A 141151-nucleotide genomic window follows, 5' to 3' on the forward strand; every position below is an offset into this window, starting at 1 on the left:
GTACTGTACTTATGAATACAGTAATTAGGGCAAGAATAGGCAATTTTCAGGCTGCATTTTTTTTTTTTTTTCCTTTTTTTTTGTTATTTAGCGGTGCAGCAGGGCTGTTACAGTAGATTGTCAGGTACTGGGGACCAAAGAAGAATATTCGCGATTGTAATCAAAGGAGTAACACAGTAATATCGGGGGACACGCCCCTGCAGGGCTGTTAGCGCAATACTGGATATTTTCAGGTAATACCGGTAATACTGGACTGGACTGAAATACACGAATGAAGAGGAAATAAAACATTTTATGCTGTACATTTTTCGATATCACAATGCACATAATCCACTACGCCAGTAAACCATGATTGACACACGTGACGTGTTGTTACCGCAGTACTGTACAGCGGACGCTTATTAAACATAGTAATACATAGTAAAACAACACTCGTACGTTACACGGCAAGGGATGATGGGAAGGGTTCCCTCAACCCGCCGCGACAGCATCAATGAAAGGGATGTAAAACCACCAAACCAGAAAGTATCCGCAATTTTGGGAAAGACAAATAATCACGTGTCTGCCGTTTCTAACGCTGTTGGGGTGAAAACGAAGTGCGACGGAGCAGAACGTGTCTGGAATGGGGACAGACCCCCCCCCCCCCCCCTCCCACATACACACTCACACTCCCCACACCCCCCAGGCCGCGCACATTAAAGGGCAAAGTGAAAGTGGAGCGGGCGGGCAGGCGCGTGCCCAAAAGCACAAACATGGCGCGCGCTGCTGGGAAACCCCGGATTTGCCTCCACCTGATGGCAGTATGAGGCAGCCCCTGCGAGCCACAGCGTGGGAGTTCCCCCTTCGCCCCACCGCGGTGGTGGTGCACCAGAGTGAGGATCTCTCCCCCCCCCCCCCCCCCCCCTCATTTTTTTTTTCTGTGTACCGCCCCCCATCCCCCCATCCATCCCATCTCTCCATCCTCCCTCTCGATCCAGCGCACAGACAGCAGCGGCGGCAGCATCATCCTCGCGTCCACCTTCTGCGTGCGGCGTGCGGTGCGCGTGCGGTGCCACAAAGCTCACGCACACACACACACATACATACACACACATACACACACACGCGCGCGCGCGCACGCACGCACGCACGCACGCACGCGCGACTGTCCCCTGGTCGCGAGCGGCGGGGGCGCGTGCGGGGACGCGGGAGGCACGCGGGAGGGACGCGGCGCGAGGGACGCGCACCGAGTGATGCTCCTGCACCAGCGTCGCCTCGCACGAGCGCACAGCCAGCGACAGTAAGGAGTCACTTCCGCTGCAGGAGCACGCGGCGTCTGCCCATGAAGATGTCCAACGCGGACATGGTGTTGAACGCCACCGAGCGGGTGGTCAAATGTAGGTGCTCTGCTCTCCTTCACGTCCGTCCTCGGCTTCCTCCACTGTAATCCAGCGCGAGACAATGAGCAGTTGCTCGACGCTCGCAAAGCGTCACAAAGCAAAGCCGCGCGCAGCGCTCCGGTCTCCACGCACTTTTTTTTTTTTGTTCAATTAACGAGATGGATTTCTGTGGGCTGATTGTGCGGTAGAGCCGCTGGATGCTGATGGATTGCGCTGCTTTTTAATTTTTTTTTTTTCTTTTTTGTACGTGGGGGTGGGTGTTTGGGAGGAGATGGGAGGACGAGTTGGGGGGGGGGGGGAGCGGACGTGCTGAGTTGCTCGGGTGCCTTTGCGGGTTCCGCGCGAGCCGGTGATGCAGCAGGATTGCTCGAGCGGGGTGACGCGGAGCGCGCGCCAGTCGTAGCGCCTCGCGGAGCGCACGCGACGACAGGGCGACGAGTGTGAGCGGTCGCTGACCGGCTCGGAGGAGACGAGACGCCCGGCCGCGTGACGATGACATCCAAAGGGAGAGCGAAAGGTACCGTGGGGACGCGTGGGCGCGAGGAGGTCGTCGGGGTGCCACCCCCGACCCCCACTGGTAGCGGGTGAGGAGATGCGGGATTTTCATCCCAGTCCAGGCCAGTGCGGATGCTGGACAGCTCCAGGTGCGCCGCGTGGACGTGCGTCGGGGACGTGCGTGCCTTTGGCCGGGGTGACCCTGGGAGACGCTGCATCGCGATGCGGGGTTGCGCACACACACGCACACGCACACACACACACAGATGCTCTTCCATCATGTCTACGCCTGGACCACTGGGCCATGGCATCTGCGCACGGGGCTACAATAACACAGTAAATGGTGGTTAAAGATGGACGTCTCCACCATGGTTTACAGTGCGAGCTATGTGGCTCCTTGTTGTTGTCTCCAGCAGTAGGACTGAGTCATATGTCCTCAGTGTGGGCGTGAAAAATGTGTGTAAATGAAATGTCTGAGGTGCGCTCAGCCATGTTCCTGTGCTGTGTTCGCTTTGGCCCCTCTGCTCTCCTGGTGGCAGGTGGCCAGATCCGTGAAACTTCTTGAAGCCGAGTGCTTAAAGGTAGCGAGATGGACTGACATGTACAAATTCGTTTTTCAGTCCGTCGTTGCGGAACTCAGGGCAACAAGTTGATGCCCAACGGAACACTGGGTGTCTTTGCGTTGGTTGTTATAGTGAGCCGTTGCGTTGGTGTGTACCTTCGTCATTTTCGTTCTTATAGCCACAGTCATTTGTGATTCATTTTGTTTTGTTGCTTTGCTGGCACTTTATTGCTGCGAGTCCCAATGTCAGCTCTTGGTGCAGCTTGATTTTTTTTCAAGCTCGCGTTCAGTGTCTTGCTGAGGAAATCGTCTGGGCTGAATGAGCTTTGGGACTTGAATGACAGCGAATCGTGGTGCTCCCCTAACTGTGCTCCTTTTACCTTGGAGGGCATCGCAGAAGTGAAGTATCTGCTCAATATTTGACAGGTTTCGCAAAGTAAGTCAGGATGCGGCAGGAAGCCAGGATGTCGATGTGGAGGTTCTTCTCGAAACAAAATGCAAATGGCATATTATACGGTACTTTTACAGCTTTTGGGACTTGGTGGCACAGCAGGTAAAGCTGGCACCTCGCAGATCTTGAGCCCCTCAGTGGATGTTTGGGTGTTTTTCCCCGTGTTTTCCCCCACCAGCCGTGCATGGAAGAAGGCACCGGCAAATCACTTCCGTTCCTCCCTGGCCTTGGAAACCGTGACCGCGGTGGTCGCTGTGAGTCGGACTCGAATCGGCGATGCTTTCTACTCTCTCTCCTTAATCTTAAATTGTTTCGGAGAAAAGTGTCGGCTCTGTGAATGAAGGTCAGTCTAAATCCAGTCATACCATAGCGGCCAGCAGATGGCACAGTGGTTAGAAATACTGCGTTGTCACCTGAAGACGGTGCTGCTCTTGTAACTTTGAGAAAGGTAAATAACCAGCTGTTTAAATGGGTAAAGAGCTGTAAGCTGCTTTCGGCAGAGGCGTCTCAGCAGAAATATAATATCAAAACTAACCGCAAACACATAAAAATCTAACAAGACCATTAAAGTGGTATAACAGACATTTCAATTAATTGTAGTTGGACTGTCATGGAGGTAAGACTAAGAGTGGAATGATGACACATTGTAGGTGAGAGGTCAGCTGTAGTTCAGCGGTGTGTGACAATGAAGAGGAAATACTGGGGAATGAGTTCCGAATAGAGGGAAATGTAAATAAGGTGAGGCTGGGGGGCGCGGGGGGGTGATGTAAGCAAAAGAGGAGCACAAGGGCGACTTGTTGGAGATGTGCAAATGATGTAAGAATGTGGCAGAGCACAGACAGCACGCTTTTTTGTCATGTAAGGAATGTAAGTGTGTGTGTTATGCAGGGACACTAACAATGTAGTGGATAAGTGGATATGAGAGAGGTGCGATACATTGTTACGTGTTTGTTTTCCGTAATAAACAAGGTAATGTGTGTATCCTGTCCCTCTGTTTATGTATGTCGTATACTTTGTGTACTGGAGATTGCAGGTTGACTAGAATTGTATCTTTGGAGTACAGCACATGTGATGGTTTTCCCAAGACACAACATATTTGTGACATATATATCCAGACGAAGTGTATAGAGGGAGCGCAGAGGTTAAGTTTAACATCGACAACAACAACAACAAAATCCTCCGTGCTGCACGATGTGAACTTGAACGTATCTGAGAGTGGAAAATGGAAAAACACTGGGCCTTTTGTCATGTAATGGAATAGACCCTGTCATGCGGACTCGTTCAGAAATAGATCGTTGCCTTCAGAGCACGGTCTCCCTCCCAAACGTCCTCTTCAACATGATGTCATGTTTGCACGCGCTCACTTAGCTCATGCTTTTGTGCAAAGCAATTTACGGGTTTTTCATCCACGTCTGTACAGCCGGGTTTTTTCGCTCGAGCCATCCAGGCCGAACGATGCGCTCGGGGGGTGCTGCGGCAGTGCTGCGAGTCACATTTAAACCACAACCTTCAGGGTGAAGGTCCATGTCCTTTACTGCTGCACCACCTACTACTCAAAGTACTGCCTCTGGAAATATTCCTGGTTATTGAAAAAAACAGAAAGTGACTTTGCTGTTTCCAGAGTTTGACCTCATAGGAAGAAATGTTGTATCGATTATCATTTCCCTCCCCCAGGCTCTCAGCACCTCGAGTCTCAGCCCAGTCATCCCAGCATTCCGCATGATCTAACGCATCGTTGGGTGAACTCTGAAGGGACTCCTGTTTCTATGCAGAACACCGAGGGGCACCATGGCAACCGTAGGGGATATATCTTCACAGTGATGGTGTCTGGGGACCCTCATTAGATGAGGAAGGGCTGGTCCATGTTGGCTCTTGTACTAGCTTTGCACTCTAACGTACTAGGGTGAGGATGTTGTCTTTTGAAGGGCATGTTTGTAAATAACGAGGATGAATTTGCGCTTTTTTTGCCTCTTGTTTACACCGCTACCGGCACAGTCATTAACATACGCCCGTGACGCTGAAGATACATCCAGATCTCGGAGGAGCTCCTTGGCAACAACACTGAGGAGATGTTTGGGTAATGACCCTCATCAGTGAAACATTTTGACTGCATTTCACACTGGCTGTAAGGTTAAGCGGGACCCAAGTTGTACCTTAATGTACCTCTTGCTACGCGTGTGTCACGCCGGGCAGGCTGTGCTGTTCGGATTCTCCAGGCGCTGTGCTCGGCGCTCCATTTCCCGAGATGTGGCCTGCTGCGTTTTAGGGAAGAAGAGGCCGTTTTAATGAAGCTGTGCTGTCAGCAGCACTCGATTGTTCCTGCCCGCTCGAGCTCAGATGCGCTTGGGCGAGCGGAGCGCACATTAATTGCCCGAACTTCAAACGGCCCTTTAAACACCCTTCAGAAGAGTCTCCAAGACGTGGCTGATCTGGGTCAGAGGCAGTTGTGTGGGGCACACACACACACACACACACACACACACACACACACACACACACACACACACACACACACACACACGTCACTGTCTCTCCCTCTCTCCCCCATCTCTACCCCATTCCACGCTGCTCCTTCTGCCTTTCTCACCCTCATGGAGATAAATTCAAAGAAATCACACTTACTTCATTGTTATGATCTTACTCAGCTGATGCTTTTGTCCAAATTTCTATTAATTTCCATTAATTTATACAATTTGATATTTTACTGGAGCAATTAAGTTTCTTACTCAAGGGTACTGCACAGTTAGACCCTGCTGGAATGGGTAGAGGTAACCTTCAGGTTACAACTCTATTTCCTTAACCGCTGCCCCCGGTAGCCCTTGGAACAGGCACAAAAGCTGTGACCAAAAGCTGAGGAAAGACTAAAAATATTGACATTAGTGCAAAACATAGCCTACAGTCTGCAGGTGAGTGTTTGGGTCAGTATGAGGTCCACAGTTTAGAGGTCCTTCCGTTGAGTCCAAGGTCCATGCTGTTGTGTTTTCCTGTGTCAGCGACAGACTCTGAAGGTCAATGTGTAGCGAGCAAAACACTGTAGGAGGAGCTCAGCGTGTTCATTATCAAGTGTGCCTTAGAAGAGTCCTTTGTGCTTAGTATCCTCCGAGCATTCTGGACAGCACCAGTCAGTGAACATCTAAGCTATGGAGGTGTGTACATGTGCAACAAGTCTTTAGTTGACACATCATTGTTTGATCTAGTGTCATTCCCACTCTTTATGGGTTAGGGTTAGTATTTAGGCTCTGTTCCTAGGGTCAGTCTTGTGCTCAGGACCAGTCATGTGTAAAGCAGCCGGTGGTGATCTTGAGGATCTTGCAGTAGTGGACCAGCAGAAGTTCTTGAGGACATTGTAGGAGACAGGCCATGCACTGGATTTATTGCTCCATTAAGGGAACTGGGTCTTCAGCAGACGTTCTTCTCTGTCTTTGAAATGGAAGTAGTTAATGTATTTGGTGGGGCACAGGTGTTGATGTAACAGTCCTGGGAGGGGATGGGTCAGGGGCGTGAGTCAGGATGCAGTTGTAGGGGTCCGATAGACCTTGCCAGTGGCAGAGAGGAAAAGAAGACCCAGCTGCAACTTGGGCAAAGACTTCGCTTGGGCACCTCTGTAGTGCCGCCCATGACCTACTTTCCTAAGTGTGATTCTAGGACATCATCTGTGCTGGAATCCGTTGGGTTCCATGAGTCCCTGCAAATATCCCATGGCCAGACTTTCTAGTGGGAGAGTCTCTCTCGGGGATGCAGAACCCCTTGGGAAAAGATTTGCGCACAGGATCACTCTTGGAGAGGTACGGTTATCAGTCATTAACACTCTCAGGTCTCCTTCAGGTCTCCTTGTCCCCTTCATACTGTGTGTTCCATGTTAGGATGGGTAACAAATACCTCACCTCATTCTTCGGCTAATTGACTACAAGAGACTTGCTTACAAACCATTGAGTAGAGCTTTATGTAACATAATTATGTAAGTGGTTTCCCCGCCATTCTTCCATGGCTTCATCGAAACCGTTAGTTCAGATTCAGCTAAGACTTTATCGAATTTGATTCAGCTGCTCTGAATTTCAAAGAGGATGTTATTGATGGCTCTGCGTCCTCAGTGTTACTTTGCAGTGATGTCATGTGACTGGAACTGACCGATATCGTCTCCTTTACTTTATAGAAACAGATGTACACACACACACACACACACACACACACACACACACACACAGTCTGAAACCACTTGTCCCGAACAGGGTCACGGCGAACCGGAGCCTAACCCGGCAACTCAGGGCGCGAGGCTGGAGGGGAGAGGGGACACACCCAGGACGGGACGCTAGTCCATTGCAAGGCACCTCAGGCAGGACTCGAACCTCAGACCTCCCAGAGAGCGGGACCTGCCCCAACCCGTTGTGCCGCCCTACCCCCCAAAACAGGTGCACTCGAGTTCAAATGTAAAAGTACGAGATACACCATCGCTGATGTATATCTTGGGAGGCACAAAGCTGGGATTGTGTTGCAGAACATTGTTGTCCTGCAGTTGTCTTCTGTGTTCTGCTGAGCATTTGTAACTTTTTATACTGTTGTTGGATGATAAAGGGTGTCAGTACATGATGACCAAAGAGGTACAGTAGCTGGTAATGAAGTGGTCAGAGCAAATGGATGTGTTACAGTGCTCTGTTGCATAGATATGAGAAAGGTGGTGGTGAGTTTAGTGCGGCTGGTCTAGCCTCGAACATCACCTTGGACAAAGGTTCCAGATACATATTACGCAACAATCACTGCGCGTCACTTTGGAGAAAATACCCCCTACTCTGTTCATGTTGCAGTATGTTGTATACTGAAATGTGGATTCGTGCTACAGTATGTGCAAGCTCTTCATTTGATTGGCGCACGCAGCCTTCCATTCATCATCTTTATGAGACTGTTATTAGTGCAGTGCCCAGGGCATTGATGAGGGTATATGCCAGCACATAAGAAGATAAATATTACAGATGTTGCCCTTTACTGGGTGAAGCATCTGAATGAAGCATCTAAATGACAATGAAATATAATATTTTCCTCCCAAGCCACCAAAACATCCAGTGCAGATGGAATTTCCAAAATATGAAACATTACACAGCAACAAAAGCAGAAAAATTTCAACATTAATTGCAGTTTTGCTATTTAATCGTTGAGGCTGTGAGCTGCCGCAACATGTTTTTCCAGAGTTACCGGAAGAGCTCCTTCTTTTCTCCTGCCTGTGCTGAGATGTTCAAGCTGTCTTGGTGACCCGTGCTGAAAAGGAGGAGTAGCGATGCGGTGAAAACCATCCTATGTGTCACCTTGTGTGTTTGTGTTCCCGCGACGCCATCGTTCACGCAGCCGGTTTGTGCTGTTCTCACCTGATCAACGTGGGAACAACGCTGATGGTGTGTGTGTGTTGGTGGGTTTTCAGCACGACCCCCCGAGTGCTGGGCTGAGTTACGTGCCCATATCCACATGTTTCCTATGTACTCAGAGGCTTTATTTAGCAGCGTGGTTGAATTATTTAAGTGTCGGTTTTGCACTACTGTTTCGCCAGCGCAGAGAGGCATCTTACATAATTCCGTGTCCCTGAGGTCTGCTGGTGAGCTGGAGAAAAAAGGCCTGGGTGGTGGAGGGTTTGGAGCTTCACGCACTTCGCAATGCACACTTGACCTTGCGCACGCTCGTGAAAAGGGGCGAAAGTGTAGGTTCTTCCGTCCCAAAGGCTGCACTCGTTCTTTCTGTTCCTGTTTCCGTGTTTCCCTCCCACGCGCACCGGCATCGGAGAACGGGAGGTTGAGATGCGTGATGAAGAACAGGTAGCCTGAGATGAAAGGTGCTGCACCGTGCAAACATCTCCTTCTTGGTTCAGAACTTACTGGACTTGCGGTTGGGTTCCTACTTGGTCGTGGGACCAACGCACTTGTCGTAAACGTGTGGCCGGTGCAGTTGAGGCCTGTCCCCGCACCCCCCTCCTTACACCGAGCACGCAGACTGCCATACTGCCTGTATGCCAAGGCTTCGGGGGGGGGTTCTCCTCTCCACCCCATGCGTGTTGAGTATTCATGCATGGCTTGACCGCGACAGCAGTTCTCAACGGACTGTGTCCGATGAGGGCGAATGCTCCTGAGGGCTTTTACACTAACACTAGAAGAGGACAAAACCAGTTGTTGTTTGTCTCCGGACTCTTTTGGTCTCGCTCAGCTGGGTTTGCGCTCTGTGTTCGGTGAGAAGAGGAGAGCGATGGGTACCTGAGCAGTATCGTGAATTTTCTAAAACACCAGTGGTTCCTTCAAAATGTTATAACGGTTTTTTTGTTGGAGTTGCACAAAGTTCAACGCAATGCAACCCTCTCAGTGCGATACATTGTCGCTCTCTGTGTATGACTGCATTGCCTTGCTATTCCGTACGTTTGAAACACGTCGTATCTCCTGCTTCACTGAACTGGTTTAGGGTGTCAAATTTGACTTTCTTGTATATAGCTGGGGAGCGCGGTGGTGCGGCGGGTTTGGCCAGGTCCCATTCTCCGGCGGGTCTGGGATTCGAGTCCCGCTTGGGGTGCCTTGTGACGGACTGGCGTCCCGTCCTGGGTGCGTCCCTTACGCCCTCTGCTGCTGGGTTAGGCTCCGGCTCGCCGTGACCCCGCTCAGGACAAGTGGCTTCAGTCATTGTGTGTGTGTGTGTGTGTGTGTGTGTGTGTGTGTGGCTGCGTAAGGGGTATAGCTATAATACAAGCAAGCAAAATTTCTGAAGATGTATATGGGCAATCATACTGGTAACGGTTGGATGCACAGAACTTGATGTGCCCCGGTGCCCAGCAGTCCCTAAACCGAGTAGGAAACCTCTGCATACTGTCATAGCCTAAGCATGGTGTTGTGTTCCACTCAGAATGGACATGGCGCTGTGTCGGAAAGTATAAAATTAATCACGTCATCAGCTGCTCACATGTTACCATATCGTTTGCTAGAGGCATTAATATCTTGACGACTGTGATGTACTGTGCTGTATAGAGAGGGAAACTGAATGAGGAATAACGTCGAAGGCGGTTTGCCACGATCACAAGTGAATCTGATGCTTTCTATTTCAGACTGAGACTCGGGAGGAGAATTCATTTCAGCTTACCTTTACGGGCTTGAAAGTCCACCCGCAAAATGCCATTACTAGAACACAAAGCTTTTCTCCAAAGCGACTTACAGTGTTATGACACTTGCAATTATGTACCCATTCATACACCTGGGTAATTTTTATTGGAACAATTTTGAGTCTGTACTTTGCTCAAGAGTACTACAGCTGGAGGTGGGTTTGAACCTGTGACCTTTGGGTAACCACTACATTACTAGTCCCCTACTACTAGACATAGAATGAACAGCTGCAAACCTGAGCTGCTAATGTTGTAGAACATTTAAGAAAAGGTATCAGGGTAAATATGCCCCGTACTCGGTGGTAGTCCTTGAACAGTACCATGTTCCTATGTTCCTCAGCCATACCAAAGAGGGGTTCTTCTGATCATTCATCCATTATTAATGATCACTCGTCCAAAGCAGGGTCACCATAGTCCAGAGTCCATCCCAGAGGCAGGGCTGGTGGGGCACGGTGCACTTTGAATGGGACGCCAGTCCATCATAGGGCAATCATACACACACTCATTCACTTGCACCTACACGCGAAGGACGATTTGAAGTCAGTAAGTCATCCGAACACATTTTTGGCCTGCCAAAGCACCGCACTGCTCCACCGTGCCACCCTGGATTCCTTTAAAATGTTCATTCAAGGCAGACGTGTGTCCCATCCCATCAGCCCCTGTTTTCAGGAGATCTGGCTGTCCCTGAATAGTGGTATGAAAGATTACATCTCAGAAAGCAACCTGGCAGCAAGATGTTCTCTGCAGAGAAGAGCTCCAGTCATGTGAAGTACGATATCATACCTGTGTTCGCAGTGCAGGAAAGGGAACATGTGCTGACGGATGAAGGCTGGCAGAGAAAGGTGTGATTATCTCCTGTGGGGTAGATACTGTATATAGATCGCTGTTATCTAGGGATATGAATTGAGGTTTCGTCACTCTCTTAAACTTACTTGGCCAGCTTTCAGCCGGTGTTAAACATCCATTCTGGGAGACGGTGCGTGGTTTCCGAGACTCCTTAAATAGACCGACATTATGTCCTTCTTTTCCAGCTGGGGAGGGTGTGTCTGAGGGTTGGCCGAGCCTTCAGACTCCCTGTCCTCATTCTCTTCCTTTACTTGCTGCTCGTACCCTGAGCGACAAGCCCTCCATATGCTTTGGGAGGCTGGAGACACTTTAATTCTCCCTGGGTGCCGCATGTCTGCTGAGAAGCAACGGCAGGTGCGAGCTTGAGTTTTTCAAGCCTCCGTCACGTTGAACGCGCCCTTCCTCGGTCCTGGGCGCCAGGGGAGCGGGAAACCGACGTGACCTTTGACCCATGCCGCTCCTTGTATTGTTTGCGGGTTGAGGGAAAACCTGACCGCTTCCGTTTTGCGACGTGGGAAACTCTCTGACGGTCTCCTAGTGAAGGGCACTTAACTAAATTAAGCGCGATTGATCGATGGCTTGTTTGAAGAAGAAACGTGGAGACGGAGGCCCCTCCTGCCAAATGGATTGCGGGCGATCTGAGTGCGCGTGGAGGAAAGGAGACGGATCGATCGCCGGGCCCTGCCGAAGGCAGAAGACGTGGTTGTTGCGCGGGACGACCGAGGCGAGCGCTCTCATTAGTCCGCGGAAGCTGGAGCGATGGATTTGGTCTTTGCAGCAGGGGAAGTGTGTTGTGGTGGGAGATCAGCGGAGCGCTGTGCGGCGCGGTGCTCCATTCCTAGGCGCAGCAGAAGAGGCACGCGACGCTTGAGGGGAGGAATGATATGGTGCCGGTGTGCGGAGCTGGAGGAAGGGAAGGTTGGGTTTATAAGGTCGTAAATGTTGATGTTATGACGTGCATTTGGACATGTATTAACAGTACAGGGAAAATGTGTCTGGGAATTTGGGAGCATAAATAAAAAAAAAAACAATGGGAAATTGAAATGAGGACTGATTTTATACGAACTTCGTTCTGTGAGAAATCCTCCAGGAGTTTACAGTAAGTGTGTGTGTGAGAGAGTGTGTGTGTGTGTGTTTTGAACTGCATGTGTATGGTTGTATGTAGAGGGAGCGCCGAACTGCATCACTCCTGGCAGTCTTCCAACAGCTGGCTGCCGTTGCCCTGGCAACATCCGCCACGGCTTCGCCGAGACCCGGCGCTCGGCAGAAGCGAGAAGCAGCGACGCCGTCTCCCCGAGCGTTTACCCCCCCCCTCCCCCCACTGCATTCTCTTCCCTGGGCTTTGCATACGGCTCTGTGTGGGTGGCATTCTGCTCCGGACCTGCACAGGGGATGCGGGCCTTTCCCGCCCGGTTCCTGCTCTGCGGGAGACGTTCCGCCGCATCGCGAATGGTGCTCGAGAGAAGCGGCAGCGACACCCCGTATGCCCCCCTCGTCCCCCCAGAAATCATTTAAAGGGATAGTGCTGAGTAAGGACTTCGTGCTCCTGTCTGCAGCAGGTTAAAAAAGACGTTACCGCAGTCCCTGCCCTGAGGTAGGAACCATGGGCGGGTGCAGAATGAGTCGAAATCCGGGTTTCTTCTCATCGAAATTAATACTGATGTATTCGCCACGAGCCTGCACATTAGAGGAGAGTCGGTGAGCCTCGTCGCATCATGTTCACGGAGTTATCTCCAAGGACCGAATCGCTCAGCGCGCCTGGAATCCTCCATATATTAATGAGAAAGGCCCCGCGAATTTACGGAGGGAAGCGGTCGTTGTCAGACGTAACCGACGATGCCTCTGCCGCTCCACATTTTTTATGAAATGTGGCAATTCTCGTAAAAAGAGTACGAAATTTTCAGCGAACAGAGCACCTTATTAAAGGCGCTTCGATGAATCTACAGCCGGTCCTTCGAATTCCCGAACAGTTTATCGACTCGACCATTTTTCAGAAATGCTCTTGTTTGCCACATTCATTGGCAGCGTGCAGGAACCCTAAGTAGCATTTAAATTTCAAAAGCAGCTTTTGTTTAGCAGTTAAGCGAGATGAAAGAATTTAATTGATACCCACTTAGGGGCCGAGGCGAGATGCTGACAGGAAGAGCGTGCAACTTCCATTAGGGTAATTAATAGAGATTTACTCTTTCGTTGCGCTCTTCTCAGGGCGCCGATAACCACCGCTTTCGTGTCACATGAGCTCCTCTCAACACATTCGAGTGCCTTGTGTTTGCAACACAACGGGGTGTGTTATTGCCTTCCTCTTTATTGATCGGCGCTGCATTTCATTTTGTTGCGTCATGATCGCCGTGCTCCTACGGTGGAGGTATCTGTACCTTTGCTGACCTATTTTGCGACTTTTAAATAGATTACATTTATTTATTTATCAGACGCTTTTCTCCTAAGCGACTTCCAACAAACTCTATGTAGTGTTATCAGCCCACACACCTTATTCACCGTGGTGATTCACACTGCTGGATACACTACTCACAATGGGTCACTCATCCATACATCAGTGGAACACATACACAGACACACACACTATGGGGGATCCTGAACAGCATGTCTTTGGACTGTGAGAGGAAACCAGAGCACCCGGAGGAAACCCAGGCAGACGCAGGGAGAACACACGAACTCCACACAGACCAAGTCGGGATCGAGACAATGTCCTCTCACGCAACTCAGGCACTGTGAGACAGCAGCACTACTTGCTGTGCCACTGGGTTGCCATCCCACTATCCATATTATCGTGTGGCTTCCTACTACCTCCATGTGTTTGTCATTTCTCAGAGGAAGCACGCGCACACAGTCTGAAACCGCTTGTCCCAAGTGGGGTCGCGGTGAACCGGAGCCTAGCTCGGCAACGCGGGGCATAAGGCTGGAAGGGGAGGGGACACACCCAGGACGGGACGCCAGTCCATAGCAAGGCACCCCAAGCGGGACTCGAACCCCAGATCCACCAGAAAGCAGGCACAGGCCAAACCCGCTGCACCACCGCACCCCCCTCAGAGGAAGCCTTTAATATTAAGAATGGGCGCGACAAAGGAGAAGCCGCGTTCCTATTCGCTCCAATGCTTTTTCTGTTTGACGGCCCACCGTGCGGCGCAGCACAAACTTTCCTAGAACCTTCTTAGAGTGTGGGTCTGTGATTTCACAACCCTTGGCATTTACAGTGCCCAGCGGGGTAAACGGTGGCCAGCAAGAACACACCAGCTTCTCCAACCACTATGGCTCTGTGTCTGGGCCAGCACTCTCTCCCCGGGCTGAGAGTACGCCACACATTCCGGAAAACCGCCGCACGCCCGACTGCACATCACTGATGTACCTCATTCTTCCATACTGTGTACCAAAACACATACCATGGTACAGCAGGTGGTGCTGGGATTCTGGAAGACAGCGAATGCTCTCTGGATGGATGGATTGGGACAGAGGTCTTCACCTCCTGGCTGCTTGCAGAAGCTTCCGGTGTTTATCTGGACCCCTTGCTGCTACTTGTGCTTTTTTAAGAATGAAAATTATGGGCAGAGGTGATTTGTTACTTTTATTCAGACATTTTAAAATCTGGAGTGAAGGTTGAAGAGTAAGGCTGCATGGATACGCTTGTTGGTAACTGGTAGCCCTTGGAGTGAAATCTACATGGCATAATAAAAAAAAATCTACATTTATTTCACACCTCACTATATGCATCAACATTTTTGTTTTAGTAAAAAATTCCAGCCTTAGTCCTACCTTGTTATATTCCTGTTGCTCATTCATTTAATTCATTCTCTTATTAGCTAGGGGGGTGTGGTGGTGCAGCGGGTTTGACTGGCTCCCCTTCTGTGGTAGGTCTGGGGTTCGAGTCCTGTTTGGGGTCCCTAACGTCAAACTGGTGTCCCATCTGGGGTGTGTCCCCCTGCGCCCTCTGTTGCCAGGTTAGGCTCTGGTTCACCACAGCCCTACTTGGGACAAGCATTTGTAGACATTGTGTGTGTCTTATTAGCTAAATTAACTTATTTATTTATATTGTATGATTTATTTCACATATTAAATTCCAACATCTCATTATTTTCTAACCCTCCTACTTATGAAGGTAACTTATCCAAATGAATGGAACACTGCTGATTATACTTAACTACACTTGAATTATTATTACCGGACTTACTGTCGGCCCGGTGCAGATAGTCAGCTAATTGAAACACTGACGTCGTTTCAGAAGTCCTTCTTGGATTGTCTCAACTTTACAAATTTTACTCTTTTTAGCAAGTCACAAAAGCTAAGAGCGTCAGCTTTTTTCACAAAGCATAGAAGGTTGGGAGGTCATATGACCTTGAGTGGGGGGGCGGACTGGTAGCACCTAGACCTGCTGTCTTTGGACCCAAAGGTCACAGGTTCAAATCCCACTTCCACCTGCAGTACCCTTGAGCAAGGTACTTACCCGGAAATCCTCCAGTAAAATTACCCAGCGGTATAAATAGTGTAAACGAGTAAATAATGATAGTTAACTACATATTATAAGCCGCTTTGGAGAAGAGTGTCATCTGAGTGAATGTTTGCGATCTCCTTGTACGTGCAGTACGTGTGAACGTACTTGAGGTTCAAGTATTTTTTCATTCTCCCTGCCCTAAGCATCGTGGTTCATGTGACACAGCAGGGGAATGACAATGCAGTATTTTGAAAAGCGCTAGAGTGATATCACTGGGATCCATGTCGTCCAAATAATGACTGTAATAATTGTCATTATCATTATATGAGCTAGCCCAGATTTCATAGAGCCGCTGCCATCTACTTAGAGACTAAACTCACCGCAGAACCCTGCAGCAAATCTCCTTTAAACGCAACAGCTATGGTGTGTTACTGTAACCCCCTTGATGAGAGATGTATTGAAACATTCTTTATGCTGGATATTACAGAAAGAAAGTTTGCCCTTGGCTAAGACTCGACATATAGATCATGTCTGTGACAGTTTGTCGTTATGTTTCCTTAATACGGCATATTTTAGCGTCCTTGGAAGTACTGCTGACCTTGGCAGGATTCAGACCCAACACCCTGTGCAGTAAGCATCCTGATCATATCCACAGAAGGGCCAGATGTCTTTTTGAAACATCAAGATCATCACTAACCTCTCAACCCACCAAGACTGTAGAAGAAGCCCTCGCGATTGGCACACTTTGTTCAGACGGAGAGACGGGCTTGTCACACACTCTTCTGGCATCTGTTGCCGCAGACCAGGGGGGTCTTCCAAACACGGTGAAACCGAAGCGCCAGATGCAAGTAGCATCCAAAACGACATCTGCTGGATCCAGTCCTCCTTGGTTGGCGTCTTTCATTGCCTGTAGGTTTCTAACATCCGTGTGCCGACTCTTCGCTGCCCTTGCTGGGTCAGGAGGACACTGGGAGGGTTATTTCTGTTACTTTCACTGCGTTATCGCACCCCCCGCAACACTCCCTTCGTGAACACACCAGGCAACACAGGTCTTGCAGACGCACGTTCTTTCAGGTTAGTGCCACACAGGGTACGTTGTTCCGGAATATTGTCAGGACCTTGCGTTGCGCATCACGGACTTTAAGAAGTTGCCAGAGTTACGTTTACAATTAGACTGCAGCCGTAACTCAAAAGACAAGATTGCATTTCTTGGCGGCACCGAAGCGTGTACCCTTCCTACTTGGTACAGTTCAGAGTGCCACGTGTCACTACTAAGGGAACATCTTTCCTGTTCAAAACAAATGTTCTTAAATAGCTAATTAACTCAGTCACACTAAATGTCCCACAGCTACCGAGCTCCTCAGAGAATGCTGGGTCAGTGAGGTGGTACTAATTGGGCTTCAACTTATTTAATAAATGTGTTTCAGACAGACCGTGGTTTTCGATATGAAAGAACAAACATGTACTCTTCCCTGTCCTGTAACGACTCATACGGATCATACAGATTACAGCCAAATGCTGTGTGGAGCTCGCAGTTGTATCCATCCACTTGTCCATCCATCCATCCATCCACTTGTCCATCCATCCATCCATCCACTTGTCCGTCCATCCATCCATTTGTCCGTTCATCCATCCATCCATCCACTTGTCCGTCCATCCATCCATCCATCCATCCATCCATACTCTTATCCATCCATCCATCCATCCATCCACTTGTCCGTCCATCCATCCATCCATCCATCCATCCATCCATCCATCCATCCACTGTCATTAACTGCCTGCCCAGTGCAGCATCACAGAGCCTATCCTGGAATAACCAGGTGAGAGGCTGGGTGCGCCCTAGACAGGACGGAAGTCCATCGTGGGGCATCACTCACACGTACACATACTAAGGGCAGTTTAAAGTCACCAGCTGACCTGTCACATGTCTCTGGGCTGTGGGAAGAAACCCAGGTGAAGACGGGGAGAACGTAGAAACACCACAGAGGCTCCTCCACGGCCAGATCCGAACCCAGTGCCCAGCAGCTGTGAGGCCCACCTGCGGTGACCTGCTTCACCACCCTGGTCTCTCTCAGTGCTACGATAGTAATATTAGCTTCTCTATGGTTAAAAGTGACACACTTGCCTCCGATGGTTTACCTGATCCCGGTTTACCTGAGCGAACGGAACCAGACCTCAGCATCGGCACCGTCGTTCCTGTTCGGTTGCTCAAGCCCAGTTGCCGCCAGGCCCGCTCACGCTGCCTGACGTTACAGTTTGCAGTCTGTTCGAAGGAAATCACGAGCTTTGGAAGCTTCACGAGGTCGTTTTTCAAAAGGCTGTTTTGCCACTTGAGTTTTCTCTGCTGGTCCTGAGGTGACTGTTCAATTATTACTCCCGGTGGGCTTTTCTAATTTGATTTAGTGATACAAAACAGAGACAAGTACCAGAGATGCCAAGGCGTACATCCTCAGATATACGTGGTAACCATCCTCTGCTCAACCGCTCCTTTCTCTCCACCCCAGTTCTAATAACATGCAAGAGCCAGGCTTATTATCCCAGCAGGGAAATCAGATTTCTCTCTTTCCCCCGAAGTCCTGAATTTATTATTTAGCGGTTGCTTATGCTGGCATGTTGATCGCATCGACTCTCGCGTCTCAGATCCTCTCCACACTCCTGCTGCAGTATGAAGCGTGAAGATGAATTGCGTCGCAGCCTCTCAACGTTCGTTTAGACGTTTTGTCACCAGTTCTTCGGCAACGTCTTTTCTTGGATCGACACGTTATATTCTTACACGAGCGCAGATACTTAGCGTTGGCGGCGCCATGCGTCGGCTGTTCAGCATCTTTGTTGACTTTCGTTTCTGGACCGAGAGCCGATGTGTTTTGGTGCAACACCTTGCATTTTTCTATTGGCAGTTGAGCGCTGTAAGCTTTGAGCTCAGATATTTTCTCAGCCCAAATGTGTCCTTGGCCATCGTGTCTGTATTACCGCTTGTCTGCTCAGCCAGGCTGCTGTTACTGCGTACATCGTTTTCCCGGATGCCTCTCCTCATACGCGTGCGTCTCACTGTCTGTCATCTCCCCGCACCGTGTGCCCCACAGCCGTGCCCTTCCCCCTGAGCCACCGGCTTACCATGAAGGAGGTGTTTGACTGCGAGGGGAAGCCCCGCGTGGACCTGCTCAAGGCCCACCTCACCAAGGAGGGCCGCGTGGAGGAGGCTGTGGCGCTGCGCATCATCAACGAAGGCGCATCCATCCTGAGGCAAGAGAAGACCATGCTGGACATTGAGGCACCTGTCACAGGTGAGTTGGCTGTGGGGTTGGGGTTGGGGGTGGGGGGGGCGGGTTCAGCTTGTGTGTCTTGTCTGAATTTGTGACTCATATTCTGATCCTGCTCTTGCTTGAGGTCGTCTGTCATGCGAGACAAGTAGAGATGCGCACGCCGTCTTGTAACTAAGAATCCTCGAGCTCCTGCAGAACTAAATGCCACATTTTTTTGGAGACTAGATGAGTAAAAGTAGTTTGTGCAACCTTAGAATTGCTGGATACTTCGGCCCTAGCGCTGTCTTGCACCCAAAGGGCCAAGGATTGAGTCCCACTTTTGCCCCTGAACATTCAAGGCAGATGTTGCTCCAGCAAAAATGACTCCTTTGTATAAATGATAGTATAGATCATTTGCAGTCATTCATTTAGCAAATATTTCAGAGAAAAGCGTCAGCGAAAGGTGCGAGGAAGGGGTCATAACTATGAATGCACTAAGCAGCGGGTTTAAATCCCGGAACACGAGTAAAAGCGTAAAGCGTATTTCGCAGCGTAGAACGCTGTAGAAGCACAAAGGCTGGAAATGGCGAACATAGAAAAGGGCATCTGAGTGGTTACGGTCAGAGACACCGGCGGTGCGGTAACACACTTGGAAACAGAGGACCGTGCTTCCTGTCACAGGTGGAGCACCGCTGAGCTCGCCGTACTGGGCCAGGGCCACGTGTCCAGTGTTCGTAAGGCTTGTGACACTTTCTGTTGAAGGTGTAGGTACATCTGTAGGCCTGTGTTCCGTCCCTCCGTTCAAGTCCCACGGGGGCTCCCTTTGTATTCGGAGCAAGGAATTATGGGAAAAAACACAGTTTGAGCCTCGACAAGTTTTAGGCCGCTGGACTGGAACTAACAGAAACATTCGGCGCATTCAAGTAATAATTTAAAGCTTAGATGGTGAGATGAAATGTTTTTGTGTACATCTGTGAAAAGTCAGACTTCCTGTGCTGCACAGAAGGGTCTGGGGCCTTTGACCGGAGCCTCCGATTGCTCCTTTTCTGGGGTTGCGTGCAGGGCTGTGGAGTCGGTACACAAGGCCCTCGACTCCGACCCCACAGCACTGACCAAAGTTGCACGTTATTTTGGGGTCGACTTATCCGGCGAATATCAGCCTAAACCTATATTACCCCTTTAATTTTCGGGGGTCGACTTATATGCCGGATCGATTTATATGCCGGCATATACGGTACATTTAATCGGATTCGGTACATTTTTACCGACGCCGACTCCAGTAACCCAATAATTACTTCCGACTCCCGACTCCACGGCACTGGTTCTGCGTGCGATCCTGGATAACAGCATTTGCGGCTTTCTTTACAACATCCCACGGCGAATATGTGGCGGGCTGTGCTATTATTGCGCTGCAATAGTTGGTAGACCTGACCGTGCTGGAACACTCCAAAGTTGTTGTTGCACGTTGTCTAGCTGCGTTTGAACTTTTCGTGTTTGTTAGCAGATCTCGAGACGTGTCACTACACCACTTTGTGTTGCATATCACCTGTCGGTGGCAGGAAGCATCTTGTCTGGGTCTACAGTCACAGCGCTGTTCGCATATAATCGTCAGACACAAAGGCAACGGGTAACATTGTGAACAGCGTCGCCACTTTCCACTCAAAGGCCCCAGGTTCGAAACTCACCTCCTGCTGTAGTACCCTTGAACACAGTACTTACCCTGAATTGCTCAGGTTCGAAAGAGCACCACTTAACATTTTCAGCTGGAAAGCATCTGTTTAACGAATGAATGAATGAATGAATGTAAGAGGCCGTGCTCTCGGACGCTTGTTTAACCTCAGCTGCTCTAGTAAGAGATCCGTGCATAGAAAATTAGCGCAACCGACAGCAACGAAGGAATTTTAGGCAGCAATTCTTGGTTTTCAAAATCACTTCCGGATACCGACACTGTGCGGCAAGGTCACATGCTTCCACCGGTCCCCTTGAGGCCCCCGTGGTTGCTGATGGTCGTACCACTGTGTGCTGCACGCGTCCCCTGCTGGGACATTTACGAGAAGCGGCAGGTTCATTCACTCACGTTGGTTCTGATCAGTGCTGCTTTTGCCCGTCTTATTATGCGCCGGCGTGGATCTGACGCCCACTGCAGACACCGTTATGTAACCCGGTCTCGTGAAAAAAGGGAGAAAAAGGCCGCCGAAATCTCCGGAGGCCGGTCGCTGTCCGCGGTGCTGAAAGGAGCCGACTTTTGGGGTCGCTGACCCGTCCCTGTTTCGGCGCTTATAAATAGAAAGGGTTTTGTGAGCGGAGATCAGCGCGAAACCCCAGACTCCACCTTTGCAAACAGTAATTTAGTATAGAGACGCAGATAAATATAATCTATCATTATTAAAACCTGACCTAGTGTTCCGGTGACGGGAGGGATCGGGCCGGCCGGGGATGATGCATTTCTGTCATTACTGTCTGTGCGGCGTCTGCCGAGGAGCTCGAGCAAGGCAGGAAGCCGCCTCTCCGGAAAGGGGGAATATCGCCTCTTAATTATTAACGACGGACACGGCCTGCGTACACGCCCGCGCGTGCGCGCTCGCTTCGCTTCGTTTAAAGACACGCACGCGCGTGCAGTCGAAATGCAGCCGCCCCCCGGAGTGGCCGCGGGCTCTGAGTGGGCGCGGACTGCCGTCGTGCTGAAAAGGGGCGACGTAAAGGGACCGGGACTTGCGGGGAAGGAAATGAAGGGAGGGGAAGGGAGGGGAAGGGATGTAAATAGTGAGAGAGCAACGGGGATCCGCCGGCGAAGCCGCACTGGCACAAAACACGGTGTGATAGCAGAGTACGGCTCAAAATCTGTGGTTGAGGTGCGTTAAGGAGTGCGTCGTGGCCACGCGCTGCCGGTGACACTTTTCTTTTGACAACTTTCTGTCTGCGCATTGATCTCCTTCACAGCCTTTGGTCCATTGATGATGCGACACGGAGGCGACTCGGCTGCCGGTCTTGTTTGGGAATAATAAACGATGTAATTCAATTAGGGTTTAATTAAGATTGATCTGTATTTTTGCCGTCTGCGGAACGTACTGGGGAACATTTCATTTCCGAAGGTTTTTCTCCCCCTTTGGGTTGTTCACAGACACGCAGCTTTTGCTCTCGCGGTGCAGCGGCCGCCGGTATCGGGGTTTCGCCACGTTTTCCTTTCCTCGCGGTGCGTCAGCGCGCAGGGCCATGTCATTTCGCATTGATGTGTCACACACACGCCGACACACGCAGGCAGCGAGTCTGCAGAAGAGCAGGCGGTACATGGGCAGGACCAGCGGGGCAGCTGCTTGGGAAAGATGCCGTGTTGAGCAGAGACGGGTTAAAGGTCCGCGAGGAAGGCTGTTAGCGGAGCCATGAGCCACCGGCGCACGTTGCACAGGAGCGCGGCTCGGTACCGACGCACGTGGAGCACTCGGGGGACCCACGCGTGCTCTTTTTTTTGGGGGAGGCGTGCGCGTGCGCGGTGGGGCGCGGTGGGCCGAGGGCTGCATTAGGGAGCCTCTCCGCAAGCCCCGCCCGTATCCCAGGGGGCCGCTGTTCTACCTGACCGGGGAGGACACACCGTGCGAACCCTCTGCACCGACTTGGAGCCACGGAGAGAAATGTACACTTGTTTCTGTCATCGTTTATTTTTGTAAGGGGGGAAAAAAAACAGATCTCCATGGTAACGGGAGTTTGCAACTCCACTCTTTCTCAGGGAGAGAATCTTTGAGCCTGCGAGCAGCAGGGGTCTTGAGCTAACACGCACACACACACACACACGCACACACACACGGGCGGATGCCATGTTACCTTGCTAATTGCACTGGCAAGTAGAATATTGCAGTAAGTCAGAAAAACAAGTTATTTTTTGCAGCCAGTTGGGAAAAGCACTTTAATGGATTGTTTAGATTTTTTTGATGCATCATTTCAGACATATTAGAGCATCGAGTCACATTTTATTAAAGCGCAGACCTTTTTAATGTGTTTATCGCGAGGCCGGAATGGCTGTGTCACAGACAAATCGCTGCCGTGGCGGGGGGCTCGGGGGGGAACTGGTAGACACTCGCTCAACTTAAAACGGGGTTCGGAATGAGAACGGGGTAAAACGACGTCAAAATCCTCGGTTTATTAAAAAGCGCGAAAGAACGAGGTCGTATCGAGTGGCAGGCGGGACGGTCCAGTCCCGTTGAGCGCCATCACGCATCTCTGTTTAAGGTGCTGCCAACTGCGGGTGAGAGTCCACCCCCCCACTCGCCAAACTACTGTGCTCAAACAGACACTTTTTGAAAGGATGTAATTGATAAGCTACTACTGTACAGAAGTGAAGCAAATTAATGGTGTTTTAGAGCCCTTAACACACTGCACTTACAAGCAATCAAATAAGATCCACTTAGAACCGGTTTGAGATTTTTGACGCTCTGCTCTCCAGAATCCTAAATTATTTGTGTGTCGTCCCCCCCCCCCCCCCCCCCCCCCCGCAGGGGCAGGTGGTAGAGTAGTGATTGGTGCGTTGGATCCAAAGCAGGTTGCAAGTTCAAATTCCACCTCCAGCTGTAGTACCCTTCAGTAAGGTACTTGCTCTTAATTGCTCCAGTAAAATTACCGCTGTATAAATGGGTTAATAATTGTAAGTTCTCAGATAAATCAGAAAATGTTAGGTCATAGGGAGTACATTTGGACAACTAGTAGTGCAGTGGTTAGAGCTGCTGCTGCCTTTGGACCCAAAGGTTGCAGGTTTGAATCCCACCTCCAGCTGTTGTACCCTTGAGCGAGGTGCTTACCCTAAATTACCCAGCTGTGTAAATAGTTGTCAGTCGTTTTGGCTGAATGAATAACTGAGATTTTAAATTTCTCTTTGCCGCTCACTGTGCTTAATATGAGGCAGTAAGTCGACGCTACACGACCGCGATCCTTCGACTTGTCCGTGTGCTGCATGCGGACACGGCGGGCCGCGCCGGTTATTTCCGTCAGGGTGGGACAGCATCCCGTCGTCTGACGTCTCTCTTGACGCCAACGCGTAACGTGTTGCGGGTTTCCAGCTGTGCCCTTCTCAGCACTGCGCTTTTGTCCCTTCCAGTGTGCGGAGACATCCACGGGCAGTTCTTCGACCTGATGAAGCTGTTCGAGGTGGGCGGGTCCCCGGCCACGACGCGGTACCTCTTTCTCGGTGACTACGTGGACCGAGGCTATTTCAGCATTGAGGTGTGTGAAGCGCTCTCTCCCTACGCTCTCGTGTGTGTGTGTGTGTTTGTCTACGTGTTTGTGCTTGTTTATGCCAAACACAGAATACTGAACTTCAACAATATTCCTGGGTCAAAAGAAAGAGTGAAAACCCACAAATTCCTTCTCCTTCCTCACAACACTCTTCACCTGAGAGTCACATCTTTGGCTTTGGAGACCATGGGTGGCATGGCGGCACAGCGAGTAGCTCTGCTGTCTCACAGCACCTGGGCAGTACGAGAGGATGTGGGTTTGATCCCCGCTTAGGCTGTGTGGAGTTTGCATGTTCTCCCCCTGTCTGTGTACAGGTGCTCTGGTTTCCTTCCACAGTTGAAAGACATGCTGTTGAGGTTCACTCATAGTATGTGAGTGACAGAGAGGGAGAGTGTGTTCCACTGATGTATGGATGAGTGACCCAATGTAAGTAGTGTATCTAGGGGTGTAAGTCACTGCAGTGAATAAGGTGTGTGGGCTCATAACACTACATAGAGTTCATTGGAAGTTGCTTTGGGGAAAAGTGCCTGATAAATAAATCTAAAGGACACTTCCTATTGATCAAGAACCTGTCCTCCATCTGTGGCTTCCACTCCATTACATGATGGGCTTTCTTCAGCCTCAGCTTGGAGAATGTAAGATGAGGTGCTGGAAAGAGTCACATGAGTTGAGGCACCAGTGTTGTCCACCTGATCTCCTGGGAGGATGACTGAAGGAAAACCAGGCTGCTCCACTAGGTCCACCCCTTAGTCACAGTGTACTGTTAAATGCAGCCCCAAATGAGGCCATTGGCCCAATGAATAAGTCATGACAAAGCTTCATAATGCTGCTCTGTGCAGATCTTCAGTGGGCCCAGTTCAGAAAGTCCTTCTGAACTACAGGGAGCACAAGTACTCATTTCCTGCTCCACAGTGACCCTTTGCACAATGACAGTATGTAACAGCATATACAGAGTATGACAGTGTTATTCAATACTGGGCAGTTCACTGAACAGCCAGTGTGTGTGTGTGTGATTTCATCTTTGTGTGTGTAGGCTTCTCACAGTTATGTGCTGTATGCTGTGTGTGTGTGTGTGTGTGTGTGTGTGTGTGTGTGTGTGTGTGTGTGTGTATGTGTTATGTTTTAATGTAGACTTGCATTCAATTTGAGTGTATTGACTTCTCTCTCTCTTTCTCTCTCTCTCTCTCTCTCTCTCTCTCTCTCTCTCTCTCTCTCTCTCTCCCCTCCAGTGTGTCCTGTACCTCTGGTCCCTGAAAATCTTGTACCCAAAGACGTTGTTTCTATTGCGAGGAAACCACGAATGTAGACATCTGACAGAGTATTTCACCTTCAAACAAGAATGTAAGTATGTCCCCCCCCGACCACCACCACCACCACCACCTGCCCGTGTTTAGCCCTCGATTGTATGTGATCTGGGAACGCAGTACAATTGTGGTGTTTGACCCAGGCGTTGGGGTCTTGGCTTTCAGGCAAACAGGTGAAATTGATGCTGGCTCGGGATGGGCAACTCATAGCCTAAATTAAACTAAGCAACGGAGCCATTTTCAGCCTTACCTTGTCCCACCCGCCCCCGTCCTCCCGTCCTTCTCCTCTTCTTGTCTCCCCCCTCACTCTTTTTGGCTCCTGCCCTCCCTCCCTCCCTCCCTCATTCTCTCCTCTTTCTGTCCTCTCTCCCCCTCGCTCTCAGACTGAAACAGTTTTGCTTGTTTCTCCTGCCTGTTTATCTGTCTGCTCCCATCCTCTGCTCCCCCTTGCCCCTCCAACCCCTCATCTTTTGAAAGCAGGAGTCTTCGGAACAGTCGCTTGTTCAGATGTAAAGATGACGTGTGATTGGCTGGGAACTAGTGGTCACATTATGGAAGGGGTCGTGATGATGATGGTGATGATGATGATGATAATGATGATGGTGATGATGATGATTATGATGGTGATGGAAATGGCAAGAGGTGGGTGTCCCACTGTACACCTGCACTCCACACCCCCCTTCCCACCATCCCAGTGCATTCCTCTGTGGAAAGAGGGCTGGAGGAATTGGGGCCCCGGAGGCGGCAGAGTCACCGGAAGGGATGGGACGGCATGTGGGTGCGGCACTCAGTACTTCTGTGTCCCCCGACTCAGTTACCCCCCCCAGAGCTGACAGACTTGTCCTGCAGTGGGCAGACAGGGTGAGCAGCAACTCAAGAAGTCGACGTGGCACAGACTGATGGCTACTGGCGCTGCTGTCAGTGCCCCCAGGAACACAGTCTGTATGTGTGTGTGTGTGTGCGTGCGTGCGTGTGTGTGTGTGTGTGTGTGTGTGTGTGTGTGTGTGTGTGTGTGTGTGTGCGCGCGCAGGTTGGATGAATGGCACATTTCGGTAAGCATTTTTCCGAATGGGGCTCCATGGGTGAGCCAGAGTTCGAAATGCACTTATATTCCCGGACCCATGGGGACTAATGTATTTGTTTAAGCCGAAGGTAAACGATGTGTTGGATTGGCTTCCTGGTAGTGCTGGTGATGGGAGGGGGCTGCCGACCGCGGGGGTGAAGGGAGGTGCATGGGACCAGTGGGCAGACGCTGCAGGAAGGCTGTGCTACAAAACAGGAAGGACGGAGGCGGCGGTGCAGGATGTCGGGGGGGTTAGGAGACCAACCTGGAAGAGCCACAGAATGTGAGGGAACTGGCAGCACATCGCTATGGTTACGGGCGCTCTGAAAAGCCTGGGTGTAAAAGGTACGACTTGGAGCAAACAAAGTGCCGCTTTACGAAGAGTGTTGATGAAAGGACGGCCTGCGGAAAGGGGGGCAAAGAGAACCGCAGTGTCGTGCTGTCATTCTGTGGTCAGTTTTTACGGTCAACATACATAAAGTAACGGTTCAGGTGTGCAGGAAGTGCCCGATACCACCGAAAGTCATCATTTCCACCTGCCGCCTCTGCCCGGTCGTTGGAAAAGCTGGATGCCTGGTACCCTCCTACATATGAAAGCAACACTCAGATACGCAAAGAATATGGAACCTGCCAGCGTTTTTGTTATAAAACCCGTCATGGAAGCGAAAGTTGTTCCAGAGGAGAAAAAAAAAGACCCTCGTGATAAAAAATACAACATAAGCAGAGCGGCTGAGAGTGATCCAGGACCCCTGTGAATCATTAGCGAGGAGTGACGCAGAGACAGGGGAACAAGTTGCAATTGTGTGCAACGGTGGCTTCTGTTGTGTAGGAGTGTCTGTGTGTGTGTGTGTGTGTGTGTGTGTGCGTGTGCGTGTGCGCGCGCGCAATTTAATGCTCGGTTGTGTGTTTTGTGTGCAGGCAGTGATGAAAGGCAGGGCTGGGGGGGGGAGTTCATGCTCGGAATCACAGTGAGCAGTTTGGACTCTGTAGTGAGAGTGTGTGTGTGTGTGTGTGTTTTCGGAGCGTCTGCCCCCCTCCGTCCTTCAGTTCGCTCCACGGTACATGTGAGTTTTTACCAGGGTATTCTCGTGCCCTGCTCAGTGATGCGCGCGCCAGTCCGTGGTACAGTGGCTCCGTGGGGAGATGCTGGGATGGGCTGTTGGCAGGAACACCGGTGTGTGTTTGAACACACTCATGATCATATTACGTAAAGATGCGGTTACACAACTTGTCTGTATATTTTGGCCACGGTTCTCCTTTGAGCCCAAAAGTACAGCAGTGTGTGGCGAACTGCTCCGTTTCACGGGGCTCCCCGCTCCTCTGCAGGTAAAATCAAGTATTCGGAGCAGGTGTACGACTCGTGCATGGATGCGTTCGACTGCCTTCCCTTGGCGGCCCTCATGAACCAGCAGTTCCTGTGTGTTCACGGTGGCCTTTCGCCAGAAATACACACCCTAGATGACATTAAAAAGGTAAGAGCTGAGCCGTGATGCAGCCTGATGCACACGCACACACACGCGCTGCATGGAGGGGCAGCCGGGGACACGGGTGACCCGACCTGAGATACAGTGTGTATTTTCACTCATTGTGGCAACGGGCGCCTTTGACCGGAATTTTTTTTAGCTCGTTTTCTAGCCGTGTTGGAGCTTGAAAGTTTTTTAAAAAAAAAATAAACTAAGGTAAAATGCAGAAGAGTCCTGTCCCGTTTGGTGCGTGAGAGCAGTTTCGGGTACATGTGCGATACATCTGGACCCGATTTCAGTAACTGTTCCGCTGTTCCTGCATCGCTCTCACCTGCATGTCGTTGGAGTGTGTGTGTGTGTGTGTGTGTTAACCCGTTCTCACAGTAAGCCCTGCTGTCATCTCCGCTGGGACCAGTTGGACAGGTTCAAGGAGCCCCCGGCGTTCGGGCCCATGTGTGACCTGCTGTGGTCGGACCCGCTGGAGGACTTTGGGAACGAGAAGACCCAGGAGTACTTCAGCCACAACACAGTCAGAGGTTGTTCCTACTTCTACAGGTAGCCTCTTCCCTCTTGTTCTCCACAGTTTTCTCGCACGCGACACAACTGGTCTTCCTGACTCGCGTTTGACGTCACGCCGCGCTCCGCTCCGCGCTCGGAACGTGGCGCGAGGGCTGCGAGGCGCTCGGCTCGGCTTACGTCGGCGGGGGAGTCCGGGAAGCTCCGCCGCCGAGCCGGATGGCGACCGAAGAGAGCTGGAGGCGAAGGGAATTTTTACCAGGTGGTACATTTACGGGTGTGTTTTGACCGCTCCTGAACGCAAAGGAGAAGTTATGGAGAGAGAAGCGCTGCAAACTTGCACTGTGTTGCACTAGTTGGTAAAGTGTAGCGCTGGAGAGAAATCGGGGTCGTTGGTTCTTCGTTTGGCCCGACTTGCCCCACGCGGGGGGGTCTTCGGCGAGGATGTGGCGCGTCGGTTGTAGCCCACGTCTAAGACGTCGGTGAAGTTGGGGAACGGGGAAGGAGGACCTTTCCTGAGGCTGCGGGGTCTTCGGGTACAGTGGGTACCCCCCCACGGCACTCCATCTCTAATGTGAATAATTCATAACCACCATGAAAGTTTAACAGGACTGCAGAGGGCACGGTGCACGTGCGGATAATGCGGGGGAGTTTCTTTGTGGGAAGCTTGCGTGTGACGTGAGGCTTCGAGCGGCGAGGGGGCCGTGCGCCGTCGGGCCGGAGAGGCGCTCGCCCCCCCAGAGTGCTTTGTCCAGTATGGCCGCGTGTAACCGTGTTCCTTTGGCTCTTGCTACGCTCTTGAGATCACATCACATGCCACATCGCCTGCAGCGTGAGCGTGAGCCCATCCCCGAGTCCTCCATGGGGTCCAAGTGCAGAGTCACCCCCCCCGTCCCAGCATGCACCAGGCCGCAGAGCACAATCACGTACGGAAACACAGAGCGTGAGCCGACTTACGGCGCCAACACGGGGAGTGGCGTCGATGACGTGAAGTTCTCGCTCCTGCAATGGATGCATTCATCTCTGTGTCGTCATGCTTTGCCGTACTGGAGCTGGTGAGGTGAACCCAAAAACATCGTTGTTTTTTTCCCCAGCTGCCATCTCCATGGTAACATGTGCCGGATCTGCTCAGTCAGTGAAAAATGATGTTGTTATTTCACTGATAGAGAAGAACCCCTCTCGCATGATTCCCTCACGGAGAGATGGAGCCGAGAGCACTTGAACTGAAGATGCCCCCCCGCTGTAATCAATCAGTGTCCTCCGCAGAGATAGCACCGCTTCACGTGGTGACACCTGCACGCAGTCGGCCCCCCTCTTGCGTCAACTCGCAGTGCAGCGCATGGGTGTCGGAGTTTACCAACAGTCTAAATAAATATCAAGTGGTTTTGGGATCACCTCAAAGTCGGTGTTTGGGGAGACGCACTGGGAAATGAGAGCCCAACGAGTCTCCTCCTTCTGACCGGTACCTTTTTCCTCTATGTTCTTTTTTTGCTTGCTTTCCATTGTCAGTAAACACTTGTCTTGTGCAGGATCACCGGAATCCAGAGTCTATCAAGGAAGCACCCAGCCTGAGCAGGAGCACACAGGACGGGACAGCACACGCACACACACACAGACACACGCACACATCGGCAGTTTAGTCTCCAGTTCACCTGAAACATGTCTTTGGGCTGTGGGAGGAAACCAGAGCATCTGGTGGAAACCCACGTGACCATAGGGAGGACATGCAAACTGCACCGACTGAGCGGGATTCGAACCCATAGCATTAGGATAGTGCTATCTATCTATCTATCTATCTATCTATCTATCTATCTATCTCTCTATCCGTCTTCATGTCTGTCCGTCCATCCATCTTTACCTTCAGCTTGTAAGAGTGTGGTTCTTAACCACTACAGTACCTGCTGCACCAAAACATGTAAGCAAAAGAAGGAAGGATACGAATGCGTTAACCGCACCGAAAGCCAGGAGGGCAGCACTCATGGGAGACACCGTAAATACCTTTGACTTTTGGGACACTTTGCCTTGTTGTTTCTGAGCCCGATCTGACGCCGTCGCATAAACATACAAGACTAACAGTAATAGTATCAGCTGCGCGTCAAGAGGGGTTCTGTGTTTTCGGCGTAAACAAAACATGACAGGTGTGCGCGTGAATGTTTTCCTGCATGGCTGGGAAGAAGGTTGATGGTCGGGGTTCAGATGACACCGCTGAGGTGCACCATGGGAAAAGGTTGCGGAAGACCGGTCAGTGTCGGTGGAGTGGGGACGTAGGGCTCAAGGAGGGAGGGCACAAAACGCATCTGTGTTGCTTCCTTTTCCTCGATCGGAGTGCGAGAATGACCGTTCCCCACGAAACTGTAACGGAAAGCGAAACCCGAAGAATAGCTCGTATCGTCTCGACTTGAAGAGCTATCCCAGAATCCCCGGGGGCTCCGCTAATGTGGCGTTGCCATGACGACCGGCTACTCCTGCTCAAGCGGAGAGCAGGAGCGAGAGCGACAGAGAGGTTGCGAGATGCGGGGAAGAAGTGATCAAAGCAGGAGGGAGGAAGCGGAACGTGTCGCTGGGCAGCGCGTCTTGCGTACGAAACGAGCGCTCGAGTGAAATAAATGGGATGGGTACAATTACACCAGACGTACAGTATTTCGTTGCCATCGGGCACCGTGTTATCGGCGCCGCTGTTTTGCGGTTTAATGTTGCCTCGTGGGTCGGGGCGAGGCCACAAGCGGAGCAGCGGGACGCAGGGTTTTGCGTTGCAGTGTTTTGTTGACGACGGCATTTGAGATGTTGCAGTTAAACTCGGAAGGCTGTTGATTCCAAATCCAGGCGATGCTTATACATAATGGCACTGACACCCAGGACGGGACGCCGGGCCGTTGCAGGGCGCCCCGAGCGGGACTCGAACCCCAGACCCAGCAGAGAGCGTGAGCCGACCAAACCCGCTGCCCCCCCCCCCAAAAAAAAACAAACACTTTCCAGGAGTAATTAGAATACATACAGACACACACAGTTTCCAAACCGCTTGTCCCATACAGGGTCGCAGGGAACCGGAGCCTACCCGGCAACACAGGCCGGAGAGGGAGGGGACAGATCCAGGACGGGACGCCAGTCCATCGCAAGGCACCCCATGCGGGACTCGAACCCCAGACCCACTGGAGATCAGGACCCGGTCCGACCCACTGCGCCACCGCGCCACCGTGCCACCGCACCCCCTTAAGTAGAATACATAGAGTGTATAAATTTCCTCAGGAGATGTTATGTCAGCAAGCGTCTGACGAATTGGCGTGTTCTTCATTTCGAGGAAGAAGTTCGTCCGTCTTGCCTGACGCGACCTACAGTCGTCCGAAACGTTTGTCTTGTGGCCCCGCGGAGAAGCCGTGTTTACGCCCCCAGGTTTAGGGAAATATAACGATGAGCAACAAAGAGTAAGTGACTTACTGTAAAAGAGTTAACGGTCATAAAACGAGAGAATGCAGACAGGAGCTGCTCGAAGGAGGACCGCAGTCGGACGAGGACGAGGACGATGCGCTACAGACGCCTTCTGGCTAGAGACGGCAGGTCCGCTGTGCGCCGGTACCTGCCGAGGGGCGCCGTGTTCGCGTCTCCGTATCGCACCGTGTTCGTGCGATTCAACGGAAACTCAAGTTCAACCTCAAGTTGTCTTTATTGTCATTCCTCCGTACGGCTTCTTCGCAGTGGAACGAAATGCGTCTCCGGAGACCGGAACAGGAGTAGTTTACTGCCGTTTACCTCTGTACAGTATACATGGTACACTAGTGTATGGCAGGTGTAGTAAAGACTACGCAAATACAGAGTAGTATATAGTGTATACATGAAAGACGGGACAGGGGTAGGACAGCCGTGTCATTGTAGTGACGAAAGAGTCAGGACAGAACTCATTTTACCGTGTTTCTCATGTCTGTCGGTTGTGTTCCCCCCCCCCCCCCCCCCCACTGTCTTGCAGTTATCCAGCTGTGTGCGAGTTTCTGCAGAACAATAACTTACTATCGATTATCCGAGCACACGAAGCGCAGGATGCAGGGTAGGTACCCCTCTGTCCCCACTGTCCCGACTGTCCCCCCTGCCCTGCTGTCCCCACTGTCCCGACTGTCCCCTCTGCCCCGCTGTCCCCTCTGCCCCACTGTTCCCACTGTCCCCGCTGCCATGTGGAGGACTGTCCTGAACTTGACCGTATCGTCCCTTCATGCCCAAAGTATGAGTCAGTCCTTCATGAAATGCAGTTCCGGTGAATCCTCTTTTTTGGGGTGAGATGTAACTGTGCTGGGTGGCATCACACACGTACAGCAGCTACGGGGGACACTGTGCTCAGAGGTTTGACCCCCCCCCCCCCCCCCACTTTCCACCTTGTCTTTTTGTGGACACACAGGTACCGGATGTATCGGAAGAGTCAGACCACTGGTTTCCCCTCCCTAATAACCATCTTCTCAGCACCAAACTACCTGGATGTTTACAATAACAAAGGTGGGTCTCAGCTTTACAGTACGCGTTATCCCCCCCCACTGCCCACACACACACACACACACACACACACACACACACACACTCCTCCCCTTCTCTAAAGTGTGAGTTCAAACAGCAAGGCCCTCCTCACACACTCAACACAGGAAAGCAAAGCAAAGCACTGCTCCGTCTCACATCCCCGTCACCGAGAGACACGCTTTGACTTCTGGGAGGAAAGGGACCCTTGGTTGTCATGGCGACGGCCGGGCGTGCATCTCCGGGGGGAGCATCTCCGAGGGCGGTGTAGACGCCGGGCACAGGTGCGAAACGCAAGGGTGTCGACAAGAGCGGGTAGAAAGAAGCGAGCGGATGGGCGGGTTGGGGGGGCCCTCTGCCTTGGAATGAGATGGCTTTTATCGACCCGTGTGTCATGCGTCAATGAAGAGACGCCTTCGCACCAGGAAATGCTACGTTATGGCCTTTTTTTCCCAAGGCTGTGTTGCGATACGCTCACCTGAGCAGGTACCCCGGTAATTGATAAGGCCCTGCATGGGGAGCGAGGAACCCTGTAATTAGCGAGTGTTCTCACACGGGGAGGCCGCTGTACCACGGTGAATCACAGCGAGGGGAGAGGCGAGCACAATATGGGGGCGACTCGACAGTATTCCCCAAGCCCAGTTGTCATGCCCCCCCCTCCCCACCGCCCAAACTGTGGGGACTAATAAGAGCAGGGGGAGTCGCCACGGGGAGAGTGGATGGAAGGCAGGTGGGCGGGTTGACGGCGAGGAATTGGGGGTAGTTTCAATAAGACGGCGCAGTCACAAAGGATGTTCGGGGCACGGTGTGTTCGCATCGCGAGCCGCTGGCCACCGCTGACGTTGTTTACGTCGTCTCCGCTTCACTCTCTTATTTGGTTCGGTCGCTCGGCCGTCTCATTTGTTCTGCTCTCACCTAGCGGGCTCCCTCGCTCCACTCCAACACCCTTCCGGCGCTGTGCGTCTCGCTGTGTAATGATCTGCCCAGGGCTCTGCTTATTTCTCAGGAGTGTTATAACCTCCTGCAGCTGGGGGGTGGATATCAATCAAAGGCCAGGAGACACAGAGTGGCTGTTGGCTTTGGGTGCGAAAGCCGTCACATGAAAGATGTTTTTAGAGGGTCCGCGCTGCAGAAAGTGCAGCATATGAGGAATGGTTGCGGAATCTCCCGAGAGGATTAGTGAGTCATTAGGATGGTGTGTGGGAGACAATAGGACAGCGTGTGTGTCTGTGTGTGCGTGTTTAGATCCTCGTGTGTGACTGAGTGCATATTGCCGTGCTTCACCAGGGGGGCGTTTACATGTATGTGTGTCTATGAGGGTATGTGAGGTACGGTGAACCAGCATCTCTATGCATGGCAGATTCCACCCCCCACTCCCACCTAGAAAGCGGTCAGCCAGTGTGTTGCTGAGGAAGGCCATCTATTGGACGCGCGTCTCCATTGCAGCAGCCGAAGAACGAGAGACGTCCCTGTCGACACGCCGCCGATGACCATTCATCAGCAGAACGTTTACGCGTGTTCATTTAGCTGATCCTTTTCTCCTGGGCGACTTACACTGTTAAACGACTTAAAATTACTGATCCGTTTACACAGCTGGGTAATTTTACTGGAGCAATTTAGAGTAAATACCTTGCTCAAAGGTACTCCAGCTGAGATTTCAACCTATGACCTCTTGGTTTCAAGGCAGGAGCGTCAAGCACTACAGTACCAATTACCCCACTGTTGCACCTTAATAAGCAGCTTTACCGTGAAACCATTGTTATGCGTCGCAGAAAATTTGCATCGGCCCTCGGTGATACAGACTGATGTATTTTAGCAGAAATAAATCCTGTAGTTTGGAGCCCGTTGGCCTAGTAATCCAAATACTCCAGAAATAGGTTCCATCCTCAGGTGTCTCCCTATGAAAGCTGTATGTTGACTCCGGACGTGACGTCTCACTGCTGCGCCGCCCTGCCCTTTGCTGCTATTCTGTCGTCGATCTGCTCCCCTCAGCTGCCGTCCTCAAGTACGAGAACAACGTCATGAACATCCGGCAGTTCAACTGCTCCCCGCACCCGTACTGGCTGCCCAACTTCATGGACGTCTTCACCTGGTCCCTTCCATTCGTCGGGGAGAAAGGTTCGACCCCCTGCCTCGTCCCACGCACCACATCCCGTGCCGTGGCCTGCTTCGCCATCGTTTGGGTTCGAGGGGTTCCGATAACAAAAGCTGCATTCTCACAGCCGGTTGTCGCCCGAAACCCCCTTATCTCTCCGGAGCGAATTAGCTTAGCTCTTACGTGCCGCGAGGCAATCAGAGATCCATACTTGAATTGTGTGCGTAAGTGCGCTCTGGAAATTAACGACGGCGAAAGCGGCGCCACCTTGGTTAACACGATTACAGCGACGTAGCGTAGCGGTTTATTGAAAAGAGCAGGTGGAGGCCTTGTGGCGCTCCGACGAGGGTTCATTATGCACGCAAGAACAATAAGCCTGCACTCATTTGCCAGTTACCTTTCTTTTTTACCCCTCCGCAAAGTTCTCAGCGGTGACACACTCCATCCTGACAGTTCTTGTCCTCTGACTCATCCTCAGTTACAGAGATGCTGGTCAATGTGTTAAGCATTTGCTCTGATGATGAACTCATGAACGACGGCGATGAGATTTTTGACGGTAAGAAAAAAGTCCTCTTAGTGACACATATAGACAGTCTGTTCAGAGAATTAGAAAAGAAAAGCCTTTTTACACAATTTCAGACTTTAAAGAGAGGAAACAAAAAGGTATAATGTTACTATTATGCCATTATTTTTAATATGAACTGGCTTGTGCTTTGGTATCAGTGTATACCTGTTATACACCTTTCAATCACTCGCGCTCTGTTCGCTCACCGGTTTCTGTTTCCGTGTAGCAAATGCAGCTGCCGCTCGGAAGGAGGTGATTAGGAACAAGATCCGAGCCATTGGGAAGATGGCCAAGATGTTCTCCGTCCTGAGGTGAGGATCCACCGCCTCTCCCAAACCCTTCCGCGAGCAGCAGGCTTAACGCCACCGGCACAGTCGCACAACTTGCAACGTATGTTATGTGTTTTGGGCTGCTGCCTTCCAGCCTTCCAAGCTGATGCTTTTCTCCAAAGCAACTTACAATGTTAAGGTTAGTTATTACAAGCTTACAATTGTTTACCCATTTATACATCTGGGCAATTTTTACTGGGGCTGTTTGAGGGTAACCACCTTGCTCAAGGACACTACAGGCAGACGTGGGAATCGAACCTGCGACCTTTGGATCTAAAGGCAATAGCTCTTTTAGGGTTAGAGATACAGCCTCTGTATACTTCTATCATACCCCTGATCAAAGTACTTACCCTGAATTAATGCAGTAAGAATACGCTGTTCTCTAAAAGGATAACTCTTTGAATAGTTCAGTATCTGATGTTGTACTTGGTGTTAGATAAATAATGGTTAATAATAAACTATAGTGGTATCTCTTGCCACAAGCATTTGAGTTACAGATTTTTTGAATGTTTTTAAAAATACTGAATTGCATTCCTTCATTTTTCTATTTTCTCAATTTTGTCTGTTGTGGAGCAAAAATTACCTGCGTTTCCACTTGCTGCCTGTAGTTGGCAGCAAAACGCACTGTGACCCACTGAATAGAAACATTGTGGGTTTGTGGATTTACCTTCATTCCACACACTGTTACAGCGTTTAAAGTGTTTATGACTCCTGTCTGGGCTTTTTGTTTTCAGGGATTATTAACAACATGAGGGACATTACATGTGTTTATGGGATAAATCAGACAACTGCATTCATCGAATAAGGGTTTGTGAAGAAAAAAAATTAAAAAGTATTTTACAAATAAAAAATAGAAATAAATTGTGTATTTTTTGTATAATAAATAAATGCATATTTATTTTCAGCCATTTTCAAACTAGTTTTAATTTGAATGTAGTAAGCGCTTGTTGACGATGGATGGATAGGTTAATAATAAGTTAATAAAATGTGAAACTCGAAAGTCTTACGAAATACTTTAATTTTGTATAGCTATATACAAGATATTTACAAAAATTTACCAGTAAATAAATTGAGAGACATCTGTCTTTATTAAGCTTTTATTCAACATGTAGATGAAAAAGTTGAAAGAAGACATCAGACATGTTGAATTGGAGGTTGTGGAGATGATACATTTATTTCTGTCTTGAATAATTTTAGGTAAATTTTGATTTTAATGTTGTTTTGAAGTTAACAAGAAATAGTAAAATGAAATTGTTGCGCTGCAGCGTATTGGAGTGACGCTGGGGTATCCTGTGTATCCCGTTTCGCACCTGTTTCCTGGATGGGCAGCAGACACCGTAATACTGCATTTAATGAGTGATTTTTATTGAATGGGTGGATGGAAATTTTACAGAGTATTTTTAAAGTTATTATAGCTTTCCCGAGGTTTTTAACTCAGTGAAAGGTGGACGGATCATATGTATTATTCAGCCTTCATCCATTGTGACGTAAAAGTGACTTTCGAGTCGTGAAAAAATGGACTTGTCCAAATTGTGTTTTCAAACCGAGCACCCAGTGGAAATATTATTTATTTTTGATTTTACAGATGAAGCCTTAAAAAGCTTTTACGTTTACATGTTATGACCATGTACCTGTTTGCTTTAGTCATGTGTGACCCCCCCCCCCATCCCTGGTTGCTCAAGGCTCCACTAAATGTGCTGAATGCGCGTGGTGTCACTGCTCGGCATCCGTCCGCTTTATCTCATGTGTCCCGGACTCCAACTTCACTCCTGTCCTGCCTCTTGTTGCAGGGAGGAGAGTGAGAACGTCCTGACGCTGAAGGGCCTCACGCCCACCGGGATGCTGCCCAGCGGGGTCCTCTCAGGAGGCAAGCAAACACTCCAGAGCGGTAAGCTCTCCTGGGCCTCTCTTTCCCCACCCTCTCCTGCCGCCACCTCCGTCCCCTGCGAGTCCGCTCCCGGAGAGTGTGTTGTTGTCTCATGAACTCTCAGAGTGTGGATGTAGCAGCGCTGGGAAAGCACTGTCCAAGCTGGAACGGCAGCTCGGCACCCGTGTGGTCCTGCCTGTGGTTTTGGTGTGTATGCGTGCTCCTGCGCGCCTGTCGCTGGCTGCCCGCCGCGGAATCGCCCGACGGCTGTGCATGGCTTTGGAAGTAACCCGCTTCCCTCCCCTCCCCTCCCTCTCTGTGCTCCTCAGCTACCATCGAGGCCATCGAAGCCATCGAGACGGAAGTTGAGGACGGAGAAGGTAAACGTCCCAGAGTCCCAAAGCTGAGCAGAAAAAAAGTGTTTGCAGTCGTGGTGATGGTGGTGGTGGTGGTGGTGGCGGGGGGGGCAGGGGTCTTCCCTCCAGAGGACGTTTCCCACGTTTCGCAGCTGCAAGTTCGGCCTGACAGATGGCTCCATCTGCATGTTGTCTGAGGGAGTCGTTGTGTGAACGGCATGCGTTTGTTCTGCTTTCGCTTCCTTCTCGGTGTGGGTCGGAGCTCTGGTGCTGCTCAGGGAGGAGTGCGTGCTCACAAGGGTGCGAGTGGCGGGGTGTCTCGCCGCTGTCCGGCGGCTCCCTGTCAGTTCCCGTCGGGGGTCGCTGGTCCGACGAAAGTCCGGGCTGATATCTGCGTCACGTCTGGCCGTCAGACCTGTTCCGGTCGTTCACAAAGCGACAGAAATTAATTATTAAATACTGATAGCAATATTTAAATAATAATGTCATAAATAGCAGTTTGAAAATCATTCCGTTTTGGTTCCCCGCTCTAAATGCAGTGCTGTTGTGCCCCCTGCTGTTGAGGGGCTTCTCCACCGATAAAACAGTGATGCGGCCCCACGTTTTAAGTGCAGGTATGCGTCACTTAACGTCCTTCCGCATGACGTCCGACCGCATGCGCATCCGACGTCCCATAAGGTTGTAACAGAGTTGAAAAATCTCGATCGGCTAACGGGACGTAGCAGATGTAAGCGGCCGTAGTGCATCTTCCTGCGACGCGTGTATCCTATGCAAACAAAAGCGATTGTGCTGCCAGGTGTGTAATGGTACAGTACGTATCTGTACATAATACTCGATAGTGATCTTAAACATCTTTGGTACTGGCCAAGACGTGATCGTTCTGGTGCTGAGGGGGTAGGCTTCTGGGTCCGGTCCTCAATCCACGTCATTAACAATTTCTCCGTATAATATATAGGTACCTGTGGCACTTGTATAGTATATATGATGTTGGCACAACGTCCAAATCTATTGGACAGAACGTATCCTGGACATTAAGCGACGCATGACTGTATTTGAAACATTGAGAAAATTATTAACATATATAATAATAGTACAGTTGGCCCTCGAACAACATGGGTTTAAACTGCATGGGTCCACTTATATTTTTTTAATTAATATACTGGCTTAGTGTTAGTAATACGTATAACATCTGCAGTGTTTTGTATCATGTAAGACAATATTGATGTAGTTACTGACAGACAGACGGACGATTCATCTTGTAAACAGACGATGTAAACTTACAGTATCGATAAATACAGTACAGTACTGTAAATGTATTTTCTCTTCCTTAACATTTTCTTTTCTGTAGCTTATTTTATTGTAAGAATGCAGCATATAATACATATAACATACAAAGTATGTGTTAATTATGTTAACCTTTAAAAAAAAAATTGTAGGAAGGTGATCAGGAATCGTCTATTCTGAGTTTTACGCACCTACTCGTGCAATGAACATCAGTGCGTAAAGTAGAAAGAAACAAAGTTTACTTAAGAATCACACGTCTGCAGCTATGTCTCTCCTTCTCCTAATGTAATGAACACATTGTGTTTCTCTGAGATGTTCGTCGCTTTGGAGAAAAGCATCTGATAAATGAATAAATGTAAATGTAATCGTCTTTTATGTTATCAGTAAGGCTTCTGCTCAACAGCAGGCTATTAGCAGTAAAGTTTTTGCGGAGTCAAAAGTTATATGCGGATTTTCGACTGCGCACGGGGTCGGCGCCCCAACCCCCGCGTTGTTCAAGGGTCAACTGTAGAATTAAATATAATAGTATAATATAAACTTAATTTGTATACTGTGCTGACTATAAATAGTATAACTTCTACAGTAATAATTGTGGCCCTTGGTTGAAAAAGATTGGACACCCCCCAGTCCCTATCCTGAGAAATGTGTTTTAATGGTACAAAAGAAAACTAAAAGTACGGGTGCGCAGTTCAAAAACTCATTGTGGACACACACAAATGAAAATTCTTTTCGTTTTTAATGTGTTACACACTTTTTTCTTGATGACATTAGGCAAAATTTATGGAGATTTTCAGGTGAACTTGGGATGCGCCTGGGACCAGCTGGAATTTTCATTATTCAGTTTCTCGATACAGGGTCAAATTTTCAGGAACAAATCGGGACCGGGTCACGGCAGGAAGCGTGCTGTAGGTGTGAGTTACCATCACGCCGATGGCAAATGAGAAACGGAACGGCCGAGCACAGAAAACACAGATTTGTGCGTAAAGGTGAACCAAGGAGCTGTTTGCCTTGGAGAAGAGGGATCCCTCCTGTGCTCGTCATACATTTACATTCACATGTACACGTACGTGACTTCTTTTAGCTGACGCTTTTCTCCAGAGCATCAGCTAAATGGCCTTTTAATTCTTCATTGTCTTAAATTAACAACAGAGGGACAGAATCAGACCGGAATGGAGAAAATACGACACGTAACGCAATTTAAGAGCAAAAGGTTGCAATATTTCGCAGATGTCGTCGTGCAGCACTGTCTCAGACGTTGGAAAAAGATATTCCAAATTTCATTAAATTCCCTATACAGGTCAAACGTGGAACTAAGTTTGACACCTGTGTCAACCACATATAGGAAGAGGGAGCTTCTGTGTGGAAAATAGCAGTAAAATGTGGTAATATGGTCTGGAGTGTAAGAGTAATGAACGTAACGCTCCATGTATTGATCCGAAACAAAATTTGGGTGGTGGTTTCATAGATACGGAGGGGGAAGCTCCCGGCACAGCGATGCGCCTTCCCGGTTTACTGCAGCGGCGTTCGTTGAAATGTTCACAAGATCTTTGAGGAGAAGTTTGATTTGTCGTCCCCCGTTGTGCTCGGAGCAGATCCAGCGATGCCTTTGTCGAGAGGCGCGTCAGTCATCTGTCTGCATCACAGATACATTTTCCCGAATGCGGTCTTAGTTGCACTCAATTAAAGAACAACCAACATGTCATGGGACAAACGTTATTAAGAAATGTGCAGTCATAGTTACCGATTTCCTCGCTGAAACGCATCTTAATTGGATTATGAGGAGTAATATTGTCATAAATGCAGTACATACTGCTGAAATAAGTATAATATTGATTATAGTGCTGCAATTAGTATAAAAATTAAAGAGTCTTAAAGAGCCCGATAACAGGCAGGTGGGGGAAAGCTAAACAAATAAATCATAAGTGGCTTTCTAGGCCTGTTGACTTATTATTATAAACTGCTGTAATTTATATCATATCATTAATTTATTTACAAAAACAGATGGCTTAATTAATCTTTTAGACTAATTTATAATCACAGACACACTTTTTAATTCAGTCAGATTATGCATTTAAGTAATATCTCTGAGGTTTTACAGCAGGAGAGCAATTCAGCTGCTAAAATGTTCCAGACAGTATCTTGAGAGAGATCATATGTAGCATAAATAAAACCAAAAGTAGTAAATACACACTGAAAAGTGAATAACCGCTCCCTGGGCTTCCTGGGACCGCAAACATAATGGGATCATCAGTTACCCGAATTTAAGGGATAACTGGAAGTCCGTATTGTACAAAGGGAAAGAAATGATCAGAACGATGAAACTATCATAGTCTTAGTAGTTCTCTTTATTACAAGGGGGCTTTTCATTATTACATTAATGCAGCTTTGCTACCTTTTAACTTCTGTGCTTTAAATTTGATTTGTTCCAGTTATGGGAACTGCATTATGGTTAAAAAAAAGTATTCTCCAAACTCAAAGGCTTCATAATGCAAAGAATATGCAAAGTGTGCAGCATCTCCTCTTTGCTGTATCTCATCCCTCATAGACATTTGAATGAGAGTTTTACTCACAGCGTGTGTGAAAGTCTGCTTCCACTAGCTGAGGACTGGATTACACGGCAGCTTCTCCTCCGTCGGCGCTGGGTCTCAATGTGGACCGATGGTGACGTTTGACGGGAACTTGCGTAGCTCGTTCCCATCCTTGCGCCCCGGAGGTTAATTCGGCACTTGTCTCTACACGCATGTGGACAGCGGCCGTCACCGGGCTGGTATCAGACAGGCACGGTCTTCCGCAATACCTCTCTCTGGCCCTCAGTGGTCCTGTGATGGTGTGTCACTGGTAAATCCCTGTTTTTGGTGTTGATGCGGTGGTCAATCTGTGCTTCCTGTCTCTGCGGTCTCTGCTCAGTGGTCTCCTCAGGGAGGAAGTCGCGTGGAAGGGTGGAAGCGTGACATTGCAGTGCGGGACGTCATGCTTCCGGGAAGCCGCACAAACTAAGCAACTGGCGAGGAAATCCATCCTTAGCATTTGTAGGACCAGATCTTCAGGAGCCAAATATGTGCAATCAGATGGTGTGATGTGGAAAAGGTGGTACGAGTGTCACGCACCGTCCTCTTGGTGCTACTCCCGCCATGCACCTTCTGCAATGTACAGAAGCACTTCTGACCTTTTTAAGAAGTTACTGAAATAATAATTGATTGCACAATAAGTGATAGATAGATAGATAGATAGATAGATAGATAGATAGAATCATGAAGGAACCTTGTGATGGCCCAACAGGATTGTGATGGACATTTCTCTTGCATCCCTGTTTTGCTACCGGGTGACAAGGAATCTGCAAAAGTGGAATAAAGCAAATATGGGTAAATTTGTGGGGTTTTACCGTGCCCAGAGATTGCCGGTGGCAACCAGCCACAGCTACTACCAGCTCCTCCGCTCCGGTCCTTCCCCTCATGTGTCGTGTGTAAAGATAGCCAGCAGTTTGGCAGGCCGGTGTCGGAGGAGTGCGCACTTTTCGGGACGCTGGGGTGAGAGTGGAGTTCAGGTGGCCGCGGTAGACGGGAAACACGCAGAGTCAGAAAACGACGTTGTGCCACAATTCCCCTACAGCAAAGTTTACCGCGATTGCCTTTTGTGCTCTCCTTTCAGCGATCCGTGGATTCTCTCCGCAGCACAAGATCAGCAGCTTCGAGGAGGCTAAGGGTCTGGACCGCATCAACGAGCGGATGCCCCCCCGTAGGGACGCAGTCAACAACGTGGGCCTCTCCATGGGCAAAATGAACATGTCAGAGTCTAATGGCACGGACGATAACAGCAATATACAGTGATCGCCCCAGCTCAGACCACACATCCTGCATCCGCTACCACTAACACCACTTAAAACAGTGTGGAAGAACATTGCAAACTATAATTACAGGCCTCAGCTCTTTGAAAAAAAAAATAAAAACCGAAAAGAAATCAACAAGAAATGATAAACAAAAGTAACCTTTTTGCTTGAATTGTACTTAGAAAACCAACAGCATTCAAGGACAGATCCTGGGGGGGGGGGGTTTGCTTGGGGGTGGGGGGGTCGGGGGGGGGGGGGGTTTGCTTACAAATGTGGTTTGCTTTTGATGCCAGATTGTAAGACATGCGGTGCGAACTAGGCGGCGCGGTCCTCCTGTTCGCGGAGCGGGGGGGCTGCCCAAGAGGAAGGCGACACGTCTGTGACTGACAGCGCAGTGCTTGCGGGACGTGGTGCCCGAAGCACATCGACCATCTCCTGTTACTGCTCATCCATGTCAGACGCGGCATTTGGGTTCAAGTTGTCTTTTGGGTTTTCTCACAAACTCACTTCATCACATTGCATCGGAAGGTTTGCTGACAATACTGGCACAATTACGTTTGTAATTAAGGCTCATATATGCACGTATGTGTGTATACACTTTAATTACAAGTCTTGTTCGTCAACGTATACAAACTGATATTGCTATTATTGACATGTTTTGCTACTACTATGAATTAATATAAAATCAAAATTACCTTATTTATAATAAAGACATTTACACCCTACGTGCAATGCACTCGTACTGGAGAATTTTTCTCTTTTTCCCCCCCCGATGTGCTCTTCTCGGGGGAGACGACTTGAGCCTCAGAGCGGTCGCGTATGTTTCGCCACGGACTGGACTCACGTCGTCGCTCGCGTTCCCCCGAAAGAGCACGCGCTGCGTTACGGGTTCCTTATTACCCCGGTACCCGCAAAGCTGGTCGCAGGTTTCCCACCTGCCTGTCACCCAAAAGAAAAAGTGCACGCAATTTGCTTTGTGAACCTAATTTATCATCGCGGTGAAGAACGACGACAACAGGCCACCTGAACAAAGACAATAATTTGTACAGCATCTAGAGAACGCATCATTGCATGCGATTAAGTTCCTTATTGATATGTGAAATTATTGTGCTGTGTTTCAGTATAGTAGATATCAATTATTTCCCTCTTCAGATTATATTTGTAAAAGTTCTATTTTTGTTTTATATAGTTTTTAATTGATTTTTTTCTTTATTTTTCCATGTTTTTCATTATTTTGCTATTGTTGGATTATTATTCTTATTATTCTTATTATTATTTGCTGTACAGGCACTGATGCTGTTTTTAAGGTGTGAAGCCTTGTGTTTCTTTCTGTTCTGTTAATGTACAGAAGTTGTTCAATAGTGTGAATGAATATATTATTCAGTGAAAAGCAACATTCAGGCTGCCAAAGCATGATCGCATGGTTTATCAAATGTAAACTAAATGGACACGAACCGTGTGTCTCACTTTTAAAAGGAAAATATATTCTCATTATAATTATTATTCTTCTTATTATTATTCTTATAATTGAGCTTACTGTTCCTTATTCTTCCAGTTTTTCGATCCTTGTTTGGTCTCAGTGTGGTTTACTTTGAGAAAGGAATTTCATGGAATTTCAGTGACAATTTTTCTTGTATTTTTCTCTGGAACTAAGTTTTCGCATATGACTTCCTAAACGATACACACATTGTAAGCATGCCCTATGGGACAAATCACTTTTTTTACTCTTGAATAAAATATGCATGAAGTATTGGCATCTCTCAAGATATTTCCTTACTGCCCATACACACACACAAATATTCATCGTTCACCATTTAATACCGTTACATCACATGCAGGCCTGGAGGCAGCACTGGAACCACCAGCTTTACAAGGCCCTGGAGCACCAGTACCAGGCCGGTCTTGAGGCCCTCAACAGGAACCTGCCTGAGATCCATGTAGATCTCACCTTCAAGTGAGCTGTCCACATGAGCATCTGCTTGGCACAAGGCCTTCAACAGTCCTGTTTCAGAGCAGTTCCCCGCGACCCCGTATGGGACAAGCGGTTCTGAAAATGTGTGTGTGTGTGTGTGTACATCTTCTCCTGAGGATATTAAGGGACATTAGGAACAAAATGCTTAGTTTCATATGACTCGGGAAATTTTGCCATTCTACTCTCTCACGCACGTGCGTGAACCGCTTCTCCTTGTCAGGGTTGCAGTGGTCTCTATCCTCCGAGCTTTTCCCAGAATCGCTGGGTGCTGGGCTCGGAGGGGTACGCCCTGGATGGGACGCCCGTCCATCGCAGGATTCTGCCGTTCCAGCTACGCACACTTCTCCCAGAAAATCTCAGAAACAAGGCAGATTTTTTTCCCCAGGTTTTTTAAAAACGTTGCGTGACATGTAAACCCCAATTAGGTCTACAGACTCTAGTTGTTAGCAGAGGGGACATTAGCATGGTTTAGTCCTCAAAGTGTGCCATGCATGCACTCTTCGCCAGATGATGCCTCGTGCCGATGGTCGGACGCTGAGTCAGCGACGCTCATTAAAGGAGTGGTATTTCGCTACGAGATGTGTTCGCATCGCCCGTTGTTTTATGAATCAGCTGATGGAAGGTAAAAAGCTTTACACTAAAACTGTCTATTGGATTTTCTTCACTTGACTAAACCACCTCAGCTGTCAGAAAGTAATAAATGCTGCCTTGCACCAACTTGTGGACTTTACATCATCCGGCCATCAGACCATCCAGCATCCTTGTGCCTGGTTCCAGCTCGTTGCTGATCTGCTGATCTGCCCTCCCTGTTGGGTGACCTTAGAGCTCCTGACTCCTTCTATGTCAGTGTGCTTTTGTCCAACCACCATCCAGCAGAGTCTAGAGTCCACCTCTCAGAGTCTTAGAGAGCTTGTAGTTCTGCAGAAAGGCATAGTTAAACTAGAACCCCTCTCCCATATGTATGTTTTCAATATTTTGATATTTGTTTTGCCTTAACTGATGTAACTCCCAGCAAATAAATGCAACACTGTATCAACGAAGCACGTTCTCCAGGGACCGCAAAGGAAAATCTCACCAAATTTCCAGAAAGCCCCGAAGACTCATGGACCTTTAATGGGAAATGAAATTTTGCCACCTGTAAGACCTTCTGTAATGTAAAACAAGCCTTTGCGAGAGGGATGGATCACGGTATTTTTCTGTTCGGGCCAAAGAGTAATGTACTACCTTAATATGCTTAAAGAAACATTTACACGTGAGTCATTGTGCATCTGCGTGTTTATGAAAATCGCCCAGTTTTGGGAGCTACAGCTGTTTCGTACCCATTTTGAATCACCAACACTGGAAACAAATGGGATTTTTTTCAGTCTTTTTCCTTAGCACATTCTGTGTGCTTCCTGTCATTCTTCCACAGGAAACTAGTGGAACAACGTCAGAGGCAGCAGCAGCCCATCCCAGCCCCCCCAGTCAAAGCGCTCTGGCTAAGGCCGGGCATCCACTTGGCACTCCCAGATCAGGACCTCACGTCACAGTCGGACACTCAGACAAAGCCCAAAGTCACCCCAGCGTGTCATCCGACACACACAGGGTAAAAACCCTGATAGATCTGCCGCCGGCACCCTCGCAATCCCATAGGACCATATTACCTCAACTACAACCTCGAGCATCCTGGATTTGAAGATGGATCGACTTCTGTGTTGCTCTCTGCTGCTCCTGAGTGGACTTCTATACGAGGCCTCGGCAGGTTAGTGGAAAACGCGGACAAATGGGATCGAAAGCCGCTCTCTCTGCTCCTTTGTACATCCGGAACTTATACTCAACAAGAGCAAACTGAGACCCTGGGTTTCCACTGCACAGCACCTCAAGAAATCCAAAGACAGAATGTACCGTGTTCTGCTTAGTGAGATTACATTATTACAGACGATATAAGATTATATAGCGCCGGATTAAATATTCCACTTGTACTTTCAAACGTTTCACTCACAAACACTCTTCTTGTTGGCTTTGTCAGTCGTATCGGACCCTTTAATAAATAACAGATGGATGCTTTTCGGTTTCAGAACAAATGTATGATTCTACATCAAAGGCAAACAAGGAAGCTGTCAGGTCTACCACAGACATCATGCTCACATCCACCCCAAGTAAGTCTCCTTTTTGCACAGTGTAAAACACAGCCTTTGGCTGTGTTGTGTTTGCATCCTTCTGTCCCACTAAAAGGTTCCATTTAAAGCACTGACAATATGCATAACCAGTATAAATATATTGTATCTATAAAGAATATTTCAAATAAGGACAGCTTCCAGTGCTTCAGGATGCAGACCAATACGGTTCTTTTGCCATCCTTTCAAAGACCGTACTGTCTGTGATATTACATACAAGCTCTTCATATCCCAAAGGAACTACAGCAAAAAGAGGGAATGACAATAAAGAAACTCCTATAACCTTCTCCACCAGCATGACAAGCAGCCCAACACAACGTACTGCAGGTAACTCTCACTAGCTTTGCTCCGACCTGAACTGCCATATAGATAGATAGATAGATAGATATACTTTATTGATCCCACAAGAGAAATTATTATGTTACAGCAGCAGAACACAAGTCAAATAAATACATGCAATATATATATATATATATATATATATAAAAACATACATAAAAACATATATAAAAACATATATAGCATATATACATATACATGTATAAGCATAGTCTCAGATTAATTGATTAAGATTTAATTTTTTGGGAAAACACATTTCCGACTTACCTCATACCAAAACGATTTGTTCTTATTTTTCAGTTAAATGAGATGCTCTTTAACAGACGGAAACACTGACCAAGCTCTTTCCGCTCATTAATAATGTGTCTCATTTCACTTTCTGGTAGCCAGTTTATATGTGCAGCCTTGCCTTAATCTGAACCCTCAGATTCAAATTTGTTTTAACAACATTTCTGAGATCCTCCTGAATGACAGAGGATGAAGAAAGGTTATTGATCAAAATCACAAAACAGTAGTGGTATCGTTTACATTTTCATATATTTGTTTAGCAGATGCTTTTCTTCGAAGTGACTCAGAAAGTAATAAAGAAGTGCATTGCACCAAGAGATGGGGAGGTCCAGACGCAGACACGTGATTTTTGAAGTTCAGCCAATTTGTCTCATACCACTGTAAAAGCAAGTATACATGAAACAAGCAGCTGCATATAGTTTTTTTTAACAGATATCACAGCCCATGTTTATGGAGCCCCGTAAGAGATCGGCTAAAATTCATGTATTCTCATTTTATGTGACCCTGTTTTTTACAGGTAGCGTTCCTACAACTGCTTTCCACCATTCGACATCCTCTACCAAGGACATCAGGAGCACAGCAACCACACCAGGTAGTGACCTCATGTCAGGACATACAGTCAGTTTTTCAGAAGTGGGGAATGTCACTTTCAAATTTACGCTTATGTTGTTATTTTCCAAAGCTGAGTGGTGGGAATGAGGTGGAAGATGATCATTTTGAGTAAAGTAACTGAGTAAGACGCCTCCACCCCCTACTATTTTGTGCAGCTCTGTCACTATCTGTTCTCATGGAACTCCAAATATAGACCTGGCCATCGATCTGAAATTCTTTATCTCTTATAATAACCAATAAACCATCTGAATCTATTCTCACCCGTGGTAAAGTTCTCTGTTTGGGCCTGAGTCACATTATGTATGTAATACGCAGTTCAGTTTTGTTCTACCTTCAGCACATAATAGTCTCTCCTTCCCAGGACTGAAACTACTAAGATTTTCCATGGGAAAATGTCAACGAGAGAAGATCAACAATCTCTTTCTGTAATAATGGACAGAGCTCAGGGGGCACCTGTACTAATGTCGTGCTAACGTTGCAGGAAATATCAGGGATACAAAACCAACATCACGATGGACCATATCTACCAGTAGCAGGAGCAGTCATCAGGCGACAACATCTACCTCGAAAGCCACCACGTCTAGACCAGGTCATTTCCTTCTCTCCATCGCAACAACTCCTTCAGCAAAATGGAGGGCAAAAGTACTGAAAAAACAACTGAGCAGAATGGTCGACGGAATGCACATTCTGTTATTCGGAAACTTTGCGGGACGGGAGGTTTTTCAGCATGTTTCGCTTAGTTCAGATGAGGACGATGAACTTAAGAACATCACCGCTTTCCGGGTGATCTGCAGAAAGTGCAGGGAGAGGACACAAAGGACTCAAACGAAGTAATCCCTCTGAATATTGTATATTCTACGTGCTTAATGCACATATAAACAACATAGCGGTATAAAGAAAACGCGTGATGCCTTTTCGTAAAGATGGATGTGAAGAACTCAAAGGGAGCAACAAGCGATGCTGATGGGATATTTCCATATTTGTTGTCACAGTGCTGACGGCGGTCACAGCTAAGTCCACAGCATCAGTGACCTCACGTGGTACGACGTCTGGAACCGAGGGAGCGGCCACAACCTCTCCAGCACCGGGAAAGAGCTTGGTCATGCTCGCATTTGGTAAACCCTGCCGTGAAGCTCTGCTGGCTCCTTCCAGTTTGTTGGCTGACTGGTTTTGCCATCCATCGCCAGGGTGGCTGTACATTGCTCACAAACATTGCTTATTCCTAGAGGGCTTGGGCACATCCGACACATCTGACACATCCGTAGCCTGCTGCGCACATTGACCTCCAATTTCCAAACTCACTGTCTGATGTGCATTAACAAAGCTCTTCTATTTCAGTCTTGTGGCATGCTCTTCCTGTACCTTCTCATTTAGGGGTAACGGTTCTCTTCTAGGGGTGATGAGTTTCATCCTCATTCTCATCGTCGTCATGGTGGTTTTGGTGACGGCCGTGAACCTAAGAGGCCGATGTAGCAGCGCTAAGGAAGACGGTGAGGGTTCACACAGCGTATGCGCACTGTTCAGCGAGATCATAATACACATTTCTGAAATGGTGAAGAAAGAAAACGAGCAGATGTTAAACCAAGCGCATACCTCAGTAATAACGTGGAGCATGATATTCATTGCTGTCAACCTGTGCAGGCATTCACTACATTCTTTATTTTACAGGGAAAAAAAGTTGTGATTCCATAGTGTTGGAAAGGTTCGTACGCCTTAAATGTGAATATACTGTTCGCCACCATCTGTACACGCAAGTGTGTCACTCTTTCTTTCTATTGCCACTTGGCCTCCTCTTACTTGCTGAATAACATGACCTTCTTTCACCCCATAGCAACGTGACCAGTGGAGAGAAGGAAAGCATCACCTTGGTGTCTATGAAAACAATCAACACTGACACAGGTACGGTAATTGCAATGCGATGCATTATTTGCACATGCTTTATGAGACGGTTGACCCACATATGACTTTGCTCCTAGGAAAGAAATGTCTGACCTCCTCTCAATCTTTCCCACAGATACAGACTCACCTCAGATCTCCTCCATCCACAGCACCACACTGGACAATGAAGACCAAGAACTGGGAAAGGAGCTACTGAACGTGAAGGTAGATCCATGACATCTAGGAACACCAGAGCTTTGAATCTCAGCTTGTCACAAAAGTTATACATCAATTTCCCACCAAGCCCAAATGTCATTGTTTAGTCCTGGAATTATTTCATATTTCATCTTTTCTTCTAAACGGTGAGGATATTTAACACTGAGCTATACGGGAACTCAATGGACCGTGTTCTTATATTTTCAGATGGTGTAGTAAAGATGGATGGCATCCAACATGCAGGAGTATTGGACTGTAACTGAGTTTTCTTACAGATGTGATACAGTTTTGTTGTTGTGCTTTAAAATTTTGTTTTTTTGTGTGGGGCATTCATGTTTTGTAAACGATGAAACTCATTTCATAAAAGTGTGTGTATGTGTGTGTGAGATTGCAACTGGAGTGAGAACGAAATCATTGGCCTGTTAAAAAAATCTGCCAAAAACGTGTCTGGATTTTTTCACTGCAAAGTTACTGTGTTACAAAGAGGTAAGAAGAAATTGCACTGAGATGAGCTCAGTTTTTGTCAGGTATTACACTTACCAGTGAGCTCAGAGATGAGAGGCACACAACCAGAGCAACAGATTATTAAAATAGTCACTACCAAGATATACTTTTTATTTACTAAACAGCTAATTAGAGTTTAAAATTGTTTTTAAAAATGGAAAAACAAAGTCAAAAAATAAAAAAATGGACTGACACTGTTGGGAAATTCTGTATATTTTATTTTAAATATGTACACAGGAATTTATTCTAATATTTGCTTGATCTGAGATGCAGATCTCAGATGAAGGAAAATCAAGCAGATCTCAGACAAAATTTATGAAATATTAGTGTTTTTCGATCAGTCACTGCATAGTGTTTCCACCTTATTTTTCTTAATAAATGTGAGTTTCAAAATTACGAGAAGGTTCTTGATAACGTTTGGTGGTTGCGTGCGCGCACACACACGCACACACACGTTATCTGAACCACTTGTCCTATACGGGGTTGCGGGGAGCCGGAGCCTAACCCGGCAACACAGGGCATAAGGTTGGAGGGGGAGGGGACACACCCAGGACGGGACGCCAGTCCGTCGCAAAGCACCCCAAGGGGGACTTGAACCCCAGACCAAGTCCAACCCACTGCGCCCCCCTGTTTGGGTGGTTGCGGTAGAGCTAAATATTGTCACCATTATGGTAAATAAATGTAGTATAATGTCAGCAACGTTAGGTTCATGTGACACATGGTTCATTGCGTGGACTAGGAGAAGGAGCAGCAGGTAGCGCAGCGTTAAGGCTGTTGCCACACACCCTGAGGGCTCCCAGTTTGAATCCCACTCCTTCAGCAGTACTTTGGATCAAGGTACTTCCCCTCCATGGAAACAGTACAAAAATCAGGTTGTGTAAATGGTACATTTACATTATCATTATGTTTCATTATCCATCATTGTAAATTGCCTTGGACAAAGGAATTGTCGAGATAAAAGATAATGTTAATACTGTATTCCAACAAAGACAGTTTTAATAACAAGAACCTACGCCTCTGAACACAGGTTGACTCAACAGAGATATTTGTTTTTACAGTTGTTTTAATCTTTTCTAGTATACAGTACCCTATTTATTGTTTGCATATGACAACACACTTTTGTATGCGGGAAAAAACATAGCTAAGGATTTAACACCGAAATATGACCATAGTCACACAGTAGCACTGCTGTCTCACAGCACCTGGGTGGTGCGAGAGAATACGGGTTCGATCTTCGCTCGGTCCGTGTGGAGTTTGCATGTTCTCTCCGCGTCTGCGTGGGTTTCCTCTGAGTGCTCTGGTTTCCTCCCACACTCCAAAAACATGCCGTTCAGATTTCCTCATAGTGTGTGAGTGAGAGAGGGAGTGTGTTCCACTGATGTATGGATGAGTGTCCCAGTGTAAGTAGTGTATCTAGCGGTGTAAGTCACCGCGGTGAATAAAGGTGTGTGGGTTCATAACACTAATACAGAGTTCATTGGAAGTTGCTTTGGAGAAAAGCGTCCCATAAATAAATAAATATACACGTAAATATGGGACATTAAAAAGCTCCGAGTCAATAGAGTCACTAACGTCCAACGACATGGAGCGCAATATTCCACAAATTTATGCCATCAGGCCGGCCGCTCGACTGCACACCTGCCCATGTAGGGAGAGCGATCGGTGGCTCGCCATTGGCTCGAGACCGCGCTCGCGAAGGACCACCGGGGCCTCATTTCCGCTTCCTGTCCGCCATGGAGGAGCGGTGTTTTTAGCGCCCCGTCAGTGAAAGTTGCTGTATTTTCTTCTCGTCGGGCGAGAATTCCGTCCGAAACGTTGCCTTTGTAGCTCCGAGGGGGTAGCGAACAACTTTAGTCACTCGCGAGTGTCTCTCTGTCATGACGAAATGGAACGTGGAAACTGAGTTTTATGAACGTCGACCGTAGCGTAATCACGCTGGTAAAAAACAGAGGGTTAATCATCATCATCATCATCATGTTGACGTAAGAAGTGAAGTTAAACACTAGCTAACCCTCGTAGGAGAGCAACAAATAGCCGTGAGAGCTCGTCCGTGGATATAATATATTTATTATAACTGAGGACTGGTCAGTGAGTCTGGGGGGCCGCTAATAGGGCTGAGGCAGCGCCCAGAGATGGACAGAGAGGAGTCCAACAGACTCATAGAAAAGGCGAAGCAGTGCCTGCGCTCCGGCCGCGCGCGCGACGCGCTCCGGCTCCTGCGCGAGGCACAGAACGTGTACCCCAGTTCGCGAGCCCGAGGTAACCGGCGGCCCTGCGCGCGCTGCCTGCATGTGTCGGCATGGAAACCGCGGCTCGTCGCGTAAGCCGCGCGCACGGCGCCACTTTGTCTCCCGCATGAATGGCGCAAAGCGTCGGTCCCCCTGCCCTTTTATTTATTATTATTATTATTATTATTGTTATTGTTGTTTAATTTACGCAATTGGTGCGCAGTCAGAGTTGAGCACTGGCTGTGCTACACCTCTCATTTCAAGTAGGAGGAAACCTGGCAAGTAGTAAAAGTTGCAAAAAGGATACGTGGAAAGTAACGCACGAGGTGTACACACAAATCAGAGTACAAATAGAAAATGACCCGAAGCACTGATCCAACTGGAGTAGAGTCACTTTGACCATTTTGCATGTATACACTACATCTGCATGGTAATTCATGAACTGCAATGACTGACTCATTTGCTACTATGTGGCAGGATTATCCCACTCACAGCTGGGGGGGTCCTTGCTCTGGTCAGGCACTGAACAACCATGGTTTACTTCTGCTTGTCATAAAACTAATTTAATCAGTTTTTTTTGAGCTCCCAGTGGTTTGGATAGAGCTGAGAACCTATTGAACTTCCATGCCTTCAATGTCTGGGATATGCTGGGTATATCGTCACCAGAATATTTTGTGATTGCCAAGGGGTACTGATTATTAAGTGGGCAATGGTACAGGTAGCGCTGAGGTGTGCCATCAAGACCTGCAAACAGTACCCCTTATATGAAATTTAAAATTAAAGGTGCTTTATTGGCCAAGTTTAACAGTGGAAAGGTGGACGTTTTATTTATCCAATAGCTGTGTACAAGGTGGATACTACAAGGCAAGAAAAGTGCATACGAGGTCGCAGGAAAATCAACTGCTGACAGGATCAGATGGTTTCAGCTAACGCATAAAACGAACCTAGAATGGGAATAAACAATCATTTAACAAGAGAAAAATTGTAAGCCAAAGGTAAGTCAGTTACAAACAGGCAAGGGTGAAGAACAAACTGGAATGCTGTGAGAAAAATGAGTAAGAGAAGATGTTTAGGCATAACAAGTGAAGAGATGGTTCTTCAAAAGGCATTAGAAGAACTAGTAGTGCACTTGATGTTGAGAGGAGACATCTCACAGCTTCGGAGCAAGAAGAGAAGACGTAAATCCCTCTGTGTGCTTGGAGAGAGAAGGTATGGGGAAAGATAAGTTGTAGCACAGTGGAGAGCACATCGTAGACAGTAGGGAGAACAGGGAGACTGGAAATGGGGAGGAGTCAAGCCAAGTAGAGACTTATAAGGACTAGATCCTAGATGTAGTGGGAACGACTGGAACAGAGAAGTGTGTGTATAGCAAGGAAGACTACAAACTAATCTAGCAGCAGTGTTTTGAGTGAGTTCGAGGACTGATGTAGGAAGACTAGTAAGAAGATTGCAGTGCTTGAGCCTGGGGAGTCATGTTACATGGAGGTTCTTTACAGAGCATGATGGTGAAGTGGTCATGTTTCATGAGAGAGGTGGGAGGTCTGTGGAAAGGTGATATGAGAGGTGAGGTGTGGGTTTCGATGGAGCAAACGTGCAGGGAGAACAGGAGAGGTCCCAGCACCAACCATTGAAGTAGAGAGTGTGAGGAGAGCACAGCGAGTTTTTACGAAAGCGAGAAGGACCAGTCGAAAAGGTATTGCGCCATCTTAAGTTTGGTTACTGCTAGGCATGCTGAGATCCTTATGGAGGAGTGGACAGTGGTTACTTTTCAAAGCTTGATGTTATGTCAAGAGGAATTAAGGTGGGTAAAACAGATGCCTTGTGTAGTGACACGTGCATTTTTCACTGTGCTACATTATTAGTACAGTTTGACATTGTTCATCTAAAAAATTGTTAGGGCCCATTATGGCACTTGAACAGGTAAAATTGTAGTTACCAGCCCAGGTATTTAACCATTGCACTCTTTAAAAAAAATCCTGAACTGTAGGGTCTGAAGTAATTTTGTGATTAATGCTTGATGGTTGATTTTGGAAAAGATCTTGCTCCATAATTCCATCCCATTTCCTGTAATAAGCATGAGGAAGTAACCTGCTGGATGCTGGCCACATTAGTTACTGCCCTGCAGGACAACACTGAAAAAATTTGAGCTGCACTATAGAATTACAAGCTTTGTATGGTAATTGGCACAATAACTGTGTTTTTACCACCTTATTCAAGCAGAAGAACGTTGTAAGTTAAGAAATTAATTTGGTTTTCATTGTCCCATAAGAGCCATGACATTATAGTGTTTCTGGGAACGGTAGTAGTTGGTCTATGCTTTCATTAATCACGGGGCTGTTGAATTTAGAGTGAAATATTTTAATAAACTTATGAATTAGTGTCTACTCAAACTTTATCGTTATAAGACTTCGCTTGGCTTCGCAGTAGGCACTGTTTTTAGGAACTGGAAATCTGCTTTTTCCATCTTGGTTGCCATGGATAAGGTCACTCAGCAATTAAACCGTTTTTTTTTTTTTTTCTTTTTTTCCACTAGTTACTGTTTGGCAGGTGCCATTTTCTAGAGTGTTGCAAGCATCATAGATCACAAGAAGGTTGCACATTCAGTGTTCCATATTTTACATGTTCAGCTCATAAAAGGAGAGGTGCCGGTGATGTTTCTTCATTCTTCCAATGCCCGGCCTCACATCTGCTCCGTCTTCAGTTTTAATCGACGCAATCCTGAGGGATGGGACTGAGCCTGAAGAAGAAAGCCCGCCTTGCGACCCACGTGGCTGGCGCTCAAGGGAGGAGGAGGGTACGAGGTCTGATGAGGACAAGAAGGGGTATACGGAGGAGCAGCGACAAGGGGTTCTCAGGTACTCGAGGCCACCAAGACAAATTGTTCCTTGCTACAAGTTGTACAGCACTAAGGAGCACTTTGTCATACTGAAAGTGTGTTTAGCTACATGACCCGTATGGTTTTCCCCTTAGAAATGGTTTTAGGGATGCCGGTAGCGGAATTACGCCAGTGAACCAGAAGTGGTCGACGGCGAAGAGTAGGGGTAATTTAAAATTCTGATGATTTGGTTTCATTTGTTTTGGGTTTTTACTTTACAGATAAATTGAGGGCAACTGATTAAATTTGTTGATTTGCTGGTGTAAAATTCAGGCCTGGGGAGCAATAGACTTTTAAAATGCTTGGGGAGTCCTCGATACCCTGGAAGTGGAACTCAGCTTGGTGCCTAGGAAAATTGGACTATGTCCATAGGATGACCTCTGCTCCATAATGCAGTTCAGCTTTCAGTGGGGAAAATGGATTTGTTGTAGTACTCTGTGGGGGTTGTCAACATGCTCATAGCAGGAGTTTTCACTATCTTTGGCACGTGTAGTTTTTCCCACTCTCCCCTCGCTCAAGGCTCACCTCTAATTGTCTGTGGAAAAAGTGTTAAATGCATCCCATGTCAGTGCTGACAAGATGAGGCACAATATATCATAGCAGTGATCAGTGTGGGTCTTATTGGGTCTTTTGTAGCATTTTACTGAATAAGATGATGATTCCAGTACATTTCATGGTTTTTCTTAAACATTTTTGGATTAATATTGTCTTTGAAACTCAGGATAAAGAGATGCAAGGACTTTTATGAGACTCTTGGTGTGGCCAAGGATGCCAGTGATGAGGACCTGAAGAAGGCCTATAGGAAACTGGCGCTCAAGTTCCACCCCGATAAAAACTTTGCTCCAGGAGCCACAGATGCATTTAAAGGTACCACACTGGCGACAGATCTCAGAATTCATCGCTTCTGAAATCAGTTGTATTAGATCATCTTTTGGTTTTATCTCTTTACAGTTTGTTCATCATGTTTTTTGGGTTCTTGCTTTCTCACACCTTTGTGACTTGAATAACTTAAAACTGTACAGCTGGGTATGGAAGTAGAACCAAGGATCTACAGCAGAATTTTTTTTTTCCTTTCTTTCAGAGGTACAATGTTAGTCTTTTTTTTCCTAAGGTCTGAATGTATGTGGTTTTCGGTCACATGTCCCGTTCCTGAACCACCAAATCATGTACTTGTCCAACTGTAGCTGAAGTCAGTCTCTCGCTCAGATGTGTCTACTGACTGTGCTGCGCCATCAGCCATAGGCAATGCGTACGCTGTGCTCAGTAACCCCGAGAAGCGACGGCAGTACGACCAGTGTGGTGATGTGGCACCGGCCGACAGCGCATCCCAAACCGCCACGGGACATCCTCGCCGCAGCTACCACAGGAACTTCACCATGGACTTTGAGGCTGACATTTCCCCAGAGGAGCTCTTCAACACCTTCTTTGGGGGAAAGTTCCCCACAGGTTAGCGCTGTGCCTTTCATTGTATTGAAGCAGCCAGTGTTTTTTCTTCAGTATCTTGTGCAGCGTCCTTTGTTTTAGGGATAAGCTGCCAATCATTGTGATTATCTCTGTAGTAGATTATTTTTTGTACTGGTGTAATTTGTTTACAATAAACTCCAGCTGGAAAACATCTTTTTGGTCACCACTCAGGTCTGATCCTATATCAGACTCTTTTTGATAAATCATTGTGCTATTGCATCCTGGTCCATGAGCATGCATGGCAGGACAAGTTGTGCAACACGGGACAATCTTACCCTTGATTTCATGTAGGCAACATCCACGTGTACACCAACAGAGGGGCTGCATACTCCCACTTCTACCAGCCACGGCGGCGCCGCCAAAACGAGAGACGTGGGGTTGAAGTAGAGGAAGACCGCAGCCAGGTGGGCAGTGTACGATTTCCTTTCCCGCAGCGTTATTCCCGCAGTGAAGCTTGAAGACTTTTTCTTTCCTGCAGTCTTGAGATGGGGTTGTAGTTTATTTACATGTTTTCATTCAGCAGATAGTTTTAATCCAAAGTAACATATAACTCAGAGTAAATGAAAGTTTATATACACATGACAAAAACGGACCTCTTGCTGATAAGCCAAATCTGAACAAAAAGTTTTCAATACTGAAGGCACACTGGTGTCATGGAGATCCCAGATCACTGCAACACGTGGCATTATGCATAATTATCATTATATTGCAGCTGTATATAGTGATGTATACATCAGCTCCAGTGTTAACTTGGATACAAAATCAAATTAGGGTGGAGTCCATTACATTTGATTGCAGCAGGTGCTACGGGAATACATCATCATAACAGAAGCCAGGTGGTCTGAAGATGGTTAATGTTGGTATCCTTGTTTTTTTTTCCCCTCTCTCCAGAACACATTCACGGCTTTTCTCCAACTTCTGCCTGTCCTTGTGCTTATCCTCATCTCAGTGTTTACTCAGCTCATGGCCACAAAACCCCCCTACAGCCTCTTTTACAAGCCGTAAGTCAGCCGCTTAAATCGTGCTTCCCTAAGGCATGTGTGGACTTCCTGAAGAGAACAACTGTAGCTGTGCTGTAACACTTTGTTTTGGTGCCTCGCTCTGGTATGAAACACTCAGAGCAGCTCAGTTAATGTAAAACACATGTTCTTATTCATTCCTGCTCATTTTTGCTACCTGCTCTTCTGCATCTTTGTTCTCCTCTTATATTGCTGGTAAAAGCATCTCCAAAAGGACATGATATTTGCATTCTGGGGGACTTAAATGGAAAGGCAAGTAAGATAGGAAATCCTAATGCTTATTGTGGGTGAAGGAACTCGAGTCTTTGAGGAGCAAACTGTCTACGAGTTTGAATTGCTCCTCAGTTTTGAACCGATTTACACCAGGTGAGGTTAATTCCTGTCCGAGAAATAACCCCAGTTAAAACAATGGTGCCATTGAAGTTGTATTTAAAAAAAAAAAATGCTGGCAGTGCGAGCATGACGTCTTTCCTGGTCAACAGGTCCATGGGCCTGGTGGTGTCCAGGGAGACGCAGCACATGGGCGTCACCTACTACGTGGACAAAGGCTTTCAGAAAGAGTACAAGGGAGCGTCTCTGATTGAGCTTGAGAAGTCTGTTGAGAATGACTATATTGACCACCTACAGAGCAGTTGTTGGAAGGAAAAACAGCAGAGTACGTCCTGAAGCCCTGTTTCCTTCTTTCCGAAAGTTCCCTGCCTGGGGCAGTGGCCTCTGTTTTGTACCCAAAAATTGCACCTTGTTCTTTAATCAGCTTTAAGCCATCAGGCTTACGCTTTTATTGTTGTTATTATTACGTATGTATTTAGGATGCCTTTGTCTAAGACCGCTTCCAATTCTAGATATGCTGTACTAAACTACCTACAGTGTATATCCTTCCAAAAGCTGAGCAATTTAGCACATACACTTATTCATAGATGCACTAAGGGAAATTTAGAGTCACCAGTTCACCTGAACCGTGTGTTTTCAGATTGTGAGAAGAAACCCACGCCAGTGCTGGAACATGCAAGCTCAACACAGACTGGGCCAGAGTGCCGTGACCGTGCCATTCTTGGCTTAGTTCTCGGTCTTGTTCTTAAATCGGTTCCCAATGTGGTATTTTCCATTCAGTGAGCATCCCCTCTGCCTTTGCCCCGAGTCACATTCCAGTCTTTCTAGCTTTTCAGTGACTCCTCATTTGGCTTGTTTGCAAGTCAGTTTCTTGTGTAGGGATTACAGCAGTTGCCTTTCACTTAAAGGATCCAGGTTTAAATCCTGCTCACACTGTCATACCTTGAACAAGTTACCCAGCAGTATAAATGGGTAAACCTGTAAGTACCTTGCTAAACACCCTTCCCGTTGTAGGTCACTCCAGAGAAAAGCATCAGCTAAATGCATAAATATTAAAGTCACCTCTACAGTCTGGTCAGGTTAAGGCTAAAAGTATAGCATGAAAGAGCAGTGCATGCAGAGGGTCATATTTGTTTTTCCACGAACTGCATGCCAATGTGCAGCAACAGCTTTTCTCTCACCCGCAGAGTCAGACTTAACAAACTTGGCCCAGCTGTACCGTGACGAGCGAATGATGCAGAAGGCCGAGACCATGAAGCTGGACAACTGTGACAAGTTGTCTCGTGTGGTGGGAAGACAGAGGGGTGAATGACAGCAGGAGGCTGGACATGACGGAGGCGGTGCTGATTCTCGTTATCCTTATTTATTTTAATTTCTGTCAGGTGAGTTAAGTCTCTTATGTTCAAATGAACAGTTTCATACAGGGAGAAATAGGTGGCATATAAAGGGAACCACCTGCTTTCAGGACTATGATTTGCTAGTTTAATCTCTAGAGCATGAGTGGAGAAAAACAATGCACCTTCAAACAGGGTTTGTTATGTGTCAGAACCTTAATTCCTTACATTAAGGAACAGTATCACAAACAGGGGAAGTTAACATTTTCATTCACCTATTAGTTAGTATAATAAGAGAAATCCTTTAGTGAAGTAAATTGAATAGGCGACATTAGGACTTGATGTCCAATCATATAGTCTTATTTTGAGGAAATTGCCTTTCCAGCACACATGAAGAGAAACTGGAAACTTCCATATAATTTTGACACGCTGGACTGAATGTGAAGTGTTACTGAAGATTAAATTATTTTTGTCAAGAAGTTGGATGCAGTCAGTACTGCAGCAGCTGTGGTGCTTGGAAAACATGGTTCATGGAGTCCTCAAATTGGACATTAGCTCCTGAGCACTATGAACAAGACTTTTCTACACCAAAGCTCAGTGTTGTGTGTTTTTCCTTTAAAGTAGATGAGATTATGCAAGTTATGGATCTGAAAGTGCATATTTTTTTTTTTTGCTGTGTACCAAAAACAATTTCATGCTGTTGTATTTGAGTTCAGTTTACCTGCTTTGTTAAATGCCATGTTTTACATGGGTAGTAATATAGATATGTTCCCACACTCAGATGCATGTTACCCTGACCTCTGCAACACTTGAATATCATGCTGTTCCTGTGTTAGTGTTGGATGTCAATACAGTAAATGTACAGTATGTAATAAAATCAAATTCATGTTAACCGAGCATTGACACAACACAAATTTGGACTGTTAATTCACTTGAAGTTTCTGGTGCTTTTCTCTCCACCACCTGAGATGTGGATGGCTGTGAAAGACTTGAACCCAGCTCAGGTCAGCTTGAACAGGGGCTTCACAGAAGATTGATTCTCTCCGTAGTTGCATTTACCTAATTTCTGCAGTTTTTGTGCTACTTTAATTAAAGTGAATATAATGTGAAACCTGTCTAACAGCCTTTTATGATATAGAGTATACTTCTCTAAGAATAATAGAAAGAAGAACTTACCTTGGTCCACCATGTCTACACCAGCATCTCCTGCGGGTTATTAGTTTCGTATTTGGATGCTTTTGCCCAAAGTGTCTTATAGTCTGGCCCATTTATTCAGGTTCGGTACCAGGGCCATGGGGAAATTGGACTGGTACACTTCTCAGGTACATCGCTGAGTTCATAACTCCCAGGGCAAACGGTAAACAAGTTAAACATTCAGAGGTACGTCATACAGGCAGTGAATATGAAGGGACTCAGAGGGAAATAAGGACACACACCATCTGAAACGGGGAGCAGGAGCCTAACCTGGCAACACAGGGCGAAAAGCTGGAGGGGACACACCGAGGATGGGATGCCAGTCCGCCACAAGGCACCCCAAGCAGGACTCGGTCCAACCCACTGCGCCACCGTGCCCCCCTGAAATAAGGACACTAACCATGGAAACAGCACGCATTAGCTGAAGGACTTCCTGTCAGAGCAAAGGTGTGTACACTGGTATATACATTGTATAAATGTAATGTAAAAATGTGTACAGGCTATACAGAGGAATGACAAGAACCCACTTGGCTTGAAGGTGACAGGCCACACTTACCGTTACGTTCGTGTGACCCACAAACACACACCTGGGGTTTTGTCTTTTTGCCCTTTGCTAGAGGGAGTGGAGGGGGTTCTGGACACAGCTTGCTGAGATGTTTCACAAGGTCTAGCAGACTCTCTGCGTGTGTAATCCTGCAATAGGCCTGCGCTGCTTCCATCATCTCAACTTCCCAGCGGGTGACAGGACACCACCGTAAATGAGGAATAGTCGCTCGAACGTTGTCTAATCATGTTTATTATGACACATTTGTTAACGTTTTAAAAAAGTATAATTTGTACACAAGACAACAGGACTGTACAAAATTACACACTGCACATGAAACACAAAAGCACGACAGATACATAATTACAATGAACACTGTCAGTTGTACAACACACACACACACCTTTTCTCCCCTTCACACAGACTCCTGCAGAATAAAAACCTGTCCCACCAATGGGAGTATAACGCACACAGCCTTGCAAAGTTCACTAGGATTTTGTCATGTCCTTGCTTCCGAAAAATATGATCACTGTCAGCAAGACTCTCATACGTATCGTCAGTAAAAGTTTTGTAAATGGAACGGAATTATTAAAAATGCAAAAAGTCCATCTCCAAGATCACTTCTTCATCTTCAAGTCAGCCTCAATGGCACAGCGGCGCCCCCTGGTGCCTCCGTCCTGCAGATAAAGGGCCGAGTCAGTCGCATATTGAGGTCTAACCGGAACACGTAGTGCTGCCGCTCCATATAAACATACATGCACATGTAAACTATTAAACAGCACTGAACACACACACACACACACCTGTCCATTTCCTGACAAATTTACAACACACATCCACAAACAGCACAGTTACATCCAATCAATAGTAACCAAATTAAACTGCAGCTTTGTATGATAACCACTTTAGAAAGTGTTAACACCACTCGTAACAGTGATGTGTGACGTGTTCCCTAAAAACAAACAGAAGAAAGTTTTGGTCACCAGAAAATTTTGTGCAAATACATGGATCCAATCTGCTTAGTGTAACGGACTTTGTAATTCGGTCGTGTTTACAGAATTTAACTTTCAGTGTTGTCCACAGTCCTGAAAAAAAAAAAAAAGAAAAAAAAAGGAGGGGCATGTTCAGAATGTCAGATGTAAAGAATGGGGGGGGGGGGGGGGGGTACCGCGAGGCTCCAAACACAAACGAATTGTCCAACCGTGCTGAGGGCAGCATGACCACACGCGCAGAGTTCTGGGTTTCTGGGTAAGCTCAGCACATGCGGTAACAGGTCTGGAGAACGGCAGTGGAACCTGTAGCCGTTCTTTTTTTTTTTACGGACTGAGCCCCCCACCCCACTTATGTACTCCACCACTGATGAGTCAGAAGTGCAGTTTTCCAACAACCACACTGCAGAAACATGTCATCTGAGGACACTGCACTGAACTGACTGCTAACTGGGGGCCTACAGATAAAGGTAAACATAGGACTACCAGTGTACAAACACTGTCAACACAGTGGTGTCTGAGTCACTATGCTCCTCATACCTCTGCTTTAATTTTCTCATTTGTTCAATGTCATACACATGAAAGATAAACAGCATCTGGCTGAATATAGAATTTCCTATTTATATGTGAGAAATGAAAAACACTGGCTCCTCATCTGACAAACATTCAGGACTGGAGGCACATTTATAACTTGATGCGTCTGCTACATCACAATAAAATAGCCTAAAGCTAAACAATGCAAATGCCACTCCATTTATTTGGGTTTGATTGTATGAAAACCTCATATAAAGCTATATGAAAATATGACAGTTCCATCCATTAACAGCTCCTTGTCCAATGTACTATAGTGCTCCAAGGTGCTCCAAAGCCTATCCTGAAAGGCAGAAAAGACCCTAAATGGTATATCCTTCCTTTGCAGTATAACACTTCCTGAACATTCCCGGAAATTCAGTCCCTCCTGTTCTATGCCAATTGCTGAACAATCCATCACATAAATCATGTCCAGTGTTTGTCAGCTTCTGACCACTTTTCAACACCAACAATAAAAGCTTCATAATGCTGACAGCCTCAGTGCATTTCCAGAATAGGTTCTGTACAAATGTGGGATACAGCTGTAATAAAGATACTTTGCAAGACATTTTACCTTTATTTTATTTTTTTTTTTTTAAAAAAAAAAACCCACGTCAGTCTTCATTTATATTAAAACTAAACTCAAAATACAAATGACTTCTCTCCACAGCCCCCAATTCAATGCTCTTTTTCACCAATTCATCCAATAAATGTGTTGTATTAGCCATCTTGTTACTGATCAACAACAATCAAACACGAGACAAAAGGTATAAAAACTGTGGAAAAGAGCTGAATCAAGAGTATCTCAAGTCAGGTTCTATTTCTGTGCAGTTTAGTGCCACCTGACAGTCTGGTGGAGAAAATGCAGCTAAAACAAATTGGAAATGTTTCCATCTCTGAAAACCTGTACTGGCACTGAACTGAATACACGTGTGTGAGACAGGGAGAGAGACTGAAAGAAAGGGACAGAGGCAGTGTGTATGTACCGTGTACGCTGTGAGCTGCACACTGGATACTTACAAAGAGAGAAAGGAGGAAGGCAGGAGAGGCCATGGGGACACTGTCCTGTGAGAGGACAAACAATACCGTCAGAGACAGAAAGCAAACAGCACAGAAACACAGCCTGAGAAAGAGAAATCCCACCTTAAGACCCACCCAGCCACAGAGAAAAAGGAAATGCGCGCACACACACACACACACACACACACACACACACACCATCCAGCCAGGAAGAGAGGAAGCACAAAGAAAATCATGCCAGAGAAGAAACACACCACCCAATCAGAGGGAGCAAAGAAAACATTTGAAACAGAGAAAAAGGTGAAACACACCCCCTACGGACACACTTAGAGAGAGGAGTGTATGTGCAAACACTAACAGACCACAATAGCTGAACATGAAAAAAGTTAAGACAAGCTACAGAAAGGGGTTTTGGCTCTCAAGAGGTCTGCTGCCACTGCTCATGTTTCCACCCACTGCTCTACCTGCACTTAACATTCCTGTGGAAGTGAACAGTAACAGTTCAGGGTTAGGGGACAGTCTTAGTGAGGGTCCTCATTCCTGAAGGAGTGATTCAGCTACCTTCAATATAAATCTCCACTGGCCTGATCGAGGAGCATCAGAGCAGACAGCACAAAGAGCACGGATGACAGGGTGGAGCAGGATGAAAGGGAAATAGAAAGCGAGTGACAGGGAGACACAGAGGAAAGCCACACTAGAGAAGAGACATGTGCAGTGCTGGGGATGCAGTGTGAAGGAAGGAAACGGAGAGCTCAACAAACTCTGTGTGTGTGTGTGTGTGTGTGTGTGTGTGTGTGTGAGAGAGAGATGTGCACATTCAATTAATAAACTGCATGTATTTTAACTTCTTTGGGGAAGTGTATGCCACAGGAAACAATTTTAATCCCATGAAGTATGAAACGTGTATGTGTACAATACTGAGCAAAAGTTTTAGGTACTTGGTTGGGGAAAAAAGCTGTAAAGTGAGAATGCTTCCAAAAATAATGCTCTTTATTAATAAACTTCCTACAAAGCTTAGTAACCATATATTGTCAACAATCGCTTGTCCTGAGCAGGGTCGTGGCAGGCTTGGCCGGGTCCTGCTCTCTGGAGGGTCTGAGGGTCGAGTTCTGCTTAGGGTGCCTTGCAATGGACTGGTGTCCCATCCTGGGTGTGTCCCCTCACCCTCCAGCCTTGTGCGCTGTGTTGCCAGGTTAGGCTCCGGTTCCCCGCGATCCTGCTCAGGACAAGCGATTTCACTCTGTGTGTCTGTGTGTACGTACTTTAACAGTCTAAAACAAATATTTTTGTTAAACATCCAAGACTTTTGCACAATATTGTATATATTTAAAAAAATGCATAACATGCATAACTACTTTGAGGATGTATTTTAAAAAATGAAGCTGGAACCTTCCCCCCATGAGGCTCATGTTTACAAAAACTCATGAGCACACGTAATTTGCACCCAAAAATTTGCATAAAGAGCTATCAACTCACACCTGATGAGAAATGCTGTTCCGTTCAAAATACGAGCCTTGGTGATGTCAAACACCACACAAGGGTAACTCATCTCCCCCCCCCCCCGGGCAGTGTGACTCCTCTTGTGTAATTTCAGTGGTCTCATAGCTGTGTGCTGGCACACAAACATCTCGGAAATCATAGCACAAAACCATCTATAATAACAAGCCCCAAAGCAAATAATGTTAAAAAAGGTATTAAACGATTACTAAAAAAAGGCCAAAAGGCAAAGGAAAGCCTTACCTATCAGTTTAAAACTTGAAGTGATAAAACATAGAACTACCTTTAAAGGCAGTATAATTATGAGTGACTTACTATTCTTTGTATTTTACCTATACTTTACTGATTATACTTTAAAACCACCCAGCAGAGAGAGATTGAAAGCAATTACTGTAAAAACATTGAGAATAGTCTTGATAGGTTGTGCTGTGCTATTCTTTATGTCTAAATCAGACTTTCTCCATGTTTAAAAGATAACGCATGAATTTTCCATGTTGGATGACAAAGGACTGAAATGTTTGTAGCTTAAGAATGCATTCTTTTTCCTATGAAAGAATTATGAGAATTCAACTCGCAAGCTCATTTTCACAATGAATTAAGCTTGCAGGTGGCATCGGAGTGCAGCAGGGCTGTTCATGGCGTGAGTTTGAATCCAGATCAGTTTGTATGGAGTGTGCGTGTTCTCCCCGTGTCTACGTGCATTTCCTCGCACAGCCTAAAGACATGTTTCAGGTGGATCTAAATTGCCTGTAATGAGTGAATAAGTGTGTGTCGTAGCTACCGTATGATAGACTGCCATCCCTCCCAAGCTGTACCCTATTTAAGCCTTTTGCTCTGTGCTTGCAGGATATTCTCTGGACTACCGCTACTCAGACTTGGACAAGTGGTTATAGAAAACTGAGTGAGTAAGTGAATTATGCAAGACAAGACTTGTTGCATAAGCTTGCATTTTTGTTTCTAGGAGTCATCCCTGAGTGTACACAAATGACTATAAAATTAAATTCCATTATCCTTCAATGGGTAAACAGTACTCTTTATACTTTTGTGAAGATCTCACCCAATTTGTTGAATTTCCTAAGTAGAAATAATACAATGTGTTTGGGGAACTGTTTCTCCCAATGTTGTGTAAGAATGTCAAGATATTAAACCGGACAAATGTAAATGTAGCTGGTATAATTCTTGCAGGCCTGGCAGTGCACTGAGTCTCTGTTTAAAAAGCATATTTAATACTTTGAGAGAGGCTGTGGATCAGAGGAAAGACGACATGTTCTCTATCACTTTCATCTGTCGCTTAAGTCTATCTGTGGTTGGGATACCTGACTAAAGTCTTCTTCTCCAGACCCCAAGCTACACAGTTGATGTAGCGTTAGCATATTTAAAATAAAATAAAATTTAAAAAAAAAAAAAAAAAAAAAAAAAAAAAAAAAAAATCAAATCAATGAATAATAATGCAGAATGGAGTGACATACACAACAGAAAAAAAAACAGCAAATCCATGCATATAATGAATGCATGCAAATTAACAGACTGACAGTGCTGGGTTTTTTTAAACCATGCAAAAGCTTATAACTCACATACCAATACACACAAACAGAAACAATGGGTGTTCTGTAAGGCAACAAACAACTACTATCCACAGAGTTTGCATGCTCTCTCTCTCACACCCATGGTTAAAGCCCTGTGATGACACTGCATTCAAATCTTCCCAGCATTCACTCCCGGTTCTTCCTGCACATTTTCTCTTTTATACAGTTCATCCTCTTCCATAAGTACCGATAAACACTCCATAACTGCTCCTCACCATAGCCAATAACCCCCTTCCCTGGCAGTTTTCCTGATGAATCCCACTTTCTTCGGTCTCCCCACCCACCTTGTCGGAAGAGTCTTGTTTGCGTGTGGAGTCTCGGCCACGCAAACTCTTGGCACTGATGCCAGACTCTGAGGTCTGCATGATGAGCTGTGTGGCCAAAAACTGTTGGATCTGCTCCAGGACATCGCGCTGCATCTCCAGGGCCATGTGGTAGACATCATGGTCTGAACTGTTGTACATCACTGCATTCTGGAACATCAGCATGATGTCGCGCTGGAACTCCGCCGTGGTGCGGATGAGGCCCGTCTCTATATTCTTTTTGATTGTCGACAAATCCATAGGCCTTTCCATCAGAAGGATGGGAGAGGGTGAGCGTAAGGAATGTGGGTGGGGGTTAGTGAAGGATGAGAAAGTTTTTAAGAAGAGAGAGATTTGGAAACCAAAATACACAAGAAACATTTAAAAAAAAAAAAAAAAAAAAAAAAAAAAAAATGCAAATCAGTAATGAATCTAAAACTTTAGAATACCTAAAAAAAAAAAAGGAAAATCATTAAATATACTTCAGAAAATACAAATATTAAATCTGATTAAGGAAACAAGACAACATATTCAGGCAACAGAGAAAAGACATCAAACCTGTCTAGAGCTTACCTGTGTACAATACTGTGGTATCCAGGTGCAATGTCATCTGTCACTGGCTGCAGGAACACGTTGGCATACCTGCCCAAGACATTGAATGGTTTAGGAATTCATGCATTCAATCCATTTACTGTATTCAGTTTAGACTTGAAGGAGGACACAGGGATATTCGCCTGTGGTTGGCTGCCGCTCGCCACACCAGCATGATCGCTTTCTTCCAGATCTTCTGTGCCTGAATGGCCTCTTGGTCCTCGCTGCACATTGAGCTGTTCACAGAATACAGGAAACCATCACACCACCCATCTCAGTACAACCTTTAGAAGGAGGGTGCAACTATTATTATTTTTACTGTAAATCAGCAGATTAGATTTGATTATGCATTTACCCCTAACAAAAAAAACCCTCTTTCAACCAACTCACAACTGCGATGAAGCAGGGCTGCTGGGAATGGAGTCGGCCGTATTATGCAGTTGCAGCGAGGAGGCTGTGTGCAGGCTGTACCCATCCTCACTCTCGCTGGCAGCCGGCTCCAGCTCTGCTTCTGACAGGTAGGCCTCCGGCCCCTCGCCATCAGCTGTGCACTCCTCACCCACATCCCCCTCCCCGCACTCCTTCAGTTCCGATATGCTGCCCTCCTCCCCGTCGCTCCCAGGATCTTCCTCCTTGATGTCCTGCAGAGAACCAGGGACAAAATAAAAAAAGAGAAACTATTATTCGCACTCAGTGGCTCTGAACAATTATCATCGTACTGTAGCATTCCTCACAAAAATTAGGATCCAAAACAACTTACAAATCCATTATTTATGAAGCAAATTTTTTATTAAAACTATCTACGTTTTAGGCTATAGCTTAATGGTGCGACAGTAAGGTCCCTCCTGTGTATTGGCGTAACACTACAGTTTTATATACTGATTCAGTCTAACATAAAAATTAACAGGATGGATAAAACACATGTGTCAGATCAGGTTGCTATGCTACAGCTGAATGGGCTGAACGGAGGGGGTACCTTGGGATGCTTCCCTGAAGCTGAGTTGTCCTCTGTTAGAGAGTCTGAGGGAGAGACAGCAGTCAGTTTACGTGGGTGGGTGTGTGTGTGGAGAGAGTGCGTGGCTAAACCCGTGTACCATACACACCAGCCCCAGGCGTTTCGCCTCCTGGTTGCGTCCACTCTTCGTTCTCAAATTTTATGATGGTGTTAGGAGAGGTGGGGCTTCCGTCCCTCAGACCTTCCACTCCCCCAGCCCCACTTGGTGGGTCTGACTCGAGGTTGATCGCGGTGCAGGAGGGAGGAACGGGGGATAGGTGAGGATGAGGGATGTTGCTACCCTGTGGGCCAGAGGCCAAAGTGAAGGAAGCAGGGCTGCCCACTATCACTTTATCCTCCAGCAGCTCCTTCTTCAGCTCCAGGCTGGGGTCAACAGCAGGGCAAGCGGAGACTGTAGATGCTACGGGATTTGGATCTGGTGGCTTAAATGGTCCTGGCTCCCAGGGGTTTGGCAGGGTGTGGCCATCTGCCACCTCTTCGCAGAGAGATAGTGCAGCCTCCACTGCAGCTGCATCCAAGGCCTCTGCATTATCATCAACCTGACAGGAGAGAAGGGTAGATGGGGGTCACTTTGAGGTCAATTCAAGCCTCTGGTCGGCACCGACAGGACATTAGCTGATAACCGGGGTAAATCTGTGTCCGTTGCTTACGGCAGGTGTTCTTATCCCTGGTCCTAGCAGCACACATTACATGTGGGATTTCAATCCATGTGTGAAATTTTTAAAATTAAACAATTTTTTAAATTAAATATTTACCCTAGATGGAGGACCACAGACATCGCTTTTAGAACCAGGGCTGTTGCTTGTGTTTGTTTGTGTGTGTGTGTGTGTGTGTGTGTGTTGAGGGGCAACAATGCTGGACACCTTTTCCTCAATGATGGCAATAATGTCTCCCACAGTCTCCAGGTCAAGCTCATCCCCCATGTAGGACACAGTCACCAGATCCTCGTCAGCCAGCTCCCCTGCCTTCCCATCACCCGGCAGGGTACACGCTCTGGGGACGGTGCTCTCGGCCATGTCTGCCCCTGCACCAGACAAACAACAGGCACTGTCACTGGAGCCAAATCCCAACTTATGACTTTGCCTTCACGGGAAGTTCAGAAAAAAGTCCCCATCACATGCTGAATGCAGGCCAAGGCAGCAGTGTGAATAAAACTGATTACTACCACATTATATACACACAGTCCTAACTGCAGCCATTCTAAATTCAACATAACAAGCTGCTGTCTATGTTCTAGAAGCTGCAGAAGACACAATGCAGAAAGTCTGCACCAAAAAAAAAAAAGGGAGTTTGCAAAAACAAAATGTGTGACTGATCCTCTAATTCAAGAAATGGGTTTTTTTAATATGGAGTAATGCTCATGCCACTACACTCACACTTGACAACATAGCATTGATGTACGTGTTAGAAGGGATAATATTAAGATTAAAGCCGATGTTTTCAAACACCACAACTTTCTAAGAAACGCCACAGTAAAACATGACAGTGTGCAACAGGATGGCACGGTGGTGCAGAGAGTAGCGTTGTTGTGTCACAGCACCTTGGCTGATTAGACAAGGGTTCAGATCCAGTCTGCACGGAGCTTGCATGTTCTCCTTGTGTCTGTGCGAGTTTCCTCCCACTGTCCAAAGACATGCTTTTCAGATGAATTTGTGATGCCAATCTGCACGGGGTGTGCATGAGCGCCCTCTTGCCCTCAGACCTGCTGAATCCCTCCTAGCATTCAAGAAATGTCTCAAAGCCAGTCTCCTTTTGACCCAAATATTTTTTTGAACCTGTTATGATTGTATTTCCCACCTGACTGAATTTTATACATAGCTACTTCAGAAGTGTGATAGCCAAAAACAGAGGTATTAGACAAGCTTTGTTTTCATAGCCTTCACAATTGAGTGTCTGCATTTAAACTTCTCTCTTATGAAATGCACTTTTGTTTCTCCTGAGCTGCACGTTGCTTTGGAGAGAAACATCTGACATTTATTTTTTCCCAAGTGAATGTAAAATATATTTGCATTTTTCCCCCCAATCTGCTCAGCTAGCCACCATGTTTCAAAAAATGGAAACAAGTGTCTGTGATAATACCACAAGACTAGACATGAACTTCTACATTTCATACTATGTACACTTTTACATATATTTACTATTTTTACAATACAGCATCAGAAGGAATTTACTAGTTTCAAACAACCTAACTGCCATCAAGTAAGCATTTAATATTGAAAGTAAACAGTTGCTGCTATCTACTCCAAAAGGACCGTGACAGACCTTTAAGGTTAAAAACTGCTAGTGTTTGACTACCATCTGATAGGTGGCAAAGCTGACGTGAAAAGCTTGATTTGCCTGCAAATTAAGCTTTCAAAGAGTGACATAAAGGGCTTTGCAGAAAGCTGCCTATTGTGGGAAAAGTGGGTGAGAAAGACTGTGAAATAAAAAGTGAAAATGACTGAAAGAGCCCGGGACATGGAGAGAGAGTACAGATGGAGTATAGTGCAGACAGAATGGGGCAGTATTAAAAGAGGAAGTGAGGAAGAGAGGAAAGAAAGGAGGCTGAAAAGGAAGCAGACAAAGAGGGACCTGTGCTGAGCGAGGCAGAAGTGTCCAGCGTGGGGGGTACAACAGCAGCTGGGGTCTCTGTGGTAGCCAGCGAGCCCAGGGGGGAGGGGAATTGGGTGGGACCGGCCTCCAGCAGACGAGACAGCGTAGGAGCACCTGGCAAACAGACAGAGCACAGCATGTATTGATGCGCAGGTAGACAGGGGTGCCAGCTGGCGGCTAACGCACAACTGCAACGATGCGCATTCTACTGCACACTTCTGCACAAACATCTCCCTTGTCAAACCTGTTACTCACTTCCCGTCCCATACGCAAGGTTCCTGTCCCATACACACATTGCCCACACTTACGAGCAAGGCCAAGCCGGAGAATCACACACAGGCTTCCTCATGGGATGCCTAGCAGACCAGCTGCTTGAGGTTTGGACAGATTTGGAATAATGTGTTCATGTGGGCAGACAAAATGAATGCAGTTCTTGTTAACTGGAAGTCACTCTTTTCCTTCAGTGTAACAAACCCTCTTTAGAAATTTAGCCATATATCAGCACTACGGCCAACTACGGTAATCATACAGAAGGTATAAGGCTTACCGTGAACATCAATGATTTAAACCGTCAAATTGTTCTTCCTATCCCTCCCCCAACTGACATAGAACACTGTTAGTCGTTTTGGATAAAAAAAACATCTGCTAAATGACAAATGTTAAAGGAAATGGACGACTAACCACTTCCTGTAACTCAGTCTGGAATCCTCTACCTGCATGGTGCTCCTTGCCAATGTCAAGAGCCAGACCCTGTACCTGTCTCTGTGGTGAGGGAAACTGAGGTACACTAACGGGAACTACAGACGGGTCACATTGCTGCCTTTGGGGACATCTGGTTCAAAGTAACAGTGGCCACACGGAGGGATTTGACATGCAACACCGGGTAGAGGGAATATTTTTACCCTTCCAAGGCCATCTCAGTTCTCCAAAGCTATTAAATATACAGATGAGCAAGACTGGCTAAATTACCTTCTCTCATCAACAATACTCCTGTGTTCTGCTTTGTTACAAAGAAGCTGATCTGTGTACAGCAACAAATGGAAAATGTCCTTTTTGTGGATGTGGCGAGACCACATTTCTGTGCTGACAGGGACAATCCATTCACACTGTACATGAAAGCAAACAAAGAGGAATTCTCACAGCTGCACGGAAAGAACTCCTCAAGGCACAGCTGTCGTGGTTACCTGTTGCTGCCTGGGAAGCAGGAATGGTGGGGACCGAGACCTGGAGCTCTGTCCCGTGAGGCCCTGTCATGTGACCTGCAGTAACGTCTCCCTCGCCAACCTGCAACAGCACAGTCCCGTCTCAGGGCACAGGAGCTGTGTCAATGCTACTTCTCTTCTTCTAAATGAAACTCTGTCGTTCTTCGCCTTTCGGTCTGTCTCACCAGGCGGGGGCTGGTGGGAAGCAGGCTGCCCTTCTTCAGCAGCTCTGACAGCAGTGGGGAGGGCGGAGGTGTTGCTTTCTGGCCCAGGATCTTCTTCTGTGGGGAGTCATCCAGGAGAGAGCCCAGGCCAGCCTCTGAAGACCCAGGCCCAGGCGTCTCAGGCAAAGGCATAAAGACAGGGGCTCCTGGAGCCTGAGAAGAAGAGGGTGGAGAAATAAGGGAGGAATGTCAGGAAAGCAGGGAAGTGTTGTAGAACAGGAAAAGAAAATGTGTACAGAAAAGGGGTGGATGGACACATTTTCCGTTAGAATGCTACTTTTTCCCCTTTGATGAGCAGCACAGGGTGACTCTGAAGAAAAATAAAGGTGGGGAGATACTGCAATACATCCTGAAATTTGGTCTTAAGGACTACTGACGAGTGTTCTTTGCTGTACGGTAACGCTGGCTGGCTGCACTGCTGTAAGGCCCCCCTCACTTCATACTGTTTGCATCTCAGTCAGTGTTTGGCATAATCACAGAGACTGTATTTCTACAGCTTTTCATAATGTGATTACAAACAAGCAAAAAAGTGAGTACTCATTTTATGGAATACTAGATAGTATTAACAGCAGTATTCAGTATTCATAACTGTGTGCACTGTTTCATTTCATAATTAAAGTGCTGTATTCATTATTCTACATTAGTATTACTTTAACACAGATTTCTGAAATTTGTGGAAAAAACCAAAATCCCACCGTACAACCTGGCTTTCACATATGTTGATTGTTCTTAAATACTGTATTACATTAATCATAAGGATAAGGGGATTTGCGACAAATAACACAGTCAACTTACTTGGTTGTTGCTGCACAATCCTGTTATAAGTGGAGGACCAGCTCTACATAGTTACCCTAAAAAAAGATGTCCTCAAAGCAGATATACGCCAAAAGGGCCCAGGTAAGCAATGCTTCCACCAGGAGATAGAACTCACGGTGGCTGTGGTGCTGGGATCCTCTGGGATCGGCTGGGTAGTTTCGATCAGTGAGAAGTCCAGGCTTGGTGAGCTGGCACCCAGTGGGGAGCGAACCGTCACGCTGGGGGCTCGCTTTGGAGTGTTCTTCACCGCCAGGCGAGCTGGGCAAGGGGGAAGAAGCGCAGTCATGCACCCTCAATTCCCTGCACAACGTGGCCATATTTAATTACAGGGGAAGCTGCTCTACTATAACCTCATTTGCTTAACTGCAATATTTTCAAGTGTGATTACACTTTCATGTGATTAGATTTAAGAGAGTACGGGCGGGAGACCTGGGGACCCATATCAAAGAGCCCCGTACCTTGATACGCTGCATCTGTGGTCTTCCTCTTTAACTCTGCCTCTTCTTCCTCCTGCTTCTTCTTCCTGCAGCAAAGGAACATCTGGCTGCATAAACAACACCTGTCTCTAAGTACTGCAACTCAGGCTGAGAGGGGAGGGAGGTGTCTTACTGCACAATGCTGCCCCAGAGCTCCTCCAGTTTGGAGTCCAAGTGTCCAGCCTGTATCAGCTCTGACTCCCTCTTCAGCTTCCTGCAAAGGTAGAAAACACACATGAACCCTCAGCAGAGCCCAAGGTTATGGTGCTGTGGGGGGGGTCGAACACTTCCTGTTCTCGTACCTGTGCTTTTCTTGCGTGTCTTTGATGAGCCTCTTCAGTTCCTCAATCCTCTCTGCTGTGAGCTTGCGCACGATCACGTCCTCCACAGTCTCCACCACTTCCCCCTTCTCTCCCCGCTTGCGCCTGAATAGACGCACACGATGGTTGCAAGACTACACGCTACAGAGCCCGCGACCCCAGTTCACCCCACCTTCACCACAGTAGTGCTGTGAGAGTATCACCAGTGCTTTTCAAAACCCCAGGAAATAACAAAAACAAGGCACTATATCGCTTCAGAGAATAGCACGAGGGTAGGGCTCACAAATTCAAACCACTATTGGTACAAAACTGTTTTAAGAGACTAAAAACTGTTAAATAGTCTCTGACGTACACCTTTAGATTAACAAGCCCACAAAAAAGTGAACTTAACTGATCCCAGTGGAAACTGCTGAAACAAAACAAGCATACTTGACAAAGGCAGACTGAATCCACTTAGCACTAAGGGCAGCAGGATCTACCATCTAATTACACTTTTCTGCACATTCTTGTTCAGTAAAGGCACTCTTAAATAAGTGATTTGATGCAGCCTGGTTTAAAGCCTGCTATGTAAAATAAACTGGACGGGAAAAAAAAAAAATCTGGTGACAAGAATGTGAAAAGCTACTAATTAAATGAATTGTACATTAGTTAAGTACTATTAATTTGTCATAAACTGAAACCACAAAAGCAGGTGGAAAACAAAAAGAATTCAATATTTCAAATGTAGTTGTTCCACTGATGTGACAAAACTACTCATCCTAACTGTAAAGAGAACAGCTCTACAGAAGGAATCTGCTGGGCAAGCACAGTATAACTTACTAATTTAACATAATGAATTTATAAACTCACATTTCACTTGTAGTAGCACTGGCAACAGAACCTCTGTGTGTATATGTTTGTGTGTGTGTGTGAAGTAATGGAAAAGCTTAGTGTAGTGAGGAATTGGAAGTTGTTACTCACTTTGGAGTTTCAGTTGTCTCAAGGAGCTCGGAATACTGGGAGGCACAGTGCTGAAATAAGAAAACATTTGGTTATTCCCAGAAGAGTAAAATTAATACGTAAGGCCTGTGATGGGTTGCTATATTGTTCCACAGCTTTATTACAGTCACTGTGGATATTAGCTGTGAAGCTCAGGCTCTTCCACATGTCTAAACAGGCACTGCACACCACCTGCTGGTGATCCCCATATGCTACATTTTGTCTCAATGTGAGCACTGCTGCAGTAACTCAGTTCCTGCGTCAAAAACGGAGGCCCTCAAATCACGGCTCCTGAGCTCCTGGACTCTTGTGACAGTCCGTAAAAGGAACAAATAAAAGTTGCACCTCTTTTTTCGGTCCTGCATATAATTAAATTAAAATTACCTAATGCAATATAAAAGGTACTAGAAAATAACCTTTTCTTAGTAAAATGAAGATGTTTAAAGCACTGATTGGCCACTGCCTTATGCATGGTGCCATTTTCCCCTGAACCTCCACATTATTCACACACACACAGCTGTTAAGTCACATTAAGTGTGAAAGTGACAGATCACGTGACACATCATGGTTAAGCTCTTGAGTGGCAGTCATTGTGAATCCCCCAGACTATTTACACTCCAAGTTACTCATTTTTGGTGAATCTCTCAAATTTTGGCTTCCAAGCCCTGATATTTCTCTTTATACAGTACACTCAGAATAAGACTAAGGAGAACACAGAGTTTGCCATGACGGAGCTGTGAACTATGTGGAAATGTTGACTTGATGTCATACTGCTATTGTGTCTGGGAGTTTTTTCCTGCCATCTATTGGCTGAGCAGGTAAACAGGTAAGAAAATATGCCAAAATTCCATAACTCAACCATTCATGACTTAAGAAGGAGTGGTATATACTGCATATCCACAACTGTGAGCTGAAAGTATCTCGTACCTTCTGAGAGAACCAGTCTGGAGGTCTTCCTGGCTCTGCAAAAGGTTTGATGGCTCTACTCACTGAAACCCTATACAGAGAGAGATTCTGTTACTTATGGTACACTGCTGTTCAATACAGGAACACACCCCAAGAGGTAATAAAATGACAAAGCCACACTCCACTAAAAATACAAAACTTGTAAATTAAATGATGGACAAGAGAATCAGCTGGAACCAAAATTAAAAAAAAAAACCAAATGGTGAAGTGCAGCTGAGGGAGCGAGACAAAAGTCTGCACAATCTAATGCACACTGGTGTCACCAGGTCTTTGAATGAAACAAACCTGACTTGAAGGTACAACTCTGTGTAAAATTACTACTGTTGAGTATTTGGCTGAGGCCCTTGACCAACAATGTTAGGCCTGTATTAACAAACTACTTACAATTACTACTATACAGCAGGGTAATTTTTGGTGGGGCCATTCCTGGTAAATTAGGGCCAAGGGTACAGGAGCAAGAGTGGGATTCAAACCATAAACCTTCAGATTACAATTCAACATGCCCACATGTTACACTACCCACCAGAGCACATTAGTCAAAGCTTTTCTCCAATGTGACTTCCAACATTAAGGTAGTTTCAATTATATCATTTCTACAGCTGGGTAATTTTACTGGAGCAATTTCTGGAGTAAATACCATGCTCAAGGGTACTGGAGCTAGATGGGGGATTCGAACCTGCAACTTCTGGGTCCAAAGACAGCAGCTAAGCGCTACACTTTGTGAGAGAGAGAGAGAGAGAGAGAAAAAAAACAGTACCAGTTCTGATCTCCGCTCTTCATGACAGAGGAGGCCAAGCAGAGCTTCTCCCTCACCGACCAGGGCTCAGTGGGCCCCAGAGACAGCAGCTTGTGCTCTGCAACCAAAGAGAGGAAAAAATGACAACTGCAGAGCGGCAGAGAAAGAAAGAAGGAAAGAAATGAGCACTGAAAGAAAGAGATGAATGAAGGAGCACAGACTGAGCACCAGCAAAGAGGGGCTCGTCTTCAGTCTCCATTGAAGGACATTGATGATGATGATGATGATGATGGAGTCTAGTCTCTCAGTCAGTCAGTGCAGCACCTCAGCTCAGTTCACCTGGCAGCACACCTAAACTACCTGACGCTTACAAAATGACTGAAAATAAACTACGCACAGACAGGCGAATAAAACTGCGAGGAAGTTCTCTCTGCACAATACTCGTTGAACACATAAATAATTATAATTATAATATCATGCCGATTTCTAGACAATTAAATACATACTATATATAATTATATAGCCAACCTAGGAGCTTTATCACTAGTTACTCTTTAATAAGGAGACATGTTACAGACAACTATCGATATATTTGCATCAACGCATTTTAAAGCGAGTTAAGTACGTCTCTCAGCTCCATCATTTCGGTACCTAGCTAACCACAATACTCACTTCCAACTCCGCTCGCCATTTTGTCACTAAACTCCGCCCCCTCTCTACTGACGTCACAATTTCGAACCCACTCTGTTGCGTCATGGGAAATTGAGTTTTTTTTCCTCCTTTCTAAATGAAACCGTTGTGTACCGCTGTATCGAGAAGTAGTATAATTTTAAACGTTGAACTGCACAATAATTTTTAACACACTCTCAGTTCTTGTGGGGATACAGATGAAAACATAATTAACGAACCACTACTATAGTTTGGCTATACTATAACTAAAGTATTTTGAAATGTGCATAGCGAGGGGGATTAGCTCAAATGGTAGAGCGCTCGCTTAGCATGCGAGAGGTAGCGGGATCGATGCCCGCATCCTCCATGTTCGTTTATAATTTTTTTGAATAGTTTAAAGGTAGGAAAAAATTTTAGTAAAAAAGGTTAATAGTCACAAGGTGCATTTTTGTCCAGTCGTCCAGAACTTGCTCCATAATCTTAAACGTTATGAATCGTTTTTAAACATATGAACATAATTTGAAACCATGATGATGTTTACAAAATCTGTGGTAAGCAAGACATAATCACTGCGGGAATAAGTTACTGTTCGCCAAGTCTTTCTGACCTCAGAATCGAGTAGAAAGATCCGCGCACAGTTGTCGAGTGAGTGCACAGCCAGCGCAACGGCATGATGATAACTACTGTAATTTATGTATATGTATAAATTATTACCATACTACTCTGTAACCGAGCGTTCTTGTAGGGTTTGCCTAGACACTTAAGCTCCAGAAAATAACAAACGATACCCGTCCAGGTTGGTTTCAAACACCTCAAAGTTTTTATTGAATCCAACACGTGTGAAACTTACAAGACTGGCTGATGGACTCCAGTGCGCATGTACAAAAAGTCGTGTCTGTGGCAAACCCAGAGGGGAGAGAAGACTCATCGTACACACATATGTATGTTTTACACTTACATTTATTCACTTAGCAGACGCTTTTCTACAAAGCGACTTGAATGGATACTATGTAGTGTTACTAGCCCACACACCTTACTCACCAAAGTGACTTACACTGCTAGATAAGATACACTACTTACAATGGGTCACTCATGGACCACAGTCAGTGTCTAGTGTCACCACATCCAAAATTAAATCTTTTACACTACTGCTGCTTCCATTCATATTAATTACTACCGTACACCCTGCTGTCATTATTAATTTCACGTTTTATGGACCTGCATACTTCTTTCAATTTCCAGTTTGCTTTTATACACCAACGTTTAAAAATTCCGAATACTACTAGTACTGTGGTGATTATGTGATACCGCGTAGCTATTTCAAATGGACTCAAGTCAACGCCAAGTTACATATTGCTACAGACCAATTATCATCATATGATGTTCTACTGAATAAATTCATAAATGTAAAAGAATACGTAAGCAGTGATATTAGGCTGACTGGTGTGTTGACATATTGACTTTGATACTTCGTGCCTCTTCGCTTTCTGACGTAAAATGATTGGTAGCAAGAACACTTCCGGTCTGTTTGGCTCTGTCATTGGCTGCTGTTATTGCGCAGCCTGGGCTTCTGTGTTCCAATTGGTCAGAATTGTCCAACACTTTACGTGTTGATTGGCTTTGCCTTTCAAAGCGAAGTTTGAAATATTGCCTGCGCGCCTCGTTCGTGGTTGTTTGAAGATCCGTGTAAACTGTAAGTATTTGCAAAACTGTGGGCAGTTTTAGTTGGATGCTTCATGAACAGTTTGTGCGTAAACTAGTTGACCAGAAATGTAGTATATGATAACGTCAAAAGTTCCAGCAGCTGTGAACTTCAACAGTAGTTTACCCCGCGCGTTAGCCTTAAAAAAAATTAAACAAAAATAAAAACAAAAACAAATTACACAAAATAGGTATAAAAACTAGCATTAAACTTTTTTTCCAGCGTATTCCTACTAGTATGTAGAACTTGGTTTATACAACTCTATCTGTATCGACGATAATTAATATTTACTGTAGTATATAGTATAGTATTATTTACTCTGATTTAATCATTTACTCCCGTTTTGGGTAGTACATTCCTTTTGCTACTGTACGTGTCAGGCTGGTCTCCCCAGTTCACTGGCTTTTAGACTTTATTTATCAAGTTGTCGAAGAACGTGATCCAGCTCTTCTTATGTCTTTAATCATGACTTGTTACTTTCCAGTTATTGCTTCTTTGAACTGGACCAGAATTATTATATGAGAAGCTAGTCTGTAAAATTGTAGCTACTAGTGCTGCACTAGCTACAATTTTACAGACTAGCTAAGCTTCTCATTATAATAATAATAATAATAATAATAATTCTGGTTCAGTTCAAGGAAGCAGTAACAGTTGAGTTCCTGCCTCATGTGAGAGATTCGGATTGTGAACCTTTCCGCCACTTGTGTCGATGTTTGGGGAGACACTGTGTTTGTTTGCTTCCCTCCTCTAGTCCCGGGTTCCCGATCCGTGCCATGATGGAGGTGCCGTCGGCGTCGCCGGGCGGCGTGTCCGACGACGACGACGTTAGGCCCAGCGTGCTGGAATCCACAGCCGCTGACCCCGGGGGCCTCGCGGGCCCGCGGGGTCGAGGTTACGACCTGCCGGAGATCTCCCTGATCTCCTCGCCTCAAGACGACCAGCCTTTAAGGAAAGAGGTGAAGGGAAGAGAAAAAAAATACACACACGTGACACGCACCAGCTAGGATCTTCCAGTTTCTCAGATGGCCCTGAGATGTCCTGTTCCGTATTTATGTCTCTTAATAAGGCCGTTTTTCGGCATTTAGGTATATAAATAAGACAGGAGCTCGATTCCAGGACTATTTTGACCGGCTCCATTTCTTTATGTAAATTGGGATTCTGTCCACTTTTGGCCTGGAGATGATTGTTTCTGTTTGTAAACACATCTTTCATTCTGATTTGTTTTGCATCTTCTAGCTATTCTCTAACAGTTAGGGCCTTTATGTGACACAGATTGATGTATTTTTGTTTCTGGATATTTTCTCAGCTCTAAGAGAAGATATTTAGAAACAAAAATACATCAATGAAGCCACCCTGAAGTTAGTTTTTATCGACACCCAACACCCCTGAAGCCACTTGGTCAGGATGATTGGCTTCTTTCTTCTTTTTGCAAATGTTTTTTTAATGCTAATGCTCTTCTCTTCAATAATATATATTATTGCCACTCTGGCAATATTTTAATGGACAAAAAATTACTGCTTTGTATGATTAGCGCACATACATTTGCATAGAAGTTGTATAAACTTGGAACTTATTTTCCATGTGGATTACATGAAATTAGTTTTATGTGTGCTTCAGCTTTCTTGCCTTAATACCTTCTGCATTGCTGTTTTCAAGAAACCCAAAGGCAAGTAGGAGATGCGTGCAGAGGGAACTTGTCATTTACAGTGACTTTTGTTTCATTCTGCTAGGTGAAACATGTGGGGATACATATGGACAAAGAGGATGATGTGGAGAGAGTCCAAGTGTATTTGCGTGTTCGGCCCGTGCTCGAGGCGGAGAAGGAACGTGGTGAGGAACAGGTGTGCAGTCTGACCAGTTAGTTGCTCCTGTTATAAGGTAAATGATAAGCTTAGTTCACAAAGTTTGTAATAGCTTATGTTTTTCCTTCTCTCTCTCTGTCATCCTCCCTAGGGCTGTGTCTTTATTCACGACCAACAAACCGTGGTGCTGAAAGCCCCCACGGACTCGTTCAACATGAAGGGCATGGAAAGGGGTACTGCTCAGAGCATGCACAAGTTCACTTTTACACAGGTAACATGCACAAATGCAGTAAAAGGTGGTTTGTTGGGGCGGGGTTGGGAAAACACCCTTGCTTTTCACTGTATGAGCACAGTTGCGGCCAGAAGTTTGTGTCTTTGGGAATTTCTAACACTAGAACACATATATAGTTTGACTGAAAATTTAAAAGAAAAAAAAATGTGTAAAAACCAAATTCCAGGAAGGTATTTGCAAGTAGCATATCCTCACTTCATGTGGAGAATTCAGATGTAAACTTTTGATCTAGAATAAACAGATGCTCACAAGTACCATGCAAAAATACAGAAAATCTCTCACGATTGTGTAGATATCTGGACCTGAGACAACTCAGCAAGAGTTTTTTGAGTGTACCACGAAGGAGCTTGTGCAGGAGGTCCTACGTGGTGAGAACAGGCTGCTTTTCACGTATGGCATCACCAACTCTGGCAAGACATACACCGTCCAGGGTGAGTCTGAATGCTGATTCCATTCGCTAAATATTATACAGTTTGTTCTTTTCAGTGAGATTTTGAGCTTTTAGTCCGTTCTTTTTGTGTTGGAAAACTGGACTTTTTAAAGTAGCCACTCTTGCAAATGCAAATGTGTTCCTGTATAGCGAACAAATGTTTTCCCACCTGTTCTTTAGGAACGAGCCAGAAGGCCGGCCTGCTCCCCCGGACACTGGTGGCCTTGTTTCGCAAGCTGCAGGGTCATCTTTCCTGTGCGCTGGAGCTGAAACCAGTGCTGTGCCAGGAGGTGCGCGTCCTGGACCATACCGAGGTCCAGGCTGAGGAGATCCGCCGAGACAAACTGCTACACATGGTGAGGAGGATTCTGGGAACGTGCTCAGTAATGGCAGGGGAAGAGAAAAGCAGATGTCGCTCAGCAACGGGCCAAGGACGGCTAACGTCTGTCTCATTTGCAGTTTCCCAACTAACATAGAAGCATAGAGAAGGGCATTTTATATTTAATTTGCTCTATTTTCAACCCCAGACAGAGGGAATGATGTCCCAAAATTCCCGGCTGCGAGACGATGTCAGCATCAGCTGTGATAGTGGCTTTTGGGGTGCGTCCACAGTCGCCCAGCTGGAGGGTAAAGTGTGCACTTTCATAAAATCCTGTCATTGTGACAGTGGAAAGGACTCATAAAAACTTTCCTAGTGGGATTCTCCAATATTTTTATGATTGCATTTCCAGTTTTGTTGGGTTTCTGCTCTTGTTCTTGGGAATAAATCCCTCCTCTGTACTTTCTTTGACCTCAAGCAAATTTGCCTGTGGAAAGGACTGACCCTTCTGCTAACCTTGTCTGTCTTTGTAGACTCAGACAGTGTTTGCCTGGAAGCCAAAAGCCTTTCACAGAGTGGAGAGGAGGGGCTCCCGGAAGGGGTGCAGTTCTCGGTATGGGTGTCCTTTTTCGAAATCTACAACGAGTTCCTGTATGATCTGCTGGATTCCACGTCTTCCTCGCACCGCAGGAAACGATCGACATTGCGCTTGTGTGAAGATCGCCACGGAAACCCTTATGTGAAAGGTGACAAACACAAGATGAAACACACAAGATCATGCAAACGCTGATAAATCTGTAAATGGTCATTCACAACTTCCCTCTCCTCTTGTAGACCTCACCTGGATGCAGGTCCGCAGCGCTGAGGAGGCCTGGAAAGTTCTGAAAGTGGGGCGCAGCAACCAGAGTTTTGCAGGCACTCATATGAACCATGTTTCCAGCCGCAGGTATGCACAAGTTGTGTTGCCTTATCTCAATAACACACTATGAGTATGTCCATGCAGGCAGCTGGGAAATAGTGTCTGTGTGCAGTTTTTTAAATTCTCTCAATTCTCTGCACAAAAATAACAGGTGAGTGGCATCTAAGGTTTACAACTGAGTGAATTCCCGTAACAGTGATTGGAACGTCTTTCCCACCCTGTAGTCACAGCATCTTCAACATCCGCATCCTGCACACGCACCCTGGAAGCAGCAGGGGGCAGAATGCTCGGATTAGTGAGTAAGTCGGTTTGTGCGCCTATTCCTTGCCCCCTCTCTGTAAAACCATTGCTGAGAAGGAAGTGTATCGCTCTTATGCCCTCCTCCCCCAGGCTGTCTGTCTGTGACCTTGCGGGGTCAGAGCGTTGCAGAAACCAGCAGAACGGGGAGCGCATTAAGGAAGCAACCAACATCAACACCTCTCTTCACACCCTTGGCCGGTGCCTCAATGCCCTTCGATACAACCAGGCCAACAGGTGTGTGTGTGTGTGTGTGTGTGTGTGTGTGTGTGTGTGTGTGTGTTTTTTGTAGTACTGTTCTGCAGCTCTGATGAAGCAGGCGCCTTGAGCGTCTTCTGTTGTCCTAAACACAGATGTGAAATAGTTCACAACTCTGCCTTTTCGGTGTATATTCAATTAACGAAACTTCAACAGAGGCAGCATCATCCATCAAAGTGATTAAGAGATCCCAGTCATGCATGTCAGCCTGAATACAGGGCAAAGCACATTCACAAGTGTCGCAGTTACTTCATTAGATGTAAGGCGCGTGAATCTTGCGGCCCGATGGAAAGGTCACTACTGTGACACAGACCTGAGCTGAGTGCACTTTGCTTCCCTTCCCTTTCAGGTCTCGGCCCCCCCTGGTCGTGCCCTTCAGGGACAGCAAGCTGACACGTGTGCTGCAGGGCTTCTTCTGCGGCCGTGGTCGCTCCATCATGGTGGTCAACATCAACCCTTGCGCCTCCAGCTATGATGAGACACTGCATGCCCTCAAGTTCTCCGCTGTCGCAATGCAGGTGAGGCTCAGCACCCGTTGCCTTTTGTTGTTCTCAGTGCACCAGGGGTATGTCTGTAGTTTACTGTAACCTGAGCTGTGTGTGTGTGTGTGTGTGTGTGTGTTCGTGCGGGCGCATGTGCACCTTCTCAGCTGGTCCACATCCCGTCCACTAAGACCCGTGTAGCCTACATCCTGTCTCTGCTGCAAGGATGTGAGCAGCGAGCCAGTGAGAGCACTCTGCTGGAGGAAGAGGATGGCGACGAGGAGGGAGACGTCACCATGTTTGATTGTGAGGTGAAGCTAATTTATCTATGTATGAGCTTTTGTGAAAATGTTATGAGAATTACACAATGTAACAGATTTTGTTGATTTTATTTATTTATTTTGCATTTTCCTTTAATACTTTCACTGTTAGTTTGTACTATATGTTAGTTTCTACAAAAATGTTCCACATTCTTGAAATTGGCAAATTTTGGCACTGGGTTCAAAACACCAAATATTCCAGTACCTTTTAGAATCTAATGCTTTCTAGAATGTTCTGGCACCTTCTAGAATCTTCCAGTCGCTGTATAGTACCAACTAAAGCTGACACTCTAGAAAACTAGTGCTATTTTTGTAATCAGTAATCATTAACTAATCAATAAACACAAAAATTGACATAACTAAGACTTTTCAGAAATTTTGTTGTATTATCAGTTGCTCAAGTAGGGGAAAAAAGTTCTAAGAATTTAATGTATTTTGTTTTTTTTATAGAAAAAATTTGTGTATCTACAACAACACGATAGGCTTTTTTCTTAACGTTTCTGACACTTCTGTAAGCAGTGTTGCAAGTCTTTAACTGTGATGGGAATCATTTCAGCCTTAATGTAGTTATGAATGTTTGGAATGTTGTCAGATCTTTCTTTTCTGCTTAATTTTGATTTTTGGGAGCAGAAGGAAACGGAAGGGGTGACATTTGGTGAATATGGCAATTGTGGTATTGCACATTCCTCCCTGCTCTGCAGCGAACTGTTGGAAAGTGCTTGGTTTATGCACCATAACAACACCCCTTTCCAGACTCCGGTCTCTGTTCAACTATTTTTTTGCCCGTCAATCTTCAAATCAGTTTATTATTCTTAATATCATGTCCCTTTTCTGCTTTCCAGGAGCTCCTGCGAGCCATAGAGGTGCTGAAGGGAGAGGTGCTGAGACAGAGGGAGGAGAAGGAGACGTTGGAAGGCAATGTGAGGGAACAGGTCTTCTCCGAAATGATGGAGGTCATAAGACGCATGGAGAAAGACTTCAGGTATTGACTGGGTTGTGCACAGACTGACATTGATGTCGCATAATTTGATATGTGAATCATAGTTATTCGACGTGTCATTTTTGTTCTACCTTTTTTAAAGGTGGCAGCCGCACAACCTACCGTTGCGGTGCATAATATCTGTATTGCGACGTGATCGTGCACTTAATCCACACACCGTTTGCTCTCCAATTGCTCTTCAGTGAAACCCTGGAAACGGAGAGGGAGCTGATGCAAGAGCGATATGAGGACAAGATCCAGAACTTGCAGAAAAGCCTGAGAAGATACTACATACAGGAGATTGAGGTGAGGGAAGTGCTGGGTGTTTACTGCAGAGAGGGGGAGCAAGGTAAGGGACTTGCACTAAGGAAATGCAGGCAGGAAACGGCTAACCCCACCCAAAAAAAGCTGTTTTTTTTTTTAAGCTGCCTGGAGACCTGGTGTCTCACAAAGGAAACAAATTAGAGATGAGCGAAGCTCTTATAAGACTGAAGTTTGGCAAAAGTCACGGAAAGAAGAAAAATTTTTTTTTTATCCCAGATTTTTCAATGTCTGAGTCCAGATGAATGTTGCAAAGTAGAACAAATTTCTCTTGTGTGGCACCCAGTTTATTCTACATTACATGTACCTGATGCTTTTGTCCAAAGCAACTTACAATGTAAATATACCTACAATTATTTACCAATTTATACAGCTGGATATTTTTACTGGAGCAATTTAGGGTAAATTTAATTTAATTTTGGTAAGTACCTTGCTCAAGGGTCCTACAGCAAGAGTTGGGGATTGAACCTGTGACCTTTGGGTCCCAAGGTAGCAGCTCTAACCAATACACTACTAGTTGCCTCCCTTCTGCTGTGAGTGTTTTTACATCGCAGTGGCAAAGTGATCACGATCTGGTGTTTAGCGCTACTCAGGGATGTGCAGTTGAACCATCTTGACAGCTTGGTGCTTCGTGTTTTTCATTGCACACCACAGGCTGTCAATTAAAATTCATATTTCATATGGGGGACATAAGCGCGCTGCAGTCCTTTTTCCTTTCCCTTCACTCTCCCACAGGAGCGGGATGAACGGATCAAAAAACTGACAGAAGAGCTGGGACACAGGAAGGAGCTTGGTGGACAGGGAGTATCGTTGCTCCCGGCGAGCGAGGGTGGTCCACCACAGCTGGGAAACGAGGGCCATCGCCATTCCCGTCGCAACACCTCCTCGCAAACTGCAGAGCTGAGCAGAGTGAGGGAGCAGCTGGTCCGGTGCCAGGCTGAACTGCAGGAGAAAACGGAGGGTGAGTAGAGGTTGAGGGGTCAGCCAAGACTACTTCTGTTGTCAGGGTCACTAACGTTCCTAAAAGCTGAAAATTCTTGCGGTCTAAAGTGTTTAGACAAAATTTGGAGCAATTGCATGTCCGAAAAAATGTGCCTGGGAAAAACGGAGTAGTGCGGAGTGCTGAAATGCCGGGATTGAAGGTGTCCAGGGACAGGGGTCGTAGAGGGTTGCCTTCACTAATTGTATGTAACTGACCCTCTTCACCTTCTCCCTGAAGAATTGCGCAGTTACCAGGGTCAGACCATCCATACGAGCAGTGTCACTGTCACTGTGGATAACCAGCTGGAGGAGGGTCACAAGGTCAGTCTGTGGGCTCCAAATGCCATTTTGTCTTTTGCAGTCAAGTTGCTCTACTAGAGCTTACCACATGCTTGTTTCTGCTCCATCTAGAACCTCCGTCAGCTGCGTGTCGGCCTCCAGCAGCTGAGCCTGAACCTGCGGTCAGGGGAACGGGTCTGCTGTAGCAACACGAGCGGAGAGCGGCTGCGCACCATGCTGGCTGCTGCCGAAGGGGTGGCTGCCAAGCAGGTACTGTGCCAGGTTGGGCGGGAGCCCGATTGCTCGTGGTAACAACCGTGATCGGTGACTGCAGCATCCTCATTGGTTGTAAAGTTGCACTTGTTTATGGTTTTTAGGATGGGCAGATTTGGGTGTCTTCCATCAATCAGATGAATGTGGAATTCAGCACCTGGGTTGAGTTAGTGGTCCTGTAGGTACATAGTACACATGATGTTAAGTACAGCAGCTCTTCTCAACAGTGGCCCTAAAGACCAGCTGTGTGTTCTTGGTTTTAGCTCTGTATGGGTTGAAGCATGTTGTCATTATTGTTATTACTGTTGTAGAAACAGAGACGTGACCATTTCTTTTGACTGTTCAATTCTTTTCATGTTTCCCTGTCACTTTTAAGGTCTAGAAAGGCAAAACTCACCAGAAATAATTCGCTAAGACACTTGGAGAACTGCATGCAAGAGGCACTGCACTAACCCTGTCCTCCACTAATGTCACGTTCCCTCTTCCTCACCCTTCACACCCCACCCTGATTCTGCCCAGGAGCAGACACTGGTGGAGCTGCAGAAGAGCTGGATGACGGTCAGAATGGAGCTCAGGAAGAAGTCCGAAGACGTAGCCGGACCGCAGCTCCCAACCCCCGGTTCCTTCCGGAAAAAGGGGCACCCAAACCGGGAATCTGAGCTTGAGAACAAACACCCCAAGAAGAAACGCTCTGTCCGATGTGTGCGGAACGCCCCCCCGGTCAGCCCCGCCACACCCTTTTTCCGCGCTCTGCGCTCCCGCCAGCAGAGTCCCCTGTCCTGACGGGGTCAAGTGTTGAGTTTCCAGGAGTGCAGTGTTTGGAAACAGTTGGTCACATTAACCAGCCAAATCTGAATGATGCATTGGCTTTGAGTGAATGTGAAATAACTCAGTTTTAGTGCCATGTCATTTACACAGGTTTCTCTGATCTGTCAAATCTGGTGCTGGGGTTTGTGGTCTAAGGTGGTGTGTTTTCTTCCTCTCAGCTGTACTGCAGCTCACCTTTGGGGTGTAGAGTCGCTCATCAAATTTCAAAATATTTCAACTTTTGTGAAGTTCAGAATACCTTGCACATAAGTAAAATTATGGAATATAAACAACATATGCACTACTTCATGACTTGGTGGTCAGCTTAGGATTTGGTTTTGATTTGGTTGTTCAAAAATCACTGAATGGTTCTTGTTACTGCACTGCACTGTTAGCTGAACAACGCAGTGGTGCTGGTTTGAAAAATAAGTGTATTTTGCTTTGGTGGTGTATAATCTATTTAGTTGTGCTTCTGCACATACTGGTGCTCAATTACCCTGAATGCTTTACCACACTTTTGGTGCACATCACTTTCTACTGTGTTTCGTGTTGCTGTGCAGGCAGTACTTTTGCTTTCATAGAATGTGAAGCATTTCAAATGAAGCTTATTTTTATGTTGAAGTTCTCCAGTTTGCATTATTTTTCGGGGGTGTACCGTACACAGAAGTAACTTTTTCTCGTTTTGCCATGCATGTATACACACCTTCACTTACATTACCGTATGTATATAGCTTCATTTAACCAATCTTAAAATAGGTGGAGCCATTTTCTTGTAGAACTGACTTTGAAACAGCTTCAGGAATTTATTTTTAATCTGAAAATTAGATTTAATGTCAAGTTTGCAAGAGCTGTTGTTGAGACAGATAAAATCCTGCAAGAGCTGTATAACATGGCAGTGGGGTTAAAGAGTTAAAAAATAGTCATGCTAAATGCAGAAGTTCACATTTATTTAGCAAAGGTTTTTCTTCAAAACACCATACAGTTAATTTAGTATTAAGATGATACTTTTCTCCAAGGTGATTGATTTACAGTGCTAGTTACCGTATCAAACTACCCACGGTTTCACCCATTTATGCAGCAGAACACCCATTGTAAGAACTACCAGGTTACTGGAAATGTCTTTCGACCAGAGGAGGAAACCTATGTGAAGACAGCATGGATGAGCAAATTTCACGCAGACTGAACCGGGTCCAAACCCATGTCCCAGAGGCCATGAGACACTAGTGCTTCCTGTTGCACTGCTGTGTTGCCCAAGACGATAAAGTTCTACAGTTTCTAGCTTGTGGGATGTAATAATTGTCACATTACCAGAATTGTATTTACTTTTAATCTTTATATATTTTAACTTGTAACCCTTTTCCCCGGAGCCCTCCAATCCCCTCTATTGGTTGGAAACAGGAAAGCAAGAAATTGTCGCATTTCTTTGTATTTAAGAACTCACACTGTATACAGTGTATGTAATTTATTTAAAAAGAAAAAAATTCTAGTAATTCTAAATTATAAACATGCAAGATGTGGTGTTTATGTCACATTACAAGTAGAATTCACTTTAAATGAATGGATTGTAATGTGGCGAGTGTTATGTGTTTGGGAACTAAGTGACAAACCAAAGTGGTGTCATAAATCATGTTTCCATTGCTGGATGGCCACTGGGAAGAATGGCAAGAAGAAGTGATTTAGTCGGATACTTCATAGAACATAGGTTTATTGCACCATTTAAAAATGCCCAAGGAAGTGCAAAAGTGATTAACTGGGTTCTGCAGAAAAGCAAACCAAAAGGTGTAAGTCGGGAATGAGTGTCAGTGGAGCTGGGAAGGAAGCTTTGATTGTTTGTTATTGACATTGTTGTGAGTTTCACCTTGAGTCACTGCAACTACTAACTACTGAAGAAAATGTTTATGTTCATTCTATAGATACAATCAGTAACGGAGTGTTTTATTTTTAGTGCCCAAAATCCATATTGGTTTGATCATCATTCTTTGTAGTGGGGAAAAAAAAACAAGGTACAGCTGCTGCCTTGTTAGAATGTCTTCTTACTCTTTGAAAATGTAGCCTATAAACTATAACGTCACGGCAGATTATTTAAAACTCCAGCAATAAAAATCCATGTATGTGTGTACTCTACGAGTGTTTTCAGTTCCTCAGTGAACTTTTCTCAGCGCAGATGTTGTTGTTCTGAAGCCAGAGGGAAAGTCGTGTCAAGTTACCGCCCTTTGACCTTGTGGCACCAGCGAGGCTGAATCGCGATACCTGGTTTTGATGGTATTCAGTTGCGCTAGAAATCAGTAAGGAAACCACAACGCGAACCTCCACCCGTGATGTAGGGAGGACTGGTGCGAGCGGTGAGATGAGAACCTCTGTTGATGTGCTTCAACACAAGTTTATTTCTTGGGAGATGAAAATAAGTTGATCATCTGATGAGATGTCTCATAGCCTAATGGCTTTGAAAGCGTTGAAAGCGAGGGCAACTCACTTTTCACCTTCTGACCCTCCAGCCAAGAAAGATGGTACAGTTGGTTTTCATATGCTGGAAAAGCTTCTTTCTGTTTTTTAAACCTATAATTCAAGAGGAGTCCTCTTGGGTACCAGAGATTTTGCATTTCTCTGAGCAGGAAAAAAAGAATTTTTACTGGTTTATGCCCCATGTGAAATACCGTGATTATTTTAGTGGAAAAAAGGTGGAGGTGCCTTCATATTTCATAGTGCTGTAAATTCTATATAAAGTACCGTATGTAACCCAAGGGATTTACTGCCATGGAGTTCTGGCCGTTCTTAAATACCCAGAGGTGTTGGTGTGCGTCCACGCTTCAGAAGGCGAGTAGTGTACTGTGGTACACTGGCGATCACTCCATTTTCACCACATTCCCACTGAGCGCTGGCTCTTCAGTGACACCAAACAGCCTCAGTGACTCATTTGTAGAATCCGTCAATTACTTTTATTTAGCTGAGGCTGCTGTCAGTGGTCAGATAACTGTTTACCCTTTTACACAACAGGGTTTTCTTACTGTACCGATTCAGGGTTAAGTACCTCGATCACAGCCCTAGAGCAGTAGTGGGATTTGAAGTGACAACCTTCAGATTACAAGGTATGAGGCATAAAAAAAATACACTACCTGCTGTCCCTAGAGGCAGTTGGTCCATGCATCAACACAGTGCAAACAGGTGGCTTCTTCTACAAACCCCATTTCCAGAAAAGTTGGGACACTTTCTAAAAATGCAACAAAAACTAAAAACTGCAATTTGTTCAATCACCTGAACTTTTATTTACCTGATAGAAGTACAGAGAAAACATTTTCAGTGTTTTCACCGACAGCTAATTGTATTTTGTAAATATAAAAAAACAACAGAATGCGACGCCTGCAAAAAAATAGTTGGGACAGAGGCAAAACAAGACTGAAAAGGTTGCAAGTAACGCCGTTCTGGAAGGTTCCACAATTAGCGGTTTAACTGGCAACAGGTGAGGTTATAAAGATAGCGTATAAAAGGAGCATCCACAAAAGGCTTAGTCTTTGCAAGCAAGGATGGGTCGCGGTTCACTACTTTGTGCCAAACTTGGTGAGATAATTGTCAGTCGGTTCAAAGATGGTGTTTCTCGGCACAAGATTGCAAAGAATTTAGGTTTTTCATCATCTACAGTTCATAATATCGCAAAAAGATTGAGGAAGTTGGGGAAAATCTCGGTGCAGAAAGGCCAAGGGTGGAAACCGCTACTGAATGCCCGTGACCATCGAGCACTCGGGCGGTATTCTTTGAGAAATCGTCATGCTACCGTGATGGATGTGGCCACGTGGGCTCGGGAGTACTTTGAAAAATCATTGTCGCTCAACATAGTCCACCGTTGCATCAGGAAATGCAACTTGAAATTGAATTATGCAAAGAGGAAGCCATTTATTAATTTTGCGCACAAGCGCCGCCAAATTCTCTGGGCCCGAAGTCATCCGAGATGGACCGAAAGACGGCGGAAACGTGTTCTGCGGTCAGACGGGTCTACGTTTCAGCTTGTTTTTGGGAAAAACGGACATCGGATTCTACGTGCCAAAGATGGAAAAAGACCAGCCGGACTGTTACCAATGAAAAGTGCAAAACCCAGCCTCTGTGACGGTACGGGGGTGCATCGGTGCCCACGGCATGGGTCATCTGCATATATGTGAAGATAACTGTCGATGTGGAGGCTTACGTTGGAATTTTGGAGAGATATATGCTACTGTCAAGACGACGTCTTTTCCACAAACTCCACGTCTATTTCAGCGGGACGATGCCAGGCCTCATTCTGCATGAGTTACAACGGCGTGGCTTCGGAGACATAGAGTGCGTGTGCTTGACCGGCCTGCGCGCGGTCCGGATCCGTCTCCTATCGGAAATGTATGGCGCGTCGCGAAGAGGAGAATCGGACAACGGGAACCACGGACCGTCGAGTGGCTCAAGTCTTGCGTACAGCAAGAATGGGCAAAAATTCCACTTGGGGGGGAAAAAAAAATGGAAACAATTGATTTCTTCAGTTCCCAAACGATTACGAAGTGTGATTTAAAAGAAAAGGTGATGTGACCCAGTGGTAAACAGGCCTCTGTCCCAACTTTTTTTGAGTGTGTTGCAGGCATCAATTTCTAACTTTGTTTATATTTAACAAATAGAATTAAGTTCATCAGTGAGAACACTGACTCTTTTTTTGTCCTTTTGTCTCTTAAGGGTTCAAGTGATTCAACAGATTAGTTTTTAGTTCTGTTGTATTTTTAGAAAGTGTCCCAACTTCTCTGCAAAGGAGGTTTGTACATTTTTACTACATTTACGACCATACCGTGAATTTTTTTTTTTACAGAGGTGGTGGTGGTTAGAGCCGCTGACTTGAAAGCAGAGGAAGTGGGTTTGAATGGCCAAAGGGTAGTAGGATCGAATGAAGCACTTCCCGTAAATTGCTCCCCTAAAAGTTACCCCAGTATCACCGGCACTCTGTTTGCTGTGGGGTAAACGAAGGAACCTGGCGCAGTGCTCGTGCGCCACGGTCAGGGTTCGAACCCCCCACGAGGCCGGTGCTCTCCAGCCCTCCGCAGTTACGCTGCCAACAGGAGCTCAATGTGGTACAGTAAGCGTACTGCTGTTTTTAGACTCTAGTCCAGTGTTTTTTGCATACCACAGTAAAAGTGTACCTCCCTCACTCACACAAACACTCCACTTCTGCTCTGTAACCCTGTTTTTACCCTGCCTGTCCAAGCTTGCTTGGGCAGAGCTCCAGAGACAGGCAAGGTAAAACAAGGTTAAAAACAACGGTGAAAGAGAGCAGAAGTGAAATCAGAATGTCACAAGTGAACAACTTGTTCTAACAGCTCTGTGGACAGGGGTCTCTCTCTCTCTCTCTCTCTCTCTCTCTCTCTCTCTCTCTGCCCCCCACACACACTCTCTGTCACGAGACTCGCTCTCAGAGGCGCGCGCACACACGTTCTCTCTCTCTCTCTCTCTCTCTCTCTCTCTCTCACTGACTTAAACACACACACACTTGAGTTCCGTCTGTGCTCTTGTTTCAGTCTTTGCAGTTGTCGGTTCGCGGTGGACACGTCTCTGCGCAGCTCGACTAATAACAACAACAACAACAACAATAATAATAATAATAAGAAAATCAATCTCCTCTTCCGAAAAAAACACGTTTGCACCGAAACGACAAAACGGGACTGTTGTTGAACCAACGGCAACGTGGATGGTGTCGGATCGAGGATATTAATTAAGCCATATTAGGTAAGTAAGGTGACTTTTTACAGTGTGTTTCGTTCCTCCCCAGCACACTGCAGCTGTGCTCTCTCTCTCTCTCTCTATCTCTCTCTCTCTCACACACACACACACACACACACACACACACACACACACACGCGGCGAACTGCTCCACGTGTGTTCCGTCTCTACCGACTACCCCGTCCGTAACTCAGTACCGCATCAGCAGGGTAAACGTGGTAAGCGAAGGAGGACGTCGTGCATAGTCTTTTATCATGCGATGTCTTCCAAACTTCGTGCGTGTGCGTGTGTTTTGCGAAGGATGTCGGTATTTAAGACCTCAAGTAAACGAGAGAGACGTGCGCGCGCACACACGGCCCGTGTTACACACCGCGCTGCTTCTGCTCTCTTCACACATATTTCAGCTCTCGTCTTTTCGCGGCATAAACCCTATTCGTAATGTGTGACTCGATTTTGTTAACCTCGTTTCGGGATCGTGGAGGTCCGGAGCCTATCCTGGAATCACCATTGGGGGGTGTAGTCAAGGGTGCCCCTTGGACGGACTCCTGTCCATCATGTGGTAGAGACACACACACACACACACACACACACACTCAATTTAGAGTCACCAAGTAACCTGAAACGCGTATGTTTGGACTGTGGGCGGAAACCGGAGCGCCCGGGGAAACCATGTTTGTGATCATGTGTGGGAATATTTGCTGGTAGTGTACAGTACACTGCATTTCAGACAAGGTGGAAACTGTAAGGAGTCCCTTTGCTCTGGAAAGGAGAGGTTAGAAGGCAGGTTTCTCCTTTGACAAAACTGTGTTTTATTCTCATAACTGTAGCTCTGTTGACTCTTTATTAGAGACTGATCAATAAATGTGTCTGTTGTTGCACACGTGTTCCCTGTGTTCAGATACACTTTATTCCTCTGGAGTTCCTAGTATCCAAAGTGACTTTTTTTAGCACTCGCGCCTCCTGGGGCAAAACACCAGAATCTTTAGTCTTCACCTCGGGTACAAAATCAGCAACACTTTCACATTAACTAAGGGCACCTTGTTATCTGGAGGTCATCGGTTCGAATCCCACTCCTACTGTTGGACTTACCCTCAACTGATACAGTAAAAGTTTCTCTGGTGCCTAAATGGGTAAATCATTGTAAAGTTTCCTATCTGATGCCGAGGACACAGCTGAATAAATGACAACAGCAGCAACATGATCAAACACAAAGTTTGTTTTACTCTATTATTTTGTTTAAATTGTTTAATTTTTTGTTTTTATATTTGTGTTTGCATTTTATGTTGTTGTCTGAAGAACTAAGGGAATATCATTATAATTTTGTTGTTTTGCACAGCAGTACAATGACAAAGTCTTCAATTCAATATGAGTACTACTAATACTAGTGATCATAACAGCAACATCAGTACTAATAATCGTAATAATAATACATTTGCCTGTAGCCACTGTAGATTATGGGTCTTGCTTATGGAAATGAGGTATGAGAATATTTACACTTCATTTAACAATGAGTCAAAATACAAGGTAACATTTTCATTGTGAACCCAGAGGCTCAGCTGTCGCATTACTAATCTTCTCCTTGTTATGTTCACCCTACGAAGCTGATGGTTTCTCAGGGCTGTTCCACCGAATGTTTTAAAACTCTACTGTTACAGGACAACTTTGATAATGATGATTTGTGAGAAATGAGGAGGCAAGCTGGGTTTTGTGAAATAGCCTGCGGTGTTGCAACAAATTGCTAAATGTCTTCCTTTAGGGTGTGTTCCTCTGATCCAGGAAGGGTGGAAGCAGCCTTGAGTTGCATGACCAGTAAAGCAGCACATATCTACACACCTGCCCTTTTTTTCGTTTAAAAACATGTTTCTACTGCTGTTTGAAGCGTGTGAAAGAAAGTAGGTGAATACATTGAAAATGAAAATAATACACTGTTTCCTCAGTGTACAAAACAGCTGGGATTTTTGAGCTCTTTTGTCCCCCAGAAGTCACTTTTAGCCCTAAATAACAGGCAGCAAACATTTTACGCAGATGAACTTCGATATTTATGGGTCAGAAGCTGAGCTATAATAAGACAGATTTCTTTGACTATTTTTTATTACTCTATTTCTTTCTAACTTCTAGATGCACTAATAGACTAATCCAGAAACAAAGTTGAAACTGTTGAGGAAGCAAAATTGTTGTTGACCGATTTGTCCTGCATTTACAATGTTAACAGTCTTCTGGCTACTTGTAACATCACTGTCTCCACTTTGGTCTCCATGGTAACAGTACACCTCTTCTATCTGGCAGTGTTAGAATCCGTAGCACCCAGGAAAACTGTGTGTCTGTGATGTGAAGCGAATGCAATTAAATAATAAACTGGCAAACGTTTCTAAGCATGAAATGGTTTATAATAATGATAATTGGATAAATCTTAGTTAATGAGCAATACAAGCCATCTGTAAGTGTAGAGTAGCTGTTGTTCTGCTGTACTGTAGGTAACATACGTGTTGCTTTGGTGAAACTAGTATTTTACCCTCCTCTTTTTTCTGAGACTCATATACATTTGAGATTTGAATTAATTTACCTATTAAGTTAATCTTTTGTTAGCATTAGGTATATGGAGAGATTAAGAACAGCAACATATTAAGCATTTCTTAAATACCCAATAGCTGCTGTTTAGGAGTTTTAAAATTTATCTTTCTTGATGAATTTGGTCCAGATGTTGTAATCGACAATCTGGGATTTAATACAGCGGCGCTGTGCGTCGGGAAATTCAGGAGTGTCGACAACAACGGCAGGGATGATGGTGATGATAACAGTAATAATGACTAATAACAGCCCGGGACAAGGTTGCGCAACAGGTCATTTGGAGAAGGCATCTGTTTTTTGGTGTTTAGATGGAAGAACTGACCTTTGAACTGTTGACAATTTTGGGCTCATCCTTCAATAGGGGAGAAGCTGCTGGAGGCCGGTTTGTAGAAAGCAGTTATGAAAGTTTGTTACCTGTGTTTTGTTGCTAAAAATAGATGAAAGGTCACTCAGCCTTTTTCATGATAATGTCATTGTACCGCTTGATGTTGCACGCGGGCGCTCGTACCCAGAGCCACGGTCACAAGCCACAAGTGCGGTTGAAAGATGTCGGGCGTGCCGAGAAATCGAGCTGTGTTACACGGTTAGAGAACGTTGCCCGTTTACAGAACATAGAGCCTGCGTTCATATCGTGACTTTTCTTTTCCTCTTTTTCAAACTTCAGACGATTTGTCGCCGTTTACTAAATATAGTCAATACACAGCATGGAGCAGATTTAGACGTTGTTTCACTGCAGCTCGATTCCCTCTCGTTGACATGGAAATACAGTACGTTAAAGGGCCACGTTGGACATTTCTCACGACTCTTGTTTCCTTCCTCAACTGGAAACACCACCGACCTCCAGGTGCCCTTGAAGGTGGTGCTGCGGTGGCACCTTCACCCCCAGTAGAAAATCTAAAGGGCTCAAATGGAAAGGAAAGGAAAGCTGCCTTAGTACCCCGAAGAGCTTGGCAGGTGAAGGGTCTGTCCCCAGCACTGGGACCAGGGTTCGAGCCTCACCGCTTATGTCTGACTGTAAAGTTACACTGACTCAGCAGTAAAAGTGCAACACGGATACCTTCGGTCCCTGATTCCTCTCGTGAAGAGCAAGGGGATCAGTGGTGTTACTCTAGGCACAAAATTACCACATGGCTTTGGTCGTAAAGGAACAGTTTACATGTTATTTACCGCTCCTCGGGTATCTCCCCGCTGTGGAAACAGTGTCACTTGTTGGAGGAGCAAGAAAATCTACAGGCTGGTGAGGAGTGTTGAGCTGAGTACCTTTTGGCACCAAACGCACACACCCTGGAGCGTAGAGCCATCACAACGAGCTGACGGTAATGAGGGCTAGAGCAGAAGAGACCAAAATGATGACCTCTTTGTCGGCCTCGGAGATTTCGAACAGGGGTTCTTTGAAAGCCCAGCGTCTTGGGAGTTGGGCTTCTGGGTCTTCTCTCCATGTTTCGGAATTTCCTTCAGTGGAAGTGGTGCCAGTCTATGCTGGCAGAGCGGTGACAACGATGGGAGACAATGGGTGATGGCAAAGGGGCGTGATGAGTGACGATGATGGGAGATGAAGGCTGACGGAGACGGAGGACAATGAGTGATGGCGAAGGGAAACGATGGGGGACAATGGGTGATAATGATGGGGGATGATGGGTGACGGGTGAGTAATGGTAACGGGGACAATAGGTGACGGGGCACGATGGGTGATGGCGAAGGGAGACTATGGGGGACAATGGGTGATAATGATGGGGGATGATGGGTGACGGGTGAGTGATGGTAACGGGGACAATAGGTGACGGGGCACGATGGGTGATGGCGAAGGGAGACTATGGGGAACAGCGACGAAAGGTGATGGGACACTTCAGTGGGGGACGATGGGTGACCACAATGGGTGATGCCAATGAGGGATGATTTGTGATGGAAACGGGGGGTGATGTGTGACAGTAATGGGAGACGATAGGTGACGGCGAAGGGTGACAGGACAGCAATGGAAGACGGTGAGTGATGGCGAAGACAGACGATGGGTTACGGTGAAGGGCGATGATGGGGGGACAATGGGTGATGGGACGGTGAGCAGTGGTAATGGGGTACAATGGATTACGGTGAAGGGAGATGATAGGAGATTTCAATGGAGGATGACGATGGAAGCACGCTGGGTGATGGCGATGGGAGGCTTTCTGCCGTGGACTCCATCGCAGATACGCAGGACGGAGAAGCTGTAGGAGCGGCGTGTCCTAGATCTGCTCCAAGTTCACCTTTAATGCTTCCTGCTGTGTTTAAGATCCCCCAGCATCACGGGCCCGGGTGTCGTGTTCCGGTAGCGCGGCACTACGCCATTACCCTGACAACAAAGAGGTGTTTGAGAGCTATTCCCGGCAGCTCTGCCGGGGGGTGACAGGAGGACCCCGGGGCCTGTATTTGAGCACGTCCGCCCACCGCTCAACAAAAGGACCCCCCGAGGTGGGTGTGCTGCGTCGTGACACGCTTGTGCCGCGCTCATCTCGTCCGCTTCCCAGGAAAAAGTAGGAGGGAAGCCGGTTTTTAGCCTCTCGAATGCTGCCGAGATCAAAGGGACACAAAGAGGGAGAGCCGGGCGTGCGAAATATGGAAAATATGAAAATGATGCTCGCAGTAGAGGGAGGGGGAAAGGAAACCCGTGCGATTTGACTCGAAAATCCCTCTTTGCGCGCGAGTCACCTCTGTTGTTGAACGAGGTGACATTAAGGTGGCAAAGGGAAATTCCACGCAGAGGATTCGCCTCCTTCCCTCCACCACACTTGTGAACCTAGGAGTTTTTTTCTTTTTTTCATCACGCTCGGTTTTAAAAGAAAACCAGCCATTTGGTTTCTGAGAAATTTATCGTGGTGTATTTAAATTTTTTTTTTTCCAATATTCTGTTCTGTATTTTTAAATGTCAGTATCGGCCTTGAACGTAGCACTCGCTCTGCTCTGAGTCTGTATACTACATGCATAAAATAATGATAAAAATGAATATGTACTAATAATTACTATACTAATAAATTATGATATAGACTTTAAATAGATGCCATAAGTCCTTGGTTACAAGACATAAGAAAGAAAGTTCTAGATTTCCTTCCTTAAATTTTTCAGTGTCTGTTTTTCAACAGTTGACGGCTATGGGGTTATTAATCCCAGTGAGGTTCAGTAGGTCATTCAAAACCCACATTGATCTCTGGGTAACCCCCCCCCCCCCCCCCCCCCCCCATCGTGGTTAGAATGATGTGATGTGTTCAGTCCCCAGATAACTGCACAGCAAATAAAACCCATCAGAACAAGGTGCTTTGGTGTGAGAAGTGACCGCGGAACATTTGTGTCACATATGTCACAAGTTATTGCTTTATGCCAAGTTGTTGAGTAACAGTTTTTATTGCTGTGCTGTATGAACCAGCATAAGCCAGAGCAAAACTGTATATATGTATGTGTGTTTGTGTCGGGGGGGTTGGGTGATCACAGGTTTTATTTGCTACATTTACTTGAAGTGTAGTGTACTGCTGTTCTCCTACCCGTAGTGCAGCCCGTGTTTCAGCGTTTAGTCATCATGCTGTGTGAAAAACACTAATTTGCATACCGTGTCGGTTAGGTTTACTCGTGTTTTGTGTCGCGCTCAGGTCTGTGACCCAGTGACAGAGTGTGAGAGTGTCACAGAATTAGACATGGGTCCCTGTGTCTTTGTTCTTACAGATTTGGACGGCGAGTCCCTCTGAAAGCTCTTCTTACACTAAGGTTTTCACAAATATACCTCTTTCTTTCTAATATAAGACTTCCTAAATGTGTGTGAGATGCCGGAGACTCTGAAGGTGCAGTGAGTGAATTCACGTTTTTACACTGTATTTCCTGTGCTTTAGCTTGTTTACCGTGATCAGTTTTCAGTTCTGCGTTACACTGAATTCTTTTCTGATGCTTAAAAGAGCAGAGAAAGAGGGAAAACGCATTGCGAGCAAAGAGTTGTTCAATGTGCTCGAACATGCAAGACCACAAAAACCATCCTGTACAAGAAGTAATCCTCGATACACTTCCACCAGCGCAGTGTATGCACCCTGGGGCGGCTGGTACCCTAGTGGCGCTGTCTTTGGACCCAAAGGTTGCAGGTTCGACTCCCGCTGTAGTTGTGCTACCCCTGAGTAAGGTATTTACTTTAGATGTTGAGCTTTATGAAATGAACTGGCAACCTTTGGATTCAAAGGCAGCATCTCTAACCACTGTGCCACCAGCTGCCCCCATAAATAGCTTTTAAAAAGTTTTTATCCAGCAGTACAAGTGTATGTAGTGTATGTTTGTGTATTTAAGGTTAGGTGGACGATGATGTATGAATGAGTGACCCAGTGTAAGTAGTGTCTCTAGCAGTGTAAGTCACACGGTGAATACAGTGTGTGGGCTGATAGCATTACATAGAGTTCATTGGAAGTCGCTTTGGACAGAAGCGTTTGCTAAATAAATAAATTTAATGTATTTTATGCTGTCATCATAAAACCATAAATTAAGGAAGTAATGAAGATTAGTTTTCTTTATATTCGCTTGAGGGGGGTGCGGTGGAGCAGCCGGTTTGGCCGGGTCCTGCTTTCCGGTGGGTTTGGGGTTCGAGTCCCGTTTGGGGTGCCTTGTGACAGACTGACATCTTGTCCTGGCTGTGTCCCCTCCCCCTCCAGCCTTGCTCCCTGTGTTACCGGGTTAGGCTCCGGCTCGCCGCGACCCCGCTTGGGACACGTGTGTGTGTGTGTGTATTCGCTTCTGGCACACTCCAAGTTAAGTGGAACTGGTAGCGTTCCTCAAGGTCTGAAGGACCCACAGTAAACTTTCTGAAATGCAGAGTCATGGTGAACACACAGGCGGTGGGTTCCAAAAAGCCAAGGCAGTTATCGGGTCTTGCTGCCACTCTGATGGACGCTTTATTTTAAGGCATCCTCTTGAGCCCAAGTCCCACAACTGTAGAAATGACCTCATTTCTTTAGAATGGGCTCTTATTTTTGTGGTGCCTCCTGTGTTTTTAAAGGCGGGCCGGGGTTCAAGCTGAGGAGAGCGGCGAACCCACGGGAATGAAAACTCAGAAAGAGGAGGAGTGCAGGACCGACACCGAGAGGACCATGGCGGCTGTTTGGGCGGAGCAGTCGGCGCCAGTGGAAGAGCTGGTGGAAGCCTGCATCGGGGCCTTTGGTCAGTGCTTCGCGCCCTGGATTCTCCGTCGCTTTCGACCCCGTTCTCTGGCTGCAGCCTTCATACAACTGCTCTTGCAGCGCTCTTAGATCTCCACGTCCACGTCGTTGCTCTAACGAGGGAGCGGCTCTCCCATTAATGTCTCAGTAAAGCACTGGATGTTGGCTGTGACCTCTGAGAAGATTTGAAAGTGTTGTTTTGAGATGTTCGGCCGCAACCCGATGTCAACGGCAGCTGCTTTGAGCGCAATACGTGTTCTTTCAGGTGAGGACGGCACCCTGCAGGAGGCATCTCAAGTGCGCATGTTCCTCATGATGCACCCCTGGTATCTCCCCTCAACAGAGCTGGCCAAGAGGCTCCTCCTCAAGTATCCTTCACCACCGTTGAGATGGTCCAGTGCCTGAACTGTAGCCTCGATGTAAACTTGGGGTTACGGCCAACAACGAGCCTTGGCTCGGCAGAGAAGTTGCGCTCTCGCTCCTAGGAGAGTTTCTGAGGTCATTGTTTGTCATCGTTGATCATTGTTGGATCAAATCTAAATGCACGAGCCACGATGTTCCTCAACTACAAAACAGGTCACAGGAGGGAAGCTGCTCTGTGAGTTACAGGGCAAAAATTTGCCACTTGGTCAGGTAAGAAGAAACTGGCAAATAATTACTGGGACACTATGTTCTGGAACTTCTCTCACACTCTCATGTCCATGTTTGTATTGGCACTGTGTGTGTGTGTGTGTGTGTGTGTGTGTGTGTGTGAACAGATGCACAAAAGTGTTCCCCAAACACACAAACATAGATCAGTTTTGAAATATAAACAAGTAAACGTTCAAACATCCCAGTGGAACGCTTTCGTCATACTGAATGGTGCTCAAACCACGAAGGCCGTCATCCTCAAACGTATCTGTAACAACCCTTTGACACAAAATTCAGTAGGTTTAGTGAAAGCACAGTAAACTACCCAAGAGTCTCTTTTTTTACCCCTGTAGGTACTGGATCTCGGAATTTCCTGCAGAGTTTGATCTGAACCCAGAGCTGGCGGAGCAGATCAAAGGGCTGAAGGATGTTCTGGTCCAGGAGGGACATGAGCTCCAAAGTCAGCTCATTGACATTGACAGTGTGTAAGTGTCTCCCAGCCTGTCGCCACCTCTTCTTTTAGCTTTTTTTAAATCCAGGTGTGAAATTGTTGTGTTTCCAGTGTTCATTTCACCGCGCGAAATAGGAAGGGTTGGCAGCTGTGCTTAAGAGTGAGCCAAACTGCTGCCGCCAAACATCCAAGGCTGCGGTTCTGCCTTCTCCAGGCCATCATATGAGTGGAAGCGACAGGTTACCAGGCTGGGCAGCGCCGTCACCAAGAAAAGGAAGATGTCTCTTCTCTTCGACCATCTGGATGCCAGCGAACTGGCAGAGCACCTCACTTACCTGGAGTACAAGTCTTTCTGCAAGATCCTGGTGTGTTTTGCAGGGGGGGACGGGTGTCGCCAGGCTTCATCCGTATCCTTTTGCTGGGTTGTCTGATCCACCTTCCTGGGTCCTCAGTTCCAGGACTACCACAGTTTCGTGATGCACGGTTGCACTGTGGACAACCCCATCCTGGAGCGCTTCATCACCCTCTTCAACAGCGTGTCCCAGTGGATCCAGCTCATGGTCCTGAGCAAACCCACGGCACCACAGAGGGCCCAGGTCGTCACTCACTTCATCACGGTGGCCCAGGTGAGCATCACCAGCCTACTGGGAGGCGTGACGGTTAAGGGCGCGGACTTTGTAACGGGGATCGAGCTTAAGGAGCTAAAAACTGAAAATGCGCATCATGACATAATTCCAAGTGCCGAAAGGTTTCTGGTACCGTTGGAGTAAATGGTGTGAAGGAGGCACGTTGAACTGAATCTCCGCTGGCCTGTGTGTCTGCTTATTTTCATTAAAACAATTTCCCTGCCTTGAATAGTTCACTTAGTAGCAAGTTAATCTCTTCTATTTATACTGACATCCTACCCCCCCCAAAGAATAGACTGTTTATTTAAGAAATTCTGGCACGCAGGGCAATGAGAACTTCCCGAATGCAAGGAATGGTGGAGCAGCAGGTAGTGCTGCTGCCTCACGGCACCTAGGCTGTGCGATCGGATGTAGGTTTGGTCCCCGCTTGATCTGTGTGGAGTGTGCATTCTCCCTCTGTGTTCCTCCAAGTGCTCTGGTTTCCTCCTGCGGTCCAAAGATGAATTTCACATGAACCGGTGACTTTCAATTGGCTGTCGTGTGTGTGTGTGTGTGTGTGTGTGTGTGTGTGTGTGTGTGTGTGTGTGTGTGTCGCATTCCTCTGGTGCATCTGAGCGTCGTAGAGTCTCCTTGGAAAAAGGTGTCAGCGAGACGCTACATCGTATATGTTTTATGTCTCTATGCTAAATGGAAAAAATGTAAATGTGCAATACCTGTGGATATTAGCTTGATTTATTTAATTTTAAAAAAAAAAAGCAAATATTGTGGAAATACAGCGATTAAATGAGAATGTGTTGAGTTTGACTTTATTTATAAATAAATAAATAATATATATATAAAAAAAATACAAATAATAAATAAATAAATGTAAACGTGTTTAGTAAGAAGGGTTACTCCAGTAAAATGTTGTACTCTGGAGAATCACATGACCAGGTCTCCCTTCAAATCGTGTTCCTTTCGGGAGAAAATCGTCCTCTTCCTTTCTCTTTGTCGTTCCCTCTTTGGCACTCGGTCCCACTCCCTTTGATCCCCTGGCATTTAATTTAATTTAATCTCCGCTCTTTGCTCTTCTTTCTTCAATTAAAAACAATCTTTCTCTTCCCTCTCGGTTTCGGGACCCGTCGCCCTGCGTCACGGCGCCAGAGACTGCTGCAGCTGCAGAACTTCAACACGCTGATGGCGGTGGTTGGCGGCCTCAGCAACAGCTCCATCTCTAGGCTCAAGGACACGCAAGCGCACATCGGCGGCGACGCCAGCAAGGTAGGCTGTCCGCGCGGACGTCTCTCTGCGTTCGCGTGAAACTCCACTCGTACGTCTCCTCGTAGTCGGAAGCTCCGAAGGCTGCGTGACCGAGTCCCTCGGGGCTCTTCTGCCCCGAAACTCCATCCGAGTTGCCGTAAATATCCGAGCTGCGAAAATAGCCAAAGATGTAACGTCTTTCTTGGCTCGCCATCTTGGAAACGCCGTACGCTTGGCAGTCTGACTTTGGGTCCGCGTGCGACTCGCCGGTTGACCCCGCTCTCCCTTCCAGACGTTCAGAAACCTGACGGAGTTGGTGACGTCCTGCGGGAACTACAGCCAGTACCGGCGCTGCTTCGCCGAGTGCACGGGCTTCCGCTTCCCGATCCTGGGCGTGCACCTCAAAGACCTCATCGCCGTGCACGTGGCCCTGCCCGACTGGGCCGACGCGGCGAAGACGCAGGTCAACCTGAACAAGACCAGGCAGCTGTATGCCATCCTGCAGGAGCTGGCGCTAGTGCAGAGCACGCCGCCCAGCATGGAGGCCAACACGGACCTCCTGAACCTACTCACGGTTTGTCTCCGTGGCTCCAGCCTCATGGGTGTTGGGGGGGGCGTTTCCTCAGCTGCGCAGCGCAGTGGGGTGGGGGGTGGGGAGTGCAAGTGCTCATACCTCTGCTGTGTTTACATCCTGCCAGGTGTCGCTGGATCAGTACCACACAGAGGAGGAGCTCTACCAGCTGTCCCTACAGAGGGAGCCCCGCAGCACCAAGGCAGCTGTGAGTACCTGGGAGTGGGGGTGGGGGTGGACAGAAACCCAAGAACAAAGTGTCGGCGACCTGGATTCAGTGTTCTTTTCCAGGCGGACGGAGGTGTTGTTCTGGGCTCGTCTCACCCCTGCTCTACGTTGAACTTCCAGTGCGGTGGAGGTGGCAGCAGCACAGGGCTCATTCCTGTTTTCGATCAGAACCCTCGTGCTACATGTCAGTGCGCAGAACTCAAGCTCACATCCTTGTTTTTCTGTCTTCGCGCCAGGCTTCCAGCTCTAGTAGCGAGAAGCAGCCTTCTGTGATCGATGAGTGGGCGTCTTCCGTGAAGCCCAAAGCTGACCCTGCCATCATCAGCAAGCACATTGAAAAGATGGTTGAGGTACAAGCCCTGCCGCTCCTTTGCGGTGTCCTGTTTAGGTTCGGCGTGGTATCGGTAACCATCAGCAAGTGACAAACAGTGGCTGAGAGAGTTTGGGCTCCTAGAGGAAACTGTGGAATACCTCAACTGTGTATGTTCAGAGTGTGAACTAATCAGACAGACATTGACAGTATAGTTGTCAAATATTACATTTATTCAGGTAGCTGATACTTTTCTCTAAAGCAGCTTCCAATTATTTCCCCATTTATACAGCTGGGTAATTTTACAGGCTCAATTTAGGGTAAGTACCTTGCTCATGGGTATTATAGCTGGAGGTGGGAATCGAACCTGCAACCTTCAGGTCCAAAGGACACAGCTCTAACCACAGAGCGACCGGCTGCCCCGCGTTACTCACCCCTCCCAGCCAGTTTGCTGTATATGCGACTGATTTTGATGATGAAACGTGGAATAAGTGGTTTTCATTTGTGATTTAATTATCGCTAATGTATTCTTCACTTCTTCTGTTTTCATTATTAAAGATGTATGAAAATGGCAGATGTGTTTCCAGGGAAAGAAACTTTATTGGCTCTTAAGTGGTCTTAGCCAGAGCGTCTCCTTAAACAGGGTTTTGGGGAAACTCATAAATACACAAAATGCTCTCTGCTCCTGCAAAGAGAACTATGAATAACTAAGGAGTTTCAGAAGAGCAAACATCCAGTTTTCAGTAAATGTTTTTTTCTTTTTTCTTTTTTTTTTTTCTCTCCCTCTGAAATGCATTTCCCCCCCATGTCTCTATGAGATCCAGTTCGCTCTGTGCCAATTGCCCTTCGTTCTTTTGCGGATTGAGAATTTTGTCCTCGGCGGATTTCCGCTCCCTTTGACCCTCCTGCTCCCAGAGAGGGGTGTCGAACCTTCACGACTTATGCTTCGCTTTTCTAGTCAGTCTTCAAAAATTTCGACACGGATGGGGATGGACACATCTCTCAGGAGGAATTTGAGAGCATTAGGAGCAACTTCCCGTATCTCAGCAAGTTTGGAGAACTAGATACAGATCAGTGAGTTTTTGCTGAGTAATTATTCCGCAGATGTGTTTATTATCTTCTGCTTTTTTTCCCTCTGTTCTCTTCCCTTGTTTTGTCTGAGGTGTCTACATCTCCCTTTCTCTCAGCCTCTGTCTCTGTGTGTGTATATATACAGTACACACCCTATATATAAACGTATGTAGCATAATGAATACATGTTCTGCAACATTTTTTCATTCCGCAAACTCTTTTCTCCAAAGTAACTTATGATGCTGATCTGCTTACAATTATTTACCAATCTCAGTAGTTTTACTAGGCCAATTTAGGGTAAGCACACTGCTCCAGGGTACCACAGCTGGAGGTGGGATTCAAACCTGCAACCTTTGGCTCGAAACGTAGCAGCTGTAACCACTACGCTGCCAATTGTCCCCTGAAATGTGTTTGATCTTGTTTAACCTTGTAGGTAGTAAGTATGTAACATACCTGTAAGTGCTGAATGTTAAACTATATGTCATATTATGAGTCTCACTGACGGCACAGTGCATTCTTGTTGCCGGAGGTATTTTCGGTAAATGAAATCCATCCTACGTGACTGTCGTCTGCGGTGTCAGCCGGGATGTTTTACTTTATTTTCGCCCTGGTGTCCGGCGAAACTTATTCGGAGGACGTTTTCCCGCAGGGACGGCAGGATCAGTAAAGAAGAGATGATCGATTACTTCATGAAAGCCAGTTCCCTGCTCAACTGCAAGATGGGCTTCATCCACACCTTTGCAGAGACCACCTGTGTGAAGCCCACCTTCTGCGTCCACTGCGCCGGCCTGGTGAGCGCCGGCCGTCTCCTCGTTGCGCCGCTTCTAGTCCAGGGCGACTTTCCTCGGAAGACGCCCTTTATCCTCACGCGTACGAACGTCAGGGCTGCGGAGTCGGGACACTAAACCTCCGACTCCAGTGACCCACTAATTGCTTCCGACTCCGAGCCCGCAGCCCCGCCTAATAGTTGCACGTTATTTTGGGGATTCGACTTATCTGGCGAATATCGGCCTAAACCTGCATTACGCCTCTAATTCTTGGGGGTCCGCTTACACGCCGGCACATACGGGACGTTTAGTCGGAGTCGGTACATTTTTTCCGACTGCGACTCCGACTCCACGGTGCTGACAAATGTGACATTGCTAACCGTGTTTTTACACTGATTAAGCTCTCCCCCCCCACCCCCCCTTGTCAGCAACGAGGGAGTAAGTTTGACTTCCCAGAATCGCCAGGAGTTGCGCACAAATAAGGAAATGGCCCTAGAGAGGGTTTAAAAAAAAAAGGGGGGGAGGTCAAAGGTCAGCGCTTTGGCCGAGGGAGGGCAGGGATGGAGAGAGACGCGTGGTGTGTTTTGATAGAGTCAGCGCGAGGAGGGAAAAACAAAAAGATAAGCGCCTCGCTGAAAAACAGCTAAAGTATTTCCTGCCTTCAGTTTCCTGTTGGCCTCTCGCCAAACACAATATCTACGTTCCCCTCTCGTCACGTGACGCTTGTGGCGAGAAAAACACTCCAGCCGCGTTAGAGCGCGCCGAGTCGCCCGGCTGCCGAACGAGGGCCCGCTTTTGGTTCAGTTCCCTCCTCCGGGGGTTGTGATGCTGCCGTGGTTTTGCTGACTCTCATCTGTCTTTTCAGATATGGGGGTTTTACAAGCATGGATACAAATGTAAAGGTGAGGAAATAGAGCTTTTAAACATCATCTTGCACCTTCAGTTTACATTTATTTATCAGACACTTTTCTCCAAATCAACTTCCAATGGACTCTGTGCAGTGTTATCAGCCCACACACCTTATTCACCAGGGTAACTTACACTGCTAGATACACTACTTACACTGGGTTGCTCATCCATACATCAGTGGAACACACACTCGCTCTCTCTGTCACTCACACACTCTGGGTGAACCTGAACAGCATGTCTTTGGAGTGTGGGAGGAAACCAGAGCACCCGGAGGAAACCCACACAGACAAGGGGAGAACATGCAAACTCCACACAGACTGAGCAGGGATCGAACCCGCATTCTCTTGCGCCACCCAGGCCCTCTGAGACAGCAGTGCTGCTCACTGTGCTGCCTAGCTTACACGGTCATTCAGCTTTATATTTCTCACAAAACAAAAAGTGCATCGCATTGAAAGGAGAGATTCAAATACAGACGTATGATTCCAGAGTACAGTCAGTTTGTCGCATACCACGGTATGAACCAGTGTACGTCACACGAGTAGCTGCACGAAGCTTTTTCCGTTATTGCACAATTTCCAGCGGCACAATTATTAAACATAAATATTTACACGTTGGGGGGGCGCGGTGGCGCAATGGGCCGGGCCGAATCCCTCTCTCTGTTCGAGTCCCGCTTGGGGTGCCTTGCGATGGATTGGTGTCCTGTCCCGGGTGTGTCCCCTCCCCCTCCAGCCTTGCGCCCCGTGTTGCCGGATTAGGCTCCGGATCGCCATGACCCCGCTCGGGACAAGAGGCTTCGGACTCTGTGCGTTTGTTTGTTTGTTTGTTTGTTTGTTTGCACATGCGTACGTGTGTATATTTACACGTTTTCCATGACCTGTGAGATCGGCGGAGAAGAGAGTCCGAAACAGGTGCTTTTACCATCTTCTAACCGGAGATCCTGAAGTAATTTGTACAAATATCCGCTGCTCTTCATGATGAACTACAGTAAATTGGTACCACATTGAGGTCATCATGATGCCGTTTCGGACTTTTTCCAGAACTTCCAATTTCCGACCATTTTGATTTTAACGATTTTGACGCTTGTACGGTTTTCAGGCACCTCCAGCCATCTGAGGTCCCACTAATGCTCTGTAGTGAGGTGTCAACTTGTCTTACATCTATTCGTGACGCTTTTCTCCAAAATGACTTGTGATGTCAATCCACCTACAATTATTTACCCATTTATACCCCTGGCTAATTTTACAGGAGTCATTTAGGGTAAAGTACCTTGCTTAAGGGTACTACAGCTGGCAGTGGGAATTGAGCAGGTGACCTTCTTGTCCAAAGGCAGCAGCTCCGACTACTGCGCTACTAGCCGTTCACCTGCTTGTATCTCGAGTTTTCGAGATTTTTTGTAATTAATGTACCGTTTTTACCTGTTCATTATTTTAGCCGTTTGTGCCGTCGACGGGGAACAGGAATCGGTGCGGAGTCATTAATTACCAGAATTGTGATGCTCCATCGTTGCTAAGTGCGTCTGCGCTGCGTGGGGAAGGAGACCAGCAATGCCGTCGGACTGTGAGAAACACCAAGAATGTGAGGAAAAGCAGAGAGATGTGGAAGAACCCGGAGCCTGAAGCCCATTGGCGCACGCAGACGCTTGGCGTCCAAATCGATCCATTTTTCGACTGCTGGGTGACGACTGTGGAAGGCACAGCAGTGGAGTCGCTCTGCAGGCCTCTCGCATGACATCTCCTCCTTGTCTCATCCGCTTTGCTCCTTCCATCTATTTGTTTTCACTAAATGCTCAGCCAATTTGTTTGTGATCCGGAGCGTAAAACGAGGTGGAGGCCAGACAGGTTCGCCACGATCCAGCAGGGTCGCTGTGCCGCTCGCTGAGGGCAAAGTGGAGCGGCGCTGCGGGCGGACAGCGGTCGTCCCACAGGGCCAACGAGACACCCTGTTCAGCAAGAAGAAGAAGAGCAAGAACAAGAAGGAGAAGAGAAAGAAAGTTTCCGTTGTGGTGGAACGACCTCCCCTGTCACTCAGAACTGCTGAATCTCTGTCCGCATTTAAAAAGAGTCTTAAAACTCATCTCTTCCAGACTCACTTCGCCCATCATCTCTTAAGTTCTTGTAAGGTGTAGATGTTCATGTTCTGTAACCTTAAGAGGTTGCCAGATAAACCTTTACACAGCCATTCCTGTAAAGTAACGTAAATGTTTATATGTATCTCAAAAAAATGATCAGGAATCCTCGATATTGTGATAAAGCTTTATGCAGCTACTCGAGTGATGATCATTGGTTCATATGGCGGAAGGAAACAAATTAAGTGCGCTTAAGAATCACACGTTTGCATCTAAGTGTCTCTTCCTGATCATGTAATGAACACACTGTATTTTCTATGAGATGTTCGTCGCTTTGGAGAAAAGTGTCTGATAAACGAAAACATGTCAATGTAGAAGAAGAAGAAGAAGAAGAAGAAGCACACTGAAGACGCACTGCCCTCTTTCTTTACTCTGCGGTGCAGAGGTTTGACAGAGCAGTAGTGACATGTTATTCGCGGATTAAGATGAGAACAATAGTTAAAAGCGTAGCGAATGATTCACTTTGGTTTACTTTATTTACTATGTTATTTACCGCCACTGAGGTTTGATTTGTTCCCGCAGTGCAGCTTGTATAGATCACAGGTTAATACTGTATCTATTTCTCTTGTGTTCTTTCTCTCTCACGCACACACACACTCACACAGCTTGCGGCGTGTACTGCCACAAGGCCTGTCGGAGCAGCGTGGCTGTCGAGTGTCGCAAGCGGACCAAGAGCATCAGCCACGAACGCCCCCCCTTCCAGCACACTCGCTCCTACAGCTTCCCCCTGCCGGCGAAGCCCCCCTCCGCAGTGCAGAACACAGGTACCCCCACCCCCACACCCCCCTTAATACCCCAGCGGCCTCAGCCAGGTGGCGCTGAAGCTCCGCACTTGAAAGGAGGATCTAGTACCTTTCCGGAATGTTCCTCTACACTTTGAGCCTGTTGTCTTCTAACGCTGTAGTGTGTGTTTTTTTTTTTTTTTTGTTGAGAGTCTGATCCTTCACACACACCTTTACCAACCCTTACCAGCATTTTGTAGCTTTACAGATGATCCTTTGCATCTCAGACTGCGGTTTTATTATAATTTTTTTTTTTCCCTCAAGGGGCCGTTAGGACATGTTTGTCTGCACTTTGCTTTTAATGTGGTTTCATTTGAATATTTTTAATATGATTTGTATGTTTGTAGTGGGAATGTTGGGAGAAACATCTGTCTGCTTTTTGCCCTCCTAGTCATCAAAGAGGAAGAAAAGGAGTCATCGTTTGAGGATGAAGTGTTTGACGTCCACCTATGATGAGGTAAGGAATACAGATAATTTCTGAGATGAACCATAACAAAATACATCGGTTCATCAGCTTCTCACAGCCGGGACTGAAAACCTGTTTATAGGTGAAAAGTTACTTTTACCAGGGTGTCACAAGCGGTGAAAGCTACAGGTGTGGTCTGGGTGGACCGTGGACCCGACATCGTCGGTCCAGCGCACTGGGACACGTGTTAACGCTATTAGTGACAAGTTACATTGTAACAAAAACTATTTTAAAATTATTAAAAAAAAAAAAAAAAGAATAATTTCCCAGCCTCCTGTTCAGTCCTGATTGCTGATCGATTTTTCCCACAAGTGTGTGTGTGTGTGTGTGTGTGTGTGTGTGTGTGTGTGTGTGTGTGTGTGTGTGTGTGTGTGTGTGGGGGGGGGGGGGCCATTTCAACTGTATCATCTACACAATCAATAAAAGGCCAATAATACAGAGATCCATTAATCTAATTCTGTGAAAATGTTTAACACAGCTATAATAAATAAATGCGAGATGTATACGACTTCTCACTTTGTTTCGTTTTTACCCTTGAGCTGCATAAAATTTTGATTATGATTGTTTGACGGGGTGTGACTGCAAAAATGAACAAAGATTTTTCTTTGAAAATTAATAATAACCTGAACATTCACTGCATTGAGGAGCCAGTGTACATATTTTAATTTTTTTTTTTTTTTTTTTTTTTTACATCTAGTTATGATCGCGCTTAGTCTTTTATTGGTTTATATGTCTAATTTCTACATGATAACTTAATGCTGATAATGATAATTATCTAATCATTCTTAATCAGGCAAAATGAATTTCTGCTTTTGCAGAAATTTTGATTTAGGAGAATTATTGAAGCTAAGTAATATTCTGACTTATTGAACGCCAAAAAAAAAAAGAATAAAGACGACTCGGTGATATTATGTGATTCATCTTGATGAAGGACTGAGATGAGGGTAGAAAGAGTCCCTGAATGAATTGATTTTTTTTTTTTTTTTTCCCCTCTCCTCTCTCTTCTCTTCTCCTCCCGGAAGCGATGACACACTGGAGCCTGGCACACACGTCTGCGCTGGACAGTTGTGTCAACAAGGACGCCACCAGCGAGGGAAAACAATGGAACAGTGTGAAGCTGTTGTTCTGCCAAAAAGGGGGCTGGAAGGGCACCGCGTTACAAACACCTTTCGCTCACGGCTGTTTTTAAATTCTTCCTGCTTCTTCGTAATGCTGCGACCTGTGCCGTTTATTGCTCGTTTCCCCCTCTTTTCTGCTTCGGCGCAGAAGGTGCGTTTCGGTTTTACCTCCCGGCGTTTATGACGGTGCGTTAGGGTCGTCGCCGAGCCATCCGCCGTTTCGCACCGAGCGCGAGGGTGCTGGACGCTGGGGGTCCTCGAGCGGTGGCAGGAGCACGTCTGCAGTCCTGCACTGAGCTCGGTGACGTGCGCCTTGGAAAACCGGTGAACGCCCGCGCTGATCTGGGCCTGGTGTCTCTGTTCTCGGCACACGCTCTACAGTACCCTGTTTTCACTTTGTTTTCTGCTTAATGATGCTGATGTGATTTGGCTGCTAAACGGAGCCTTGAGCAACCAGACGAACGGCGTCCGGCGTCCAGCGTCCAGCATCCAGCGTCCAGTGCAGACGTAACCTGGTACCAGTAATAATGTAATAACTGAAGAGCCACCCTCAGTGCTTGGGGAACGCCAAACTCGTGTCGAACACCTCTCTCGGTGTCCTGCTCCCATGGGCATCGTCCACTTTCTCGATGCTGCAATACACATAGTGAAAAGCATGTGCACTGTTGATACAAGGTCAGTGTTCATTGGCTGAATGACGCAGGAGTGTTTTGCTTGCTGAGTAAAATGCTCAAACTGCTGAAAGTCAATCAAAGTTTTAAACGATAATTTTTTTTTTGCTTTAAAACAACTGCTTTCCAGTAGCCCATCTCTGCAGATGGCAGAAAAGAGGCTCATTTCACTTCGCCTTCGCTTCTGCAGCCCCTTGTGGCTCCATTGGCACCGGAGGGAGTTAATTTGCCCTCCGCTGGGTGGAGCTCTTGTTCCGTGTTTATTTCTAGCAGCGGTAAAAAATCCGTTCGGTGCACTTCGCTGGCCTTCTGCTCAACCTGCCGAATTGTTCCGGAAGGGCTAGCGGGTAAACTGTACACAGGAGTACAAACACTGAGCACCAGCACAGTCAAAAGTTTTCCGAAGAACTTCAGAAAACGGAGACAAATTCATTAACAGTTATTGACTGAATTTTTTTTTTTTTTTTGGTGTATTGCAAAAACAAAGTCCTTGGCTGAGATACAGAAGCGCACCATTTTAATTTCTCTCCTTGGCACTGGCCATTTTTCCATAATTAAAACAATAAGTGGCCCCCTGTGAATTTTCGCCCTTCCATTATTGATAGGAGGTACTGAGAGCCTTTTTGTAAATCTGTGCTTCTGGTTTAAAGGTGTGGTTCGTAATTGTTTTGTTATATTACTGCTAACTTGCATATTCACAAGGTTTTACTTCATTGGATACCACCTTTTATGTACATATGGCTCATTAAAACCATGTCTTTGTGTTCTGATTCTGTACCCAATTCTCACGTTTTACATTTATTTAATGTTTTTCTCCAGAGTGATTTACAATGTTAATCTATTTACAGTTATTTGCCCATTTATATTGCTGGGTGGCACAGCAATAGGGTGTTGTGGTGGTGTAGGAAAGCGTAGGTTCGATCCCCGCTCAGTCTGTGTGGAGTTGGCATGTTCTCCCTGTGTCTGCGTGGGTTTCCTCCGGGTGCTCTGGTTTCCTCCCACACTCCAAAGACATGCTGTTCAGGTTCACCCATAGTGTGAGTGACAGAGAGAGTGTGTGTTCCACTGATGTATGGATGAGTGACCCAGTGTAAGTAGTGTATCTAGCAGTGTAAGTCACCACGGTGAATAAGGTGTGTGGGCTGATAACACTACATATAGAGTTCATTGGAAGTTGCTTTGGAGAAAAGTGTCTGCTAAGTAAATGCAAGCTGGGTAATTTGTACTGGAGGAATTTAGGGTAAGTAGGATACTACAGGTGGTGGCGAGATACATACATACATATATACATACATACATTTTCAGAACCGCTTGTCCCATACGGGGTCACGAGGAACCGGAGCCTACCCGGTAACAGAGGGCGTAAGGCCAGATGGGGAGGGGACACACCCAGAACGGGACGCCAGTCCGTCACAAGGCACTCCAAGCGGGACTTGAACCCCAGACCCACCGGAGAGCAGGACCGTGGTCCAACCCGTGGTGGTGAGATTTGAACCTAAAACCATTGGGTTCAAAGGCAGCAGTTCTAACCACTACAGTACCAGCTGCCCCCCTCCCCCCCGGAAGTTACCTACTTTGGTGGTAAGAGGGGCCCAGACTCTACATTTGCTGTGACACTGGGTGTTTTTCATGATCTGCAGAGGAGGGAACAGTGTGATCAGGGTGTTCAGAAGTGGCCTCTGGCCTCCGTCCTCCATCCTCCATTCTCCTCCCCTGCCAACACCTCCAAACCGCTGCTCCTCCAGGAATCACCGCTGCGATGCGACAATCTTCCAAATCTGAAAATTAAATATTAGCACAGATTGAACCTCTTGCCTTGTTGTTGCCGTTCATTTGCTTAATGGTCCGCTGCAGACGGACGTGTTTATAAGGCAGAGAAAATGTCCTGTGTCGAAGGCTGGATCAGAGCAGCGTTTGGCAGCCCTTGCTTACAGAATGATTTGCTTTGCTGTTTCCGCGTTGGGCATGTCACATCTATCTCGATAATGGTAGCACACGCTGCAGAAATGGCTGATCAGCATCTCTCCATATTCGATGATGCTTCTTGCTGGTGCGGAGCTCCAGAGACGGTGCGGAATAGCGAATGCTGTCCCCCCCCATGCGGAGTGGGGGATTTCATACAATACTTTAATTGTATATTTGTGGAGCCTGTGACCTATATTGTTCAGTGTTTTCGGAAAATACAGCATCGCAAGAAACCATCTAATGATGCTGTGCCTTTCATTTACCATGTTTCGTATAGTATTTGGGTGTGTTACTGACTTTATAGGGAACTCTGGCCAAATTCACTGCTTTTCAAGGTCGTTGACTTGAAGGTTTTTCATTTTTCCCACATTTATCCAAAGCAACTTGAACTTATTTACAGATCTGGGGCATTTTACTGGAGCAATGGAAGGTAAGTACCTTGATCAATGGTAGTATAGCTGGAGGGGGGAGTTGAACCTGTAACCTTTGGGTCCGAAGGCATCTTCTAAACATTACGCTACCAGCTGCTCCTTTTTGCAAGCCGTAGGCCGCTTTCTTAATTTGCGTGCTGGTATTTGCTGTGGTCCCAGAACACTTAACATTTCCCATAGTACATACCATGACAGTCATACAGTATATATTTGATGCATTGCCAACATTTTGCATAATTTTTTTCAGCTCACAGCAAGACATAGCACAGTGAAAGAAACATTAAGAGAAGACAGCCATTTATTCTTTGAAACTTGGAAGTAGTATTTAAAAAAAAAAAAAAAAAAATGCATTACTGGATACACAAACAGCAGTGGGAAACACTGCTACATCTTGGAAAAAACAAAACGTTGGCCTCTGGTGCCCATGTGATTTCATCAGCCGGTAGCCACTTTTTTATGGGTCAGTGCGTACCAATTTTTTTGTGCCATTTAACAGGAAAGCACTGGTTGAAACATTTTGGCTAATGCAAGAAACTTCATTCATTCATTCATTCATTCATTAACCCTTGTCCTGGTAAGGGTCACAAGGGTCCAGAGACTATCCTCTTAAATCAATGGCAGAGGGGGGGTACACCCAGGATGGGACTACATTCCATTGCAGGAAGTAACACAATTTAAAACTATATTATTTCATGCACGGGGGGCATGGTGGCGCAGCGGGTTTGGCCAGGACCTGCTCTCCAGTGGGTCAGGGGTGCCTTGCGGTGGACTGGCGTCCCGTCATCCCGTCCTGGGTGTGTCCCCCTCCCTCTCCAGCCTTGCCCCGTGCGTTTCTGGGTTAGGCTCCGGCTTGGTGCAACCCCCTCTTGGAACAAGCAGCCTCAGACAGTGTGTGTGTGCGTTTGTGTGTATTTCATGTACAGAAATAAGCTTAACTGATGATTTTTAATCATGTTTTTGGAAAGTATCCAAATTTTAAAGTCCAGGTCACAGTATCAAATGAATCGTAGAAAAACAACACGAACACAACAGTGGACCTACAGAAGCGAGTTGGTCGTCCTTTGGGGAGATTCATTTCATGTGTAGTGTCTATATTTCCAACAAATCGCTGCCATGCAGCTCTGGGATGAAACTTTTTTTCCTCATTTAAAGCCTCTGCAATCAAATTAATTTACTAATAATACAAGACATTAGCAGATTGAGGTTACTTTTAAATTACATTTTTGGTTTGAATTACAGAGTAAACAAGATTTGCAATGCAGTCATTTATTATGGTCTCTCAGTTATTTTAAGCTTCATATTATTTGATGCTTCGCATAACAGTTCAGAAATGCATGCAGAGAAATTAAAACATTTTGCATATTCAATACCTTCCTCAACGGCATACTGACGGTTTTATTTGATAAGAGGGGCCCAAATTAAAGTGAGCCTGCCAGTGATTGCTGTTTTCAGTTGTGCACAGTGTACACTAGAAATAATTCTATAAAGGAGCACAGACACAACTTGTGAAGTGGAGTGACGCCGCCGCCGCAATTTAAGACGCCTGTGGCTGCGTGATGCTCCGAGAGCGACGACCCGGCGCGCGCGAGATCCGGGAAGGTAACGCTCCAACGTCGCTTCGCGGCCTTTTGAAGGTTGAGAATGAAAAGCTTTTGCATCCCAGTATCACGGTTGCATTCAGTGCAGAGCAGAGCGAACGCAACTCCTGCTCCAGGCCACGGTGACTCCGCCTGGACCACAGCTGCTGTCTCACCTTCCGGCCTCTGCTATCAAACGTGTCCAGCTGATCAGAACGCCGCCGTACGAGTCGTGTCTGACCTGCTGAAGCGTTCCCACTCCCCCCCATCTCTTCTCTGGTTCCTATAGCTGTCAGCATCAGATTCAACACTCTGGTTGTGCGCTACAAGACCATCAAGACCCGATCGCTCGCTGCACCGCAACCGCACTGCTACGCTCCCCCACTTCTCCGTGCATTGAGGTCCCATGTAGAAGAGGTCCAAAAGCACAAAGGTTTTCGGTTCAGGCTCCAATGTGGTGGAATGTGGCCCCCCCCCATTCAGAACTGCTGAATCCTTCTCAGCATTTAAGTAGGGTCTCAAAACGCACCTCTTTGAAGCTCACTCGTCCCCTAATCTCCTAAGTGCATGATAAATGTGAAAATGTTTAATAATTTTGTAATTAAAAATTGAAGAATCATGAATGAAGCTTCATGCAGCCACTCGTATGACGTATTCTGGTTTGTACCGTGGTATGTGAAAAATTGACCGTACTCGAGAATCACGCGTCTGCGTCCAAGACTCTTCTTCTGTCGATGTAATGCGCTCGTTGCATCTTTGTCCGAGATGTTCGTCGCTTTAGAGAAAAGCATCTGCGAAATGAATAAATTTGAAACGGACACAACACAAGGAGAAACACCGCACTGTCGCCATGGTGCCGTCGTTACGCTGCGGTTTCAAACGAAAGGTTGTCAGGTGTTCCACGTGCTTTGGCAATGGTGCAAATGGAAGGTTATTAAGTGTCAAAAATCCAAAGTTAAAGAGCTCTGTGTTGCTTCAGTGTCGGTAATAAATGAGACTGAGACACAATGTATTGCCATAAGGGGAAACGACAGTAGGCGGGGAAGCTGCCCATGGCTATTAATCACATTTAGACTGCAATGAAGAACATTGTGCTTTTTATTTAAGATTCACACTGCTTCATTTTTGCTTTGTTTTCATGATTTACTGGCAAAGTGTTTCATTATGTTTTGGACCAAGCAAATCTCACAGGGCCACAGCTAAACTAGCCGTGTTTTTCTCCTCCTTGTGCTTTACATTTATGTTTATGCTTATTTACCGGATGCTTTTCTCCAAAGCAACTTCCAATGAACTCTATGAAGTGTTATTAGCCCACACACCTTATTCACCGCGGTGACTTACACTGCTAGATACACTGCTACACTGGCTCACTCATCCATACATCAGTGGAACACACACTCTCTCTCTCTGTCATTCACACACTGTGGGTAAACCTGAACAGCATGTCTTGGGAGTGTGGGAGGAAACCAGAGCAGCTGGCAATTTTATCCGAAGCAACTTAGAGCACTTAAGTATGTGTACTTTTATGGTACAGTAGTGGTTAGCACCACTGCCCTTCCACACAAAGGTCACAGGTTCAAATCCCACCTCCTGTTGTAGTACCCTTGAGTAAGGTACTTCCATTCAAATTGCCCCAGTAGAATTACCCAGCTGAATAATGGTAAATAATTATAAGTTGCTTTGGAGAAAAGTGTCAGTTAAATGAGTAAATGCAGAAGAGCGATGTTTTTGCTGGAGTAATTCACGGTAAGTACCATGCTCAAGGGTGCTACCGCAGAGGCAGGGAGTGATTGCAAGTGCATTTCCTTTACCATTATACTTGTAAAGACTGTGATCACCTTCCATTAGCAAGTTGGTGTATCGAGGACTTCCTAAACACCTTTATGAGGGACAAAAAACATAGTATATGCATTTATTTTGTTTTCACTTACAGTAGAAATGCATGTACACACTACAGTATATACATGGTAAATACTGGGGTGCAGCAAGCAATGGTGGCAAACTGATGCGTGAAGCTTCACCTTCCAGGTTCCTTTTGGTGAGTTACTTGTATTTCACCCTGTTCTGAGCAAGGTGTAGGCTTTAGGCAATTCTTAAAGACGCTCTATGCTCTGGATGTATCTTCGTGCTTCAGTCACAGTAGGCGCTAATAAAAAGAGCAATTAGTCAATGTTTGCGGTTAAAAGCTTTCGATTTCAGCACATCCAGGCGTTCAGTGCTTTGGAAAGTGTCCTCTGATGTCCGTGTGAACACCAATGACTCATTTGGGGCAAGGTGAGGATTTTTCCAGAAAAACACGATGAGGCTCATCGCTGATATTTGGCAGAGGAAAATATTATTCCGCAGCCCACCTTTGACGATCATGTATTCGGTGTTTTTGTATGTTTTTGAAAAACCCACACTTCCGTTTCACTGCCATGTTTTATTAATATTATTAGTCAGCCTGGGATCAAAGGAGCGGCACTAAGATGGTTTGAGTCCTACCTATCCGACAGATCCTATCAAGTGGTCTGGCGGAGCTCCCGTTCTTCTCCTCTGCCTCTCAACTGGTGTCCCGCAGGGCTCGGTACCGGGTCCTCTTCTCTTCTCGATCTGCACCTCCTCCCCCGGCCTGGTCATAGCCTCCCATGGATTCAAATACCACTGCTACGCTGATGATACTCAGCTCTTCCTCTCCTTTCCACCTGGAACGTCAGACATTTCCGCACGCATTGCTGCCTGCCTGTCGGACATCTCTGCATGGATGTCTGATCACCACCTCCAGCTCAACCTCTCCAAAACAGAGATTCTTGACCTCCCAGCTGGCCTGTCCTCCTGTCATGATCTATCGATCAAACTGGACAACTCACTCATTTCGCCTACCTCCTCGGCTAAGAGTCTGGGGGTGATGACTAACTCACGTCTGTCTTTCTCTCAGCACATCAAAACCACAACTTGGACCTGCAGATACATCCTGGATAATATTCATGGGATCCAACTGACTCTGCCCAACTACTGGTCCAGGCCATGGTGACATCCCGTCTGGATACCGCAACTCTCTCCTGTGTGGCCTTCCCCGTTACTGCCATCAAACCTCTACAGCTGATACAGAACGTTGCTGCTGCACGAGTGGTGTTTGACTTGCCAAAACGTTCCCATGTATCTCCTCTACTTATTTCTCTGCACTGGCTTCCTATAGCTGCCTGGATTAAACTGAAGACTCTGGGTATGGCCTACAAATGCATCAATAGAACTGCTCCCAGCTATTTACAAGACTTGATGAACTGCTACACCCCAAGCAGACCCCTTCACTCGTCTACTTCTGCTCGCTTGGTGGTCCTGCGCACGAAAAGTAAAGCATGGAGGTTCTCGGTTCTGGCTCCATTGTGATGGAATGACCTTCCCCTCTCACTCAGAACTGCTGTAACTCTGTCTACATTCAACAAGGGTCTGAAAACTCACCTTTTCCGCACTCACTTTGTACATCATCTCTCAAGCTCATATAAGGTGTAAATGTTCATGCACTATAACACTAAGATGATGCCGGATAAACCTTTCCACAGCTACTCCTGTATTGTATGTAAATGTTTCTGTACCTTATAAAAAAAAATGTGGGAAGGTTATCAGGATTCATCTATCCTGCGTTTTATGCACCTAATCGAGCGATGAGCATCGGTGCATCAAGTGGAAAGTAACAAACTAGGTTTACTTAAGAATCACATGTCTGCAGCCACGTCTTTCTCTTAAATTAATGCACAAATTGTATTTTTCCTGAGATGTACGTCGCTTTGGAGAAAAGCATCTGCTAAATGAATAAATGTAAATGTAATGTACAGTGAAGATTTCAGGAAAGCTTTAGTTTAATCTTTTTGCTTGTGTGTTTCTTTCCTAACAATTTTACTGAAAGTGACTTAAATTATTTCATTTAGCTGATGCTTTTCTCCAAAGCAACTTACCATTATTTACCTGTTGATACAGCTGGGTAATTTTACTGGAGTAACAGGGATAGGTGGTAGTGTAGTGGTTAGAGGTGCTGCTGCCTTTGGGCCAGTGGTTGCAGGTTTGAATCTCACCTCTGGCTCTAGTACTCTTCAGCAAGGTACTTTACACTGAATTGCTCCAGTAGAGTTACCTAGCTGTATAAATAGATTAACACTAAGTTGCTTTGGAGAGAAGTGTCAGCTAAATGAAGCGATGTGATTTAGGGTAAGTACTTTATTCAAGGGTACTACAGCTAGAGGTAGGATTCAAACCTGTAACCTTTAGGTCCAAATGTAGCACTGCTAACCCACTACACCACCAGTTGCTCCGTGCTTAGTGTTTGATACATTTATATGAATATTATAGGGGTTATTTCGCTGGCGCAGCACAGGGTAAGTTCCTGATTCAGGGTACCATAGTCTCGGCAGGGAATGGGATGAGAAGTGACAACTCTGAGGTTCCGAGTCCGTGTTCTTAACCAATGTGCCCCCTGCTCTACCTCAAGAGGTTGGTGAAGAAACAGAAAGCAGTGTGTTCTTTTCACTTTCACGCAGCATCGCCGCGTTCAGTGTCACACAGCATTCTGAAAGCGAACCACGTTCATTAGTGGGCGGCTCCATGGTGGGCAGTCAGTGCATTCCATGTCTCGGTCGCTGGGCGGCGGAACGAGGGGTGCTGTGACGGAGAAGGGCGGCTGTTTAAATCCTAAGCAAATCACCTCTCCCATAAGTCATAAAAAGAATCTGAATAAAATGTGGTGAAGTTAAATAATATGCTTTATCCATAACCACGGGTCCTCGCCGTTAGCCTCACTGGCCTTTTTTCCATCCTGGTTACATATTGCATGTATATTTCATTACCAACATTTGCAGCAATATCATAATTTTATCGCACCGAAAATATTTCATTTACAGGGTAATGTAACAGTGATATTCCTGGCGTTCTTCACGCACTGCATTTGTGACGTGTAAAACCCCTTTCATTTACAAACTCAATGTCACAATGCTCTTTGGATAGCTTTGCAATATCGTTCCTAGTCCCATGTTACACTAAAGTGCTGTGTAGTTATTCTGATTCACATTTATTCATTTAGCTGACACTTTTCTCCAAAGCAACTTACAATGTTAAGCCGTTTACACAGCTGGGTATTTTTACTGGGGCAATTTAGGGTAAGTACCTTGCTCAAGGGTACTACAGCTGGAGGTGGGATTTAGACCAGCAACCTTTGGGTCCAAAAACATCAGCTGTAACCATTAGAGTAACAGTTGTACTTTTTTGCTCTTTTTCCATTCTGGTAACATATAGCCTTTATGTTTTATAACTGGCATTTGCAGCAATAATATAAGTTTATCATGCTCAAAACATTTCATTTACAGGATTATATAAGAGCGATTTTTCCAACGTTCTTAAAGCACCCTACTTGTGATGTGTAAAACTCCTATGTACACCGTGATGTTTGAAAACCTTGTGTTTATAATCATAAAACTATGATGCGGCACCGCTGGGAATTGAAATAACCACAGTGAAACTGCCACAAAACCAGTGTGAGGTTTCGCTGTAATTGTGAGCGAAATTTTACCCCACAACTAGTCTGTGACGACACCTGCTGTGACTCCTATGTACGTTCACTTCTATTACTGAACATGTTAATTCCGTGTTGTTCTTCTGCCTCCATGCCTGTTATAGTGGAGAGTGTGTCATGGCAGCCTGTAGTTCATTTGACTAAGAGTCGCGTAAAGAATGTCATTCAGCTACAGTGGGTGTGTGGGTCAGAAAAGAGCATATGGGGCAATATGGTGGCATAGCAAGTAGCACTGCTGTTTCACAGCACCTGGGTAGCGCAAGAGGATGGGGGTTCAATCCCCACTCAGTCAGTGTGGAGTTTGCATGTTCTCCCAGTGTCTGTGTGGGATTCCTCTGGGTGCTCTGGTTTCCTCCCACAGTCCAAAGACATGCTCTTTGGGTTCACCTGTAGTGAGAGAGTGTGTGTGTGTTCCACTGATGTATGGATGAGTGAACCATTGTAAGTACACACACACACACACATTTTCAGAACCGCTTGTCCCATACGGGGTCACGGGGAACCGGAGCCAACCCGGAAACACAGGGCGTAAGGCCGGAGAGGGAGGGGACACACCCAGGACGGGACGCCAGTCTGTCGCAAGGCACCCCAAGCGGGACTCGAACCCCAGACCCACCGGAGAGCAGGACCCGGTCCAACCCACTGCGCCACCACGCCCCCCCTCCCATTGTAAGTAATGTATCTATTAGTGTAAGTCACCATGGTGAATAAAGTATGTGGGTGGATAACACTACATAGAATTCACTGAAGTCATGTTCTAGATATGCGTCTGCTAAATAAATAAATGTAAATGAGTGTGTAGAAGGCCATGCTTCACCAAATCACAGCTAAAGGAATTTCTCACCATTTGCTGAAGTGGTGCCTTTATTCTAGCTGAAGTTCTGCAGAAATGACTCTCTTAAACATTCAAGAGAAATCTCAGATATCAGGGGTGCAGCATCAGTGAACTATCTTTCCACTGCTTAGATACTAAATAATTTGTAATTTAATACATTACATATGTAATATTTAATATAATATATATTCTTTGTAATTATTTATTTATGTGGTGATTATATAAGTATTTAGAACCCTTTCAAAAATTGTTCTGAAATATTATCAATGCTGTTGAGAAAATATTGTTTTTCAAGACAAAAGCGAAACCAATTTGAAAGAGGTTGCAGTCTATCCTCCATTTGAGAGACTCATTGGGGAGGGGGCTGTCTAATACTGCAGAATGTCCTTTAAATCCAAATGTCCACATGGAACCAAAAGTCTGTTAAATAACAAATTATATGTTTTGAAACACAATGCCACCTGTACTTGTGTGAAAGACAAGAAACATTAGCTAACTATATCACATGTCATATATGAAAAAAGTAAATAAACGACATGCCGTGTTTTAATAAGAAAAGACAGAGCGTTGCGATGTCTACTCAGAAGAGGGATCGCTCTGCTCCTCTTCCAATTTTATTGCCAGTTGTAGCAAGAGATCGACTGCATTTGTTGAGGAGGTGTGAGGATGAGGTGACAGGTTTTGCTTGGTTCATTGGCTTGAAGAAAGCATCCAGTTTCAGTTGTGCTTTGGAGGTTTGCTGCTTACGAACAATGACCCCCCCCGAACACTCAGAATTGACACCAATACCGTTGAACCTTGGGATCAGATGATTATCTATAAATGTGCTCAAGTCATTGAGTGAGGTCTTAAATCAGAAAACTGGATTTTGCAAATTGGTGACCCTTCTTCACGATCATCATGGCTTTCTTTGTCCATGAAGCAAAACCCCAAATGGCCGATCAATATAGGTCTCATAACAAAAAGGGAGTGAACGTGAGTTTACGAACGTAAAAACACCTTCCTACATACCCAGTTGCTATGCCATGCTAGAATAATGGTAAGAGCACTGGACTATTAATCCAAGCCAATCCGTTAGTCCGTGGTTCAAATTCAGGCGTCCCCAGTGTTGATGAGTCCCAATAAGGGTGAAACAGCTATCCACTGCTTTGCTATTTGTGACTGGGTAAAATTTCATTCAAAAACATCTCTTAACCCCGATTAGGGGAGTGGTAGATGCTTGCTTGATTGCAAGCCAACCACAAATGGCTGATCAATATCGGTCTCATAACAAAAAGGGAGCGAACATGAGTTCATGAATAAAGCAAAATGTTTTCACTCATCACCCTCTCTCATTGCTTGGTATCCAGAATCACCCTCTTACTCCTCCAGCCAGAGCAAGACAGTATCTTCTGTTGCTTCTTTTTCACCAGCTTTCCGAACTTGTGTGCGAAAGTCGTTGACCTCACCACCTTCAAACTGGCATCCATCTAAAAATGATTTGAGATGTTTAAGGTTTGAGTCTTTACATATCAATGTTGAAGTAGTGGCATACAGTATGAACCACAGAGTTTTGTCTGTTAAAGACCAAATCTGCTAAATTGGGGTCATTAATGTGAGGATTTACTGTACAAATGTCTTATTTCACCTATAGACCACATGAGAAATGTATCAAATAGAATTGGAAGAACGGGATTGTAGCAGGCAAGACCCTGCCCGGGACCAAGCCGAAGACCCTGCCCAAGGCCACCCCCCTTCCAGGACTAACAGCTAAACCTGGGAGGGTCTCTTGGGGAGGAACGAGTACCAGGTTTGGCCAATTCTGAATAATGAGAACTTTAGAAAGAGACTGAAGATTGATGCTATGCGAGCTTTTTGTTTGAGTGTTTCTTGTGTGCTGGAGAGAAAGAGCAAGGATCCATTGTGAGTACAAGTTTGAACTTTTGGGGGTTGTGTGTAAGGGTGGCAATTGAAAAGCATTAGAGAATTTGAGAGCTTTATGTTAAAGGTTTGATTTAAGTTATGTTCATTCCTTTTAACTTTTACTTGAATCTCAGCAACTGCATATAAAGGAAGAGTCCTTTGAGATTCATTGTTTATTTACTAGGGGGGTGCGGTGGCGCAGCGGGTTGGACCAGGTTCTGCTCTCCAGTGGGTCTGGGGTTTGAGTCCCGCTTGGGGTGCCTTGCGACGGACTGGCATCCCGTCCCGGGTGCGTCCCCTCCCCTTCCGGCCTTACGCCCTGTGTTGCCGGATAGGCTCCGGTTCCCCGCGACCCCGTATGGGACAAGCGGTTCAGAAAGTGTGTGTGTGTGTGTGTGTGTGTGTGTGTGTGTGTGTGTGTGTGTACTATTATTCAATGGTTATGATGAAAAGGAACAAACACAGTATAAATTTAACCACCACTGCCCTGGCTGGTCACTCCATGAACCTGATGTGCTCTGGCATGTTACCGCGATATTCTCCCCTAATGGAGGTGACTAGTAGGCACACAGTACCACTCTAGACTGTAGGTAGATTTGATGTGTTGCTAGTAGGGTGAAGGGTGCTGACACCTGTAGGGTCTAACATCTGAAGAAGTTCCATGAATTCACTTCTCTTAAGGAGGGAAGAGTTACATCCTTGCCCAGAATTCTCAGAAACGCTCCTGCTAGGAGTACGTCTTCGGGGACCCCTGGTTCTTCCTCTCTTCTTTTCCCCATGTCCACCAACTGAAACACTGATCACAAAACCACTGTTCCCGGTGTAGGCTGTCACTGCTGAAGACACTTGTGACCACTCTGCCCATGTGCAGGGATGAGGAACTACCCTCCAGGAGCTTCCTTTTAGAGGTCAGGCAACAATTTTTAGTTTTTCTTGTTGACAGGTTTTTTTTCTTTTTTTTTTTTTTTCTTTCTTAATTCCCTCTGGAAGATGCAGTGTGACGTGTTTTGCCACAGCTTGCCTGTAGGACCTTGTTTACGAAATGAAATTTGAGTGATCTACTGATGTGATTTGGGATGTGGGATTTTCATGAGAATTCTGGAAATGGATATATTCTGATATGGGTTCTGTCTGTTCCATCTATTCTGTACTGTACATTTAATAGAAATGAGCAAGTTTAATGGTGCTGCTCTGTGCTTCATCCCAAGAAAGGAAAGTGACTGAGTGATGTATTTGTTTTGGTGAAGCACCGTCCTGCAAGATCCGATAAGACAATATCTTTAGTGCTGTATCTCAAAGCAAGTACCACCCCCCACCCCCCCCCCCAAAGTGTTAAAAATCAGGTGCAGTCCAAATTCAGTGGAAACATTGTCAGCCTTGATAAATCACGTTGGGGTGCTTATTTGCAGCGTTCAGCAAAACCTTCTCCCAAAAAGTTTTAGCCAGGCGTTGCAGCTGTCACAAATGCAGTAAGGTGAAGGTGCCCTTATGTATTCAAAAAAAAATAGATTTTTATGTGCTGTAAATGTTTGTTCACCACATCTGTGGATGCAGACACCTCCATGCCTTCAAAAAATGTCCCTCCCCCTTTCTTATGGAGCCTTTCAAGCGGAGGCGAGTACAGGTGTGCAGCTCCTCCAGCGCACAGCACACCGAGTCACCCGCTTCTCCACGGACCGGAGGCCTCGACAGGAGCTGCACCGCTTCCCGTTGGTTCCACCAGCAGCCCCGTAGACTTCCAGCCAACTGTCGGAGATGACTGGAGTTGTCTTCTTACTCAGCATCTCTGCCACCCAAGGGAACAACAGGCAATTTGTGTCCCCCAGGCCTGCTCCCCACAGATGGCTGGTGTGGCACAGTTGGGACTCAAACCCAGGTCCCCGCTGTTATACACACAGTAATTTAGCAGCGCACCGCAGGGGAGCTCCCGAGAGTTTGCTTCTATGTTTCACTCCACCGCAAGTCTATACTAAATCCATTTCTTTAGCTTTTACTACTTAAAGCAATATTCAGGGGTATGTTTTAATATACAGTAAATTCCTAAAGTAATGCACTGTCTCCAGAAGTGATGAATTCATTATGAACTTGAAATTACTTGCAGATTGTGATACAGTACACCTAACACCTTTTTTTTTTTTTTTTTTTTTTTTTTTTCTCCTCACATACGTGACCTTTAAATTGAATTAAGAGGTAGCCGTTATTGAAAAACAAACGTGGCCATGTTATCCTTTGCCACATTACTAATTTAACCCTAAGCAGAAGTGGGGGGTGGGAAATCACAACTTGAAAGAACACTCCTTTATGTTTAGGGCAGGCGAGGGGAGCTGTGGTGGGGCGCAACACATCTGTAATTCCCGCTCCCGCCTCGGACTCCGTAGCCCCGCCCCCGCGGCCCTCGCCGTTTCCTCCAAAGTCTGAGACTACCCAGCTGGTCGGCACGGCGGTCCGGCGACACTCGATCGACTGGCAGCAGCTGGGGGTTTGACACATAATCAATGCGGTGGACTCGCGGCAGGCCGGTTTAATATTTCCCCATCAGCGCGGGAACGCAGCGTGGGCCGCCCCGTTGACTGACAGGCCTGCAGATTGCATCTCCCTACGTCGGCGTCACCGATACCCCTCCTTGAACCGTTTTTAAATTGCCATCTTGACATATTCCTTATTTCATTATTTGTTTCATTCCGTTACTTCGCATTCCCGTCTCCTGGGGTCCGTGGTTGAGCTGCCAATGCTTTATTTGCATGCGCTCTCCCATCCGTCTTTCCAGGTGAATTGAACGGATTAGAATGAGGTTAAATTTGTAGACTGCAGAGTCCAGGTACTTAACTGCTGCCAAAAATGAAGTCGTGAACCGTGAACCCAGCAGCACTGACGTATGTAATATGGATGACATTTTCATAAGAAGTTCTTTGGTGGTGGGGAAATGACAATCTATGGGTAAATCAGCACATTTATAGCTGAAAATGACCTTTTTTGGCAGCATGAGTGATGTCTTGTCTTATGGCCGCTGACCTTATAGCTCTTCCAAACGTGCCATTGGTTTTTTGAGCTTTCACCTTCTCCAGACACGTGTGCAGACATGCGGGTAAAAAATTAGACGTGTGAGCCAGTACAGGTATCTTCATAGCGTATACATAGCATATGAGCTGACATATATTTATATCTACAAAAATGTAATGTACATTAGTGTACCTCTTTTGGACTTTTCCCACTTTTTTGTACTAGAACTTGGAGCTGTGATACATTTAAACAATTTTGCCATCCATCAACACAAAGAGCTCAAAACTTCACATTTTAGTAAAACTAAAAATGGAAGAAAAAAAAAAAAACAGTGCAGTACTTTTCACTTCCTTGCTTTGACACATCAGAATTGCCTCTGAAGTAACAAACTCTTCTCTAAGTCACACAATTACTTGACTGGAGCTCACCTGTGTATTGCTGGGGTGTTTCATATTATTCAGAACACACCTGTCCCCACTTACTCTACATCCCAGGAACATTGCAGGCAGATCTCAGACAAGGGTCTTGAAAGATACATGTCAGGGTTAAGGTATAAGGATATCTCAAAGGCAGCGAATAAACTGAAAGCGCGGTGAACTCCATCCTTAAAAAGGTGAGAAAGTACAAAAGTCTAACCAGAACTACGAGCGAAATAGGAACAAAATGGAACAAAAAATATGTATTTTACAAACAAAATGACTGGACAAGAAGACATCTACAGAAACCGTGGAGGAGTTAGTGGTCCTCAGTGACAGGGGAGAAACTGTGTAGGAGACAAGAGCGTGTTTGGTTTAGGAATCTGGGTTGTACGCAACCTAGGTGGCAAGAAGACAGTTTGTATTTGGGGAGAAGGAAATTGCATCTTGGCCCAAGTTTCCCAAGCTGCATATGAAAGACTGAACATTTTGGAGGAAGATTCTATGAACGTGTGGACCTCAATGCTCACTGCTATTTTTGACGCAAACCTAACACAGCATGTCACACTGAGAACAGCATCACTACAGGGAAGCATGGTGGTGGTGGCAGCATCATGACTTTACAACTGAGACTGGTGAACTTGGATGGTGCAGTGGGTTTAGCCGGGGCCTCCTCTGTGGTGGTTCTTGGGTTTGAGTCCTGCTTTGGGTGGATTGCGATGGACTGGTGTCTTGTACGGGGTGCTCGCTGCGACCCCGCTCGGGGCAAGTGGTTGTAGACATTGTGTGTTCCGTGTTCATTGTGTAATGTAGGCTATTGGTCTTCCGTTGGGTCAATGACCTGAAACATACAGCAAAAGCCAGATTAGTGTTTGCTTTTGGTGTGGTTTAAAACCAAAATGGTTAATGTATTGAAGTGGCTCAATCTAGCTGAGCATCTTTGGAATGACTAACAATGGTTATCTTGGTGGTGTTGGAGCAGATACGTCTGGAAGAATGGGCACAAATTTGAGTGTCTACATACAATGCTGATGGACTTACCCAAGAACACTCAGCTGTAATTGCTGCTAAAGGCGGATTGACCAAGTATAGACTCTGGAGGCGGGTTACCTATGGGTTCAATTATTTTGTCTATTTTCAGTCACTCAAATGTATAGTTTCTCTTCACTTTAACATTATATAGGACTTTGTACTGATTGGTGGGGAAAAATCAAAAGCATTAGTTTCATGCTGACAGTAAAATGTGGGGGGAAATTCCTGGGGTGTGGATTTTTTTTTTTTTTTTTAAATGAATGTTTATTTTTAAATAGACCCTGCAAAATGCTTTGCTGTATTTGTCTGTGCAAATGTTTGTGTGTTTGACTTACACATTTGTGTAAGTTAAGGTTTTGTCTGGATGTGTACATAAATGTTTGTTTTTGTGTGTGTGTGTGTGTGTGTGTGTGTGTGTGTGTGTGTGTGTGTGTGTAAACCACAATGTAGCTCCCAGTGTGGGGATCAGATTTCCTGTCAAACGCAGCATAGCTCTCTGGTTCGGAGCGCAGACAAATTCAATACCTCAGAGACAGGAGTGCTGATAACACGACAGAGCGGAGCACGCGCAGCCCCGATGGCACATCTGAAAACTCATTTTCACATACAAAAAGAGTACTTTTGTGCGGTGCATTGGTTCAATGGAGCATCTTGATTCAAAATTTCAATGAAATCTCTCAACCATACTCCCCCCCCCTTCCAAATTCCTTTTCTGATTACAATGGAAGTTGGGCCTCACACATTCAATAGAAGTTCAACTACACTGTTCACATCTCCTTGGTCTCCTATTGACTGCATTGTTCTGTTTTGCCGGGTTTCACATAGTCCAAAATTACTCTCTGCCCCTGTAGAATTTGGAACATAACCCACCTCCTAGGGCAGCGTATTATGCCAGTGATTGCTGTGTGTTGCACATATGGATATGCAGTTTAATTTTTTTTACAACCTGCAATCTGTCACATGAATGTGATAAATGATAGTGGCACCTGGCCATGTCTCCTATACATTATTCTGCCATACACTGATGTGAGCAGTGAATATGCAAGGTGTATTTTATTTTGTCTTATTTTCTCTGATATTTGATTACTAGTACAATGCAGACAGACATTTTTACAAATGCAGTTTGGAACACCTTGTTTAATGTCCCAAAAGGAGGCTTAAGACGCTGTCCTTCAGAGGGAAGGTGCAGGTCCTTAACCGGTGTTCTCTACGATGCCCCTAGAGCTTCTTATTCAAATATATTCAAATATGCCATCACAACTCTCTCTCAATTTGCCATGAATCGTTATCAATTCTACAGCCAATTCCGCAACACGAATGAGGAGCTTCTACAGCGGATCATGAGGTGGGGTTGAGGGATGGAGGTTACAGGCTACCCTTTTGACCCTGGACTCGCAAGCAGAGTAGCAAGGGCCTCCCCCCCCAGGTCCGATCGCAGCGCGGGTCAGCGGAATGAGCCGGTGAAGCCGGCCCAGCTCCTGGAGCCTCATCGCTTCAACGCTAATTGCTTTGAAGCTCAGAGCCGGCCTTCGGGGCAGGCCAGCGCCGTGTTCTACAGCAGTCAGGAGTCCTGATAAATAAATAATACTATGCTACATTTGCTCACTTAACCTCTTTCAAGTCAAGAAGTGGATGTTATATTACAGCCATGCCCTGCGTCTTTGCCCTATGTAGGATACCGCCTTATTTTTAACGGTGGAGAAGGTGGTTCCTGTACATGGTCGGGGAGATGTTTCATTTACGCAAAACTGTTCCGAGGTCTGGCATAACTTTGACAGCAGAGAACTTAAGTTTTGGCGTGTTCTCTAACAGTTTATTTATATTCAAGTCCCTACTGATGACCGCACTGTTCTACGGCAGAGAGGGAACAAAAACTGCGTATGAAAAGCAAACAGACTATATTTTAAATTTCTGCTGTTGCCGTTGTTATATAGCACCTTTCAAAGATAAGCGGAATGGTCACTGCTACTACAGTAAATGGAGGTTATGAAGAAGTTAGTGGCCACAGTCAGTATTGGATCTTTTATTAGAATGCTCTCAGTAAGACATGAAAAAGGCTTATTCTTCGGGGGGCTGCTTGGGAGGGTTACTTAATGACTCTGACCTTCATACGGAATTTAAATTGCATCTCAAGCATGAAATTAAGGTACCTGGCCACGTATCTTCCAATTCACCCTTAATCATGATTCATTTTATAGGAAAGTGTACTCTACTGTAGTCCTATTGGCCTGTGCGGCGGATCAAAAGGCCAGCTGAGTATTGGCTGGTGACAAACTCCCTGCCCCCGCACACACACACGCGCGCACACACACACACACACACACACACACACACACACACAACCAAACGCAACACATTTTATGGGGTTAAGCTACCGTCACCAACAGTGCCAGTGGTCCCGTTGACCTGCAGTGCCGCCTTTGTTGACATCAAGCCCTCGCACTAAATACTATAAATGAATTTGTAGCGCAGCACAGAGGTGCAGTCAATGAGGTTGGTAATGGAGGGGGGGGGGGTATCATTTCGGCAATATCCCTTCTCCTGTTCGGTCGAATTGCTTCTTTAAGAGAGAGCCACTGCAGGGCCCACGTATGAGCAAGAATGGAAGCAGACAGACCGTAATTGCTTCATCTTGGGAAAAGAGCTCTCCATATCCACTGTCGGAGGCTGACCTGTCTGTTTATTCAGCCACATAAATGTGTAAGTGCTCCAGCGGCTGCATGGGGTAATTAGAGCAAGAACTCTCGCCCGAGGCTCTTATTCCTTGGGCTATGGAGATTGGTGGGAGTGGGGGTGGGGGGGGTGGCTGGGAAAGAGTGCGCTTGCACCATGCCATCTTGATCTTCTTTTCGATGCAAAATGCCACCTTTGTGACCTGTGCTTTGTCGAGTGTCCATTTCGGACTTATTTTTAGCAAACGCCCGCACATTTTCCCGCGGTTTGAGGTTCTGCCTTCTCTCGCAAGGAGCTGTCCGCCACTGGCGTTCATTTCATCGTCAATAACTCTTCAGAATGAAAACATTAGCATGAAAAAGTTCGAGCAGTGACCCTTCTCCTGACAGAGGAAATCAGATATGAGTATGTATACATACACACACACACACACACACACACACAAATGCGCTCGCAAACTAATATTAGCACTGAGATCAGTTGTGGGGTCGTCGGGATTTGCATATCATTATCATGTATTACAGTGCTCCGGAATGTATTGTAATTTGGCCCCATGAGGTATGTGGTGAGATTCGTATGGCTCCAGTAACCACGGTAACCTTGAGTGGCCCGGTCCAGTGGGAAATGTGATTCTAGTGCTCCGTCTCGGTGGGGATCGGACAGCAGTGATATAACTGCTTTGGTGCTGTACTTAGTGTCAAGGTAAAGTTATGTGTCTGACTATACAAAAATACCGTCGCTCCAGAGTGTGAACTTTCAAAACCTGTGGTCAATTTTTCTTTTTCCCTTTATTCTTTCCCTGCCTTCCTATCATCAGACTTATTCAACGTATTTTTTTTTACTTAACTCATAAGAAGCCTGGAGATTTAATAGAATTTTCACATTCATATCAGGAGCAAGGCATATTTTTCAGATTTTAAACTCACACTTAAATTCATATGTTCAACACAATTCCTGCATTGTGTGGAAAATAGTTTGTGTTTGTAGTTATAATTTGAATTACTGATTATACATTTAAATGAGCATCGGACTGATCAGGTCATCAATGGGGAAAGTTGACAAACAATATAAAGCTTGGCGCGAACAAATGACGGGATCTGCCTTTTTTTTTTTTTTTTTGGGTTTTATTACCTCACCTCAGGTCAGCAATCTCCCTTGTGCTCATGTGACAGAGGCTTTCCTGTGCGACAAGAAGGTGACATTCGTGTCACGGGATGATGAGTGACATCCATAGCGCAGAGATGGGGTGAGAGATGCACGCTCTTCCCGGCACTACGAGAAAAATGGGGCTGGATCCCGTAAGACGATGAGCGTCAGGCCTCACTCACACATACAGCTTGTTTAGTTTGCACATACCACCAGTGTGTGATGCTCATAGGGGAAACTCATGGCCCATCAGCCTTACAAGAGGACAACATGACCATGAGGCCGAAAGACTTCCACTGGACCAGCTACTGGAGTTTAATATATGGGCTTTTAATTAGCATATTCTCAAATGTTTCTGCTGAACTGCTGTAAAAGCCTGAAAAAGCCAGTATTGACGGTTTATATTTATTATTTTTAGAGGAGTGTCTGCTAAGTTAGGTAAGAATGTCAGAAACTGATCCAACAGCGCATTACACCAGCAGATGGTGTGATATAAAGTCAGGAAATTCCTCACACTGCTATATAAACCGGTATCCATTACATGGGTTACTGCATATAGATTTTTTTTTTTTTTTATTACCAGAACATGTTAATCGAGCACTCGGGAGATTAGGGGAGAAGTGAATGTGAAAGATGTTTTGAGACACTTCTTGACTATTGAGGGGGATCCAGCAGTTCTGAGTGAGAGAGGAAGCCTTTTGTGGGCCTCTCGTTGATGGCACCACCAAGCAGACAGAGGTGGAGGAGTATGGTGTAGTTGTGTGCAGCAGGCAACAGTCTGTGACTGACAATATGGATTAAGTATTGGATTCAGTGTGGATGGAAACGCAAAATTACATAAATTTTTGTATTTTCCCATTGTTCTGCGAAGACATGCGTGTAACAAGGGAAAAGGACAATATTTCTGCTCGGTAACAGAATTTTGATTACTCGTAAAGCCGGTAACTTCTTAATTTCCCACAGACCACTGGGCACAAGTGTGCGGAATCGACGACGGTCTCTTGTAATGCGTTATGGCAGAACGTGGGTTTCTCTACGCGAACAGAGGCTCTACTATTCTGGCTATAAATCATATTTTCCTTCGTTCCTTGGCGGAGTCATGTATTGGCAGTGACACAATAAAAATACAGTAGGGAAAGTCATTTTCCGGCAACTTGACGTGTACCTTCAGAAATTTCTCACTACATTTCAAAACCTTGCCCTTGAAGAACACTCGAAGTTTACCTTGGTCCAGAAGATTGGTACTTGTTTCCTTCTATATTGCTACTGCGCGTTGCAAGTGGACAGAATTACATGTAATATGATGTATAACTGCAATATTTACACGCCCATTTTTCGGTAAGCTGGAAGAGACAATTTGCAGTTAACACATTGAGACCCATATTTACCGAGCATTTGGGGGGCGGGTGGGGGTTGTTTACTTTCCACAAGACCAGTAATGTGTGCGGTAATGCCTGCGAGGACACGGGCTAATCGTGCTCAATTGTATTTGCATGTATTAAGTGCCAGGGGATTATGAATCTTTCGCTCACTGACAATTTCCTTTCATGCGTACGTAAATAACCTGTGGTCAAGTACAAGTGCTACTGGGCTGCTGGCTGGCTGGCTGGCTGGCGGGGGGGAGACCACGTGGCTCCGGCACACGCCGCTCGCTCGAAATCCCCCGCTTTGTTCAACGGGGGGAAAAAAAAAAAACAGGCTAGAGAGGGAGATCGGGGAAGATTAACACCGCACTTCTCGGCGTTGTCTCGGACTAAACGGAAAGGAAAATGAGCGAAACGCTAATGCCGAGGCTCAGCTTGCCAATTGTGCTCGCCAGAAATTGGTGGCAGAGATTTTCTGGAGAGGGCTGCCGTTACATCGCCCTCTTCTGGGGACCGATGCAGGGGTGCAACACTGTTCTTGGCCTGGGGTAGCTGGTCCCAAAAATTTTTTTTTTATTTTTTTTTTTTTTGGTTTTTCCCCTTCCCTCCCCAACATTGGCACAGCACAGGTCCAGTTCAGACTGCTGACAAATGGAAGTAATCCCTAGGGACTGCTAGCGGCTGTTTCTCCACGTCTGCGCAATGAGCTCGGAGGCCCTGTTGCTGTATAATTTTGCTTCCGGCGCTGCCCCAACGTGAGCTGGGAGCCTCGGTTGCAGAGTTATTCAGCGCATTGATATTTGGTTTTTATGTATCGGGTCTGCAGTTCTTAATACCGCACTCATTGTTAACCCGTCCACATTTTCATATATATGATCTGAAACATCCTCTTCGAGCCAAAGTGGAAAAACTGATTCGCATTTAAAAATTTTTCCAAACAGCTGCATTGTGGGAAGTGTGTACAGATGATCTGATGCATTTCCACACTCCAGTCTCAATGTGTAGCTGGGGTTTTTTTTTTTTTTTTTTGCGCCCTCTATTTTGCACCGTTGGGCTCAACTTTTCAAATTATGCACTTAAATAAATGTGATATTTCATCTTCCGGAAGCCAGTTCATGCACACTATCACAGGAAAAAGGTGTTTTTTTTTTTTTTTTTATTTTAAAATTTGTTTTGATGAAATTTCCAGGAATACCCTATAGAATTAGTAAACCTTAGAAAATGGCAAATATAACAAATGTTTGTCTAACTTCAGAAGTTTTGGAAAATTTCGAGTAGAATAAAATGAACTCTTACCTCTAGAAAGTCCCAACCTCTCTTGCATTTATAGATTTAAAAACTTAGATGTGGAATGGTGAAGCTTTTTATACACAGGCTGTTATGTGCTGCTGAAACTGTGCATGCGATTTAATATTACATTGAATAAATTTAATTACCTTTTAATTCAAATTTTCTTTCCATTTTAATGTTACACAACTTTTTCTTATGACATTAAGCATCATTTAGGGTGAACCTGGGAATGGCTTGGGATGCACTGGAGTTTTTCCTCTTAGATAATGGATGATGCAATTTCATTATCTGGGTCAGTTTTCAGGTACAATTGACATTTGTAATTATTCATTCAGCCGATGCATTTTGCTTTGGAGAAAAGCATCTCAGAAAACGATACAAAAGTGGATTACACCAACAGAAGGAGAGATCTGGATGCAGACCTGCAGTTCTTGAAAAGTCAGATAGTCAGCTATACCAGTATACATAACATGAGTAGGTGCATATAGTGTTTTTTTGAATGCACACATTTTTATATAGGCCCAATTAATGGGGTGTAAATGTTTCGTAGCTTCTGGACTATTGTGGTGACCTCTGCTGATGTAACAGTCTATCTACATCTTTGCAGTACTGATCTATGCTGAGACACCTTATGATGTGGAAACAGTGTTTTTGATGGGTGAGATGATGTTAATTTCCCTAGCTGATGAAAGGAGTGTTTTTTTTTTTTTTTTTTTTTTTTGTGTGTTTCTTGCTTACACGCTTAAGGATCTGTGGTGTGGAGATGCCCACACGGACGTGACGGATGCAAAAGAAGCAATTTTCCAAATAAATCAAAGTGATTTGTTGCATGTACATAAAAACTAAAGAAACAAAGTGCAATGATACAAACAGTAAGTCCACAGACTGCTATAATTTAGACAGCGAGTGCTTTTCTCATCCAGTACCCTCCGGTCCTGTTTCACAGCCTTCTCGGCCTTCAGTCCAGCTGGCGTATTTCGTCGCCTTAACAGTCTACCTGACAGCTGGCAGCTGGCCTGCATTGTTTTGGGAATCGACATGGAGCGGGTGCTTCCTGCCTCTCTTCCAAATTGATTCCACAGGATTTTTCTTAACATCTACAGATGCTCCTCAACTAACGATGGGGTTACATTCCGATAAACCCGCTGTCAGTGGGGGAAAAAATCGTAAGTCGAAAAAAAATACAGTACTGCACCTACCGAACATCATAGCCTAGCCTACCTTAAACATTCTCAGAACACTTACCATAGTCTACAGCTGGGTAACTTTAAGCCGGAGACACACACGGGGGTTTAGTAAACATGATGGGATGCAAAAACACAAAATAAAACGGCATTGCTTGTTTACACTTGTTGGCGTGATCGCTACAGAGACTGCGAGGGTGGTTGAGTGGATGCTGCGGCTCGCTGCCATCGCCCAGCATCGGGAAAGTATCATGCCACATATGGCAAGTGCAGGAACAGATCAATTCAAAATTTGAAGTACGGCTTCAACCGAATTCGTATCGCTATCGTAACTACGAAAAATCGTAAGTCAAACCACCGTGAGTAGAGGAGCATCTGTATTATGGAGATGCTATATGTGGTCTTCCTCAAGTGATGTTGACCAAGTTGCTTGGAGATTTGCAATGCTTCCATCTTGTGTAGCTAATGCTCTGTCTTGTATCTGCTGCTTAATTTATTTGAAAAGTCAGGCAAAGGAAATGTATTAAAAAAAAAAAAAAATCAGTACATAGCAAAAATAGGAATGTTCTGTGACACACGCTTTCTGTGTTGACAAGAAAATGACAAGGCAAACGCTGATGAATTTCAAAATCCAGAAAATTCACGGGGCACTTCGACCTACGCAGTCGTTCTCAAGCCGCATGGAGGTATTCATTACGTGTCGAGCAGACAGCGAGGCTCCAGCTGGCGGACGCTGTTGACAGATTAATTAGTTACCTTCACACGACACCGACATTACGGAGATATCAAGCACACACGTACAAGGAGCACATTTGATCGTGAAAAATAACTCGTTCAGGCTAGATGAGAAAGTGCATGGTGGTACACGATCCATGGTAAGAGACATTTTGCACTTCAGCGTTGAGGTTTTTTCTTTAAATGACAAACTGTGGGCCCAGTTAATGTGCAGTGCTGCTTCCCCTTGCACTGGAATTTAGGTATGGTCATGAAGATTGGAGATGTGTATGATATGAGCTTTTGAAATCTTGGGATACACCAGGTAAAATTCATGACCAGTGCAGTCATCTGCTTGACATGTAAGAATAGGTGTTTGTTGTCCAGTTATAGCACATGATCTTTTTGTATATCAACACAAAGAAGCACTGAACTGGCTGGTAGAATAATGATGATGATCATGACCATCATGGCCATGACCAAAGCAAGTTAAATGGTGCTCCATCCTCAAAGGAGCACATCCTTCCACCCCTGTTTTACCCGTTACAATTTCTTACATCTTGCTAAACAATTTTTAATGTGAGAACTTAATGTGTGTTCACAGCATATGGCTCTTTTCAGTCTATTGCAGAGCCTGCAGTCTCCTTAAGTCTCGACACTCTGCGTCATATGATCCTCTCCAAGCCTTCTGTCAGATAGTAGACTGGCGTGACGCTGGTTATGTCCTCTTGGGCAGATTGGTAGGAACGCATGCAAACACACATTCGGATGTGAAATGTTTCAAAGTCTGTTAGTCTGTGTTTCTACGGAGATGATGCGTGACACATAGAAAGCTACCGCAGGTCTCCATCCCTCCCCAGACTGGATGCTGGGACCATGTAGAACATGAAATAATTGCAGCCTCTGTTCTAATATATTGTCTGAGACATATTGCTCTGATACGACAAAAGCCCTCGCTGTGTTTTCGGTCAATTGGTCCCAACCTTATACGCAACTGATTGGTTCTTTCATTATTCTGGAACTTCTCCCAAAGAATGGGATATAGAAAGTCTCTGCAAAGAAACAAATGTAGAGAAACGGTACAATCTTAAATAAATTAAACAAAAACAGTGGAAAAATTCTTGCTTTCAATACCATGGCACAGGAGAAACGAAGGCAGCCCTTCGCACAACCCAATGTACAACCTCCCAGCACATCATTTTCATTAGGAGTGAAGCTTTCTGCATACATGTAAAATTAAAAAAAAAAACAAAAAAAAAATGTAACCATACTTGGGTAAACGATACAATACAGTTTGAACAAGCAGATGGATAATTTGCATACATTTATAAGCAGCAATGCAAAAAAGTCACGTGAATGAATTTTTATAGCCCTATGTTTCGGATAAACTGAATAAACTGAGCGCTTTAATTACAAAGGACGGATGAGATCCTACCAACAGGCTATGTTGCCATGGTACTTTTGTCGTTAACATAACAATCAAGGAATTCAAAATTATTCAGGCATCCACCCATCATCTCCAATTTACCTGCAAGTCTAAATTGAAAATGTGAATTAAAAAATACTCAACTGACAAAACGGGCAGAAGAAAATGTGCACAATTTCTAGACTTGCCTCTAAGCATCCTATTAGTCTGGAATTTCTTTGAATGTTTTCTGAATAAATCGCTTGAAGAAAAAGACTGTAGGAGAGTCTTTTTAAAGGCTTTTCACGAGGGTGCTAGTGAGCTGTGCAGTGTAAAATCATAGTGTTACTCGGTGTTGGGTGCGTGAATGTTTGAAAAG

General features: G+C 46.1%; 6 protein-coding genes, 1 long non-coding RNA gene and 1 other non-coding gene across 18 annotated transcripts; 6 read left to right on the forward strand and 2 right to left on the reverse strand.

The window, feature by feature from the left end:
* Positions 1 to 996: 996 nt before the first annotated feature.
* LOC108934415 (serine/threonine-protein phosphatase 2B catalytic subunit alpha isoform-like) lies at positions 997 to 43141 on the forward strand. 2 transcript variants are annotated; one of them, XM_029251286.1, is made up of 14 exons: positions 997 to 1376; positions 18381 to 18581; positions 23626 to 23750; positions 24992 to 25103; positions 27456 to 27601; positions 28008 to 28147; positions 32070 to 32147; positions 32493 to 32587; positions 34595 to 34720; positions 35176 to 35253; positions 35489 to 35573; positions 37382 to 37479; positions 37788 to 37838; positions 42747 to 43141. In XM_029251286.1, the coding sequence occupies exons 1-14, from the start codon at positions 1322 to 1324 to the stop codon at positions 42923 to 42925; spliced, it is 1569 nt and encodes a 522-aa protein (XP_029107119.1). In that variant the 5' UTR covers positions 997 to 1321; the 3' UTR covers positions 42926 to 43141. The 2 variants fall into 2 exon arrangements, with proteins under 2 accessions (XP_029107119.1, XP_029107120.1); XM_029251287.1 differs by lacking the exon at positions 997 to 1376 and adding an exon at positions 1692 to 1896.
* Positions 39816 to 41955, reverse strand: LOC108934416 (uncharacterized). Its single transcript, XR_001966133.2, has 2 exons — positions 41669 to 41955; positions 39816 to 40731 (listed from the first exon to the last, which is right to left on the reverse strand). It is a non-coding gene; the product is annotated as an uncharacterized LOC108934416 (long non-coding RNA).
* Positions 43142 to 46379: 3238 nt separating the features above from the next.
* On the forward strand, positions 46380 to 51022 carry ecscr (endothelial cell surface expressed chemotaxis and apoptosis regulator). Of its 2 annotated transcripts, XM_018752194.1 has the most exons (11): positions 46381 to 46637; positions 46954 to 47034; positions 47290 to 47379; positions 48197 to 48271; positions 48773 to 48880; positions 49284 to 49406; positions 49686 to 49781; positions 49960 to 49993; positions 50123 to 50190; positions 50306 to 50394; positions 50593 to 51022. In XM_018752194.1, the coding sequence occupies exons 1-11, from the start codon at positions 46574 to 46576 to the stop codon at positions 50599 to 50601; spliced, it is 837 nt and encodes a 278-aa protein (XP_018607710.1). In that variant the 5' UTR covers positions 46381 to 46573; the 3' UTR covers positions 50602 to 51022. The 2 variants fall into 2 exon arrangements, with proteins under 2 accessions (XP_018607712.1, XP_018607710.1); XM_018752196.2 differs by lacking the exons at positions 46954 to 47034; positions 47290 to 47379 and having other exon boundaries at positions 46380 to 46637.
* A 1599-nt stretch (positions 51023 to 52621) lies between these two features.
* LOC108934412 (dnaJ homolog subfamily C member 18-like) lies at positions 52622 to 61196 on the forward strand. Of its 4 annotated transcripts, none has more exons than XR_001966131.2 (9): positions 52622 to 53148; positions 55819 to 55972; positions 56714 to 56859; positions 57229 to 57438; positions 57748 to 57860; positions 58348 to 58457; positions 58958 to 59130; positions 59993 to 60187; positions 60525 to 61194. XR_001966131.2 is itself a non-coding variant. In XM_018752192.2 (8 exons), exons 1-8 carry the CDS (start codon positions 53022 to 53024, stop codon positions 60115 to 60117), a joined length of 1158 nt encoding a protein of 385 aa, XP_018607708.1. In that variant the 5' UTR covers positions 52622 to 53021; the 3' UTR covers positions 60118 to 61196. The 4 variants fall into 4 exon arrangements, 2 of the variants coding, with proteins under 2 accessions (XP_018607708.1, XP_018607709.1); XR_001966132.2 differs by having other exon boundaries at positions 61108 to 61174; XM_018752192.2 differs by having other exon boundaries at positions 59993 to 61196.
* Positions 61197 to 62172: 976 nt separating this feature from the next.
* Positions 62173 to 78460, reverse strand: LOC108934474 (bromodomain-containing protein 8-like). 5 transcript variants are annotated; one of them, XM_018752352.2, is made up of 20 exons: positions 78430 to 78460; positions 77779 to 77875; positions 76983 to 77052; positions 76038 to 76087; positions 75060 to 75182; positions 74891 to 74971; positions 74740 to 74804; positions 74397 to 74539; positions 73427 to 73618; positions 73224 to 73323; positions 72019 to 72153; positions 70311 to 70471; positions 69536 to 69986; positions 69409 to 69452; positions 68823 to 69073; positions 68576 to 68668; positions 68415 to 68483; positions 67824 to 68106; positions 64457 to 64501; positions 62173 to 62554 (listed from the first exon to the last, which is right to left on the reverse strand). In XM_018752352.2, the coding sequence occupies exons 1-20, from the start codon at positions 78446 to 78448 to the stop codon at positions 62495 to 62497; spliced, it is 2532 nt and encodes an 843-aa protein (XP_018607868.2). In that variant the 5' UTR covers positions 78449 to 78460; the 3' UTR covers positions 62173 to 62494. The 5 variants fall into 5 exon arrangements, with proteins under 5 accessions (XP_018607868.2, XP_018607869.2, XP_018607867.2 ...); XM_018752353.2 differs by lacking the exon at positions 64457 to 64501 and having other exon boundaries at positions 62177 to 62554; XM_018752351.2 differs by lacking the exons at positions 64457 to 64501; positions 78430 to 78460 and adding an exon at positions 77986 to 78412 and having other exon boundaries at positions 62177 to 62554.
* A 260-nt stretch (positions 78461 to 78720) lies between these two features.
* On the forward strand, positions 78721 to 78793 carry trnaa-agc (transfer RNA alanine (anticodon AGC)). The gene has a single exon. It is a non-coding gene; the product is annotated as a tRNA-Ala (tRNA).
* A 544-nt stretch (positions 78794 to 79337) lies between these two features.
* On the forward strand, positions 79338 to 89402 carry LOC108934261 (kinesin-like protein KIF20A). 2 transcript variants are annotated; one of them, XM_029251384.1, is made up of 19 exons: positions 79338 to 79367; positions 80880 to 81084; positions 81859 to 81969; positions 82082 to 82201; positions 82515 to 82653; positions 82833 to 83008; positions 83180 to 83279; positions 83505 to 83717; positions 83806 to 83917; positions 84115 to 84189; positions 84281 to 84424; positions 84795 to 84963; positions 85095 to 85238; positions 86090 to 86229; positions 86430 to 86532; positions 87283 to 87508; positions 87767 to 87849; positions 87940 to 88077; positions 88600 to 89402. In XM_029251384.1, the coding sequence occupies exons 2-19, from the start codon at positions 80902 to 80904 to the stop codon at positions 88861 to 88863; spliced, it is 2640 nt and encodes an 879-aa protein (XP_029107217.1). In that variant the 5' UTR covers positions 79338 to 79367; positions 80880 to 80901; the 3' UTR covers positions 88864 to 89402. The 2 variants fall into 2 exon arrangements, with proteins under 2 accessions (XP_029107217.1, XP_018607356.2); XM_018751840.2 differs by lacking the exon at positions 79338 to 79367 and adding an exon at positions 80045 to 80119.
* Positions 89403 to 94340: 4938 nt separating this feature from the next.
* On the forward strand, positions 94341 to 114795 carry LOC108934392 (RAS guanyl-releasing protein 2-like). Its single transcript, XM_018752132.2, has 17 exons — positions 94341 to 94614; positions 102173 to 102333; positions 102598 to 102700; positions 102909 to 102965; positions 103316 to 103447; positions 103628 to 103778; positions 103866 to 104039; positions 105183 to 105299; positions 105571 to 105852; positions 105977 to 106057; positions 106314 to 106427; positions 107346 to 107461; positions 108108 to 108249; positions 109091 to 109127; positions 111865 to 112023; positions 112433 to 112498; positions 113530 to 114795. Exons 2-16 carry the CDS (start codon positions 102216 to 102218, stop codon positions 112492 to 112494), a joined length of 1845 nt encoding a protein of 614 aa, XP_018607648.1. The 5' UTR covers positions 94341 to 94614; positions 102173 to 102215; the 3' UTR covers positions 112495 to 112498; positions 113530 to 114795.
* Positions 114796 to 141151: the final 26356 nt, after the last annotated feature.

This window comes from Scleropages formosus, chromosome 4 (genome assembly GCF_900964775.1).
Source record: "Scleropages formosus chromosome 4, fSclFor1.1, whole genome shotgun sequence".
NCBI classification, from domain to species: Eukaryota; Metazoa; Chordata; class Actinopteri; order Osteoglossiformes; family Osteoglossidae; genus Scleropages; species Scleropages formosus.

Excerpts from the sequence above, each read along its gene's own strand:
- LOC108934415 (XM_029251286.1), top strand. The coding sequence starts at position 1,322 with ATGAAGATGTCCAACGCGGACATGGTGTTGAACGCCACCGAGCGGGTG. Across the intron at positions 35,254-35,488 it reads CGGCGATGAGATTTTTGACG|CAAATGCAGCTGCCGCTCGG; the intron begins GTAAGAAAAAAG and ends GTTTCCGTGTAG. Across the intron at positions 37,480-37,787 it reads CAAGCAAACACTCCAGAGCG|CTACCATCGAGGCCATCGAA; the intron begins GTAAGCTCTCCT and ends TGTGCTCCTCAG.
- LOC108934474 (XM_018752348.2), bottom strand. The coding sequence starts at position 78,016 with ATGGAGACTGAAGACGAGCCCCTCTTTGCTG. Across the intron at positions 74,540-74,739 it reads CACAGATGCAGCGTATCAAG|CTCGCCTGGCGGTGAAGAAC; the intron begins GTACGGGGCTCT and ends CCCCTTGCCCAG. Across the intron at positions 64,502-67,823 it reads AACAAGACTCTTCCGACAAG|GACAGTGTCCCCATGGCCTC; the intron begins GTGGGTGGGGAG and ends GTCCTCTCACAG.
- LOC108934392 (XM_018752132.2), top strand. The coding sequence starts at position 102,216 with ATGAAAACTCAGAAAGAGGAGGAGTGCAGGACCGACACCGAGAGGACC. Across the intron at positions 102,334-102,597 it reads AGCCTGCATCGGGGCCTTTG|GTGAGGACGGCACCCTGCAG; the intron begins GTCAGTGCTTCG and ends GTGTTCTTTCAG. Across the intron at positions 103,779-103,865 it reads AGTCTTTCTGCAAGATCCTG|TTCCAGGACTACCACAGTTT; the intron begins GTGTGTTTTGCA and ends CTGGGTCCTCAG.
- LOC108934261 (XM_029251384.1), top strand. The coding sequence starts at position 80,902 with ATGATGGAGGTGCCGTCGGCGTCGCCGGGCGGCGTGTCCGACGACGAC. Across the intron at positions 81,970-82,081 it reads AGGAACGTGGTGAGGAACAG|GGCTGTGTCTTTATTCACGA; the intron begins GTGTGCAGTCTG and ends CATCCTCCCTAG. Across the intron at positions 84,964-85,094 it reads TCTCCGCTGTCGCAATGCAG|CTGGTCCACATCCCGTCCAC; the intron begins GTGAGGCTCAGC and ends GCACCTTCTCAG.
- ecscr (XM_018752194.1), top strand. The coding sequence starts at position 46,574 with ATGGATCGACTTCTGTGTTGCTCTCTGCTGCTCCTGAGTGGACTTCTA. Across the intron at positions 48,881-49,283 it reads AGCCACCACGTCTAGACCAG|TGCTGACGGCGGTCACAGCT; the intron begins GTCATTTCCTTC and ends TTGTTGTCACAG. Across the intron at positions 50,191-50,305 it reads AACAATCAACACTGACACAG|ATACAGACTCACCTCAGATC; the intron begins GTACGGTAATTG and ends TCTTTCCCACAG.
- LOC108934412 (XM_018752192.2), top strand. The coding sequence starts at position 53,022 with ATGGACAGAGAGGAGTCCAACAGACTCATAGAAAAGGCGAAGCAGTGC. Across the intron at positions 57,861-58,347 it reads TAGAGGAAGACCGCAGCCAG|AACACATTCACGGCTTTTCT; the intron begins GTGGGCAGTGTA and ends CCCTCTCTCCAG. Across the intron at positions 58,458-58,957 it reads TACAGCCTCTTTTACAAGCC|GTCCATGGGCCTGGTGGTGT; the intron begins GTAAGTCAGCCG and ends CCTGGTCAACAG.